At 43.3% G+C, this 143,821-nt stretch overlaps 6 protein-coding genes across 14 annotated transcripts in view; 4 read left to right on the forward strand and 2 right to left on the reverse strand.

Moving 5' to 3' along the window:
• Positions 1-15,574: 15,574 nt before the first annotated feature.
• On the reverse strand, positions 15,575-20,874 carry cd59b (CD59 molecule (CD59 blood group) b; the record flags this gene model as incomplete). Its single annotated transcript, XM_079249735.1, has 3 exons — positions 20,754-20,874; positions 16,936-17,037; positions 15,575-15,774 (listed from the first exon to the last, which is right to left on the reverse strand). Exons 1-3 carry the CDS (start codon positions 20,806-20,808, stop codon positions 15,575-15,577), a joined length of 357 nt encoding a protein of 118 aa, XP_079105861.1. The 5' UTR covers positions 20,809-20,874.
• Positions 20,875-30,632: 9,758 nt separating this feature from the next.
• On the reverse strand, positions 30,633-45,004 carry prdm11 (PR domain containing 11). 2 transcript variants are annotated; one of them, XM_079248061.1, is made up of 8 exons: positions 44,717-45,004; positions 43,758-44,186; positions 43,126-43,201; positions 41,413-41,672; positions 41,255-41,322; positions 36,242-36,429; positions 34,471-34,968; positions 30,633-33,575 (listed from the first exon to the last, which is right to left on the reverse strand). In XM_079248061.1, the coding sequence occupies exons 3-8, from the start codon at positions 43,151-43,153 to the stop codon at positions 31,423-31,425; spliced, it is 3,195 nt and encodes a 1,064-aa protein (XP_079104187.1). In that variant the 5' UTR covers positions 43,154-43,201; positions 43,758-44,186; positions 44,717-45,004; the 3' UTR covers positions 30,633-31,422. The 2 variants fall into 2 exon arrangements, with proteins under 2 accessions (XP_079104187.1, XP_079104186.1); XM_079248060.1 differs by lacking the exon at positions 43,758-44,186.
• A 6,385-nt stretch (positions 45,005-51,389) lies between these two features.
• Positions 51,390-55,878, forward strand: setd6 (SET domain containing 6, protein lysine methyltransferase). Its single transcript, XM_079255773.1, has 9 exons — positions 51,390-51,476; positions 51,851-51,925; positions 52,632-52,776; positions 52,879-53,020; positions 53,090-53,284; positions 53,376-53,520; positions 53,594-53,774; positions 55,235-55,371; positions 55,447-55,878. Exons 1-9 carry the CDS (start codon positions 51,450-51,452, stop codon positions 55,780-55,782), a joined length of 1,383 nt encoding a protein of 460 aa, XP_079111899.1. The 5' UTR covers positions 51,390-51,449; the 3' UTR covers positions 55,783-55,878.
• Positions 55,879-57,286: 1,408 nt separating this feature from the next.
• On the forward strand, positions 57,287-82,400 carry cnot1 (CCR4-NOT transcription complex, subunit 1). Of its 7 annotated transcripts, none has more exons than XM_079250171.1 (49): positions 57,287-57,410; positions 58,945-59,240; positions 61,048-61,155; positions 61,528-61,626; positions 62,192-62,260; positions 62,387-62,441; positions 63,756-63,959; positions 64,089-64,257; positions 64,499-64,625; positions 66,847-66,957; positions 67,338-67,508; positions 67,633-67,760; positions 67,846-68,086; positions 68,236-68,355; positions 68,585-68,707; positions 68,827-68,978; positions 70,983-71,133; positions 71,262-71,475; positions 71,718-71,858; positions 72,452-72,576; positions 72,656-72,942; positions 73,026-73,103; positions 73,228-73,483; positions 73,561-73,701; positions 73,773-73,952; positions 74,095-74,211; positions 74,307-74,417; positions 74,515-74,592; positions 74,786-74,963; positions 75,224-75,378; positions 75,575-75,871; positions 75,955-76,095; positions 76,303-76,407; positions 76,501-76,620; positions 76,842-77,036; positions 77,210-77,352; positions 77,489-77,597; positions 77,754-77,923; positions 78,065-78,296; positions 78,395-78,643; positions 79,009-79,172; positions 79,271-79,388; positions 79,481-79,582; positions 79,702-79,875; positions 79,958-80,107; positions 80,194-80,374; positions 81,045-81,177; positions 81,259-81,393; positions 81,473-82,400. In XM_079250171.1, exons 2-49 carry the CDS (start codon positions 59,139-59,141, stop codon positions 81,549-81,551), a joined length of 7,188 nt encoding a protein of 2,395 aa, XP_079106297.1. In that variant the 5' UTR covers positions 57,287-57,410; positions 58,945-59,138; the 3' UTR covers positions 81,552-82,400. The 7 variants fall into 7 exon arrangements, with proteins under 7 accessions (XP_079106297.1, XP_079106298.1, XP_079106303.1 ...); XM_079250172.1 differs by having other exon boundaries at positions 75,245-75,378; XM_079250177.1 differs by having other exon boundaries at positions 71,718-71,843.
• A 3,847-nt stretch (positions 82,401-86,247) lies between these two features.
• Positions 86,248-107,537, forward strand: LOC306770017 (uncharacterized protein). Of its 2 annotated transcripts, none has more exons than XM_079258785.1 (9): positions 86,248-86,397; positions 86,567-86,653; positions 88,987-89,060; positions 94,649-94,778; positions 98,710-98,909; positions 102,173-102,451; positions 102,567-102,737; positions 106,411-106,656; positions 106,744-107,537. In XM_079258785.1, the coding sequence occupies exons 1-9, from the start codon at positions 86,339-86,341 to the stop codon at positions 106,779-106,781; spliced, it is 1,284 nt and encodes a 427-aa protein (XP_079114911.1). In that variant the 5' UTR covers positions 86,248-86,338; the 3' UTR covers positions 106,782-107,537. The 2 variants fall into 2 exon arrangements, with proteins under 2 accessions (XP_079114911.1, XP_079114912.1); XM_079258786.1 differs by having other exon boundaries at positions 94,652-94,778.
• A 27,678-nt stretch (positions 107,538-135,215) lies between these two features.
• znf423 (zinc finger protein 423) overlaps positions 135,216-143,821 on the forward strand; it is a 230,523-nt gene continuing 221,917 nt past the window's right edge. The window contains exon 1 of the mRNA XM_079259040.1: positions 135,216-135,366. Coding sequence (XP_079115166.1) covers positions 135,327-135,366 — 40 coding nt within the window. The 5' untranslated portion in view covers positions 135,216-135,326. The remainder of the gene's footprint in view (positions 135,367-143,821) is intronic.

Below are 143,821 nucleotides of genomic sequence, written 5' to 3' on the forward strand. Positions count from 1 at the left end.
CAGTACTGCTGGATTGGCAGACTGGGGTGGTGGTCCCCCTTTTTAAGAAGGGGGACCGGAGGGTGTGTTCCAATTACAGGGGAATCACACTCCTCAGCCTCCCTGGTAAGGTCTATTCAGGGGTCCTGGAGAGGAGGGTCCGCCGGATAGTCGAATCCCGAATTGAGGAGGAGCAGTGTGGTTTTCGTCCTGGTCGCGGAACAGTGGACCAGCTCTATACCCTCTCTGGGGTCCTGGAGGGGGCATGGGAGTTTGCCCAACCAGTCTACATGTGCTTTGTGGACCTGGAGAAGGCATTCGACCGTGTCCCCCGGGGGCTCCTGTGGGGGGTACTCCGGGAGTATGGGGTACCGGACCCCCTTGTACGAGCTGTCCGGTCCCTGTACGACAGGTGTCAGAGCTTGGTCCGCATTGCCGGTAGTAAGTCGGATTCGTTTCCGGTGAGGGTTGGACTCCGCCAAGGCTGCCCTTTATCACCGATTCTGTTCATAACTTATATGGACAGAATTTCTAGGCGCAGCCGAGGGGTTGAGGGGATCCGACTTGGTGGCCTCAGGATTGGGTCCCTGCTTTTTGCGGATGACGTGGTCCTGTTGGCTTCATCTGGTCGTGATCTCCAGCTCTCGCTTGAGCGATTCGCGGCCGAGTGTGAAGCGGCTGGGATGGGAATCAGCACCTCAAAATCTGAGACCATGGTCCTCAGCCGGAATAGGGTGGATTGCCCTCTCCGGGTCGGGAGTCAGGTCCTGCCTCAAGTGGAGGAGTTTAAATATCTCGGGGTCTTGTTCACGAGTGAGGGAAGGATGGAGCGTGAGATCGACAGACAGATCGGTGCGGCGTCTGCAGTAATGCGGACTCTGCGCCGGTCTGTCGTGGTGAAGAAGGAGCTGAGCCAGAAGGCGAAGCTCTCGATTTACCAGTCGATCTACGTTCCTACCCTCACCTATGGTCATGAGCTGTGGGTCGTGACCGAAAGAACGAGATCTCGTATACAGGCGGCTGAAATGAGTTTCCTCCGCAGGGTGGCCGGGCTCTCCCTTAGAGATAGGGTGAGGAGCTCTGTCATCCGGGAGGGGCTCAGAGTAGAGCCGCTGCTCCTTCGCATCGAGAGGAACCAGTTGAGGTGGCTCGGGCATCTGGTCAGGATGCCTCCTGGACCTCCCTGGTGAGGTGTTCCAGGCACGTCCCTCGGGGAGGAGACCCCGGGGAAGACCCAGGACACGCTGGAGGGATTACATCTCTCGGCTGGCCTGGGAACGCCTCGGGATCCCCCCCGCAGAGTTGGCAAATGTGGCTGGGGAGAGGGAAATCTGGGCTTCCCTGCTTAGGCTGCTGCCCCCGCGACCCGACCCCGGATAAGCGGCAGAAGATGGATGGATGGATGGATGGATGGAAACAAAAGACAGCCTCTCTGGAGAAGCACTGATTGACTCTTTGGAAAGTTCAGATGGAAAATTGGTCCTAAATAAATTGTAGGGGTATTCTGTTCCAACTGTTGGGTGAACAACTTGAAAGATACACAAAAAGACTAAAAAGAGCCTGGAAATGACAGAAAACTGCGACAGAAACCACACAAACTCAAATTTAAACAAATTCTTGCCACACTGTTTATCATCCGTCTGTTGAAATTATTTTTAGAATCTTCTCTGACCAACTTATTGTCTTTAGAAAAAAAACTTGTATGAAATATAAAATTGATGACGGTGAGGGTGCCATGATTGGGTATAAAGAAACTTCTACCGAAAATGGAGTCTTTCCGAGCACAAATGAGTTGTGGCTCGCCACTTTGTGCCAAACCAGGCTGGAGAATCATCAGTGAGTTACATAAAGGATGTTCCTCAGTGCATGATTCTTAACCCTTTACAGGCCACTCAATGAAATACCTTGAAATTAGAAATTTTAAACTTAAAATTGCCCTTTTGGTATTACCAAGACCTCCATTCTGTTGTTAAATTAAGAAGAAAAATTGGTTTTACGCTGAAAATGAAAGAAAATAAAGTGATCAATAATAGTCACTTGGCTGATAAAGGGTTAAAGAGAACTTTTTCTTGGATTTAACCAAGAAAAAAACCATATATCAACTCTGTGCAAAAGCACAGCCAAATATTCTGGACAGCAGCTCATTTCAGATGGACAGAAAGACAACAGACAAACATCCTGCTGTGCTCTGAGTTTCAACACCACGTAAAGACCGCTGATTGAACACGTTGGAAGACCGAGTCTGGTTTGTTTAGATTTTTGACACACAACAAAGTTGGTCGGTGAAGATACCAGAATTAATTTCTTGGACTTCCATCAGTCAAAGGAATATTCTAACCAATTATCACATCTCAGATTCAAGTTTTTTCTTTAGTTTAGAAAAATCCTGAACCTCAGGAGAAATAAACTGCAAACAGAAAGGGAATGGAAAACTGACAAGAACAGATACAAATAAAGCACAAAGAGGCACAAAATGACCAAATATGTACAAAAACAGGCTTCGCAGAGACAAGGAAAAACCAAGAAACAACCAGTAAGACAACCATGATGAATGCATTATTCGCATTCCAACTGTTTGGGTTTTTCCTTCACTTTTTCAGTCTGAACTCACAATAATCTCAACACTGCCTTCAACCTTTGTATTTAATGTCTTTGGGACGCAATGAGTCATCCAAATACACCAGTGTTGACTAGTTCCTGGCATGTTTTTGTGGTACTTTCTACTGTATTACTGTATTTTATCTACCCTTCATACCAGTTCAGAGTGAATATAGATTATTATTCTGTAAATAATGACCACATATGGAGCAGCATTGAGGTTCCAGCACAGTTTGTAGTGCTGCTGACTCCTCTGCAAACTTCTGTACCATGACAAGATCATGTATAGCTCTCTGAAGAGTTTCAGTATTTATGATATTTAATAAAAGAATCTTTCCTGATTTGTCGTGTTATAAAAACAATATTTGTGACATCATCACAGATACATCTACACTGTTATGTTTTATGTCACAAGCTCCGAACAAAGCCAGTGTGGAGGCGGCTTACATGTCATCCCACTGACTGCCTCTGAGCTTCTGACTGGTCTGACTGGGTTTATTGGCGCTCTTCTGACTGGTCTGACTGGGTTTATTGGCGCTCTTCTGACTGGTCTGACTGGGTTTGTTGGCACTCTTCTGACTGGTCTGACTGGGTTTATTGGCGCTCTTCTGACTGGTCTGACTGGGTTTGTTGGCACTCTTCTGACTGGTCTGACTGGGTTTGTTGGCGCTCTTCTGACTGGTCTGACTGGGTTTGTTGGCGCTCTTCTGACTGGTCTGACTGGGTTTATTGGCGCTCTTCTGACTGGTCTGACTGGGTTTGTTGGCGCTCTTCTGACTGGTCTGACTGGGTTTGTTGGCGCTCTTCTGACTGGTCTGACTGGGTTTGTTGGCGCTCTTCTGACTGGTCTGACTGGGTTTGTTGGCGCTCTTCTGACTGGTCTGACTGGGTTTGTTGGCGCTCTTCTGACTGGTCTGACTGGGTTTGTTGGCGCTCTTCTGACTGGTCTGACTGGGTTTGTTGGCGCTCTTCTGACTGGTCTGACTGGGTTTGTTGGCGCTCTTCTGACTGGTCTGACTGGGTTTGTTGGCGCTCTTCTGACTGGTCTGACTGGGTTTGTTGGCGCTCTTCTGGCTGGTCTGACTGGGTTTGTTGGCGCTCTTCTGACTGGTCTGACTGGGTTTGTTGGCGCTCTTCTGACTGGTCTGACTGGGTTTGTTGGCGCTCTTCTGACTGGTCTGACTGGGTTTGTTGGCGCTCTTCTGACTGGTCTGACTGGGTTTGTTGGCGCTCTTCTGACTGGTCTGACTGGGTTTGTTGGCGCTCTTCTGACTGGTCTGACTGGGTTTGTTGGCGCTCTTCTGACTGGTCTGACTGGGTTTGTTGGCGCTCTTCTGACTGGTCTGACTGGGTTTGTTGGCGCTCTTCTGACTGGTCTGACTGGGTTTGTTGGCGCTCTTCTGACTGGTCTGACTGGGTTTGTTGGCACTCTTCTGACTGGTCTGACTGGGTTTGTTGGCGCTCTGACATTCATCATTCCCATTCCTGCAACCTTTCGTTGCTCTGCAGATTCCCGAGGCGAAACCGAGAAATCCCACCTGTTTTTTTCCACCGTGGAGCGTCACTTTATGGCACCATTTTGTTTCATGATATTGCATCACTCATCAGACAATGATAAGAGACATGACAAGAGTCAACATCAGGCAGACTTTCACTTGCTGGAGGGATATCCGAGTAGAGACAAGATACAGGATGGATGCTGAATCATTAGAGGTGCCAAAGCTAGAAAATCTGCCAAATGTTTCCAGAATTATCTTCTGATAATAGTAGAAATAAATCCTGAAAGTATATATTTCTGTCCAGGAAGACCTTCCAGTTCCACATTCGGTGATCGCTTCAGTTTCCAGTAAAACCCACAGCAGAATGTCCTGAGCCTTTCCCCAGTATTGGTGCAGAATGACAGTTTTGCCAGTAAACTAACTTAATTCCTGTGCATGTTTATCAGAACAAGGATGGTTTTCCACCTAAACCCTTCAGAAAAAATTAAAGAACTTGTTTGTTTTATTTCTAAGAAACTTGTTCATTTTTCTCTTTTCCCCCTTTTATTAAAAACATTCCTGTTTTATATTCTCAATTTTTTTTTATTGACTGAGGAAGTTTAGTTGAACATAATGACAAAATATAAAGATAAAATTTAAAAAGGAATGAAAGGATAGCCTATCTAATCCCACCCAGGTGAATTACATGATACCATCTTTTGCTGGATACCTTTTCACTTTTCACAATTATAATTCAGACATATCAGCCACTAATAAACAGTACAAATGTGCAATTTTTAAAAATGTTTTTAATAGTTGAAGGTTTTTTTTTTCTAATTTTTAAACATTTTGTTAAAATGTCAAATAAAGACTTCAGATTAAAACAAATGTTATCTTCTGCCCTTTGTATTTTGGATTGGACTTTAAAGGGTTAAATGGTCAGCTTGAGCTTTAACCATCATGTAACTTAGTGTGTAAAAACAGATAAATGATGTGGGTCAACTGAAGGACCAGAGGACGTGGCGTTTATTACCGCCACAGACTGTGGCGTAGCCATCATTTTAGAAGTGAGGGGGACAAATTGCTAAGATCTATAGAATGATTCATCAGCCTCTCGCATTCAATCAATCAATCAAAACCTTATTCGTGGAGCACTTTCACGTACCACGAGGTAACCAAAGTGCTGTACAGGTAAAATGAAATAAATCAACATTAATAGCATAAAAATAAAAACAGTTGAAAGACAATAAATTAGTTCAGATAAAAAATAATAGTTCAAGACAAACAAAGAAAAGACCTGGTGGTCCTGATCTCTGGAGTTAAAAGTAAACATAAAAAGATGAGTTTTTAAAGGCAGAGTATGTAAGATTTCAAGGCGATTCTTTCCACCACCAGGTTGTGAGCAAAACCACAAAACTGCTACCTCCACAAACGACCACAGATTGGCAATAATGAGCAAAACTCCCCCCTCACCCCTCCTCCTTGCCAGCTCCAATGAGGGCAGGAATCGCTTGTGAGCTGTAGCTGAGAGCCGCTCTGCAATAAATGGGCTTACACTCCCCCTACTGGTGGAAAAAAGTACATTTCTTTTTATTGGTCAGAAAACATTCAAGAAGGGTCTTTGTCATTATTTAAACTTGTAATTTAATAACGCATCAAATATGGACAGACTGGAACCTACATGTTTAAAAAACTATCTAATTATGATTGTTGTTATTTTTTTAGTTAATTTATTTTGAAAATATTGAAAATCTTACATACCCTACCTTTAAAAGAGACTTCAATTGCATCTATCCTTAGCGGCTACAGAACCACATGAATACAAACAGCACAGGACCCGGAAACCAACTTTAGTTCTTTAAAATGATAAACTATCAAACTCTAAAGTCAAAATCTAAAATCTAAGGCTGCTAAACTGGTTGAGTTGACAGAGAAGGACCCTGAAGCGTCTACAGGGAGAGTAGGCAGATTATTATGAGCCAAATGACGACACTGAAAACAAAAAGTTTGGTAAAACATCTTTCTTGTTTAAATATTCATTCATTCATTTTCTAAACCGCTTAATCCAATTCAGGGTTGCGGGAAGCTGGAGCCTATCCCAGCAGGCTTCGGGTGAAAGGCAGGGTACACCCTGGACAGCTCGCCAGTCCATCGCAGGGACACATTCTTTAAATATATCAGTGTAAAATTAATCACTTAAACAGAATATTATGACCAATGCCTGCTGCCTGATACAGCAGTCAAATTGTATTTGCAAATAAATGACTAATAAACAAGTATTGTCTTTGAGATGACAGTTAAACTGCATCTGTGTAAGTATTTCCTTATTGAACTAAGGGAAGCAAAGACAACAGGCTCTCCTAAATAACTATATTCCAAAATGATATCATGAGCTCTAAATTTCATTTTACACTCAAGCAGAAACAGTAATATAATCAAAATAAATAACATTTTATGTTAATGTTTGAGTGGGGGCTATCCATAAATAAATTAAAAATTAATTGTTGTAGAATTTAATCCCAAAATCTCTTTGATGCTAAAAATATGATAAATATTTCCTCTTAGTCAGTTATAACAGAGACGTTCTATGGCAGGACTTTAGTTATAATTTCTCCTGCTGTGAAGAACGTCCATGTCCATCCCTGCTGCTGGTCTCTGGACCACTGTCTCCACCATGCTGGTCTCTGGACTACTGTCTCCACCATGCTGGTCTCTGGACTACTGTCTCCACCCTGCTGGTCTCTGGACCACTGTCTCCACCATGCTGGTCTCTGGACTACTGTCTCCACCCTGCTGGTCTGTGGACTACTGTCTCCACCCTGCTGGTCTCTGGACCACTGTCTCCACCCTGCTGGTCTCTGGACCACTGTCTCCACCATGCTGGTCTCTGGACTACTGTCTCCACCCTGCTGGTCTGTGGACTACTGTCTCCACCCTGCTGGTCTGTGGACTACTGTCTCCACCCTGCTGGTCTCTGGACCACTGTCTCCACTCTGCTGGTCTCTGGACTACTGTCTCCACCCTGCTGGTCTCTGGACTACTGTCTCCACCCTGCTGGTCTGTGGACTACTGTCTCCACCCTGCTGGTCTCTGGACCACTGTCTCCACTCTGCTGGTCTCTGGACTACTGTCTCCACCCTGCTGGTCTCTGGACTACTGTCTCCACCATGCTGCTGGTCTCTGGACTACTGTCTCCACCCTGCTGGTCTCTGGACTACTGTCTCCACCCTGCTGGTCTCTGGACCACTGTCTCCACCATGCTGCTGGTCTCTGGACTACTGTCTCCACCCTGCTGGTCTCTGGACCACTGTCTCCACCCTGCTGGTCTCTGGACTACTGTCTCCACCCTGCTGGTCTGTGGACTACTGTCTCCACCCTGCTGGTCTCTGGACCACTGTCTCCACTCTGCTGGTCTCTGGACTACTGTCTCCACCCTGCTGGTCTCTGGACTACTGTCTCCACCATGCTGCTGGTCTCTGGACTACTGTCTCCACCCTGCTGGTCTCTGGACTACTGTCTCCACCCTGCTGGTCTCTGGACCACTGTCTCCACCATGCTGCTGGTCTCTGGACTACTGTCTCCACCCTGCTGGTCTCTGGACCACTGTCTCCACCATGCTGGTCTCTGGACCACTGTCACCACCCTGCTGGTCTCTGGACCACTGTCTCCACCATGCTGGTCTCTGGACCACTGTCTCCACCATGCTGGTCTCTGGACCACTGTCTCCACCCTGCTGGTCTCTGGACTACTGTCTCCACCCTGCTGGTCTCTGGACCACTGTCTCCACCCTGCTGGTCTCTGGACCACTGTCTCCACCCTGCTGGTCTCTGGACCACTGTCTCCACCATGCTGCTGGTCTCTGGACTACTGTCTCCACCCTGCTGGTCTCTGGACCACTGTCTCCACCCTGCTGGTCTCTGGACTACAGTCTCCACCCTGCTGGTCTCTGGACCACTGTCTCCACCCTGCTGGTCTCTGGACCACTGTCTCCACCCTGCTGGTCTCTGGACTACTGTCTCCACCCTGCTGGTCTCTGGACTACTGTCTCCACCCTGCTGGTCTCTGGACCACTGTCTCCACCATGCTGCTGGTCTCTGGACCACTGTCTCCACTCTGCTGGTCTCTGGACTACTGTCTCCACCATGCTGCTGGTCTCTGGACTACTGTCTCCACCATGCTGCTGGTCTCTGGACTACTGTCTCCACCATGCTGCTGGTCTCTGGACTACTGTCTCCACTCTGCTGGTCTCTGGACTACTGTCTCCACCATGCTGCTGGTCTCTGGACCACTGTCTCCACCATGCTGCTGGTCTCTGGACTACTGTCTCCACCCTGCTGGTCTCTGGACCACTGTCTCCACCATGCTGCTGGTCTCTGGACTACTGTCTCCACCCTGCTGGTCTCTGGACCACTGTCACCACCCTGCTGGTCTCTGGACCACTGTCTCCACCATGCTGGTCTCTGGACCACTGTCTCCACCCTGCTGGTCTCTGGACTACTGTCTCCACCCTGCTGGTCTCTGGACTACTGTCTCCACCATGCTGGTCTCTGGACCACTGTCTCCACCCTGCTGGTCTCTGGACCACTGTCTCCACCCTGCTGGTCTCTGGACTACTGTCTCCACCCTGCTGGTCTCTGGACCACTGTCTCCACCATGCTGCTGGTCTCTGGACCACTGTCTCCACTCTGCTGGTCTCTGGACTACTGTCTCCACCCTGCTGGTCTCTGGACTACTGTCTCCACCATGCTGCTGGTCTCTGGACCACTGTCTCCACTCTGCTGGTCTCTGGACTACTGTCTCCACCCTGCTGGTCTCTGGACCACTGTCTCCACCCTGCTGGTCTCTGGACCACTGTCTCCACCCTGCTGGTCTCTGGACTACTGTCTCCACCCTGCTGGTCTCTGGACTACTGTCTCCACCCTGCTGGTCTCTGGACTACTGTCTCCACCATGCTGCTGGTCTCTGGACTACTGTCTCCACCCTGCTGGTCTCTGGACCACTGTCTCCACCCTGCTGGTCTCTGGACTACTGTCTCCACCATGCTGCTGGTCTCTGGACTACTGTCTCCACCCTGCTGGTCTCTGGACCACTGTCTCCACCATGCTGCTGGTCTCTGGACTACTGTCTCAATCCCTGCTGGTCTCTGGACCACTGTCTCCACCCTGCTGTTCTCTGGATTACTGTCTCCACCCTGCTGGTCTCTGGACTACTGTCTCCACCCTGCTGGTCTCTGGACCACTGTCTCCACCATGCTGCTGGTCTCTGGACTACTGTCTCAATCCCTGCTGGTCTCTGGACCACTGTCTCCACCATGCTGCTGGTCTCTGGACCACTGTCTCCACCCTGCTGGTCTCTGGACTACTGTCTCCACCATGCTGCTGGTCTCTGGACTACTGTCTCCATCCTGCTGGTCTCTGGACCACTGTCTCCACCACCCTGCTGGTCTCTGGACTACTGTCTCCACCCTGCTGGTCTCTGGACCACTGTCTCCATCCTGCTGGTCTCTGGACCACTGTCTCCACCACCCTGCTGGTCTCTTGACTACTGTCTCCACCCTGCTGGTCTCTGGACCACTGTCTCCACCACCCTGCTGGTCTCTGGACTACTGTCTCCACCCTGCTGGTCTCTGGACCACTGTCTCCACCACCCTGCTGGTCTCTGGACTACTGTCTCCACCCTGCTGGTCTCTGGACCACTGTCTCCACCACCCTGCTGGTCTCTGGACTACTGTCTCCACCCTGCTGGTCTCTGGACCACTGTCTCCACCACCCTGCTGGTTTCTGGACTACTGTCTCCACCCTGCTGGTCTCTGGACTACTGTCTCCACCATGCTGGTCTCTGGACTACTGTCTCCACCCTGCTGGTCTCTGGACCACTGTCTCCACCCTGCTGGTCTCTGGACCACTGTCTCCACCACCCTGCTGGTCTCTTGACTACTGTCTCCACCCTGCTGGTCTCTGGACCACTGTCTCCACCACCCTGCTGGTCTCTGGACTACTGTCTCCACCCTGCTGGTCTCTGGACCACTGTCTCCACCACCCTGCTGGTCTCTGGACCACTGTCTCCACCCTGCTGGTCTCTGGACCACTGTCTCCACCACCCTCCTGGTCTCTGGACCACTGTCTCCACCCTGCTGGTCTCTGGACTACTGTCTCCACCCTGCTGGTCTCTGGACTACTGTCTCCACCCTGCTGGTCTCTGGACCACTGTCTCCACCCTGCTGGTCTCTGGACCACTGTCTCCACCCTGCTGGTCTCTGGACTACTGTCTCCACCCTGCTGGTCTCTGGACTACTGTCTCCACCATGCTGCTGGTCTCTGGACTACTGTCTCCACCCTGCTGGTCTCTGGACCACTGTCTCCACCATGCTGCTGGTCTCTGGACTACTGTCTCCACCCTGCTGGTCTCTGGACCACTGTCTCCACCATGCTGCTGGTCTCTGGACTACTGTCTCCACCCTGCTGGTCTCTGGACCACTGTCTCCACCCTGCTGGTCTCTGGACTACTTTCTCCACCCTGCTGGTCTCTGGACCACTGTCTCCACCATGCTGCTGGTCTCTGGATTACTGTCTCCACCCTGCTGGTCTCTGGACCACTGTCACCACCCTGCTGGTCTCTGGACCACTGTCTCCACCCTGCTGGTCTCTGGACCACTGTCTCCACCCTGCTGCTGGTCTCTGGACCACTGTCTCCACCCTGCTGGTCTCTGGACTACTGTCTCCACCCTGCTGGTCTCTGGACCACTGTCTCCACCCTGCTGGTCTCTGGACTACTTTCTCCACCCTGCTGGTCTCTGGACCACTGTCTCCACCCTGCTGGTCTCTGGACTACTGTCTCCACCCTGCTGGTCTCTGGACCACTGTCTCCACCCTGCTGGTCTCTGGACTACTTTCTCCACCCTGCTGGTCTCTGGACCACTGTCTCCACCATGCTGCTGGTCTCTGGATTACTGTCTCCACCATGCTGCTGGTCTCTGGACCACTGTCTCCACCACCCTGCTGGTCTCTGGACCACTGTCTCCACCCTGCTGGTCTCTGGACCACTGTCTCCACCCTGCTGGTCTCTGGACCACTGTCTCCACCACCCTGCTGGTCTCTGGACCACTGTCTCCACCCTGCTGGTCTCTGGACCACTGTCTCCACCCTGCTGGTCTCTGGACCACTGTCTCCACCATGCTGCTGGTCTCTGGACTACTGTCTCCACCCTGCTGGTCTCTGGACTACTGTCTCCACCATGCTGCTGGTCTCTGGACTACTGTCTCCACCCTGCTGGTCTCTGGACTACTGTCTCCACCATGCTGCTGGTCTCTGGACCACTGTCTCCACCCTGCTGGTCTCTGGACCACTGTCTCCACCACCCTGCTGGTCTCTGGACTACTGTCTCCACCATGCTGCTGGTCTCTGGACTACTGTCTCCACCCTGCTGGTCTCTGGACTACTGTCTCCACCCTGCTGGTCTCTGGACCACTGTCTCCACCCTGCTGGTCTCTGGACTACTGTCTCCACCCTGCTGGTCTCTGGACCACTGTCTCCACCCTGCTGGTCTCTGGACTACTGTCTCCACCCTGCTGGTCTCTGGACCACTGTCTCCACCCTGCTGGTCTCTGGACTACTGTCTCCACCCTGCTGGTCTCTGGACCACTGTCTCCACCCTGCTGGTCTCTGGACTACTGTCTCCACCCTGCTGGTCTCTGGACTACTGTCTCCACCCTGCTGGTCTCTGGACTACTGTCTCCACCCTGCTGGTCTCTGGACCACTGTCTCCACCCTGCTGGTCTCTGGACCACTGTCTCCACCCTGCTGGTCTCTGGACTACTGTCTCCACCACCCTGGTGGTCTCTGGACTACTGTCTCCACCCTGCTGGTCTCTGGACTACTGTCTCCACCCTGCTGGTCTCTGGACTACTGTCTCCACCCTGCTGGTCTCTGGACCACTGTCTCCACCATGCTGGTCTCTGGACTACTGTCTCCACCCTGCTGGTCTCTGGACTACTGTCTCCACCCTGCTGGTCTCTGGACTACTGTCTCCACCCTGCTGGTCTCTGGACTACTGTCTCCACCCTGCTGGTCTCTGGACCACGGTCTCCACCCTGCTGGTCTCTGGACCACTGTCTCCACCCTGCTGGTGTCTGGACTACTGTCTCCACCCTGCTGGTCTCTGGACTACTGTCTCCACCCTGCTGGTCTCTGGACCACTGTCTCCACCATGCTGCTGGTCTCTGGACTACTGTCTCCACCCTGCTGGTCTCTGGACCACTGTCTCCACCATGCTGCTGGTCTCTGGACTACTATCTCCACCATGCTGGTCTCTGGACTACTATCTCCACCATGCTGGTCTCTGGACTACTATCTCCACCATGCTGGTCTCTGGACTACTGTCTCCACCCTGCTGGTCTCTGGACTACTGTCTCCACCCTGCTGGTCTCTGGACTACTGTCTCCACCCTGCTGGTCTCTGGACTACTGTCTCCACCCTGCTGGTCTCTGGACCACTGTCTCCTTTTTTTTGTTTCACAATTTTAAAATCGATTTTTTTTTTTTTGTTACATTTTTTTGTCTTTTTTCAAATAAATAAAAATAATTATTGTTTTTATTGATCTTTTTACTTCTTCTGGGACGTTATAGCAGCAGCATGATGATCTGGCTACTGTGTTGTTTTTTTCTTATTGAAATCAAGAAATATTACGAGCAAAAAAATAAGTTTTAGACATTTATTTTGTTTTTAATCTACAAAAATCAGCAATATCAAAAAATTGTGAGAATCGCAATTTAAATCGAATCGGAATCGAATCGAATCAGGACAAAAGCATATCGTCACAGGCCTGCTAAATAGTAGCCTGACTTTACTTGAGTAATAGCAGCTTATTATTACTTTAGAATAATACTCAAGTAAAAACATTTTTCCAACAAAATAACTCCCAAGAGTACTATTTATCTAAAACGTTATTAAAGTAAATGTAGATACTACTACCTCTGCCTTAACTAGCTAGCTTAGCTAAGTTATTTGACATCTATCTGTGATCTTTAAAATCCACATCGTGACATAAACATGACAGAATGTCTCTGTTTCAGCTCAACAGCGTCTACATTCAGCAGCAGGAATCATCTGACGCGGTTTGTTTGGAAGAAACTGTCTTAGTTTTTTTTTTTTTTTGTCTCTTAGCTGGTTTGGTGAACATGTTAAGAGGACGTGAAACACACCAAAGACATACTCCTCTGTTACCACACGGTGTTTGTTGTTAGCCGCCGTAACTTTGTCTACTCGTGATGCGTTTAGTTACGGCTCGGAAAAACACGTTTCAGCATGTAAAAAAAGTAATCAAGTGGTTATAATAGCTGTAAAAAAGTGCGGGGGACAGAGGACAGAGATGTGGTAAGTGCGGGGGACATGTCCCCCGTGTACCCCGCGTCCGCTACGCCCATGTCCACAGTAAACCAAGTCACCAAGTTTTCACAGAGCAACCAGTTTCCAGTCTTTTCTGTCAAGAGATAAACTCAATGACAAGATTAGAAAATAGTCCAGATCTCAATCTTACGGTGGCCCTGAAGTGTCACAGCAAAACAAAAGCCACAACACAACACAATTAGTCACAACACAACACATTAGGCCACAACACAACACATTAAGCCACAACACATTAAACCACAACACATTAAACCACAACACATTAAACCACAACACATTAAGCCACAACACAACACATTAAGCCACAACACATTAAACCACAACACATTAAACCACAACACATTAAACCACAACACATTAAACCACAACACATTAAACCACAACACATTAAGCCACAACACAACACATTAAGCCACAACACATTAAACCACAACACATTAAGCCACAACACATTAAACCACAACACATTAAACCACAACACATTAAGCCACAACACAACACATTAGGCCACAACACACAATGTGTTGTGTTGTGGCTTAATGTGTTGTGTTGTGGCTTAATGTGTTGTGTTGTATCTAATTGTGTTGTGGCTGAATGTGTTGGGTTGTGGCTTAATGTGTTGTGTTGTGTCTAATTGTGTTGTGGCTTAATGTGTTGTGTTGTGGCTAATTGTGTTGGGTTGTGGCTTAATGTGTTGTGTTGTGGCCTAATGTGTTGTGTTGTGGCTAATTGTGTTGTGACTTAATGTGTTGTGTTGTGGCTAATTGTGTTGGGTTGTGGCTTAATGTGTTGTGTTGTGGCCTAATGTGTTGTGTTGTGGCTAATTGTGTTGTGGCTTAATGTGTTGTGTTGTGACTTAATGTGTTGTGTTGTGGCTTAATGTGTTGTGTTGTGGCTAATTGTGTTGTGGCCTAATGTGTTGTGTTGTGGCTAATTGTGTTGTGGCCTAATGTGTTGTGTTGTGGCTAATTGTGTTGTGGCTTAATGTGTTGTGTTGTGGCTAATTGTGTTGTGGCCTAATGTGTTGTGTTGTGGCTGAATGTGTTGTGTTGTGGCTAATTGTGTTGTGGCTTAATGTGTTGTGTTGTGGCTAATTGTGTTGTGGCCTAATGTGTTGTGTTGTGACTTAATGTGTTGTGTTGTGGCTTAATGTGTTGTGGTTTAATGTGTTGTGGTTTAATGTGTTGTGGTTTAATGTGTTGTGGCTTAATGTGTTGTGTTGTGGCCTAATGTGTTGTGTTGTGGCCTAATGTGTTGTGTTGTGGCTAATTGTGTTATGGCTTAATGTGTTGTGTTGTGACTTAATGTGTTGTGTTGTGGCTTAATGTGTTGTGTTGTATCTAATTGTGTTGTGGCTGAATGTGTTGTGTTGTATCTAATTGTGTTGTGGCCTAATGTGTTGTGTTGTGACTTAATGTGTTGTGTTGTGGCTTATTGTGTTGTGTTGTGGCTTAATGTGTTGTGTTGTGGCCTAATGTGTTGTGTTGTGGCCTAATGTGTTGTGTTGTGGCTGAATGTGTTGTGTTGTGTCTAATTGTGTTGTGGCTTAATGTGTTGTGTTGTGGCCTAATGTGTTGTGTTGTGGCTGAATGTGTTGTGTTGTGTCTAATTGTGTTGTGGCTGAATGTGTTGTGTTGTATCTAATTGTGTTGTGGCTGAATGTGTTGTGTTGTGGCTAATTGTGTTGTGTTCTGGCTTAATGTGTTGTGTTGTGGCTTTTGTTTTGCTTTGACACTCCAGGGCCACTGTACAATCTAGCAGAATATTTATATAGATCCTGGACAACATTTTACTCTATTTAATTTAATTTAATTTTTTTTTTTTTAAATTTAATTTCATTTTATCTTAACAGATTGTCCTCTTTACAAGAATGAAAATGACAATAATTACTTATTATTTTAACTTAATTTAACCTGGTAATATTAGGCTTGAGGTTTAACCCTTGACCTCTTAATTGACATGAAGTCAGAATAACCAGAAAAACAGCACAATTTTTTTTTCTTTCTCTTTTATTGTTAAAATTTCACAATATGGAACTACGAAATTAGTAAAGAAACTGAACAGGACACCTGAGGAGGAAAAACAATGACCCGCACATAAAATATACTATATTATTTACACCCAACACCACCAGATGCTCAGCAGGGTCCCCACCAGTGCCAGGACTGGCGTTGCCATGGTAACCGTGTCACCAGAGTTGCACAGGTTACTATTGCAGCATCGGTATGTGAAGCTGGAGATGAACGGGAACATCTGGGCGAGGCGGGAGATGTCGCAGTCTGTGTACCTTATACACTGACGAATGGTCTTCCCTCCTGAACACACACACACACACACGCACATTCAACAACACAATGTATGAATTAAAACATCTAGAGGGGAGAAAATACTACATGATGTATGATTTGTAGACATAAGAGGACATTACATGAAATAACCTACATCTCAGACTCTGCAGGCCTCAGTTAGCATGCTGTGACTTAGCATGCATGACTCAGGTTTGCAAAGCTGCATCTGAACAAACCGCAAGACTTGTGGAACAATGTCCTCTGCACAGACCAGACCACAGAGGACACTTTTCACAAGAAAACACTGATCACCATAGCAAGTGTCAGGCATGGTGGCGGAGAGATCATGATCTGGGCATCTTGAAGTCGTTGGACACGGTGGCATTGACCATGAAATCTGATTGGACCTGAGGTGACTGACAGTTCACTGAATGAGTAGGACAGCAACATGTTTCCAGACCTGCACCGGTATCACTAAACCAGTTTGAACTAATACTTTAAAGTAGGATTTTAACAAGTTATTCTTTCTAAATTTTAACATCTGGTTGCACATTTTCTAGAAAACATTTTGTCCTTGTGCAAGCACAACTGCTCTCAGAACTGTGAACCAAACTGAGCTGATATCGTTGATTGTTATGTAAGTGTGACAAAGGGGAGAAAATAAGTTTCTTTTCTTCTATCTGCTCCTTTTCAGACACCGTTTTGTCCCTTTTTTTTTGCTTTTTTATGCTTTTGTTAGGCTCTTTAGTCAGTTGTTTTAAAATGGAGTTGAAGTTGTGTGTTTTAATTTAAAATAAAGTGAAGAAAGACAGAAAAAAACAACCACTAATGTTATGTAAGGCTAATAACCTGTTAGCACGAAGACACATAGCAATGCTAATCTAGTTCTATGCTAGCGCTATTAGTTGTAAGATAATGTGGGGAAACCATGTCATATTTAGTTTTTTCTGAAAATGTTTTGGGGCTAAACATTGACTCGGTTAATCAAGATTTTCACATTGGAGCTGAAAATAAACTATAAAGATGCCAAAGTCTAGTTTAACGCCATATGATCAAGTTGGTTTTTTTTTTGTTTTTTTTTAACAGAAGGCTAGCAAAGCTGCTAGCTGATCTTAAAGTAGCTTTAACATGAAAATGTGGACAAATATATGTTTTAATCAGCCTGATTTGTGTGTTTGTCTGACTGACCTCTCTCGCTCAGAGAGATGCACGAATCTTCGTATGTGCACTCCTGTACATTCTCACAGCGTCCTGTGTAATCTGAGCACTTATAGCAGCGAAGTCCAGCTCCTGAAAGAGAAAGAGACGGTTCTTTGGTTAGAAATGGACAGTCTCAGCTGCAATCAGCTCTGACCATGAGTGTAACCTCAGACGGGTTCTCGTTGTGTATGTGAAGGATGTTTTCCTGATAATTTTTTCTTAATTCTTCAGTATTACAGTTTTTGAGATTATAAATGCATTTAACATTTATTGAAACCAAACAGTGTAAATCATGAAATATGTGAAATATCTAAGTGTTTAGGGAGAGTTACTGCTGTCCTGACCTGTCGTCTGGGTTCACTCTGTATGTTTACACATCACCTACAAGCCTTGCAGGTTATCTGGAGGCCTGTTTCCATGGTAACTTGTCAACAACACACTGCACTGATGTAACAGAGGTGAAACAGAACAGCTTTTATATGCCTGGTAAAAAGATGCATCTCAAAGTGAGGAGTTACTGATCCACCATCTGAGAAAGGTAGTTTTGTACCTTTTTTGCCAGTTCAGGGTCGTTGGGAAAAGCAGATACACCAGTTAAGATCCCCACCAAAGACAGACAGAGACAAACTGTGCACACAAAGGCCACGACTTTGATTCATACTGGGATCTTACTGGTTTTAAGGCAACAGACTTGCAAAAGAAGCTAACAATCATCCATAAATTAATCAATGTAATCAATCAATCTACCAATTAATGTAAACTACATTGATTAAAACTCGAACTAACAGAGAGCGCAGACCTCTGCATTGGATCACTCACCTGGGAAGAACCCATCAGCCAGTAACCGACTCCATGCTAACACTCTCACAAACTGTTTCCATCATCAGGATAGATGCCACATCTTATTTACAATCCTTGACCTCTAGACACCATGTTGAAGCAAATACGTGTAATATTCCTGAAGTTATTGAAGATCATTTACTCTCATAGCAGCAGTCTGGTGTAGCTGTTAGTGTGTACATCTTACATTGACAATGACGTTATTGTGGGCATTTATACGCTTATATATCTGATTTCCTGTCTAACATCCTACCCTGCCACCTGTGGCACAGGAGCTCCAGCAAGATCCCCTCCACAGAGCATCCTGTAGCAGCGACTGTGAAGGTAAACTGGCACAAAACATCTTACAGCTGAACAAAACCAAAACTTCTGAGGAAAATCCAGTATCTGAAAGATACAGAAGATCATTCCTGCCAGCAGCCTCCGGAACAAAGACCTCCTCTAGCTAATAGTTATGATCTATTACAATATTGAATTTCCCTTTGGGGATAAATAAAGTATTTTTCCTTTTATTTCATTTCAAAACTGAGGTTTTAATTATCGGTCCTGTATGTGAGAAATCTGGGTTCTGTTCTTTACGCTGAGCTGGATTTTATTCCACACGTCAGAAACGACACAAAAACAAGATTTTATCATCTAAAAACCAAAAGCTGATGCTGTTATTTATAGTGTTATAGACCACTGTGATGGGCTGCTCTTCAGTCTGCCAGAAAAGCAGAAATCCCTTCAGAACTCAGAAGTTCTGACGAGGACCAGATGAGGGCCAGAGTGGAAACACACCAGTTTCAGCCTCACTGCATTGGCTTCTGTGTGCTCAGGATGGATTGTAAGATTCTTTTCATGGTATATAAATGTCTTAATGGTCTTGGGCCTTCTTATGAATCTGACCTGCTTATGAACTATGAGCCCTCCTCTGTTACCGGCCTTTTAGGACACATTAACATCAGCTTTTTTGATTTGAATCTGAGTTCATTTTCTCGGAAAGTCAGCTCCATTTGGGGAAATGTGAATGCACCAAACAAATTCTAATTCGGACCAAAGTCTGGTGTTCATACTGCGTCCATTGTTGCAGTGTATTTCTGCAGTATACTTGCATAAGACACAATAAAAACCAAAACAGCCATAGTTTTGTCTCCAAGTTTTCTTCTTCACGCGGGTCTTGTCCTCTCTTTTGCTAAATACCAGTACAGCGCCTCCTCTGGTGGGAATGGGGATATATTATTGTAAATGTTTGGCGCGTCTGACCAAAGTGCAGTGTGAACGTGATCACGGTCTGAATGGATACAACCCCTACAACTGAGCCGAGTCCCTGACCCGACTGAGTCTAGCGTACTATCCTCATGTGAACGCACCCTCAGTCAGAACTAAAACAGGGGGCGGAGCCTCTTTCCACTGTTGTGACCGTCGTCTGTCCGTGTGTGTGCGTATGACCATCTGGGAAAGAGAAAAATAATGTGTGTTATTTTAAATGACTGTCATCTATTTTTGTATGTGAAGGCTTGGACACACGTTCCCACCAATGGGAACGTGTGTCCAAACTTTTGACTGGTAATATGCATGAATTGTTTTTATCATGCAAAGCCCTTTGTGCTACCTTTGGTGTGAAAAACGCTTTATCAACAAAGTTTGATTTGAACATATCATTTTTCTGTCCCATCATGATTTTTTTATTTCTGTTGAATCACAATTCAAAAGCAATGTCAGGATTTTTATTCATTTATTTACTTATTTTTGATAAATTTCAACTTGTTTGAGTGGCAGCTGTATTTTTTCCTTATCTACTGGGAGGATGCCAGTAAGCTGCTGCTGACTCTTACTGTATGGTACCTGTCAAGGTAGAAATAGTAAATGCAGTTCTCACATTTTATTTATCACAAATAACTCAACTTTTTCATTATAACAGTGAAAATAAATAAAACTGAGGAATAGAAACTTTTAGAGACGTTGTAGTTTAGATATTCAGAAAATGAGCAGGTTTCTTTCAGGTTTTACTTCGCTGAGCTCTCCCTGAAAACCTTGTCAACGTTTCTGTGTCATGTCAACTATTGATCGACCAAAGTTTACATTGGAAAAGGAATTTTTATGAAATACTGGGTAATTTAAACTAATTTTAATTTACTAAACTAAAAGAACAAAGATGCATGGAGTGACTAGTGTATTGTGTGTTGTCTTTAGAAGTGTGTACAGCATTGTGCAGCAGCTCCTCCTCATCCTGACCAGTTTACATTCTCATCCTCGTTTTATTCAACCTTTTCCTCTCCAAAGAAATAATACAAGATTTATGTAAGATAATTGTTCATGATGACTTGATTCTACTTGATTTATATCTTACAACCAATATTACGGGTTTGTGGCGTACAGTACCATCAAAAATTTGGACACCCTTTCCCATTGGATCTAATGGGGAAGTGTGTCCAAACTTTTGACTGGTAGTGTATAAGTCTGTATGCAATCTGAAGAGATCGTTCCCTTCTGCCTCTTCTAATGCAGTGTTTCCCGATCCTGATTCATGGACTGTTCTGGGTGTATCAGATGTTTCCCTGCATTAACACCCCTGACTCAGACTCCTGCAGAACTCAACGACAATCTGATGATCGATAGGTTTTAATCAGGTATTTTGGAGCAGAAAAGCACACAAAACAAAACTAGACATTTTTTCTGCTTCTCTTTTTGACTCTTTATCCTTTACATCAGATTATATCTTGCATTTTAATAATGGACAAATGTGCAGGTCATTATATGATGTAAATCTCTAAATAAATTCATTTTGAACAAAATATTTAACAATAAAACCTTGACTAAACAACAAAGAGATGACCGTTTTTTGGTTTTTTTGCCTTTTGATATGTCAGCTCAAGCAAGTATTAAATAATGGTTTTCGCCACCTTGGATAATCCTTCCTGTCAGATAAGAAGAGTTTAAATGAATCCAGTGTCTGGAGGTCCAGTTTGTCCTGTTCCACCCACCTGTATGGAGCATCCCAGAACAGAGCAGCAGGACCAGTCCGAGGCAGAACTTCATGTCGTCTCCCTGCAAACAAGAAGAGCAGCTGAAGTGAAGCAACCAGCAGCAGCGGCAGCACGAGTGTGTCCGGCTTGGTGTGTGTCTGCGACTCAAAGAAGACGGCTGTCCACTGACAGCAGCTCTTTGTCCAGCAGACCACAAAGACTCGCTGTTTGCTAAAGCATCCTCCCACTTCTGCTCTCCAAAAATCATTTGGCTTCACTGAGAATTTTATTATGTTGTTTATGTACAGTTTCTCATCTGTATCTGGAGCTACCCTCCATTTGTTTACCAGCAAAACAGGAAAAAAAAAGTTCAGGGATTTATTAGAATCCATGAAAACATAAATGGAAATCCAGATCTGTTTCCATTTGTTGGATAATATCTGTCTGGATGTGTCAGCTTCTCCTGAATGCTGCTTCTTTCATCAGTCTGAGTTATTTCTCACGTCTCAACTTATTGTGTTTAAATGTTTCTGAATCATTCAGACTCTCTGAAACTTCTTTCCTTTTCATTAAGCTGTAATATTGTTGGTGTTTGATGCAACTCACAGCAGGGGTGACGCTAGAGGGGGGACCAGGGTGGCCTTGACCCTTCTCTGGAAACAATCCTAGGTCACTGGACCAGTATCCCAGTTTAAAGTAAATGTGAAAATAGTATCTACTTTGTCATATTTTAAAATACTGACATGTTGCAGCACATTATTCCCTGTGCAAGTACAACTGCTGTCAGCATTGTGAGCAAAAACTGATATCATAATTGATTGTTATGTAAATACGAGGATGGAAAAGTAAGTTTCTCTACTTCTATCTGCTCCTTGTCAGACACTGTTTTGTGATTTTATCTTTAGAGACAACACATCAACTCAGTTAATCATGTGGAGGATGTGGAAATGATTAACTGAGGCTAACAGGAGGCTAACAAAGATGCAAGTTGTTCTTAAAATAGCTACAACATGTAAGGTGTGGACTAATATATCCTGTAACCAGTCTGATTTAGCAGAGGATGATATGAAAAGGAAGAAAAACAGAAGTATTTCTCACATTTCAAGAAAAAAAAAATTCTTTTTAACTCCTTTGATAAAGTCTTGCCAACCTTCTGGCTCCACCACTGACTCACAGGGATGTTATAGGATTTAAATTCTAAGCAAATACAGCAAATCTTTGCAGACATGGTGCTGATTGTATCTGATCTGTCCACTGGACAGCCTTTCAGTCTGTCTGCTCCACTGTGTAATGTGGGAGAAGCTGGCATCAGTTTGGTATGTGACGTTTTATGTCGTTGTTGTCTCAGACGTCTCAGAAGCTCCAGAGACATCGACACAAACAAAGTGATTAACCTTTAGAGTGGCTCCACAACAACACAAGCGCAACAAAAAAAGAAGGGAAAAAAAGGAAGTGAATGAGGAAATCCAAACAGGATTAAAAACATGTGGAAACACTGAAGGCATTAAGACATGCAAGAAACCATTTCCAACTGTATTTATATGTTTGCATGAATCGGTGATTTCATGGACATTTTGATCAATTTGCGTATGTTCAAATCTTTGACTGATATTTGTTGTTATACCAGCACACTGTGAAGCTTCGAGAAGAAAATGCAGATGGTGTAACTGCTGTATGAAAGCTTTTAATGCTGTATGAATTGTTTTTTAAACCTTTTGCATCACTTCCTGGTGAATATTTTTGCACTACAATAATTTGGACATACAACACAGTAATAAAGAGCATGCAACATACCAATATATAAATATATATATATACATATATACATACACTATATATTTATGGTGCTCTATGGTCCTATGCTGCTCCCATAGATTTTTCAGTGCCATGTTTTCCACCTTTCCTGCTTTGATCATGTCCAGAAACGTCTAAATATTTTAATCATGCCTTCCTTACATTGTTATGTAAAGCCTGAGCGACATCATGTCCAAAGTGATGCTTCTATTACATTATTATTATGGATAGATGGACAAAGTTTTTCTCAATTTGTCTGAAAACAAACAAACAAAATAAAACATGGTAAAGAACAAAATGTGGATTGGCTGCCAGTCTACTGAAGGGGTTGAGTTCACAAAGTGCATTACATGACACACATGCATGAGGTGATTCTTCAGTGGAGCATCTCACAGTCTTTGCAGGTCTTCTGTCAACTGCAGTTTGCAGTTTGTGCCATTAGGTGTCACTATACCCTCTAAACCGGACCCTCTGGCTGAATGTTCAGTTAAAATAAAACTCATTCGTGACTCATTTTTAATGATAAAATAATTAAACGCTGTAACTTAAATGCTGTAGTTGGTAAATTTACAAGCTGATGTTTGGTATGCTTGGTAACTTAAAAAAAAAAAAAGAACAGTTTGTTTTGATTTCAACATGTTTTGTTTTAATGCTATAAAAATACAGAAAGCTGCACATTCTTGTTGAAAAGTGTGTTAAAGCTAGCTGCATGAAACATCAGCGAACATGGATGCAAAGTCAGAACAGAACATTGTTTGTTGTTCTTCAGGAAATGTGACCAGTTTCCTTATTTTGTCCCTTTGAGAGACAGCTGGTAAAAACCTCTACTTGGAGAGCTTCAGCTGCCTGGGCGTTGGGCAACGCAGGGTTCAGGTCGGGATGGGCGTCCCAGCTCGTGACAGACGGGACTGTCGGCTGCAGCTCACAGAAGCTTGACTGTCCTGCAGGCAGCAGCTGCCTGAAGCTGCACGCACCTCTTTTGTCTAAACAGTCGCTTTTCATTGCATTACTTCAGTTTCGCTGCAGCTGACAGAGCAGATTTAATCTGATAAATACACACCACTACATTTAGGACTGATACTGACTCTATAGATTTGATTTGCTGCCCTTTAACCTAATTCTGCATCAGAAAACCTCCAGATTCACAGGATTAATTACTATACTAAATACAAAGCAAACAATTGAAGCGTTTAACATCGAAGGACCTTTTCCTCCCTCTGTTAAGGATGTTAAAATCATCTAATTTAATGTAATTATTGGTAATGTTAAAAAAAATCACAGGTTGTTTGGACTGATTTACTCTCACTTTTTTAGTTCTACTCATTCATATAATTGTTAGCTCAAATATCTAATCAGCCAATCTCATGGCAGCAACTCAAAGCATTTAGACTTGTAGACATGGTGAAGACGGCTGCTGAAGTTCAGACTGAGCATCAGAACGAGGAAGAAAGGAGATTCGTGTGATTTTTAATATGGCAAGGTTGACATTTATAACTTCATTCAGATTCCACCAGTTTAAAGGGAATAAACGAGGCTACATGGGTCACCACAGGGGGTGACAGGCGCTTGACACATAGCAGAACGTATGTGTCAAGTGAAATTAGAAAGGTCCTAACTGGAAACAACTCAAGAAGGAAAAATATCAGCTGTGGTGGGCATCCTCAAGAGGATAACGGAGAGAGAGCTTCTTCAGGAAATCCTTGTGTCTCCAGGAATATCTTTAGTTTTGCTTCCAGCAGTATTTTCTGTCATTATTTCTATAAGCTTCTGCAACGGGACGGTTTTTCTTTCCATCCAGAGTTGCAGTAAGTTTTCCCAGAGATCTTGTAGGGAGGATTGAAGAGTATGACCACCGCGCACAGCCCTCTCCAGCACATGCCCGAGACTCTCAGTGGAGTTCAGGTCTGGACTCTGGTGAGAATGGTCTCCTGTTCCCTGGACCACTCTTTCCCCGTGTGAGCCCCAAGAATCCTGACGCCGTCTAGGAATATGGCCACCAGGGAAGATGGAGTAACCTGCTCATTCAGTACGTTCAGGTAGTCAACTGATCTCACTGAACCTAGACCAGGACCTAGACCAGATCATAGACTGCCCCCACAGGCTGATACAGTAGACACCACGATGTCTGCATCACTTCATCTGCCTTGTCTTGATGCTCCCATCAATCTGGACTCATCAGACCAGACCTTCCACTGATCCAGAGTCCAGTTTTTATGCTCCCAGCAAACTGAAGCCTTTTTCTCTGGTTCTCCTCACTGATCAGTGGTTTTTCTTCTGGCTCCACGGCTGTCCGGTCCCTTCAGTTCCTTCACATTGTTCATGTGGAAATGTTCTTACTTTCACTATTAAATATAGTTCTGAGGTCTACTGCTGTTTTTCTTCCATCTGATGTCACTGTTGAAGTGATCACGACCACATTTCTTCCAGGAAGACGATGGTTCCCCACCATCCTTCCAGTTTTTATTAATGCGACTGGCAGTTCTTTGTCCAGTTTTAATCGTTTCAGCATCTTCTTAATGTTTCTCTTCTTCATGCCAATGATCTGACCCTTCTGAAACACCTTTTCCACGACCAGAGAAAGCCTCTTTCCACATGGTGGTTCAATGAGAAGCTACTAATTGCATCAGTTTGGGTTAACTAACTTGTTGCAGCTAAAAGATAATCCCTCATGCAGTAACAACCCAACAAGAGGCTCCAAACTTTAAGCTTGGTTAGAGCCAGGTGGCAACTTTATTTTTGGGCACGTTGTGTATCACACAAGTTTACTGTTTGTTGACTCAGTTTGTCGTCTTTATCAGGTCAGACAATATTCGTGTGGTTATTCTCCAAAATGACCATCAAGTCTTTGAAGGTCTGAAACTGCATAGAGTACACACCTCAATTTGATGCATGATCACAGTTAGCAAGGCTTCTTTGCATCTCGTCTCTATCTTCTGAGACCTTTCCCACTCATTTTCAAAACTTTAGGATTTCAATTCCTTTTTTGAAAGGTATTTTCAGAAATATTTGAAAAGATTGATGATTCGAGTCACTTTAAACTGATAGCATCGATCCACTGCTGAATCTCAGAAGGAGTAATCCAGACACAAGTAAGAAAGATTTAACTCTGAATACAAATCAATTGTCCTGTCAGAGAATTAGAGGAATCTGCTTGTCCGTGGTGTGGTTATGTATGGATGAATCTGCAGGTAATGTCAGCCTGCAGACTCTGTGCAGCAAATCTGCAGGCGACTAAAGACAAAGAGCCTTTAATCCAGAAAAAAAAGATGTTGCAGTTTCATCATCCCAGCATTCAGATGTCTACGGACTCTAAGATTTAGCAAGTCACTCAAAGGCTAATTTTTAACATCTTAAACTCAACCATTTTGACTTGACTTTGGCCTCCAGAACCGTTTCAGGTATGAGTAAGTCCCGACATGCCGATAGGGACTTGTCTGATCAGCTCCATCAGATCAGACTTCTCAGCTTTGACTCGATGGCCCTGACTGTTTGGATGTGACGGGTCAGATTCATCAACTCCTGCTCGATGGCCCTGACACGACCGGCTCTCAGGGTTGAAACCCCAGATTCAAAACCCTTCAGTGGATGACTAGGGTGTGATGTTTGCCATAAACAGCTCACACGTCATATTTAGGCTGAAAATCTTCTTTGATTAGACTCAAACGTGACTGCTCTGACCCAACAGTTCAGAAAAGACTGTTTGGCCTTTTCTCACATGAAAGCATTCTAAACATCCCATCTTGCCTCCTTTGTTTCTGATGGTTGACCCGCTTGCTCCAGTTCTCTCAGTTCCTTCCTCTTACACATACTGGTGTCAAAACGCCTCTGAAACTCAGCAGGAAGCTATTTGTGGTTTGAATAAATCTTTTTTCTCTCTGTTTCCTGGAAACGAAGTAATTCTTCTAATAATTCCAGTTCTGAAAGTGCGATTTGACACTTTGATGGATATATTCTTTGTCAAATGGCAGGCCAGAAACTCTGACCCAGCCAGGGCCCCTTCAACTCCTACTGGCTTCTCCAACAGACTACATGCTGAATACAGCGTACAAATGTATTGTTAAAAACAGGTTTGATTCCTAACTTTATTCATGAAAGCAAGTTTTAAAAAAATTAAAACTTCAAGTGAAACAAGTGAGCACAAGATTCTTTAATGGAACAAAATACCCCACAGTTCAGCCAAACATCACATATAAAAGACTATAAGCTAGCATTGGAGTCAGATTAAAGTCACCCATGTGACTAGAGGTTAAAGTATAAAATAAGGCAAAACAAAATGAAAAGTGTCTGTGATTCTTTGAGAGAAAAACTGATCAGGGTGACGTCACATAAAAAAGAAAAAAAAACATGCTGTAACACGCTACATGCAAACAACGCTTACATGATCAGTAGGAAAGCTAGAGTCCACAGTTCATATTAAAGCAAAATGATGTGAGAGTTAACATGTAGCTCATCCAAAGGAAAAAAACACGCACAATTATTATTTCGATAAATATAAATCATAGTTCCATGTCTGATTGGTAAAGGCGCAATGTGTAAGATGGAAAGACTTTTCCACATGCCACTGTCACACTGAAGATTGCAAACAACTGAATGACCTTCACATTGTATTAATGGATTTTCAGAGGCACCTATAAATTGGTAAAACCTAAAAGGCATGCTACAGATAGCATAGTAGGCTAAAGACCACTTGACTTTAGCATAAAGCATAGAAACAACTGGTGTCACTTGGCATTTACGCTTGAAATGGCCTCTAGGCTTGACAAAAAGAATGGAAACAGCTTTTTGAGCCTAGCATAAAGAATCAAAACAGCTAGCCCATCTTAGCATAAAGACACGAAACAGCATAGTTCAGCATAAAGACCAGAAACAGCTAGGCAAGTTTAGAATGAAGACTCAAAACGGCTAACCTAGATTAGCATAAAGGCAGGAAGCAGTTTAACTTGGCATAAAAACTGGAAACGCCTTGCCCAGTTTAGCATGAAAACCGTAAATAGTTAAACTCAGCATAAAACCTGGAATTAACAAGTTTAGCATGAACTGGAAATGGCTAGCTCAGTACATAGACTGAAAACAGAATAACGCAAAACTAGAAATGGTTAGCCTAGCTTGGCATAAAGAAAATTAATAGCTTAGTTTAGCTAAAAACAGCTCACCTAACATAGCATAAGGACTAGTTATATAAACTAGTAACGGCTAGCTTAGCTAAGCATGATGTCTGGACAAAGCGGTAAAAGCAATCTTAGCTTATCTTTAAAAGTAAAAAAAAAAAAAAAGGGAGGAGGCTATCTTTTGTTATATGGTTTGAAAATGATTAAGTTACAATGGTAAAATAATCACCTTGTTGGAGGTTGAACTGAATCTGAGGTTGAATTTATTTAATTGTTTGACCTTATAAAGACTAAAGGATTGATTGCATTAAAACCTTTTTATTTTGTTTTTTTCATGACTGCCTTGTGATGAGAGGAAGAGACAGCTAGCTTAGCTGGCACAAACATGAAACAGCCGTGAAGATTAAAACCTGCCTTTAACATATATAGTATGTCTCAAGTGTGTGAAAGTAAGCCATATTCTAAGATATCTGAAATGAACTACCACTCCACTAATGCAGGTCAGGCAGAAATATTCATCCATAATAGTCAGTGAGCAGATCAATCAGTTCAGTTTGAGCAATATGACATGTGGCTCAGTGTAATATTCAGACCAGTCAGACCACGTATGATCAACTGATCTAATTTCTCAGAAGAAATTAAATCTAATTATCTCTATTTCAGCTTGTACAGCTGTTGCGTCTCTCAGAAGACTCTACGTTCAGTGATGAAGATGCTCCTGTTCTTTATTGTGTCATCTTCATAAGGTCAAAGTCCAAAAGACAAAAAAAAAACATCTGCATTTTAAGAATGAATGCATTTCCTATTCCTTTAACTCACAGACAAAAAGAAGAAGAAATATGGATCATATTTGGTCAAAATTAAAGTGGAGGTCTGCCCATCATGAGGTCAGACTAAGCTTGCTGTATTCCCACCACTTTACATTCATTTCTGCATGAAACACCACACATAATAATCACAATAATCATAAAATTGCTGTTGAAAATGTGCTAAACTAATCATGCCGCTATCAAAACTAACTTGAAGCAGAAGTAATTCTGCCAAACATACAGATATGATTTTGATTCATCATTGAAAAAGTTCATTTTTGATGAACATCATCCACTGCTGTAAACGTTGTGGCAAAATACAACATAATTTCATAGGTAGCACCTTTTCCATTTGCTTCATGCATTCAATCGTTTTGGCACAATCATCAAATTCAAGATAAAAATATTTCCTTTAAAACAGAATCAAAAGCATTTACAGTATGTACAGTGAATCCAGAATATACAGTGTACACTGGGCAAATGCATTTGTAATAGAAATATAAAGCTTCTGTACAATCTTACAATATTTCATTTCTCTCAGGCACTGTGACTGAATCCCGATAGTAAATAAGCTAAAGCAGAGCGTGGCTCAGGAGCATAGACTTTTAGTTTCACACTAACTGATTGTTTCCAATGTGTAACTGTCTGTTATTCTGGCAACAAGTGCTTCACTATTAAATGTGACAAGTGCAGCTCAGCCTGACAATACCGGTCAGTGAACCCGAGCAGGAGGCTTCCAGCCTGATGCCCAGCTGAGCATGGAAGCAGAATGAGAGTGGAAATCTGAACCCGCACACAGAACAATGACTATGACGGCATAGACATTATGTTATGTGTGTTTCTCTTTGTAGTCATTTTAGGACATTTTCTATTTACTTGTGTTGTGTATTGTTATATCCTGTGTGTTTTCAGTCATCGTGAGATTTCTTGTCTTTTGTAAGGTTGTGTTGCATGTTTTTTATTCCAGTCTTTTGTTTGTAATCTTATTTTTCTTTGCAGCTGTGTATGTCTTAAGGTCCATTTATGCTCGATGCAGAAGACAAATACATGGACTGACAGTTTCATATGTCTCCTGCGTTGGTTATACGTGTATTTTGGTCCATTTTCAAGGGCCGTAGCTATCTGACACTTGACGCGGAAAACGGAGCCATACCACCAGAAATCACGGTGGTATTTTTGCTGACAAAACCACCAGAAAGTTGTATAGCTGACACACAACCAGAGGAAGAAACAAACCAGAGAAAAGAAGAGAAATAGGAAGAATGTGATGCAGAAACTGCAAAATAAAAAACATCTGAAGAAGATGAAGTTACAAATATTTTCCAGTTTTCTTCTTGTTGCGATGTTTTGGGGTGGTTGTAAACAACTTTATAGTGGTATTATCACTACCAACCACTGTCAAATGCAGAAGTGAACTCTGAACTCAGCATTGCCCACTACTGGATGATCTGACGTGGAAGTATGAGGACGCCAACGTATGACGTTTGTAACAGATGAAAGCATTTACACATGTAAGGGAGCAGAAATGGACCTTTAGTCCTGAGGAAAAGGAGAAACCCATCTCTGTCACAGTGAGGTCTGTTCTTTAATCCGTCCAATCGACTGAACAATGGTCTCTATTAACCCTTTCATGCATGAATTAATAGACAATGCAATATCTTTTAAGTACAGTATTTTACCTCTACAGACATATGCAATACTTCTTTACTAGTGATATTTACAGTTTATCATAATTTATAATTTATTATATAAAACATTTCTAAAATATGTAATCATAATTACTGTATATTATGTAAATCTTCTAAAAATTCAAGCTGTTTTTCCTATTTATCGCAAAGGCAAACTTGTGTAATTGCATTATGTTCAGTTATATCATATATTTATTTATTCTCCAGTGAGTCGAAACGTATTTGATGACTCACTAACATCCACCGATGTGGTTTATTTACAAAAATACCAACCTGACTCATGAATATTCAAGGAAAGCGCTTGTAAATAGGCGTCATCTATAGGGCCACTTTGCATGAAAGGGTTAAAGAAACAATTCTTTCCAATTTACGATGCTTCTGACAAACAGCTGGACTGATGGTAATTTCCACTGCAATGAACAGAAATGCACTGCACTGAGTTTCGTCTTTCTCACCTCTATATCTGTAGAGAAAGAACCCAAAAAACAAGGGATGCAACATTCTGGATTTTCACTGATGTCTGACAGGACAATGTTTTCCAACAGGTTTTACACACTCCTGAACAAAACCTTAAGACTATGGAGCAAGGAAAGAGGATTTGTAACTCCGCATTTCACACTGTAACAAGTACACGTACATATTAAAGGGTGGATTCATTCTACGAGTCAGAAAGTACAAGTCAGTACACAATGAAGTACACAACATTTTATTTTACAGTCAAAACTCAGTCAGGGTTCTGTGATTCCCAACCGATCCGATAAAATGTTTGTGCTGATATGTATTTTCAGACTTCTAAAATTCACTTGTATTTTTTATGACTGCAGCTTTCTAAATTCATTTCTATTTCCTGACTTGTAAATTTACTTGTATTTTCTGATTTGTACATTTTACTTGTTTTTTTTTTTTTCCTGACTTGTAAATTTACTTGTACTTTCAAACTTGGAATAAATGTAGCTTTTCCTTTCTGAATTGGATTTTTCTCATTTTTATTTTCAGACTTGTAAATTTACTTGTATTTTCTGATTAGTACAATTCTACCAATTTTTTTCCCTGACTTGTAATAAAAATTAATTTTATTTTCTGATATGTATTTTCAAACATTTCAATTGTATTTCACAATCTGTATTTGTGTATTTGATATGCATGTACTTGTTACCAATATATAAATATAGGTTACAAACTACTTTAGCTCTTCATATGGTTCAGAACTGTCTGTGTTTGTATGAGGATCGGACTGTGTGGGGTTGTTGAATCATTCTGGTACTACGCTACAGTTTGGGTTTGTCTGTCAGACATCGGGGTAGAACTCTGTATTGACGTCAACACTGTGCAGGACAGACTTCTGATCAGCGACCGACATCCTGTTCAACACCTCAGGTGAGAGCGAGAAGCTACTGCAGGACTTCTCCTCGAACCAGCTGTCCAGCGCTCGCTTCCCATCAAAGTTGGCGAGGGACGGGCCGTTGACGGCCACGGTGAGCAGGTCGTTCATCTGCTCCAGTGTCAGCCGGGATCGATTGTTCTTATAGATCTTTTGCAGAGACCCCCGACCTTTATCGCAGCAGGCTGTGGAGCTGGGTAGGACCCGGACAACCTGCACGATGCGGTTGAGCAGTGGAAACCGCTGCTTGCATCTGGAGATGTGACTGATGACTTCTTTAAAACTGTTCATACCGTAGTACTCCGCTCTCAGCTCCTTCCATTCCACCACCAGGCTTCTCCTCGCCTCTGAACGGGCCTCCTGACCTGCAGAAGGAATGGACTCCAGGTGGTTGAGTATGATCTGGATTTCCTCCTCCCCGTAGGTTTGCAGGTCCTCTTGGCTGTGAGGCCAGGTGGACAGGTCCAGGACCTTGCAGGCTTTTGCAAAGGAACGACTCTGCAGGTCCAGCCTCTGAGACAGGATGCCCTGGCTCCGGTTGCAGATTTTTTCTCGGATGGACTGAAACTTGGACTCTGCAACACGCAAATTCTTCAAAGAAACGCCATTGAAACTTTCTCTGAAATTTTCCTCAAACTCTTGCAGGTATTCTCCGGGGCAGTCCACCAGCTGGCCGATCTCCTGAACTGCCTCTTCTATCTTGGCTTCAACCTGAGACACCAGCAGGTACTCCCCCTGGAAGGTGAGAGCTAATCGTGACAAAACAGTTATGATGTCCAGCAAGAAGTAGATGAGTTTTACTGACTGATAGTCAGTGAGGAACTGGAGAAGAGTGAGCGCGATGGCTGCAGCGTCAGCTCTTTGTGTCTGGCTGCTGATCTCCTTCAGGTGCGCCACAACCTCCAGGTAATCCTTGATGAGAGCGTTGAGGACATTGGGTTCTCCTATGATCCATCGCACGGCTCTGATGTCTCCCAGGAACTCGGTCTCCTCTGACAGTGTTGGAGCAGTGGCTCGCAGCTCGGCCATCATGCGGGGAGAGTAGCGGTAGAAACTGAGCAGCTGCTTCAGGTTGTTTTCCAGGTCCTCTAGGCATGACAGCTCCTTCCCACTGATGGCGTCCAGCACCTCCAAATGTGGCCGATGGATCATGATAGGAAGGCAGAGGATCCAGGGAAAGGTCTTTTGGACAGCCAGATACAGATTTGCTCTCATCCCTGAAGAGATGTTGGTGCCATCCACCCCAAGACCCACCACCAGCAGGTCCTGAAACCTGAGGCCCAGGACGCTGAAGGCACGGTCCATGATCTGGAGGTATCCGTCTACACTGGACACGCTCAGTTTCTGCAAGGACAGGAACTCTGTGTAAGGACAGCCCTCATTGCTTAGGAACTGGACATAAACTGCCACCATGTCTGCGAAAAGATCATCATTTTGGGCGTCCATTATGATGCTCAAAAAGGGCGACAGGCGCATCTTCTCAGAGAGATCCTCCTTTAAAGTCCGGGCGATGTGGTGGACAAGGATCTGACAGTCACCTTCATTCATGTACTGATCCACCACTTTGAGTTCACATTTCTTCAGCAGCTTGGCCAGCGGACGGAGGTCGGAGAAGGGTCGCCCCTCCAGAGCCAAATGATACGCAGCGTTGAACAGCAGCGTCATGTTCTTGCACATCTCCTCCGTCTTCTCGGGATGCATGCGCAGCTTGTACAGCTGCAGACACTTCTTGTGGAGGTTGCTCTGACTGTGGAGCTTGATGGTGTGGATCTTGAACTGCTTGGAGCCAATGATGAAGGCTGAGGTGCGAGATGACTGGACAGTGTACTGGCGGCAGACGTGGCACCACATCTCATTCAGGGTCGGTGAGTAACGGAGGAACCAGAACTTTTTCAGCCACTCCTGCTTGAAGCGGCGGATCCGTCTGCTTCCTCCGGAATAAAGCTTTGACGAGTCCTCTGGAGATATCACAAGATCTGCTGCGATCGACTCATCGGCCGAATCCACATCCTGGTCGTCTTCATCCAGAGCCACCTGGCTGGGCGTCAAGGCCTCCATCCCTACGAAGATAAACTCTACGTGAAATTCAACAATATACCAAAAACACAAATGAGGAGCAACTTCAATCTCCGCTATTTAAAGACATTAACCAAAATAATAACTATCTGCATTTTAGAATGCAGATAGTTATGTATAGTGCATCCAGGTGTACTTTCTCCACACCTGGAGAAAGTAGTTCTCTTTTCTCTGCATTAAATGCAAATCAGACCTATCTGGCTTTGCAGAAATGCCTCGAGAAGTTGGATTCAAGTTTCTAAATTAGTCACTGAGGTTTCTGAAGTAGAGGTTAAAGAAGATTCCTGTTTTTTTTGTCTGTTGTCGTAGTTAGTAGTCAATTTAAAGCACTACAACTTCCTGCACCAAGATGCAAACTCCTTGAGAAGCTCATCTTAACTGCCTGGAAGTGCATGTTACTGAATGCTGATACACCTCCATGGCCAAGAATGTCCACAAGCAAAAACCTTTTGGATACAGGCCCTCAAGGACTGGAGTTTGTCACCCTGGACCAGAGCTTAACTGTCTCAAGCTGCCCTTCTCTTATATGGCAGCATGGTGGCGTAGTGGTTAGCACTGCAGCCTTACAGCAAAACGGTCGCGAGTTTGAGCCTCACCTGGGGGAAAGTTTGAACAGCGTTCTTTCTGTGTGGAGTTTGCATGGCTTCCTCCAATCCCCAAGACATGCATGTGAGGTTAATTGCTCACTTCGAGGGAGAAGAGTCCCTACTTCTCACATGTCAGTCGCTCTTATTCAAAGGACTTACATGTGAGAAGTCGGCAATTAAGCGTCTACCAAATGAATGTAGATATACGTGCCCCTCTCTGTGCTGTTGTGTGAAGTGGACAGTATATGTGGGAAAAGATGGAATAGGTTCGGCAACTCTTTTTAGAACCCACCTTGAAGGTCCTCGATGGGGCCTTGCTCAGGATGTGGTGGGGCCTGATCAGGTTCTGACATCAGTGGACCGACCGTGGCCGCTTGCTCTCCTCTGAGACGAGACAGCTCCTCCTCCAGCTCCAGGATCCTCCTCTTCAGTTTGACACAGTTGGGACAAAAGGAGGTGGAGGCCTCCTGGCTGCTCTGGTTCTCCTGCTCCTTCTCCTCCACCTTCAGGTCAGGAACACTGAGGCTGCTTTCAGATGACGTGAAGCCCAGCTGGAGAACTGGTCCTTTACTCTCAGCAAGGAGGTGAGGTGAATTGCTGAAGTCCTCTCGAGAAGCTTCTAGGACATCTTTGAACATAAGATTGATCTTTCTCCTCTTGGCAGGAGGTTGGCCATCCAACTCCTCGTAGGGCTCTGTACCGGGGCAGATTTTGCCCTGCAGAGCTGACTGCAGGCAGGGAGATTTAAAGTCTTTTTGCAGTTTTGGCACAACTACTGGCTTCTTAGGATCTGAAACAAAATCAGTCCGATTATTTACACCCAAACATTCAAGAAAAATCTGACTCCCAAATTTGTCTTTAAAAGCTGAGTAACATGCTAAATACAAGATAATTCAAATGGAAACAGTCTAAGATTAAAAAAGCACAAACAGATAGGTGGTTAAATAGCACCATCTGCTGGGGAAAAGAGTCCAGTACTGATAGTGGGAACCTGGAGGAAAAAGGAAAGAGGCCTGCTAGGGATATACATACAACACAAACATTTGCCTACCTAAGTGAGTTAATTCATCATTCAGTTATGTGATACACTACACTACCTTTACAGAATACATGCAGTTCCTTTTGAAACTGCACCCAAAGATAAAGACTCCACCAAGCGGCAACCTCCGGTGGTTAAACGTGAAGCCTATGCAAAACAGAGCGAATCCCCATAGACTCCCATGTTAAAAAGACCAAATGCGCAGCAGATATAAACTTGTTTACAGCCTGGTACAAGAAACATTTTAGGTTTCATAGGTCAAATTTACCTTCAGGGATTTTTTTTAACTCCTCCGTTTAGAAGTAATTTCATCTTAGAATTTGTCATATTTAGAGAAGGGTCATTATGATTGACAGGCACCCGATCTCCTGCTTCAAGAGAAAAGAATATAAAACAACCGCAGTTTTTAGCTGGTAAACAGTGTCATTTAACTTTAGCACGCTTACCTCCGTCAGCTGGTTAGCGCTTGTTAGCTCCAGGTTAGCTTGGTTAGCGCTTAGCTACAGGCAAGTCAGAGTTGTCAATCATCCACCCCCACACTCACAACCCCCCCTCTCAGATCTACTTCTTTGCCCATTTTTGTATTTTCCGGTAGAGGTGACACGCGTGACCCTGTAAAGATGGCGATGGTAGAAACTGCCAAATGAGCTTCAATTCAGCTCTTCAGAAACCTACAGGTGATGTCACGGAGGCTACGCCCATCTTTTATATACAGCCTATGGGCTCAACATCATTTCCTCTTTGGTCTCTTTGTTTTACAGAGGTAAGGGGCTCCTTTTCTTATGGTGATCAAATGTGGTTATCTAGCCGTCAAACTGGGGCTTTTGAGTTAATCTGCATGACTTAAAGACAGGAACTAAATGTCTCCAAAGCATAGGAGCAGTGTATCACTGCAGAGTAAGGCCAACAAACCAAACATCTTCCCAGATCTTCAGTTCAAAATCATCTAATGCATTTCTGACATGCTCCTCCTGATTCTCCATGTTGTAAATACCCCCTGCAGCTCTGTTGTTGTCTGACTCACCTGTGTCCAGGTTACGATCGATGCTGTCCTGAGAGACACAGTGAAGTCGCTGGATGTAGTCGTCGCTGTACCAAACCCTCAGCTTCTCTCTGGCCACCAGCTTCCTGCACACTCTGAAGTAGATCTTTTCACCATGTTGGAATGCCGTCAGGTTCCTGTCGCTTTTCTCTGAGGAGGTCCGGACAAATCTGAAGGTCAGAAACAGAGTCATCCAACGTGAGGAAAGGGAACCTGTTATTGTTGTAGAGATTGTCCCCTCTGCAAGGGATTTTAAAAAAGTGGTCTCTGCAGAACATCAGAGGCTGCCCCCTTTTTTCCATGACATCTTTCAGGGTCAGTTTAGGGGATCTAGCAGCTAAGTGATTCTGGAAAAGACATTTCTGTGTCATTTTAGCTCAACTTCTGCTGCCACCCCCTGGGGAGTACCACAGGGCTCCATTCTTGGTCCACTCCCGTTTCTTTACAATTTCAAGAAAGCATGGTGTCTCATTTAATTTTTTACACAGATGACTGCCTTCTTGACTGTCACAACAACATCAGGGGATGGATTCCACTGAATTTTCACCATTTAAATGAAAAACAAAAATCATAAATTTCAATGTGACAACAGACATAAGCCTAAAACTTGACTCACAATCCCATGCTGTGGGTCAGTCTTATTTCTTCTAAGTCATTTTACTTGGACACCACTGTTTAACACCAGACATCACAAAGAACAAAAACACATAAACATGCAATGTATGGGAGACACTTTGTCTCTATTGGGGGGTACTGTGTTTTTATCAGGGGAGGTATGATATATGAGGGAAGATGTCACAAAGTGTTCGGCCTGTTTAGTATGGGTAAAAAGCCTTTGACTGGAATGGCTCAGCGTGTAGCCTGTAGTTTGTTTATACAAAATTGATTTCTATGCACAATCAAAGAGGAGTATATGTCACTGACCTGCGACAAGAAGAAAGTGGGTGGACATTTAAACAATATAAGGAAATGCTACGGCAAATACAGGCACAGTGACCTAAACCTGAGCAAAACATAAACTTAGCTGGTAGTAAACTTAGCTTCTTCAACATATCGGATATAGAAACTTAAAACAGTATTAAGGACAGAGTAAATTAAACACTATAAGAATTAAAATGAAAAATCATATGAAGGCAGTTTAAATAAACAGGTCTTAAGCACTTAAAATTAGGCGTCTGTGAAAAACAAGTGCCTCCTCCTCCAAATGCCGCCAAGAGATAGTTTTCTATGCTTTTTTTTTTTACCTTCGCACCTGGAATATTACAGCACACTTTTTTCTAAAACTTTTTTTTTTTCTTCCTTCTCACATCATTAGCTGGCACAAAATGCTGCTGCATGATTTCCAACTGAAAGCATAAAACTCTGGCTTTAGGATCCATTCACTGGCCTCAGTGGCTCCTTCTCTTGCTGGTTTAAAAAGATTTTTGCTCCCAGACCTTTAACATAGTCCAACCTGTTGTCTGTGACTTAATTTGTACCTTTTCAATAAACACTTTTATTATAATCTTCTACTGTTCCTTTATGTCCATATATATTTTCTGTTTTTTTCCATTTTTGCATTTTACTTCCTGTTTTTCATTTGTGCGGTTTTAGGTTCAGTTTTCGCCTAATTTCCTTGTGCAGGAATTTGGCCATCCATACTGCTGTTTCTAAAAGTGCTTCAAAAGTTAAATGAAATGATTTGGTACTGTAACATGTCAAAGTTCCCCTGAATCAGGTCAATGATGCCTTTAACAAATTGTCCTCTCTATACTGCTTCAATTTGGCTTCCTCCCACTCTTACTTTTGTGGAACATTTCTTACTTTTGGAGCTTTTTCCATTTCTAAAACGAAGGCGGAGACCCCAAAAATGGCATGACCCACAGAGACACAACTGGCAGTGTTTACCAATCCCAAAACCCATAACCTTTTCCATTGAGTCCCGAGTCTGTGCCAAGGCCTTATCACAGTGGGATATTTCCAAAGCACCTCCTCTAGGACATGTCTAGAAGTAGATCTGCTCAATGAAGTCAATGCAATCACATCAAAAGCAGAGATGCAAGCAGGCCAAACTGGAAACTGGCCACCCCTTTGCTGTCCTTTGAAACTCTGTCCATAAAGGCTATAAACAGGTCTGTAACAAAGGGCAGCCCTGTCCCACACCCACTGGAAACAAGTTTGACTTACTGGCAGCGAACAAGCTCTCACTCTGATTGTACAGGAACAAATGCGGCCATTAAAAAGGACCCAATAATCGCTGGACATATGGACCATGGTCATAAGTCTTCTTCAAGTCAATGAAATACAAGAAAACATGTTGATCAAACTCCATGACATTTTCCAGCATCTTTGTGAGGTTAAAGAGCGATGACTCCAGTGTTTCACAACCAAAAGCTGTGCTCTTCCTCCTGAATCACAGCTTTATGCATAAGCTGGACTCTTCTTGCCAGAACTCTGGTTTCAGGTTTCAGGCCAACCACTGTAATCACACTTTACGATCGACAACCACATGTCTTGTACACCTGTTTGTAGAGATGAACTGATTGAGTAGTTGGATCATGTAATGTAAACTTGATGAGCTTGTGGGTTACAGCTGTGGGGTCTTTAGTCTGTTTTTAAAACTTTGCATGACTGAGACAATACCATGTTTAGAAATATACAACTTAAGCTATGAGCGAATCAATGTAAACAATATTCAGGTTGGAAATACAGTAATTCTGCCTGCGCAAGTGATAGATTAAGTGTAGAAACACATGATAAGAGGCAGACAGGTGCAGCTGGAGTCTCTTCTAGTCTGGTTACTTTTTAAATCGAGGTCAGATGATCAGAACTGTACAGCATTTATTTGTGTACATCTCAAGCTTCTCTCAGGAAAATCTGTATCACACTTAACAGTTCCCTGACCTTTGCAAAAAGGTAGTACAGAGGGATTGAAATTTAATCTAAATGCGATAGGCAGCTCAGTGCAGTGGTTCAGTCTAGTTTCTATCATCTGAGGTTTATAAGTAAAGTGAAGCTTTATCTTCCTCATGACATCCTAGAAAGGGTCGTTCACACTTTTATCTTCTATAGACAGGATTACTACAACTCACTTTTTACTGGGATTGACCAGTCTCTCAGCTTTCCGCCTGTTAACGGGGAACAGACGGTGTGAGCGCATGACCCCTGTACTGTATATTCTTGACTGGCTACTGGTCTCTTTTAGAATAGTTTTTAAAGTTTTACTTTTGGCTTTTAAATGTTTAAATGGTCTGGCACCTTTGTACCTTTCTGAGCTTCTACACCATCACCGTCCTGTTAGCCCTCTTAGATCGGAAGACCCGATGCTTCTAGTAGTCTCTAGGACTCGACTCGAGACTCATGGAGACAAAGCCTTTTCCACAGCAGCCCCCAAACTCTGGAATGGTCTCCCTCTTTCTGTGAGGTCGGCTAGGACTAAGTGGCTTTAACTACTGACGCCCGATTCATGCGCCCGATTTTTGCAAGCACTCGACAGCTGCATGAATGCATCAAAATACAGTATAACAGTTCACTGTTCGTGAACTTGCAGGGCCACATTTAGAAGACAATGATGTGTCTGAAGGGGAACTGTTTGAGCTATTCTTCAACAAAGAGATCATCGCTCTGTTTGTCCGCGAGACTAATCGGTATGTAGACCAAGTAAAAGATGCAAAGGGGTACAGAGCAGGACGATAGAGTCGTGCTGCTTTTGAAGCAGGTAGGCATGACTTTTTTCTGTTTGTGAAAAAGAATGCAGTTTTATAAGGAAAAATTTTATTTTTTATGCAGTGTGATGAAGGTTAAGTCTCTTTTAAAAACTCATGTTTTCACGTTGGCTTTTAACTCCAGAGAGAGCTGGACCACCAGGTCTTTTCTGTCTTATATGGTCTTTTTAACTGTTTTATTGTCTTTTAACTGTTTTTATTTTTTTATGCTATTAATGTTGATTCATTTTATTTTACCTGTACAGCACTCTGGTTACCTTGTTGTATGTGAAAGTGCTCTATAAATAAAGTCTTGATTGATTTTGGAATATGTGCATCACAATGGATGGAAACGACCACATACGTTCTCTCTCCAAGAAGGGAAGTGTCACATTTCAAGAAGCCTTTTTCCACCAAAGGTCAGGGCAGGGACGCATTTTTTTGTGTTAACAAGTGAAATTTTGTCAGGAACTAGAATATCCAACCCAGCCTACTTCTTTGGGACCCTTCTGTCGGGGTATCAATCTAACTGATCCAACTCAAGAGGGTGGAGTTTGACTCTGCAATCCTTTGATTGGTACTCCCCATCCGTCCGGACATGAAAACGAAGCAGGAATGACTCTTTGTTTAGAGCAACAAATTTTTATTTTTGTTGATTAAATCTCAGTCTAAAATGACATTATGAAACACTGTTCCGAGGACGTCTGAGGAGGTCCAAACTCTCCCTAGGATCAGTGGGGATGAAAAGATCCAGAGAAAACTTGACTAAGCAAGGCGTCGCACTGCGATGGTGTCATGCTAACATGTAGCGATCTGATCCAGCTGATACGTTGTCTCTCAGGTATGGCTACGGTTGGCTGTAGGAACGCAACATTACAATTAACTGTCCCGTCCCGACCCATATCCGTTATGGAAACAAGGCTTCAGTTTATTGACTGAATCCAGTCCTCGAGATCTATCCTGTCATTTTTAGATGCATCCCTTCTCCGACATGACTGAACTGAATGAACGGCTCGTGACCAGGCCTCCGCAGAGATGAATTATGTGTACATGAAGGAACTCAGCCATTTGATCCAAGAATGTTGGAGAAGGGTTGCATCTACAATTTGCAGCATAGCAGATCTTGAGGATTGGACTTGGGCACCCCGGACTGAGGAAATGGAACACTTTTATGGAATGGAACAGGGTTCCCCTGGATGAATAGGGATTGGGATGAGGCCATGAAAGCAACTAGCAAATCACAACAGTTCTAATCAATAAATGTGACATGAGCTTCTTAATTATACCACTACGTAGAAAGTGTAAGCATTACCTCATCCAGTTGGCTTTGGTCTCATCGCTTCCATCAACAGACTGATATGTGTTGCTCAAACCAACAATCTGAAACATTGAAGGAGGATTTGCTGAAAATCTGACAGAGAACTGGTTTCAAACCAGCATCAAACTTCCCATCAGACTGGCTGAACTTACAATCCAGGAGAAGAAGCCAGATGACTCGTCCTTGGTCACCAGTTGTCCCTCATACGGACCGAACACCGCCCCCTTAGGGAAGATTGCCTCCACGCAGCGAACATCCACCTCGTCTCCTTCCGTGAAGACCTCTAGGCCCGATGGGACTGTAAGCGCTGCCCTGTTAGATGTTCCCAGGGCTACGGGTGTATCGGGAACAAACAGCGGAGGCCCGTGGGATGGACAGTCCTTCTGGAAATAGTCCTGACACTCCTCACAGACTGAAGGAGAAACCCACATCAACATAAAACAAAGATCAAATATGTTTTTATTCATATTTAGGGAAACATCATAAATGAGAATTAAGAAAAAATACATACATTTAGAAATCAATCAGATATTCTGGCCTAAAACTATCACACAGCATCCCCACTCCAGAACCAATCAGATTTCTCTAAACACTAACCAATCACAGGGAGAGAAGGGTATATATTCTGTGTCCACAAACTTTCTCTGTGCAGAAAACAACTCCTACAACCACCTGACAAAGCCAGAATGACCATCACAGCCAACCGAAGGCCCGTTTATCCTCCCTATACGTACCTAAACAGATGTCCACAACATCAGTGTCCTCCTAATCTCGTACCTCACCTTTATGTTAGCATGGCTGTTATGCGATGCATCCACCAGAGGGCAGAATGGAGTTCACCTCTGAGTTACGGCATACATTTCAGACCGCAAACATGGAGACGCTGCTTTTGCGTCTCAGAAAGATACATAAAAATAAGCAGCGCAGAGGTCTGTGTGGCCAGTGAATACGTCACGGCATCTTTTCTTTGCTCCTTTCACAGGTCAGCTATCCTGCTAAACACTCTCCGTAGGGGTTACTGGTGGTACTGCTCTATTTAACATCAGGCGATGCATTCGTAAGCTCCCTGAAAACTAAACAAATTCTGGAAAGGACACAAAACTCTCAGTATCCTTTCTCACCTTATAAGGGTGGGAAAATCTAATTAAAAAATCAGGTATCGGGATTTTTTGCTCTACAATTTCAAAATCTTTTTTTGTTTAAAAAAAAGTTGTTTTTTTCAAATAAATAAAAATAATCCATTATCCATTTTTATTGCTTTTATTGATCTTTTTACTTGTCTTCTTGAGCATTACAGCAGCAGAATAATGGTCTGGCTACTGTGTTGTTTTTTCCTGATTGAAATTAAGATAAAATGACGAAATGGCAAAAAATGTTTTCTACATTTTTTTTTGTTTTTAATCTACAAAAATCAGCATATCGAATAATTGTGAGAATCGCAATTTAAATCGAAATGGCACCCAGCAAATCTGAAGCGAGCATATCGTCACAGCTTAGCATATAAGTGGGCTGTTAAGGTTACTGTGTTCATGGATACTTAAATGTTTCTTTCTGGAGATGTAAAAAAAAAAAAAAAAAATCAGCTTATTAATGATTTCCTACATGTTTTATTTATCCATAAAACAACACAGAGCCTAATCTTAATCATCCAATGAAAACACTGAGATCTTGCATACTCTGCAGCACCATGACGTACTTGAAAGTGTCATTCACTGATGTGAACACAAACAGAAACCCATGAAAATGAAGGTAGACAGTGGTAGAATGGGATCAAATCATTCTCTAAACAGAGACAAACGGCTTTATTTGTGTACATAACATGTGATCTGCTCTGACACAGTGGAAGAGATCAAGCTGAGACTCACACCAGAGGTCCAACAAGTGCTTGCTCATGGTGGAACCATGTTGGCCGAACCAGCTGGCCGTCTTCTTCACAACACTCTGTGGAGCAAAACAAAATCAGTCATTTTGGATTTTACCATCCCACACAGGTGAACTAATGTTAGCAGGCATTAGCTTCGCTACCAGAACTTTACTGAGGTGTAGGTACACCTCTCAAGTCGCTTAACAACATATCTAATCAGCCAATCGTGTGGCAGCATTTGGTCATGAAGACATGGTGAAGACGACTTGCTGAAGTTCAAACTGAGCATCAGAACACAGAACATGGCATGTTGTTGGTCTGAGTATTTACTGGGATTTTCACACACAACCATATCTACTGTTTAAAGAGTAGGGCCTGAAGACAAAAAAATATCCAGCGAGCAGCAGGTGTCTGGACCCAAGAAGGGTCAGAGGAGAATGGACAGACTGGTTGGAGATGACAGAAAGCCAACAGGACTCAGCACTGGTTCCAACCGAGACCTGCAGAACATCATGTCTGAAGACACAACCCGTCCAGCCTGGAAGCAGATGGTCTCCAGCAGCAGAAGACCACAGCGGGTTCCCTCCTGTCAGTAAGAACAGGAAACTGAGGCTACAATTCACACAGACTCACCAGAACTGGACAATAGAAGATGGAGAAACGTTGCTGGTCTGATGAGTCTCCAGTTCAGCTCCACATTCACATGGTAGGATCAGAATCTGCTGGTTTTGGTGACACTTTGGTCGCTCAGTACCACCATGACCTGGTTTAACCTCCACAGCCTGCCTGAGTCCTGCTGCTGACCATGTCCATCCCTTTCTGAGCACAGTGTAGCATCTTCTGATGGAAACTTCCAGCAGGATGATGCATCACGTCACAAAGCTGCCTCCGATTAAGCAGTCAAGTTACAGAAAAGCTCCTGCAGAGACGTTCAGTTGCTTAAAGCTCAATGATGACATGGTCAGAAGGTTGCTGGAGATGTTCAGTAGAAATCAGTGACTGCAGACGTCAGAACGGCTTTTAGAAATGTGATGTTTGCCTCCTCTGTGTCTGAGGAAATCACTAAATAAAAACAAATTCACAAATACATAATGTATGCTTCAGCTGTGGATAAACACCTGCCTCTTTATGATAGATAGATAGATAGATAGATAGATAGATAGATAGATAGATAGATAGATAGATAGATAGATAGATAGATAGATAGATAGATAGATAGATAGATTATACCTCCTTCAATTAACTTCACACTTTTTAAGGCGTATAAGATGTAAAATTAAAGCAGTTCTTTGGACCTGGACGTGATCCGAGTCCTGCATGCTTCTGGACCAGAACCATGATCTGCAGGAGCTGCTGTCATCACAACCAGAAGAAACCACAAAACACTCACAAACTAAAAGTTGCCTTCAACTTTGTGCGTCATTACTCATGTGTCCGCGTCTGAAATGAGCGGATAGTTGGAGAGTTTGCGGCTGCACCAGATCTGCGCCACGCTTTCTCCGCTCTGCCTTCATCTGCAGGCTGCTGGCAATCTGCCTGCTGCTTTCGGAAGCCATTTTCAGTGGCCATAGTGGCCACCGACACGAACCCACCTTGTGCGGAGACGCAGCAAGGACACGGCACGTCTCTCCCGGTTCCAGCTAGCTCTCCTCCGCCCTCCCACCGGCCGCAGAGCGCCGACGTCCCAGTCGCTGGTTCCGCGGCTGCTCGCGATGCAAAGTTTGGTGTGATTGTTTCTTTTTGTTTTTTTTATTTTTTTGCACCGACTCAGTTGCCTCCTCGAGCTGTGACCACCATTTTTTATCACAGGAAATGACATGGAAAAACGGAAGAAAGCAACTGCGCAAAAATTAAATTTAACCGAGTGAAATATGAGGCAGAGTGCGGTCCGCTGCGGCCGCCTTACAGTCCACCTCCAGCCGCTTCACGGTCCACCTCCAGCCGCTTCACGGTCCACCTCCAGCCGCTTCACGGTCCACCTCCAGCCGCCTCACGGTCCACCACCAGCCGCCTTACAGTCCACCTCCAGCCGCTTCACGGTCCACCTCCAGCCGCCTTACAGTCCACCTCCAGCCGCTTCACGGTCCACCTCCAGCCGCCTTACAGTCCACCTCCAGCCGCTTCACGGTCCACCTCCAGCCGCCTTACAGTCCACCTCCAGCCGCTTCACGGTCCACCTCCAGCCGCCTCACGGTCCACCACCAGCCGCCTTACAGTCCACCTCCAGCCGCTTCACGGTCCACCTCCAGCCGCCTCACGGTCCACCACCAGCCGCCTTACAGCCCACCACCAGCCGCCTTACAGCCCACCTCCAGCCGCTTCACGGTCCACCACCAGCCGCCTTACAGTCCACCACCAGCCGCCTTACAGCCCACCTCCAGCCGCTTCACGGTCCACCACCAGCCGCCTTACAGTCCACCACCAGCCGCCTCACGGTCCACCTCCAGCCGCTTCACGGTCCACCTCCAGCCGCCTCACGGTCCACCACCAGCCGCCTTACGGCCCACCTCCAGCCGCTTCACGGTCCACCTCCAGCCGCTTCATGGTCCACCACCAGCCGCCTTACAGCCCACCTCCAGCCGCTTCACGGTCCACCTCCAGCCGCCTCACGGTCCACCTCCAGCCGCCTTACAGCCCACCTCCAGCCGCTTCACGGTCCACCTCCAGCCGCCTCACGGTCCACCTCCAGCCGCCTTACAGCCCACCTCCAGCCGCTTCACGGTCCACCTCCAGCCGCCTCACGGTCCACCTCCAGCCGCCTTACAGCCCACCTCCAGCCGCTTCACGGTCCACCACCAGCCGCCTTACAGCCCACCTCCAGCCGCTTCACGGTCCACCTCCAGCCGCCTCACGGTCCACCTCCAGCCGCTTCACGGTCCACCTCCAGCCGCCTCACGGTCCACCTCCAGCCGCTTCACGGTCCACCTCCAGCCGCTTCACGGTCCACCTCCAGCCGCTTCACGGTCCACCTCCAGCCGCCTTACGGCCCACCTCCAGCCGCCTTATAGTCCACCACCAGCCGCCTTACAGCCCACCTCCAGCCGCCTTACGGCCCACCTCCAGCTGCCTTATAGTCCACCACCAGCCGCCTTACAGCCCACCTCCAGCCGCCTCAGCGGCCGTGACGGAGCCGGTGGCCGACCGGAGATGCAGCTTCACATCGTTACACAACTAAGGAAAAGTTCAGTATGATACAGTTTTAGAGAAGAAAAGGCAGGATTTTAGAGGTTTGAAGGTGGTCGTGTTTTTAATAAAAGGATACAACATTAATACATGTTTGATTATCCACCTTGTTGGTTTGTTTTTTCCTGTCAGAGTGAGAAGCCACAAAGAACTGCAGTAACCATCAATATATTACACAAGTCCTATTGGGTGGGATTATATGTCCTATTACAAGTCCTATGTTTTATTGAAATATATTTACAATACAATACAACAGATATACAGGATAATTTTATAATTTCAGGCTCAGGGGCAGCATCATAGATCATTCTGGTTTTCACAGCTTTTGAATTTGTGCAAAATTTCAATGACTTCATGTACATTTGGACATAACGTAGGACAACTGACATATTTGGTTTTTGGTATTTTTCTGTTAGTTTTGTGAAAAATGTCATATTCATATGTTTTGTTTAAAAAGTTTAGATGCTGTGTAGAATGTAAATAAAAACAGGAAAACCCAGTCCGTATTTTATTCCCAGGAACACGGACAGCATGTTGAAACCAAGACATTTTATCACTGAATGAAACATACGAGCTGATTGTAAATCTGATTTAAAAAAATAAACCCTGACAAAAAAAAAAAAAAAAAAAAAGCAGCATGCGACATCTAATGAGGTAAAATAGCAACAGGGCAGCAGGGCTATAATCAATCAATAAATCTTAATTTATACTTTAATTTATAAAGCAGTTTTCATACTTTAAAATGCAACTTTACGTTTTTGACATTGACAACACATTTACCCATGATTCCCCCAAATCATAAACCCCCCCAGACACAAACACAAGATGTGCATGAAAGTGAATTAACATATGTAAATATAAATGTGGAACAGTCTCAGAAAAATGAGAGCTTGAGGTTGGAAACAGCTGAGCTACACAAAAAGATTCACAGAATTGGGAGGAGTCTCTGTGTGTTGGAAAATGTCACAGAATAAGCTCTCTGTACCATGATATATAAAACATTTACATGTCACATTTCTTAAATTTTAATTCTAATTTTCTAGTAAAATCAGTGAAATATGGTGCAGCTAAACAACTCCATTCATAATTATAACCTAAAGAATTTTTTTGTGTTTTTCTGAGGAGAAAACAGAGTATTTACTCTTTCTTTTTAACAGTTTGTAACACTTTTTAGTTTTTTTTTAAATTAACTTTAGACAAAAAAGGTTAATGGCTCTATATAGAAAAAAGTTTGATCATTATTGTGAAGTTTATCATTTTTATGATTATTTGGATTTTTTAAGTTCACATTGCTGTTTGTATAGTTAAACTTTAAGGTATTTGAACTTCATGCAAATATTTAACATAAGGAGTTCATGACATCAGTGTCTTTCTGTACCAGATCTTTAACCTCAGAGTATGTAGCATGTTGCTGAGACTTTTTATGACATGTTCTTTCAACTTTGTGTTCTATAGATAATTTTGAATGATAATTTCTTCCAATGGGATGAATAAAGAATCTCTCACTGAAAAAAAGGCTGGGCTCGTCCGGGATTTGAACCCGGGACCTCTCGCACCCTAAGCGAGAATCATACCCCTAGACCAACGAGCCGATGCCCGACTCCTCACATCTGGAAGAATCTTCCCAAAACTCCAGCAGCTGGAAGAAGTTTTTCCTGATGATGTGGCATGGAAAGCCAAACCACTGTGTTTTACTCTACACCACCCTCTGGTGGTGAACACTGGTATTTTCACATAGCTGTGCATTAAATGTTGCACTGGACCTGAGGCATGCCCCTACATGACAAGAAAATATATTTGGATGGACATTGAACCTTTGCAAGCACAGACTTTCTGAACACATCATGAACCAGGAAGTCCCACATTATATTCAGTTTGCTGTCTTTGAAAGTTTCCCTGTAACAAAGCGGGAACATTTCCCTTTTAAAAAGAAAAATTAGGAAATTCAGTTTGATCCTCGGTTGGGGCGAGGTTTGGACAGTGGCCTGTCCAGCGTGTACCCTGCCTTTCGCCCAAAGACTGCTGGGATATGATAGGCTTAGGATAATGAATGAATGAATGAATGTATGTCATGAGTCATTGGCTTACTTGCATAAGAAGCTGAACACACCTTTTTATTTATTTTTAGTTCCATATGTGGTCGCACGGAATGTCTTTTAAAATGTGTGTTCTTCTGAACTGTTTTGTCACGGAAGTCTATAAAAAAAATATACTAGCAATTCACTTTCTAAAAGCAAAATAAGCTGGGCTCGTCCGGGATTTGAACCCGGGACCTCTCGCACCCAAAGCGAGAATCATACCCCTAGACCAACGAGCCACCTGCCTACATACGAAAGCAGTTTCGTTTTTAAATTTTAATAGAAGTGATGATGCATTCCTTACGCTTTTATGTATTATTATCTACTTCACTTAAGGCGATGGTCAAGTCTCCGAATGCGTCTGTCTGTTTGCCCATTTGTTTTTTTTTTTTTTTTTTTGTTTTTTTTTTTGTTTTTGTTTGTTTGAAGAAATCTTAGGAATGAAATGAAGCACAATTTATATTTTGAGGGCGATCCGGTGTTATGTTGGTTTCCGAATATTGGAATATTTTCTGAATATTGGATTAGAAATTAGGAGGAGGTGGAACCACTGCCTCCCCTCTCTCCGACCACATCTGCAGCGCTGCAACCCAGCTGGGACACACAGGAACACCAGTATGTTCCCAGTAAATAAACTGGAATCAGAGACGTCTCATTTATGTCCGTTCATTTAATATGAAACATATAATCTGAAACCAAGGAATGAAGCACTTCCAGCATCATCTGGAGCATTTTGTTCCAGCGTATCTCTGGACTCCTTCATTTTCCCGCCAGCTTCTAATCTGTGGGAGTGTGCCACAGATTAGAAGTGGCAGATTATTGTCTGACCACTTTATTTGTCCTTTCTGGAAAAGTCCGGTGGTCTGATGAGACGCTGACAGCATCTGTCCCCTGCTGACCTCCTCTGTCTTTCTGGTGGTGCTGATGTCCATCCCGTCTCCACCAAATAAAATATTTTTTACATTTTACAACATTATCTATTAGAATTTCTTCCTCATTTTCCAAAAATTCCTCTTTTTGGCTTTTTTCCTGCGGAACCGTCATGGAAATGAGATGGATTAATATTAATCAGGGGTGTTCACCTGACCTCTTATGGCCAACACGTGGGCGTGACAAGATGTTCCCTCACGTGCGCAACATTTAGTGTTGATCCTGATTTATGAAGGAAGCAGGGTGGGACGTGCTGCTTTGTAAATCGAGAAGTTTTTTTGCGCCACATTTCCTGTTTTCCGTACGTACGCCGCCTGTAGTCAGCGTTGCTACACTCTCAAAAATAGAGGTACAAGAGAAGGACATTTCTGTACCTATAGGTACATTTTAAAGAAATGTTCTCTCAAAAGTACAATACTGGTCTTTAAGAGACCAGAAGCACCTTCAGAGTACGAAAAAGGGTACAAAGTGACATAAAGTACAAATTTGTACAATTTCGACCATAAGGGAACCTACAGCATTGAAAAATGTAATGTTAATGGCTGTAATGTTACAAACTAGAGCAGAGTTGAGTGATGACAGTAGTACTACTTAACAGTTATTTACTACACCAGACAGTGAAGGTCAGATGCTGCAAACTACGTGTATGTCTGGTCAGTATTTTGAGTTTTTGAAGATTATTTCTAGATTAAAGATAAGATAATATTGCTAAGTGGCATGGACCAGGCCTAATGCTGTGAAAACATAAAAAACATAACTTGATAAGGTGAGGTTGAACTTGATAAGGTACAAAAATAGACCAGAACTGAAGGGTACAGAAATGTCTCTCAAAAGAGTACACCCCCAGCGACAAGCATTTGTACCTTTTTAGGTACAAGCTGGTACCTCTATTTTTGAGTGTGTACGCACAGTTTGATAAATGAGGCCCCTGATCACCACCTGGATCATGGACTAAAAGATCTGGATCCAGGATCTTTAAAAAAAAAAATAAAAAAAAAGAAGAAGGATTTTTTCTGTAGGTGGTGCTTCTTACCTGCCGCAAAATATATGATAAATACATTTTTGTCAGATTGTCAGTACGGATTAAGAAATAACAGATCAACATCTCTAGCGATAATGCATTTATCAGAGGAAGTTTCTAACTGAATAGATCAGAAACTATTTGCAGCAGGAGTATTTATTAATCTCAAAAAAGCTTTTCACACCATTGATCATGATATTTTGCTGAATAAATTGGAGAGGTATGGGATAAGCGAGGTTGTGCTAAAATGGATACAGAGCTATTTAACAAACATTCAACAGTATGTGATGATTGGTTAACACAAGTCACAAGGAAAAATAACATAGGAAATTAAGAAAGTAAAAAGGTGGTTTGATTTAAATAAATTATCAATAAATTTAAATAAAACAGAAGTTATGTTAATTGAAAACTGTACTACAAATGCTGGGTTACAATTAAAAATAGATGTAATGTAACTAAAGGGTGATAAAAATATATGTGCATTTGCAGGTATGTAAGAGAATATAGACATATACAGTGGATAGGTGTATGACTAACTATAGCGGTATAAATGTAATTATTTTGTCTCTGGGAGTGTATGTGGGTGTGCATATGTATGTATATATCTGTGCACATAAATATGTGTACCTGAGTATGTTTGTGTACACATATATATTAATTTATCATTTTTTTTATTTAGTTGTTTTTTGTTTTGTTTTTTTAAAAAAGACAGAAAACTGGCAATTATGGGATTAATTTAACAACTGCAAGGAAGAAAAGAACATTATTGTAAAGGGGGACGGGAATAAATAAGCATTGGTTCATCCTGCTCCTTTTCGGACTGTAGAAAAACTGTTACTTTTGTTTAACCTGTTGATTAAGTTGTTGGGATTTTTTGGGGTTTTTTTTTTTTTTTTTTTTTGTTCCTGTTGAGGTCTCTGCTAAACTAATTTTACACATCCATTGATCCATTCTTTGTTCCTTCGTGGTGAACTTCAGTTTGCAGGATGCGGCGAATGAGGAGATTTTTGACCCGCTGTGCTTCCCGTAACCTTTTAATCCCACGTGTTAGCCACAGCAGCTAGTTGAGTAGCATTAACTTCTCTCTTCTCTGAAGATCCACGCTGGGAAAAGATGGCAACAGAAGCAAAACGACAGAAGGTAGGAGTTTTATTTTGATTGTTTAAACGCTCATATATCTGAAAGGGTTTGTTGGAAAAACATCGTAAATTGTGGAGATTTAACTCTCAATTTTAAATCGAGGTTAAAAACATGTCTTTCCTCATGTATGACATCTGCACTGCAACGTTTATTTCATTTAGCTTTTAATTATTTTAACATAATTGATTATTTTATTGTGATCTTGGTATTTGTGTTGTTTGTTTAGACCATCTGTAAAGCTTTTAATGTGTCATGTAAAACACTTTGGATTGTCTTGCTCATGAAAGGTGCTGTACAAATAAACTTGTCTAAATTGTACCTGCAACTTGTCACATCTTTAATAGTTTCCTTTGATTTGACTCTGCTGCTGGCAGATGGCTGATGGTTCAGAAGCTCTGCAGGACTTTCTCCAGTGGTGCCACAGGGTGGGTCTGGTTCTCAGTAAAAAGGTATGACTGTAGGTCTCCACACATTTCTCTGCTGGTAGATCTGTTTAAGAAATCAGGCTGGAAGTGAAAACTGAGAAGCATTTTGTGGAAAACTGCATAAAAGTTGCATTGATGATGTTTTCAGTTGCATGTGATCGTGGAGAAGTTTTGCTTCGGTTTGCAGCTTTCTGCAGGTCCCACCACAGCATCTCTGCCGATCCACTGCTGTGTTTGGGATCATCGCCCTGCTGAAGCGGTTTCAGGCTAACTCTAGCTGGCAGACAGACAGATGGACCCACATCTGAACCTGGAATACTGGGGTTTGCAGAGGAGTTCATGGTCTACTAAATGACTGCAGAACAAGCCCATATTATCATTCCTCCACCTCCATACTTGACAGTTGTATGCAGTGTATGTGTGTGTGTTGTCAGAACAGCTCCACTTCGGCCTGTTTGTCTAAAGCACATTGTTGCAGAAGTTTTGTTCAGGTTTTGCAAACCCAAACCATGCTTCTGTTTTGTTTTTGTCTCCTGCAGACTGCTCCAGTCTTTTTCTAGCTGAACTGTAACAAACGTTGCCGTTTTAACCTGCTAACTGAGGCCTGGAGAGTCTGACATGTAGCCTTTTTCAGTCTTTCTAAGCAGCGTTCAGGGGAAAAGCCACTAAAGCTGAATCACAATACCAGTTAATATATTTTCTGTGTGTTCTCTGATACTTCTGTGTGCAGGTGCATGTGAGTAAAGAGGGAACGGTGGCAGATTATGGGATGCTTGCGAAGGAAACTATAGAGGAAGGCGAGGTTTTATTCACCATCCCCAGGTCGGCTCTTCTCCACCAGGCGACCACTAAAGTATCTGCCTTGTTGGAAAAAGGTGGCTGTTACAGAGAAGCTGTCAGAATATTGAAGATGTCTGACACGATCTTCATCGTCCTGTTTGCAACATGATCATCGTCATCATCATGTTCTTCCACAGAGAAGTCGTCTCTGCAGAGCTCCTCCGGCTGGGTTCCCCTGCTGCTGGCTCTGCTGTACGAGTACACGTCCTCACAGTCCCGCTGGAAACCTTACCTCTCTCTGTGGTCTGACTTCAGGGCCCTGGATCATCCCATGTTCTGGTTGGTTTTATTTCCCGTCCAGGAACTGTGACTTCCTCTTGTCTTCATCGTCTGATTTTCTTCCATCAGGTCTAAAGAGGAGCGAGACAGTCTGCTCCGCGGGACTGGCGTCCCAGAAGCGGTGGACACAGACTTATGCAACATCCAGCGGGAATACGACGAGGTGGTTCTGCCTTTCATGAGAAGACATCCTGATGTGTGGAACCCAAACACACACACTCTGGAGCTTTACACCCAGCTGGTGGCGTTTGTCATGGCGTACAGGTTAGCACGCACAAGCTGAAGATGTTTCTGCATCTTTTCACCCTCTAAAAGTCACCCCTCATCCTTTTCAGCTCACGCTGTTGCTCCTTAGCTTTCAGGAGCCGCAGGAGGAGCAGGATGAGGAAAATGATGAAGAGGATGAAGAGGAGGAGCTTCCCAGCCCTCCAATGATGGTTCCCATGGCAGACATGCTGAACCATGTGTCCAATCACAATGTGAATCTGGAGTTTACAGCGGTGAGGACACGCCTCCGCTTTCTGTTCTCATCTTCCGTACGGACAGTTTGACGTGACACGATCTCTGTTTTAGGAAAGTCTGAAGATGGTCTGCATCCGCCGCGTTCACCAAGGCCAGGAGGTGTTTAACACCTACGGCCAGATGGCCAACTGGCAGCTTCTGCACATGTACGGCTTCGCTGAGCCGTATCCTAGCAACAGCAACGACACAGCTGACATCCCTGTCGTCAACCTCTACCAAGCCGCTGTGCAAGGTAATGCACACGTAGCAGGACACGCTGAAACCTGAACAGAGGTTCAGAAAAGACACGAGATGGCTGGATGCACCAGCAGAAAAACAAACGCACCCCAGTTCTCCCGGCGCCACCCCCAGCGCCGCCCGCGGTGCCTTGCTTTTATACCATTAATATTTGCTTTTGATGATTACTCAGAGACGTTCGCTGTTATTTAAATGGTCATGAACCAGAATGAGGTTTAGGAACTTGTTTCTTTATTTGAAGCAAAATGTTGAGTGGAAAATTTCCGCTGCAGACATACGTTTCATCTTTTTCATGTTAATTAGCTACTTGGATTTTGTTTGCAGTTTCTCTTTGAGACATTATTTACCGCGTTTATGGCGGCACTAACAGTCATAAAAGGCTAAATACGCTGCGGCTTCTCTTTTTAGTACTTTGGTCAACCGGAGTTAATATTTCTACCTGCAGTGCTTCTTCAGGACAGCCCAGGGGCGCCGCCAGGACATTTTGGGTCCTATGTAAGAGAACGCCATAGATCCCACCTCTTGATCGCAAATTTTATAGTTTTGTTTTTGCTTCAAGCTGATTTAAAAAAAAAAAAAAAAAAAAAAAAAAAAGCTTTTCGTGGGAATAATAAAGATCTAGGGCTGTGTTTAACCCTTTATTGGGCAAGTGACTATCATCACTTTGTTTCCTTTCATTTTCAGCATGAAACTTCGTGTAACAACAGAATGAAGGTCTTGGTTCAAACCAGAAGGACAATTTTAGGTTAAAATTTCTAATTTGAAGGTATTTTATTAAGGGTTAAATCCCAGTGCAGACATCTAACTAGGTTATTGTTATATAAATGGTTTATCAGTTTATATTACTGCTATATGTTATGACAACCTTTGAAAAAAGTCTTTATTTTAAATGAAGGTTTAATGATTTTCTCGTATAGTTTGTAAATCTTTTTGGGCCCCTATCAAGTCGTTGGCCCTTAGACTCTTCCTAACTCCCTCCCCCCATGTGGCGCTTCTGGGACAGCGTCCTGGTGCAGCACAGGGTGGCTTGATGGAGGCGGCTCTCAGGTGATTTATCAGCCAGTATTTTCTCAGTCTGATGCTTCCCAGTAACATGCCGTCACTTCAAGTGGAATTTCTGCATTTTTTAGACAAACTTGTTTCTTTTCCACGGCTGAACTGCTGGAGACACACGTCAGACTTAATTGGTGCAGAGCTACTGTGCTACTTAGCCATTGATTTGAGGCAGGTGTGTTGCAGCAGGGAAACCTCCAATCAGAGGAGGAGACCCACTTTTCCTCTGGCGTTATGATGTCATCGTTCCTGAGCTCGGATAAGGAGGCAGCGAACACAACGTGCTGACTGACATTGTGGGAGATAAAAGTCTGACACCCAGACCTGAGAGGTGTCCCGTGCACCGGCGGCAGGTTGTGTATTCATGCCAGACATGTGCGCGTGCTCCTCTCTTCTTCCCAGGTGTTGAGTCGGATTCGGACCGCCAGCTGATGGAGGAGCGGTGGGAGGTGCTTTGCCAGGTGATGCAAGAGAAAGGAGCCTTTGTCTTCGGTAAACAAGGCTGCCTTACAGACTCAGACCTGCACACGGCACTTAAGGTGACAAAACACACACACACACACACATAGTGAGTAAACGGCATCATTTTAAAAGATCTTTCTGTGTGTTTTCAGATTCTGTGCATGACAAAAGAAGGGCTCTCAGAGTTCAAAGACAACGAGGGATGGGAGGAAGATGAGGATGATGAGAAGATTTCCCAGGCTTTGTCCAATGAGGGTTTTCCTGAGTTAAATGCTCGGTGGAAACAGCTGCTTCACGAAGCCGCTCGGCTGACTCTGAGGTCCTACAGCGGCGGGGAGGTGGAGGCGAACGATGTGGACGGCGACCAGGCGCTGAGGGAGGACAAAGCGGCGTTTACAGGACTGAGTTCCCGGCAGCAGAGGGCTCTGCACGTCCGCTTCGGACAGAAGAGCATCTTGAACCGACTGATGGAGCTTACAAAGTCATGACAGGGACCCGGCTGGACGTTTTCTTTTTATCTGCCTTTTCTGAAGATGTTGTTTCCACTGCTGAAAGTAATAAACACAGTGACAAGTGTTGACATTTAACATGCTTTTTATATTAGTAAAACATTTAAAATAATGTAAGTTTATGTATTTAAATGTAAAACACGAAGTTTTACAAGGTAAGTCAGCAAGAACTTCACGGATTTACCTGGAGACACAAACATGTCTCTACTTGGAGTTCATTCTGCTAAGTGGTTTTAATTGTTTCTATCTGGAAACTGACTTGTGTTTGGGCAGCTATGGTGGAGCTGGATTTAGTCATTCATTACTGACTGGAGAAAATTTACTAAAAACTAGTCCAAATTTTCATTTATGTATTTGAATTATTCAGAATATTTTGGTTTTAATAAGGAAATGTTAGAGTAAGACCTCTGTCTCTCTCGCTTTATATTTCTCTCTCTTTTACTTATAACAGTACTTAGTCTTCTTGCTGGTATTGTTGTCAGAATCTTTTGGCCTGAGTTCAGTAAAGATATCGGTTTGTATGAGGCTACTTGTTTGGGTCTTTACCGTTTTTGGGAAGTACTGTATTGCTTCAATTAATGTAGGTGGTAAAGTCTCATCTTCATACGCCTTATACATTTTAAATAAGTATGGAATCAATTTAGCTTTTAAACAATTGTAAAACTCCATACTCAGCCTGTCTGGACCTGGACTTTTACCTTTTTTTTTTTTTTTTTTTTTTTTAACAAACTAATGGCTCCGTTTATTTCTTCGCAACTTATATTACCATTAAGGAATTTATGGTCCTCCTGATTCAGCACTGGAACATCGCATCTAACAGATGATGCATTTAGTCAGGTCTTGTAGTCGTATGGGACGTAGAAAGTGATTCATAAAAAATGTTTAAAGCTATTATTTATATCTTCATGAGAAATAAGAATTGCCCCCTCCCCAGATTTAATTTTATGAATTGTTCTGTCACTTTCCAATTGCTTTAGCTGTCTTGCGAAAAGCTTTTGTGGTTTGTCTCCAAACTCAAAGTATTTTTGTTTCATGCAAGTGAAAGCTCTACTAATGTTGCATGATAAAATTAAAAAAGGGAGTTTTTTCCTTCCCACTGTCGCCAGTGTGCTTGCTCAGGATGGGAGATTGAGTTGAGTTGGTTTCCTTATATAGGCTATTATGAATTGGCTTTCATTATATTCTTTTTTCCTGTCTTTAAAGCGTCTTGAGATGGTATTGCTGTGATTTGACGCTATATAAATAAAGTTGAATCGAATTGTAAACCACAACTTTCTCGTTTCCACTTTCTGAAAAACTTATAACAGGATTAAAAACCATCAAATGAAAGAATTACATTGAGGATATGATGATGAAATCATGAAAATTGTTATTTTTGGTAGTGTTAGTGAGAAAATGTTATGACCACTTCAGGGTTCCGTTGTCTGCCGCGCGACGCGATAAGCTCGGCGGGCACGCGCGTCCGGCAGCGTGAGCGCGCCGCGGCGGTGTCAGTCGCCATTTTTCCAAAATCTAACTGAACAGGAGCATTGCAACCCTTCATTTCGTTAAGTTTGTTGTGGGAAACCAGAAGGGATGAGGATCTGAATTACTTCACTGGGAGCACGGTAAGACTTTGCTATGTATAACGTACAACATAAAACATTCTCAGCTGTTTTCATTGGCACCATTGCCGTTGGCCAGAAGCGCAGGCGCCGTCTATTTGCTGAGAAGCTACTGTCACAGCCTTAGGAAGAAATAAATAGTCATTTGATCCGACAAAAGTTTTTCATGCAGTGCAGCTTGTTTTCCATAACTGTTTCAATCACGTGGCTGTTGAAGACGACGCTGACATTGGCGTGAGGGTTGTGTATAACCTAAATACAACCAACAGTTGTAAGAAAACGATTCCAGAGATTAACCGTAACCCACGGAAACAAGCTAACGCGAACAAGGTTAATGCTACCGTTGGTTAGCTTGATCACAGAAAAACTCATTTTTTATTACTTAATACGCAAAAAAAAATATCCCCGAAAGTGACTTTCCAGATCTCAGTAATTGATAATGTGGCCAAATAAAATTAATTAAATTTAAAAGATTAAATGAAAATTAGGCTTTCGGTCTCGTCTCGCTTGCTCGACTCGGGCTCATGTTGCTAACTTTAGCTTGTCGCATGTTGCTGTTGTATTAGCATTAGCACTTAGCCCGCATAGAGTTTACCTGTTGTATTAGCATTAGCACTTAGCATTAGCACTTAGTCCGCGGAGAGTTTACCGTATTACATATCTGTTGGTGTTGAATGTGAAACACAGCCGGTTGATGCAGGTGAAGTAAGATATGAAAATGATGTCGATATAAACAAGATGGCTTGGTAAAGGATGGTGTGTCTGTGTGGGATCAGTGTTGGCGCTAGTTGGGGAAATAAAATCGGAATATGTTGGCTAACACTAACTTAGCCGTGTTTATCAGCGTCATGGTGGTGTTAGCTACATTTACACAGAGAGGTCCATCCGTGTACTACAAGAATATGGTATCTGGAGGACGGAATCTTTTACGAATATTAATTCGTGTAGTTTTAGTCGCTTTTGATTAAGAGTAAAGTTTATTAAAACGAGTCGAGTCTGATACGAGTTTGCAGCTGCTAACGTTTGCTAACTTGCGTTAGCTTGTTCTTTGTTTCTGTGTTATTGCTTTTTTTTCTTTTCTTTTTTCAATATTTTATTGAGCATTTTAAATTCATTTTAAAATATTGCAAATTCAGTCTGTGCTTCAGTGTTTTGGATCAGAGACCAAACACGGTTTGACTCGGGGTATCCGGTGTGAGGATATTGTTGAGGCCTAGTCATGTCCACTGGCATTAAGGTTTATGTGACTTAAAACATCTTTTAGATGTGCCAGCCAGCATCGCTGCAATTTGCATTGTTTATAGCAAATACATTTACATCCATGTCAGTAACAGGTTTATTTTTATGCAAATATTTTGATGCACTTTGGCGTCTGTCGTACAAACAGGCCTCAAATCCTCTGTTATTTTACCAGAGAATAATGAATATTGTATCACAACAAAGTTGCATTGCCAGACTTAAAGCTCCACAAATTTCTTCTCAGTTGACTTCTGTGTCTGAAATAATTTCTATGTTTTCTTTCTCGCTCTTTTTACAGATGCTGATCTTGATTTTAATTTGAAGGACTTTACTTATCACCGGGAGCCACTGATAGGAGCACGCATTTGGAAGCCAACACTTGTCACACCTTTTGGGGGGGGGGAGCAGAAGTAACCTATCACTGAAGTGACTAAAGGGGAATAATGGTGATTTTGCGCCGTGCTCGGCCGCCTGCTTCCGCCCCAACCAGCAATGAATCTTGACTCGCTCTCGCTGGCTTTGTCTCAAATCAGCTATCTGGTGGACAATTTAACAAAGAAAAACTACCGAGCCAGCCAGCAAGAAATACAGCATGTAAGTAGCAACATCTGATAACGTTTTATTTTTTAAACCTCTTTGCTCAAAAACACAGCAGACAACAGACTGTTCAGGTACAAGCCTCACCTGTGTCCATAACACAGCACCTGCTACATCAGTGCAGTCCTGCTAGCACTGACGTGTTTCCATGCTCTGCAAGGAAGAAGTCACCTGGAAGTCTGTGCTTTTGTTTTAGCAAATATTTTGCCATGTGTTGCCCAGTAATATTACACAAACATGACACGGATATGTACTTTCTTAGCATATCCATGTGAATAAGTCAGAGGTTTCATATTTAATGGTTACAGGTTGGAGGTAAGCTCAGATAAAGCCTTTAACCATTATAACATTGGAGAACAGAACAGAACTTAAAAACTTGAATACTTTTTTGTAAAGTAGCATAAGTTGTATAGTAATAAGTGGTCAGTACTAAGCTTTGTATACTGAAGACTAATCCAGTGACATAGCTGGGATGTAGCCTTATCTTTAATGATTCCTCTTTAATTCTGAATAAAAGGTAATTCTGCTTTAAACTGCCAAAAAAGGACTATGCAAACACCTCATTAAGGACACAAAAGTCTGAATTAAACTTAATTGCGACATAAGTGACTGGTTTATTCGCATTTTAATTCCGAACTATTTAGTTCCTCTGTTGTATAAACCTTCATTCAACTCTAATTCCAGTCGTTACCTGTGCTCACCTGCACTCACTACCTTGTCCCGTCCAAATGACTCGCATATTCCGCGTGTTGTTTTGCCTCCCGTCTTTGGTAGTGTATCTTCCTTCTCCTTCTCAGTTGCTGAAAAAAGTAATATGTTCATATCTAGTTGGTATTTCAAAATTATTATAAAAATAGTAGCGAAACTGGTACTTATTATGTAGTTTTTCCAAGTTACGACCGAAAAGACAAAAAGCACGGAGAAAACTTTATTTCTAGTAGATGTCAAGACGTCACGTCCACCCTCTGTCCAGTCAGTACCCTTCCCAACCCGCCATGTATGCTCGTAGGAGAATCCTGTTAATACAGAGTTATTTAACTCAGAATAATTCATTCCAAATTAAAAAGCATCATGTAACCGTCCCCATTGTTGTCCTGTGGTTTAAGGGACTGGTATGCAGAAGCACATTATAAACTATAAACTTTAAAAACCACTTAACACAAAGCAAAGTTTGCTGTCTGTCATGATGATCACATCATTTTGCTGATATGTGGTGTTGGTGGCTGCAAGTAGGGAAGAGTCAATGGTAGAAATGGGTTCAGTCGTGTCGTATAATAAATAAAACATCGACAGACTGTGTTTAAGTCACTGTTTCCAACTTGTCAAAAACAGAATAACATGTAAATATTTGCCGTACACTTGAATAAAATCCGTTATGTGGGAATATACAGAACTAAAACAAATGGGAAAAATAAGTGCTTTAAGAAATGGTTGTGATCACTTGTAGAAAATGCCCACCAATTATTTGTGTGCATGAAAAAAATGCCAAGAAGGCCTTTCTGGTCCATGTTACACCATGCTATGTCTGCTATAGAGACGTCTTGTAAATGTCTGACTATAAAGATATGATATGGCCAGCTGGGCTCATCCAGCTCATGCACATTTTTCTCTCTTTCTTCAGACTTCTAGTTGGATGAGTCATATTTTCTTTATGCGGATTGTTTGAAAGGCTGCTTTTAACCAGTTTTTATAGTTTCTTTGTGTTTTTTTTATATTCAGTTTCAGCGCCTTGGTGGTTTTTAAGCGTGTTTTGTTCAGAAAAAAGTTGGTATGGTCTGAAATGTCTGATTTTGTCTTGTTGCAGATTGTAAATCGTCACGGTCCTGAGGCAGACAGACATCTACTTCGCTGTCTCTTCTCCCATGTGGATTTCAGTGGCGATGGTAAAAGCAGTGGCAAGGACTTTCACCAGGTAATCATCGCTCAGAATTCATTAGTTTCAGTTTCTCTCTCTACTTTCTGTCAGTTTTGTAGAGCCAGCCTGACTTTGTCCAGCCTACGTTGTTGTACACCCTTCTGGCTTAGAGACTTAATTGTTCTGTTCCTAGAGACTCTGTTTGAAACATTTGAAGCAAGTTCTACCTGAGATAATTTAGATCTGATATGAAGCAGTCAGGAGGTGCTTCAGGCTTTCGCTAAACACACAGCGGTTGCCTGCTCTTCAGGATTGAATCGTCAGCTATTGTTTTGGATTGATTTTTGTCTTATCTTGTGCTTCACCTGCTTCTCCTCTCTGTACTTTATTCCTCTTCTCTGTATCCCTTTTCTTTTCAACTTGCCCAAGACACAGTTTCTGATCCAAGAGTGTGTGTCGCTGATATCAAAGCCAAACTTTATCTCTACTCTGTGTTACGCCATTGACAATCCCCTGCACTACCAGAAGGTAAGAAGCAGACGCTAAACTATCAGTCACAGTCATGGAGAAGCTCAGATGTTAACTCATACAGTGTACAGTCCAACAAATCAGTGTGTTCTTCCTAGTTTGACAGTTCTGGCTTGGTAGACCAAAGCTTCGCAGCCTTGTGTGCTTATTGCTGCTGCCAGATTCAGCTCTGTTGGCCTCATCCTGTTGTGTGGATTCTGTGTCGATCCATCTTTTTCTTTTAGATATTAACAGATTTTGGGATGTTTTTATTGTGCTTTGAGAACCTGAACCTGTTGACAACTTGTTAAACACTGCAGCAGAGCAGAAGCACGGAGACTTAACTGTATTATGTCAAAAATTATGTTAAAAAAAAATAAAAACACTCACTTTGGAAAAGGATTGTAGAAAATATTTACCATGTGAGCACGGTGTTGTGACATTTAGTCTAGTTCTAGTTTGAATAGCAGCCAACTAGACATGGATAATTAGTGAAGAAACAGTCTATTTGTGTGTTTAAACAGGGAAAAAAAGGGTTTGAAATCCTCATGTATACTAAGATATTTGATTAACTTTTGTCTTTCAGAGTTTAAAGCCATCAGCTCATCTGTTTACTCAGCTGAGTAAAGTCCTTAAGCTCAGCAAAGTCCAGGAGGTAACTTGTTTCTGAGCAAAGTCCCAAACATGAAATAGTCACATAGTTTGATGACCATTCAGAAATATTAACTGAGCACAGATTGTTTGTTTGATCTATATTTTATTTTATTGATTTATTTTTCAGGTGATATTTGGCCTTGCTTTGCTGAACTCCAGCAACACAGACCTCCGGGGGTTTGGTAAGTGTCCTACTAGAGCATGTACTTAAACCTGCTACCATTTGGTTCATTTCAGCTCCATTTGTGCTGCGCTGCTTCACAACAGGGCACTTTACACACACATCAGTTCAGACTGATTTATAAGAAATAGCCTAGTGAAGGAGAGCCAATAGATTGCTTAGAATCTTGACTCCGACCCAGTCGCCCATCCTGACTGCACGAGGCAACAAACATGACGGGAAATCCTGAGTTTATAGTCTGTAACAGTTGCTGCTAATCTGACGTGCTTCCTGATTAAGTGCCACAGAAATGTGTTCAACATAGTCTTTTTTTTTTTTTTTTTTTTTTTTTTTTGTTATGTGTTAATTTATTTCATGTTTCACCAAAAAACTTACTGGACTGATAAACTCGCTGTCTGCTTGTCATTGTCTATGTAAGAATATGACTTTATTTTCTGATCTCATGGTGAGGTGGTGTGGGGAGGACAGTGGAGTGTGGACATGGAATCAACAAATGAAACATTTTTTACTCATGACCCCAAGGAAGAATAAACTGTTCCTTATGACTTGTCTTGTTCTTAGTGTCTTTAGAAAGTATTGTTTTACAGTAGTACACGGTGAAATGCTTCTTATCAGGCCCTGGTCAGGATGGTAATCAGCGATGGCTCGGTTATAGATTTTCTGGTTGTAATTATCGTCAATGAAATAATCAAGATTTTCCTATTTATCGCGATTATTCTAAGTGAATTAACTACAAAAGTCAGTAAGATATATAAGCTACATACAGTAAACTCTTGAATTTTCAGTTCCTGTTCTGTATTCAGACTTTAAACAAGGCAACAAGAGATATGCCACCAGTAATGACATCACCCTGTTTCACCCCCAGACTAAGCATCAATAAAGGACTGGTTATTTTCTTGGGCTGTTACAATCTGCTTTCATCCCGATTTCAATTACGATATTTTGGTGCCAGTTCGACTTTAAATTTCAATTCTTATAATTCTTCAATATTACTGATTTTTTTTTGTAGACTTAAAAACAAACATAAAAAACCCTTTTTTTGCTCATCATTTTTCTAACCCTAATTGGAAAAACAAGCCAGTAGCCAGACCATCATTGTGCTGCTTAAATGCCCAAAAAGAGAAAAAGATCAATAAAAATGGCAAACATTTTGTAATGGATTATTTTTATTTATTTGAAAAAGATTTTTTTTTAAAAAGAAGTCTTTTAAAAAATCCTGATTTTTCAATGTTTTTCGATTTTGATTTTCCATGTTCTCACTCATGTATGTCACATTTTTCATAAGCGTGTCTGTGCTTCTTTTTGCCTGTTTCAGCTGCACAGTTCATCAAGCAGAAGCTTCCAGATCTCTTGCGGTCGTACGTTGACGCAGATCTCGGAGGAAACCAAGAAGGTGGCTTCCAGGACATTGCTATAGAGGTGTTGCACCTGCTGCTCTCCCATCTACTGTTTGGCCAGAAAGGAGCCAGTGGGGTAGGGCAGGAGCAGATTGACGCCTTCCTCAAGACACTTTGCCGAGGTATAAACAATTAAAAACTAATCTTCTGATGAATAATAAATAAATCATTGTTCTCCTGCATGGCTTAATAAGAAAATCTCGCTCTGTGTGGTTAAATGCACTGTTGCACATTTGTGTGCTTGGTTTCAGATTTCCCCCAGGAGCGCTGCCCTGTGGTGCTCGCACCACTGCTGTACCCTGAAAAACGGGACATTCTCATGGACAGGATCCTTCCAGACTCGGGGGAATTAGCTAAGACCATTATGGAGAGTTCTCTCGCAGACTTTATTCAAGAAGTTGGCTATGGCTTCTGTGCTAGGTGAATATTTTGACCCTGTACTTACAGCAGGGAGATTTCCACTGATAGTTTCACCCATCTGCAGTGATTCCAGGTTGCTGAATTAAAACCATTAGTTTTACAGGTGCCGCATGTTTCAGACAAGCTGTGAAACTATGAAAATGAAATGACTGCATATAAATCTCTTTAAAATGTGAATTCACTGCTTTTCTGTCCTGATGGAAGTGTTGATTGTCTCTTTTAACCTGTTGTTTCTGTGCAGTCTGGATGAGTGCAGAAACATAATTGTCCAGTATGGGGTGAGGGAGGTCACAGCCAGCCAGGTAGCCAGAGTCCTGGGAATGATGGCTCGAACCCACTCTGGTCTGACTGACGGCATCCAACTTCAGGTAAAACATTTGTTGCTGAGATACCCCAAGTCCGATGGTTGAAAGTTTTAGTCCATCCACACAGCTTTACCACAAATCCAGGGATGAAAACTGTTAGCCTGGAGTGCTCTGTGTGTGCAGTACGGAGCCACTTGGTGTGGAGTCCTTCCCCTTCACGGGGAGTCGCATCGGTCTGAAACAAACCGGCCACTCTGATTGGTTGATCTGAAGAGACTCTTGTCACCACGTATTCTTCAAAACATTCAAGATGGCAAACAGACGCAGCGGGAGTTTTTCTTTTTGTCGTAGTTTCTGACTTACGATCAGGTTCAAAAAGCAACAGCGAGTTGCCAACAACAGCGTGTAGCCTCAGGTTCTCACAGCAGAAACGACTCAGGTCATTTATGTCTTCTGTTCTGCATGCCATGTTGATTTTCTTATGTTGCGTTCGCTCTACTGAACACTTCAGACATTGTAGGCTGCCCCTTTACTGACGCCACATCCGCTATTTGTCTGATTGGTTTACTCTGCCCTTGTTTGTCCCGCCGCAGAAATCCGTTGATGCCCCCAGACAGCGAGAGTCTGGCTTGCCAGGCTAGAAAACTATCACACTAGCTGACTTATTTTTAGATGTTTAAAAAGCACAATGGGTCAGTGAAAACCAACTTCATGTTAGGACTCAGATATTGTGCTTTAATGTAGTTCTGCAGCACGGTGTAGGACAGGTAGGAGGCTACAGGTTGATCGTGGCTTAAGGATAAAATGATTTTAAATTGAAATCACAAGTTAAATTGTTGCAGTTAGTAAATCACAAGAAGAGAGGAATTTTTCTGTTACATGGTGCCGGATCCAGGTTTCTAACCCGCAGCGTCCGCAGGTTTTACTGATCCACCTGCTTCAGTCACAGTTCCTAACGTCTCTACGGTCATTTAAACATCCTGCGTCGCTGCATTCAGCTGCGAAGTTGCAACACATTTTCAGACCTCATCACGCCTTATTTTGCCTCGGACAGAAACTAGTCCGCTTTCTGAATTGTGAATAAAGATGGTTTTACTTGGAGTTGCTCTGAAGACCCATTTATTCTGGATGCTGAATACGGACAGTCACGTCCGGTTCCTGCGCCGGTTAGGCTCGTAGTTTGGCCCGTTCTCAAGGACTTTAGTGACTGAGACTTGATGCAGAAAACCACCGTAAATCATGCGGGCAGTGTTGAGGTGTGCAGCTGAGACACAACTAATGAAAGGAACAAGTGTAGGAACAAGAAGACCACAGTGCAGAAACGGCCTGAATAAGATCCTCCGAAGTAGTGAAGAACAGAAAAAAACAGTTTTTATTAGGAGTGGGACTTGATTATAAAATAATGGATTAATTACAGGCTTTGTTATTGAGATTAATCACATTTTAATCACACGACAATGTTTGCCCTTTAATTTAAATGGATTTTAGTGGATGACTGAATATCAAAGACACAGAAATTAATATAGGAAACTCAGACTCCATTAATGTCTGGAAAAAATCTATTCAGAACAGTAGAAAAAACTAGAAAATATTCCAGGCCCAAACCGAAGAGATGTAAAATAAAAATGTTTAGGTTATTTAAATGCTATCTTCAGTCTCCAACATGTTTCGGTGCTTTTAGCTTTGTCAACCAGACGGCTGAGGCTTCATAGCAGAGGTGATCACGTCCTGCTCTGACTGCAGCCGGAAGCTGCAGGAGGACCAGGCTTCTAGTGTTTTCTTCTGGAGGGGGAAGGGCCTACACAGCAGAGAAGAGACACAACAACTGCTTTTACATTACTCACCAAAAAGTCTTCAAAAACACCTGCAAACTTGTTGAGTCGCCTTTTCTTTAGAGTTGCTGGAGACATCAGAAAGATCCATACCCATAACGCCAAAGTGAAAAGTTTAGTGTGTGCCATTGACATCGATGTTCTAGGACAAACGTTTTGTGATTTTAAATGTGTGAATTGTTTTAACATGTACATTTTTCTGTAATTATTCATAGTAATTAATGCCTTAGAGTCTCCCCCTCACTTTTATTCTTCTACTTCTGGTGTTTTTGGAGGATTATAAACAACTTTATGGTGTTGCATTACCGCCAACAACCAGTGTTAAAATGTGGACGGGAATTTTTGCTGATAATGTTTCAATGATTTCATTACCTGAAATATGTGTGTTGGTTTGGTCACACTGCTTCATGGATTCTTCACATCGAAGCTTAAGCTTTGTGTTTTCCCCACAGTCCATCACGGCTCCAGGCAGTGGGATCTGGAGCGACGGGAAGGACAAGAACGATGGTTCGCAGGCACATACGTGGAATGTTGAAGTTCTCATTGACATCGTCAAAGAGGTGGTAAGTGAACTCAGTTGGCTGAAAATAGTCATGTTTTCGCATCAGAACCCAGATTAATCCCTGCTTCCAACGCCATTAAAATATGTAGTAAGGCCAAACTTTATTTAAAAGGTGAAAACTGTGCTTGGATGCACTTTTGGACTCCATTTTACCTGAACTCTGAGATGTAATCAATCCCCCTCTTTTAGTCTGGAGAGCATGACAGAATGTGTTTTAAACCATCAGCAATTTTTTTTTCGAGTTATAAATTTCTTTGTGATCTTTCAGTGTCTCTGATTTTATCTGGCTTTTATCAGGCTTGTAATGTTACCGCACAATGAGAGGATGCAGCTTCCATGAGATCCTGATATTTTACGTTTTTTGTGTGTGTGGACATCCAGAATCCCAACCTGAACTTCAAAGAAGTGACTTATGAACTGGACCACCCGGGATTTCTCATCCGGGACAGTAAAGGCCTGCATATCGTGGTGTATGGTATCCAGAGAGGGCTGGGCATGGAGGTGTTCCCCGTTGATCTCATTTATCGACCATGGAAACATGCCGAGGGACAGGTAAAGACCACCCAACTGTCACATTTGATGGCGGCTACGAAACTGAGTGAAATTTCTGAGTTGTGTAGACGTGGTGCAACACGAGCACGGAGCTCAATATTTCCCTGACTTTTTATCTTTTCAGTTGTCTTTCATTCAGCACTCCCTGGTGAACCCAGAAGTCTTCTGCTTTGCAGACTACCCTTGTCACACGGTAGCTATTGACATCCTGAAGGCCCCACCAGAGGATGACAACAGGGAGATAGCCACATGGTATGAAGGCTGCAGCTCCTTTGTGCCCTCCAGCATCACATGAAAGGAAACCTTGTTCATCATTTTACTTCTGAACTCTTTCCAGGAAAAGTCTGGACTTGGTGGAGAGTCTTCTGAGGCTTTCTGAGGTTGGCCAGTACGAACAGGTGAAGCAGCTCTTCAGCTTCCCCATCAAGCATTGTCCAGACATGCTAGTGTTGGCACTGCTGCAGATCTCCACCTCCTGGCACACACTGCGCCATGAGCTGATCTCTACCCTGATGCCCATCTTTCTGGGCAACCACCCCAACTCTGCCATTATTCTGCACTATGCCTGGCATGGACAGGTTGGTGGACTTTTTTTTCATTTCAGCTCAAAAAGGTCACATTTGTCCTCTTATGGGATGTTGTTTGTTTTGTTTTTCAACTTTTTTTTTCAACGATTTTAACTCTTAATTACATATTCAGCTGTCCTGTTATCTCTCCATCCCTACAGGGACAGTCTCCCTCCATCCGCCAGCTCATTATGCATTCGATGGCAGAGTGGTACATGAGAGGGGAGCAGTACGACCAGGCTAAGCTGTCTCGCATCTTGGATGTGGCCCAGGACTTGAAGGTTTGTTGGAATTCTACAAATACTGGCTTCATTTCACAACTTTGATTTGCTGTGGTGGTTGAAATGAACCTTTTAAAAAAGCCACAGTAATTTCGTCTTAACACATAGTAGCAGCCATGTAATTAAATGAGTATTGGCAAATGACAAAACGATTCAAATCAACTTACTCAGTCTGTTAAGTCTTAATTTTTATGATAGATCAGTGATATTTGTTTCTCCCTTACCCCAGTCTCTATCAATGCTGCTGAATGGTACTCCATTTGCCTTTGTTATTGACCTTGCTGCACTTGCCTCTCGCCGTGAATACCTCAAACTTGATAAATGGCTGACTGACAAAATCAGAGAGCATGGGGTAAGTGTGTAGATTAAACTTAGATTAGATATCATAGACTTTTATGCCTTTTTTTTTTTTTTTTACTGACATCACTTTTCTCTGAGAAAATAGTAAAAATTTCTCTGTGTCATCGTTAGGAGCCTTTCATACAGGCATGCGTGACATTCCTCAAGAGGCGCTGCCCGTCTATTATGGGGGGTCTGGCCCCTGATAAGGACCAGCCCAAAAGTGCCCAACTTCCTCCAGAGACTTTAGCCACCATGCTCGGCTGTTTGCAGTCCTGCGCTGGGTAAGACGCTGAATAACCTGGACTCCAGTATGGCTGGCTGATGCAGCCAAAACTAATCATTTATATGAACTGTGCAAAAATGTTCAGCTTTAAAGCTGGGGTAGGTGATGTTGCTCAGAGACAAGTGGTTCCTCGTCCTGATAGTAGTCTATACATTCTGTAATCATGAACAATAATAATTATAGTTAGACCCCTCAGTTTACTGTAAATCTGTAAAAACTCTGACCAATCCAAACGTTCCGACCCAACTGGAGTTGTTCATTTCTTATATTTCGTAGCTTCTTCTCCCGGCTCCCCTCCTCCCCCTCCAGCAGTGCATACCTGATAGCCACACCCTGCATATAAACAGCGTGTTAGGATGAAAATACAAAGTAGTGAAGAAGAAACTCGGAAGGCAAACATGGCTGAGAAAATGCAGGAAGGATTTCCCGACCCGGCTCGGTTTATTTGTCTCCTCCTGCTAAACATCCGAGAAAGAGAAAATCGTTGGTGGAAAAAGCTGCGAATAAAAAAAGCCTCGGATCACGCAAGGAGCAGAACCAGAGGGGGAGGAGCCAAGACAGGAGGAGGTGCCAAGGTAGGGGGAGGAGCCAAGACACAGCGCCGCTTTCACATCCTGCTGGCTCCCCAACATTACCCACCCCAGCTTTAAGCCAGTATCGCACACATGACATGAAAAGCACTTTGAATTTTATTATGTAAATATTGTAATCAAATTTTAAAGGAGCCAGAAAAAAGTTCAACTTTATTTAGACATGAGGAGGGAACGTGATCTCATGCTAATCATGCTGATGATGGTACACAACTCACAAAACTTCAGGGATATTCATCTGTGTTCATGATGACAGTACCTTAAATACACTAAAGGCTTTTTGGCTTTTCTAAACTTCTGAATGTTCAACTTTTCAGGGTTTAGATGTTTATCACACAACATGCTGTTCTCCAACAAGATAATTAACCCCCAAAAATAGCCAAAAGCAGAGTGAGAAACAGGAATCAACCACTAAAAGTTTTGCTTTCAGGGCAACTTGTACCTTCACAGCCTCTTCATCATTCTTTTGTTTTATTAGTCAGCAGAAACAGAACTTCACAGCAGGAACACATGATATCACTGTTCCACATAGAAGAGCACTTGGTGTAATTAACAATGTTACACTGGTGACAGTACGACAGCCAGACCTGGACAGGATGGTTCAAAACAACCGCACAAACAAAAATGCCTAAATATTCTTCCACCAGTTATGTGTCATCATGTGTGGAGGCCCGGCGGGTCTGATCAGACTGCTGCTGGACTGTACTGTGTTGCATCAGGCTGGAGACATCTGCATGTTTCCTTTACTGTATGGGACACTTTCCAAACACGCTGCTGACAGGGAAATGTCTTTTCACTCCCTCCTCATCGTACTCTGGTCCAGATCCGGTCCTCAAGAGCTGTTTCCCTGCTGCAACGCACCTGACACACATCAGATGCGATTAGCTGACTTGTGCAGAACTTGACATCAAACGCTGCACAAGTCGGCTCGAGCTCGCTGTGTGTGTGTGTGTGTGTGTGTGTGTGTGTGTGTGTGTGTGTGTGTGTGTGTGTGTGTGTGTGTGTGTGTGTGTGTGTGTGTGTGTGTGTGTGTGTGTGTGTGTGTGTGTGTGTGTGTGTGTGTGTGTGTGTGTGTGTGTGTGTGTGTGTGTGTGTGTGTGTGTGTGTGTGTGTGTGTGTGTGGATGGTTGCTCCTTTGTAAAACAAACTTGGAGTTGGCAACAATAAGATGTTTGTTAGCAGCTGGAACAATAACAGCAAGGCTTGCCACACACACAGGAGACGGCGAGGTTTAGTCCTACCTCCATGCTGTGGAGGGAAATGAGCTGCTCTCCGAGCAGAAAATAATGTTTCAGACCAGATCCCAACAGCTGCTCTAGTTGTTTTAATCAGGAAGTTTTCTCACTTGAAGCTTCAGTACAAAATTATTCAGGTCCACATACATCATTCCTCCTCCTCCTCTTCCTCCTCAGGAATGTATCCCAGGAGTTGTCGGAGACGATCCTTACCATGGTTGCCAACTGCAGCAATGTAATGAATAAAGCTCGGCAGCCGCCGCCAGGAGTCCTGCCGAAGGGACGTGCTCCGAGCACGAGCAGCCTGGATGCCATCTCACCTGTACAGGTACACACGAGGCGTCGCCACGCAGGCTCTGAAAGTTTGGCTTTTACTGGTTTTATGTCAACATAAATTCATGGATCCAGGTTATCCTGGAGGTTGTAGTTAAATGACTTCCTCCTGCTTTTCTCCAGATGGACCCTCTGACTGGCATAGGCTCCTTGAACCTGGGGGGTACCGCCACCTCCCACACTCAGAGCATGCAGGGCTTCCCCACCTCACTGAGTTCCGCTTTCAGTAATCCCCAGTCCCCAGCCAAGGCCTTCCCTCCACTCTCCAACCCTAACCCTAGCACACCATTTGGGGGTATTGGCAGTCTGGCCTCGCAGCTTCCTGGTATGGACTCTGGTACTATGCTCTTTCATTTTTTACTTTTTTTTTTTTTTATCACAAACATGTTCGCAGTCAGACAGGGAGACCTTGGAGTGTCCGTATCACATGTTGTCAGTGGGAAGGTAAGGTAAAGGGGTTAGTTAGTTGCATTAAGTAAGAAGTGATCAGGTAAAGATATTTTCAGCAAAGTATCGACAAACATAGTAAAATAAGAAATTTAAGCTGAAATAACGGGAATTTTTTTTTTCTTTTTTCAGGTCCTTTGGGCTCAGGTATTGGTTCTGGCCTTGGTTCCAGTCTGGGGATGCCCTCTGTGAGCACGGATCCTTTTGGCACCAGGAAGATGAGCACGCCAGGCTTGAACCCACCGACCTTTCAGCAGAGTAAGATGAAGGCCTGTAAGTGGTGGTGGTAGTGGTGCGACTGAGAGCCCCGCCCTGCGCCGCTCTGCACTGGATTTCCTCTGCAGCCATGATGATCACTGCTGTGACTTCAATGTTTAGTTCTAATCCACTCCATTGTGCTGCTTCACGCCACTTTCAATTCATCGATTAATAAGATTTAAATTTGGATCTTGTCACAGTGTGAACTTTGTCTTCTCCAGTCAGAGGAAATGCAGATCAGTCTTCCATTGCTTGTCTGCTTATGCTGACAGCCCCACTTCTATATGATTTGATTTTTACTTCCAGGTATCACAAAGGGGTCTGATCCAGTTAGTTTCCTTGTGAATTCTGTCCACATAACGGCAACCACGTAGTTTATCCTCCCCAGTAGCCTCTGTAAACACAGAAGCTCAGCAGAAATCTGCTTTATATCTGCTAACATGGGGATTTGGGTGCCGTGAGACAAACTAAAGTTCAGAGAAAAAGAACTTTTTGATGCCTGATGTTTTACTTGATGGATCTTGCTTTTTGTTGGAATTAATTTAATCACGCTTCGCCAGCATTGAGCTAAAACGTCGGCACATAAATGATTCTTCGACTTCTCCCAGCTGATCTTTCTCAGGTGTGGCCTGAGGCAAACCAGCACTTTAGTAAAGAGATAGACGATGAAGCCAACAGTTACTTCCAGCGTATCTACAACCACCCACCTCACCCCACTATGTCTGTGGATGAAGTAAGCACGGTCTGACTCTTGTTTATTATTAACTCGTGTTTAGTTGGACTGGGTTTACAACATCATTGCCTCCTTCCAGGTGTTGGAGATGCTTCAGAGGTTCAAGGACTCCACCATCAAGCGGGAACGCGAGGTGTTCAACTGCATGCTTCGGAACCTGTTTGAGGAATACCGATTCTTCCCCCAGTACCCAGACAAGGAGCTGCACATCACTGCCTGCCTCTTTGGTGGCATCATTGAGAAGGGGCTGGTAACCTACATGGCGCTGGGCCTGGCCCTCCGCTATGTCCTTGAAGCCTTACGGAAGCCATATGGATCCAAAATGTATTACTTTGGAATTGCTGCCCTAGATAGGTTCAAAAACAGGTATTTTCTTTTACGTTTGATGGAAAAGAAAAGTGTAAATATGAAGGAAATGTTGTTAAGCTTATATAACTTTGTATTTCTAGACTTAAGGACTATCCACAATATTGCCAACATCTGGCCTCAATTGCTCATTTCTTGCAATTTCCCCACCATTTACAAGAGGTAATCAGGTTTCCTTAATTCATCTTTGTTTTAATGTTTGTCCCATCTGCATCTCTGACCACAGAGAGAGCACCTCCCCATTCAGATAGAGTAAATCTCCTGCTCTGCCTCTTGAAATATCCTGTGTGTGCAGTATATCGAGTATGGCCAACAGTCACGGGACCCTCCGGTGAAGATGCAGGGATCCATCACCACACCTGGCAGCCTGGCGCTCGCACAAGTTCAAGCCCAGGCCCAGACGCAGCAGACTGCTGGCCTCAAAGCCCCCCAGCCGGGCCAGCCCAGCACCCTGGTCACCACCACCACGACCACAACCACAGCAGCCAAGACCACCACCATCACAAGACCAACACCCAGCAGCTTTAAGAAAGATATGCCTGTAGGTTGGACATGATGACTGCAGCTCATGTTTCTGCTTAATACCAACCGTATGATGACACCTGTCCCTGTTGGCAGCCTTCTATAAACACCACCAACATCGACACGCTGCTGGTGGCAACGGACCAAACGGAAAGGATCGTAGAGCCTCCAGAGAATGTCCAGGAGAAGATTGCCTTCATCTTCAACAACCTGTCTCAGTCCAACATGACCCAGAAGGTAACGAGGAAACCCTAAATGAGCTTTTATCCCGTTCAGAAATCCCTGTTTTAATCCGTGGCGTTTCCCAGGTTGAGGAGCTGAAGGAGACGGTGAAAGAAGAGTTCATGCCGTGGGTGTCTCAGTACCTGGTGATGAAGCGTGTCAGCATCGAGCCCAACTTCCACAGTCTCTATTCCAACTTTCTGGACACTCTCAAAAACCCGGATTTTGTCAAAATGGTTCTCAATGAAACCTACAGGAACATCAAGGTACGGCGTTGGTGGTGTGTGTTTCCTCATCCCCTCAACACACACACACACACAAGTCATCCAGCAGCTTTTAGTCTCTGAACATGTCTACGCGTCCTCAGATGTCCCAGGTCTTCTGATGAACTCTGTCCTTCTCTTTCAGGTGCTTCTGACGTCAGACAAGGCAGCTGCTAATTTCTCTGATCGCTCCCTGCTGAAGAACCTGGGCCACTGGTTGGGCATGATTACACTGGCCAAAAACAAGCCCATTCTCTACACAGTAAGAGTTTACCTCCACATTGGTCATTCTCAGATAAAACAATGCTTTGGTCTTTGTGCTTTAGGGCCTTTAAGCGCATCGTCTCCTTTTCACAGGATCTGGAACTCAAATCTCTCTTACTGGAAGCCTACGTGAAAGGCCAGCAGGAGCTCCTCTATGTTGTTCCCTTTGTGGCTAAGGTTCTGGAGTCCAGTCTACGGAGCACGGTGAGGGACACGGCCGCAGATTTCAGGGATGTCGATGTGAAACTTGCAATGCCATGGAGGAAAAACTGAAAGTATTCACGTTTGTTTGCTGCTGCAGGTTTTCAGACCTCAAAATCCGTGGACCATGGCCATCATGAATGTTCTGGCTGAGTTGCATCAAGAACATGACCTCAAGGTAATAGATTACTCTTTCCCACTGCTACTTTGAAGATGCGGTTTCATGACATTTTATGCTGATATTTAATGGGTCATGTTCTGATTTTATTTCTTTCTTCAGTGACTTTTAAATCCTATGTTTGTTCTCCAAACAAGATGTTTGTATCAACAGACTCGTGAAATAATTTGTCGCTTTGGTCTTGTTCCCACAGTTGAACTTGAAGTTTGAGATCGAAGTTCTGTGTAAGAACTTGTCTCTGGACATCAATGAGCTGAAGCCAGGAAACTTACTGAAGGACAAGGAGAAGCTGAAGAACCTGGAGGAGCAGCTGTCTGCACCAAAGAAGGAGACGAAGCCTCCAGAGGAGATGCTCCCCGTTTCTACCACAGGTTGTTACTTTGCTTTTCATGCTCTAGAAGACAGAACGAAGCAGCGTTACTCGGCTACAGCTAAAGATAGAGGAATGTTTACTGCATCCTTGTTCTGAACGTTGGCTCTGATCAGAACTTTCTGTTCCATCACGTCAGAATGGATTTTTGTTTGTTTGCATTTATGAGAGTAAAAAGCTTTTGATTTGTTTGCTTTATTTTCTGTATCAAATGTATTTTTCCTGTGATTTTAATCAAACTAGGATTTTTGTGACCAACAGGAGACTTTGTTCCATTTGCAGCTCCTCCGTCCACCCCAGCTGCTACCACCACCACCTGCACAACAACCGGGCCCCCCACCCCACAGTTCAGCTACCACGACATCAATGTGTACGCCCTGGCTGGCCTGGCTCCACACATCAACATCAACGTCAACGTAAGTGTTTGTGGAAAACCTTTCCTGATGGACAGACACAAATACACGACTATAGTAAATGCAGGCTGCTCGTGTTTTATTCAGTTTCCAGGAAACCCTCGTCCCTTTTTTACACACAAACATTAATTCATGGAAATTGAGTCAAGTTTTCACCCAACACACGAGATCTGCTTCACACTTCTCTCCGTCTGCTTAGATCCCGCTGCTGCAGGCTCACCCTCAGCTCAAACAGTGTGTGCGGCAGTCGGTTGAGCGGGCGGTCCAGGAGCTCGTGCACCCGGTAGTTGATCGCTCGATCAAAATCGCCATGACAACTTGTGAGCAGATCATCAAGAAGGACTTCGCCTTGGATTCGGAGGAGTCCCGCATGCGTGTGGCAGCCCACCACATGATGAGGAACCTGACTGCTGGCATGGCGATGATCACCTGCCGGGAGCCTCTGCTGATGAGCATCGCCACCAACCTGAAGAACAGCTTCACCGCTGCTCTGAGGGTAAACCTAAACCCCACGTCACACCTCAGTTCTCCCCACACACACCTTTCCTGTCCAGCTTACTTCTCTCTGACTTCTCTCAGGCACCGACCCCCCAACAAAGGGAACTGATGGAAGAGGCCGCAGCCAGAATTGCTCAAGATAACTGTGAATTAGCCTGCTGCTTCATCCAGAAAACTGCTGTGGAGAAGGCTGGCCCTGAAATGGATAAGAGACTGGCAACGGTGAGGTTTTTAAGCACGTCACATCATACCAGTGACTCACATGAACTCCTGCGTGTTTGGGATGAGTAAAATCTATAAGAAGTCATTTTAATTCTCTTTAGTGGGGACTGCAACGGGGAATAAAGGCACTCTTTCACCGTGGTCCATAGGTTATATGGCTATAAGTGGAGTTCACTGATGAATCTCTTCCTCTGGTCTTTGTTCCAGGAGTTTGAGCTACGCAAGCATGCACGTCAAGAGGGACGTCGATACTGTGATCCTGTTGTCCTGACGTACCAGGCTGAACGCATGCCAGAACAGATCAGGCTCAAGGTGAGGTCACAGCAGCATGCAGCTCTGCAGATGCAAGTAAAAGAACCATTTCTGGCTCTTCTCAGTAGCAACATGTCTGTCTTTCTGTTGCAGGTGGGAGGGGTGGACCCCAAGCAGCTGGCTGTTTATGAGGAGTTTGCAAGGAACATCCCAGGTTTCTTACCGAGCAATGACCTCTCCCAGCCCACCGGCTTCTTGGCTCAGCCCATGAAGGTGAGTTTACCCCCCAAAACTAAACCTGATTGCAGGAAAGATTTAGGAAACTGGAGGTTTGAACTCATCGTTTTAATAGAATAGTTTGTTCTCTGAACTGTGTGACTGGACCACAACCTGTGATTACTGGTCTTTATATCCACAAACAAAGCTTTCTGAGTTAAAGCCATGAAACTGTGGCCGCTCTAACCTCAGACTCTGATTCCATTTCTGAACCTCAGCAACAGGCATGGGCCACTGATGACGTGGCTCAGATCTATGATAAGTGCATAGCAGACTTGGAGCAGCATCTTCACGCCATCCCTCCAGCCCTCGCCATGAACCCCCTGACCCAGGCCCTGCGCAGCTTGCTGGAGGCTGTGGCTTTGGCAAGGAACTCCAGGGATGGGATTGCTGCACTCGGCCTCCTGCAGAAGGTACAGCATTGCTACTTCTCCAGTAAATCCCATGTTGGCACATCCTGAAAGGCGCTGTGGTCCCCTGATTGGCTCAGATGTAAACTGTACAGAAGCAGGTGTAGTGTGGACCTCCGTCTTTAGGCTGACATCGACACATTAAAGTGTTACTGAGCGACTTTCTGTTGTTGCAGGCTGTGGAAGGTCTTTTGGATGCGACCAGTGGGGCTGATGCAGACCTGCTGCTTCGCTACAGGGAGTGCCACCTGCTGGTGCTGAAAGCCCTGCAGGACGGGCGTGCCTACGGACCACAGTGGTGCAATAAGCAGATTACCAGGTGAGAAAAGGCACGAGACGTGCGTTATTTACCAGGATATCCTGCACTGTTGCAACGTTGTAATGTCACCTACTGGCAGTACGTTGTGGAACGTTCTGCTGCTGTTTGGATAAAATGTGTGTAACTTTGCTTGTAGGTGTCTGATTGAATGCCGTGACGAATACAAATACAACGTAGAGGCAGTGGAGCTTCTGATAAGGAACCATCTAGTGAACATGCAGCAGTATGACCTGCACCTGGCGCAGGTAACCTTTTACTTCATTTTGATAGCTGATTTAGCATTTATTTTTCCTGTTCAGATCATTGAGAATATAAGTAGTGCACAGGTTCAGATTATCCTGCTTGTAACCGTACGAGTCCGGTGCAGTAAAATCATTTCTTCATGAATTTTTTTCTTCCAGTCAATGGAGAATGGTTTGCACTACATGGCAGTGGCGTTTGCCATGCAGCTGGTGAAGCTGCTGCTGGTGGATGAACGCAGCGTGAGCCACGTCACTGAAGCCGACCTCTTCCACACAATCGAGACTTTAATGAGAACGTGCGCACACTCTAGAGCCAACGCACCAGAGGGGTAAAAACCACACACACATACATGCACACACACATTAGAGCAAAACATGAAACATCAGCGTTAAAACCTGCCGTTTCTTTGTTTGTCTGAGTTAGTGATAAAGTTCTTGTGAGCCAACTCTCCTTGCTTCGTCATCCCCAGACTTCCACAGCTCATGGACGTTGTCCGCTCCAACTACGAAGCCATGATTGACCGGGCCCACGGTGGACCTAACTTCATGATGCACTCTGGGATTTCACAAGCATCAGAGTACGACGACCCTCCGGGCCTGAGGGAGAAGGCGGAGTACCTCCTGAGGGAATGGGTCAACCTGTACCACTCAGCTGCTGCTGGGAGGGACAGCACCAAAGCTTTCTCTGCCTTCGTTGGCCAGGTGAGCGCTCATCGTGGAGTCGTGTGCTAACGAACCGCAGTCATAAATACTCCTGTTCCTCACCGTTTCCCCTCTCTCTCTGTCTATTCCCCCTGCAGATGCACCAGCAGGGTATCCTGAAGACAGACGACCTGATCACACGCTTCTTCCGGCTCTGCACAGAGATGTGTGTGGAGATCAGCTACCGTGCTCAGACTGAGCAACAGCACAACCCAGCAGCCAGTGCAGCCATCATCAGAGCCAAGTGTTACCACAACCTCGACGCCTTCGTGAGGCTCATAGCGCTGCTGGTGAAGCACTCTGGCGAGGCCACCAACACGGTGACCAAAATCAACCTCCTCAACAAGGTACGGCAACGCTCAACCCATATGGCGCCACAACGTGCATGCAGGATGGAAACTTCCACCTTAACAACTCAGCAGCTGCACGTTTGGATGGTTTTATGAACCGTTAATTCAGTTTATTCAGTTTTATTTGCATAGCACCACTTCACAACCATGTTGTCCCAGTACACTTTACATACACATCAAGCCCATTCAGACATATCCTATAATAGAAACCAACTGATTGCATCGAGTCATGACTTGGATCCAATCCCCCATCCTGAGCTGCACGCGGCGACAGTGGGAAGGAAAAAACTCCCCTTTAACAAGAAGAAAACCTCCAGCAGAACCTCGTTGTCTTTATTTCTGATCACGTCTTGCTCTTCCAGGTGCTGGGAATCGTTGTCGGAGTTCTGATCCAGGACCATGATGTTCGTCAGACAGAGTTCCAGCAGCTGCCGTACCACCGCATCTTCATCATGCTGCTGTTGGAGCTCAATGCCCCCGAACACGTCCTGGAGACCATTAACTTCCAGACGCTCACTGCCTTCTGGTAGGAAGCAGCTTGGTGTCCCGCAGCCAGCGAGCTGCCATCACTTCTTCGAGACAACTTCCGTCAGAATCACTTTAACTTTGTACTTTGATCTGCAGCAACACATTTCACATTCTCCGACCCACCAAAGCACCCGGCTTCGTTTACGCCTGGCTGGAGCTCATCTCCCATCGCATCTTTATCGCCAGGATGCTGGCGCACACGCCACAGCAGAAGGTAGGAAGGAGCTGAGAGGCCTGAACCGTAACTCCTCCCTCTGAACTGCTGCGTTTATTATTTCATGCTGAATGTGGTCTGATGTCTTCCAGGGTTGGCCCATGTACGCACAGTTGCTCATCGACCTCTTCAAGTATCTGGCCCCCTTCCTGAGGAATGTAGAGCTCAACAAACCTATGCAAATCCTCTACAAGGTGTGTGTTAACATGAAGCGTGCTTCTGCTCACACTCGCTGCATCATCGCTGCCGATGGGTTTGTAGACGTGTAAATTTGAACTGATTGTCGCCTCAAACGTTTGTTTGCGTTGTTTAGGGCACACTGCGGGTGCTCCTGGTCCTGCTCCACGACTTCCCAGAGTTCCTGTGTGATTACCATTATGGTTTCTGTGATGTCATCCCACCCAACTGCATCCAACTGCGCAACCTCATCCTCAGTGCCTTTCCACGCAACATGAGGCTTCCTGACCCCTTCACACCCAACCTGAAGGTAAACACGACACCGAGTGGCTGCAGCTTCAGGGGAACCCGTGGCGTCTGGCAGAAAGTGCAGTAACCGTGTCCTCCTGCAGGTGGACATGCTGAGTGAGATCAACATCGCTCCTCGCATCCTCACCAACTTCACCGGTGTAATGCCGACCCAGTTCAAGAAGGATCTGGACTCGTATCTGAAGACGCGTTCACCAGTTACTTTCCTGTCGGAGCTGCGTAGCAACCTGCAGGTACACCCGGCTTCCATCTGCTGCAACGACCTTCCTGCTGCTAAAACAAAAACAAACGCTCATTTTCTGCTTGTTTTTCCCCTCAGGTGTCAAATGAACCTGGAAACCGCTACAACATCCAGCTGATCAACGCGCTGGTGCTGTACGTAGGCACACAGGCCATCGCTCACATTCACAACAAGGGCAGCACCCCCTCCATGAGCACCATCACCCACTCGGCTCACATGGACATCTTCCAGAACCTGGCTGTGGACCTGGACACTGAAGGTAGGGAAGCAGGCAAAGGCCTCGAACAGAGGTGGGAAAATCGAATCGGAAAATCAGGATTTTCTTTTACTTCACAATTTTTAAATTGATTTTTTGTTTAAAATCTTTTTTGAAACAAATATAAATAATCCATTATGAAACTTTTAGTCATTTTTATTGTTTTTATTGGTCTTTTACGTGTCTTCTTGTGCATTACAGCAGCAGAATGATGGTCTGGATGCGTTTTTTCCTCATTTAAATCAAGAACAATGACAAGCAAAAAAAAAAAAAAAAAAGTTTTATACGTTTATTTTGTTTTTAATCTACAAAAATCAGCATTATTGAAGAATTGTGATTTAAATCAAATCGGCACCAAAAAATCTGAATGGAATCGGGACACAAGTGTATTTTTACAGCCCTAACATCTAATGCAACGAGCAACTAGATCTGTCCGATTACGAGCCAACGCACGGCTACTCACTTCCGTCCTGCAGGTTTTCACTGTGTTCCTGCTCCAACAAACCTGACTAAACCTGCAGAGCTGCAGGACTGGATTGAGTAGCCCAGATCTGGAACGGCTAGTCTGGTTTTTGTCCAGCTTCAGATCCGGCTCAGTCCCACGTGATGAGTCAGAAACCAGATTTCAGATGGTCAGCGCTCTGATGCGGTTTCTCCCTTCATGCCTCTCCAGGGCGTTATTTGTTCCTGAATGCCATCGCCAACCAGCTGCGCTATCCCAACAGCCACACCCATTACTTCAGCTGCACCATGCTCTACCTGTTTGCCGAGGCCAACACTGAGGCCATCCAGGAGCAGATCACCAGGTCAGTGGGGCCGATCTGAGCGCTGGTTGTCCTCCTTTAAGGTGAAGTTCTGTCCCTTCTAAGCCTTTCCTCATCCTCCAGGGTTCTGCTGGAGAGGCTGATCGTGAACAGGCCTCATCCGTGGGGTCTCCTCATCACCTTCATCGAGCTCATCAAGAATCCTGCCTTCAAGTTCTGGAGTCACGACTTTGTGCACTGTGCCCCTGAGATTGAGAAGTAAGTTTCAGACGTGCCGTGGTTTCGCCTTGACGTTGTGAGCTTCTGTTGACGTCTTGGCCTTCTGCTCTGTCCGCAGACTGTTCCAGTCTGTAGCCCAGTGCTGCATGGGGCAGAAGCAGGCCCAGCAGGTGATGGAGGGCACCGGTGCCAGCTAGCCTGCTGTGCAACCAGCCAGCTTGTAGCTGTTGGGAGAGATGCCGTGGCCTTTACCCACCACACACACACACATATGCACGCCATCCACGTTACCCCTGGCACTGGATAAACTGGTCACCGCAGGCGTTTCAACGTGGCTGGAAGGACTCCTGCTCATGGATTTAAAGAGTTACATTTGTTTTTTTTCCCTGTTGAGATGGAGAATGGATTGGTAATTGATGTTTGATATACTTATTTTGATCCTTTTGATGTAAATATTAGAGAAAAAAGGAGGAGGAGCAGGGAAGTAGACAAAAGGATTGCAATGCACACGTGGAATGAAACGTATCCTGACATGTAAAAACACCCAGACGTATTTTCACTCACTACCAAAGTCCTCGGTTGCTTTGCTCCCACACAGATCCTGTTTTCTGTCTTGGTTTCGTTTCAGCGGCTGAATGGTAGATGATTTGAAGAAGAGAGAAACTGCCTGCTGTTTTGATTTTTTTTTTTTTTTTTTTTTTTTTCTTCCCCCCCTGAGTTGGACTGAAAGTTAGTCTCCCAGGTGTGGTGGGGGTCTGCTGCTGGTGTGTCAGTGCAGGTTTGTCCATATGAAACTGGCTCTGGGGGTCTCTCCCTGGCACTTGTAAAATTGTGCAGTGATGGTAACATCGTAACTTGACAATTTGTATAAAGATCCAAATTGAAGAACAATAGAAGGACCAATACAGCCCATTTTGTAACATTTTGAATGTTTTGTAAATGTATTGGTCCGTGTGTTGTATTTTGTAGCCCTTTCTAGTTTGCCTTTAGTTCTTGCTACTTTACAGCAGTATGCATACATACAAGAAATAAAGCATTCAAACTGCTGTTGTGTGATGATTCTTTACAAGTACAAGATGGTTCAGGTGCTTTACGACTAACGTCCTCCTCGTCAGCTCCACCCTGCCAGTACTGCCTCGCACCGTGTTTTCCACCGCCTTCATCCTTGTCGGATTCAGAGTGAATTCAGTTCTGCAGCTAAATCACACAAACTGGTCACAAAGATGGTGGCGGGTGTTTGGTCTGACCTCCTTCAGCTTTACTCCCAACGGCGTTCTCTGTGTTGTTCTACCTACAAGCTTCTGCAGCGTCACAGGATTGATTTCCTTCCACAGTGGCAGTAGTTCTTGTCCCATCTTGTAGGGATGATGGGAAAGTCAAACCTCCAGCACATCCTCAAGACTCTCAGTGGAGTTCAGGTCTGGACTCTGGTGAAAATGGTCTCCTGTTCCCTGGACCACTCTCACCGTGAGCGCCAGGAATCCCAACGCCGTCTTGGAATATGGCCACCAGGGAAGATGGAGCTCATTCTGAACATTCAGGTCGTCAGCTGAGCTCACTGGACACATAATGTGGCTGAACCTAGACCTGGACCAGATCATAGACTGCCCCCATAGGACGTCTGCATCACTTCATCTGCCTCGTTTTGATGCTCCCATCAATCTGGACTCATCAGACCAGACCTTCCACTGATCCAGAGTCTTTATGCTCCCAGCAAACTGAAGCCTTTTTCTCTGGTTCTCCTCACTGATCAGTGGTTTTTCTTCTGGCTCCACGGCTGTCCGGTCCCTTCAGTTCCTTCACATTGTTCATGAGGAAAGGTTCTTACTTTCACTATTCAACAGTTCTGAGGTCTACTACTGTTTTTCTTCCATCTGATTTCATCGTTGATGTGATCACCGACCATATTTCTTCCTCGAATACGATGGTTCCCCACCATCCCTCCAGTTTTTACTAATGCAACTCGCTGTTCTTAGTCCAGTTTTAGTCGTTTCATCATCTTGTTTCTCTGATACCAATGACACGATCCTTCATAAACAGACGTTCATCTTTCTCATAACCAGGGCTGGATTAAAAGTGCAGAGGCCCCTGGGCCCAGAGTGTCCCAGGGGCCCCCGTTTCCCACCGCAACATGGTGAAAATTGTGAATGATACTCTGTGAATTGACATTTTGAACATCTCTCAGCCAATGGTACCAGTAGCAACACACTGTGATGTAACTATCTGGCTTTATGTACATTTTGTTTCATGTCCAAACTGCTGGTGTATGGCCTACGTGGGGCCCTGGGCCTGTGCCCATAATTCCCATTGGATAATCTGACCTTGCCTACGACCTCCGGATATGTTTTTCCACGTGTTAAAGAAAAGAAAAGCTACTCAGTGCAACAGCTGTGGTAAAATAACCTGACTCTCACCTATTGGTTCAGGTGGATACTTTATTTTGAGCCAAACATGTGCATTTACAGTAAGATAAGTAGTTAAAAAGTAATGATGTATGGCATATTGGCACGATCACTCTTCTCTGAACACGTTCCACTCTGTATGTTCTGCATGTGACACAGTCACTGAGTCGTCTGCAGGTTTATCCACTAACAGCAGCTAGTTTGTCTCTTATTTACATTTAACCTGATAGTTTTTGGAGCTCCTGACACTTGATAGTCTAGTCCTCCGCAGGGGGAATAGGAATCTAAGATTGGCCTGTTTGTCTATATGTGTGTGAATGTGTACGTACATGTGTTTGTATAGGTGAATGTGTATGGGTGTATGTGCATATGGTTGTTTTTTCTTTATTTCTCTATCTCTCTTCTCTCTCTGAGGTGTTCTCTTTCTCTCTCCCTTTGTCTTTCTGTCGATCTTCTCCGGTTTGGTCAAGCAGTAGAAACTTACAATTATACAAAATAAAGAAAATAAGAATCCAGAAAATCAAGGGGATTATCATACTGTAATGCTCCTCATGTTACTGTAATGCTCTCCTTGGCAAAGTAAATTTGCTCAGCAGAACAGCATCCAGATCATCATTCTGCTGCTTAAATGCTGAACAAGACACGGGGGGGGGGGAGTAACGATGTAAGCGATATAAAAGAAATTTCCTTTTGTCATCAAATTAAATGAAATATAGGGGGGACTGTGATTTCTGAGGGATATGCTAGCAGTCACTGTTAAATAGTCTAAAAGGACACGTCCTGCAGCCTTTTACTGAAGCTGCCCTACCCAGCACTGAACTGGCTTTTTAAAAACCAGTTTACCAGACCCCTGCAGTCTTTGTAGAACTCCCCCAGCAGACAACAGCGTAGAGAGCACACTTGTAGTGACACTGTGGTAAAATAACGAGACATTTATGGACCTTGAGCAGCCTGGACCCGGGTTTTTGGTCCAGAACCACCCCCAGTAGGACTGTGCATCTCATTAATGTAGACTGGTTGGCTTGGTGTTGAAGATCTCCTGAAATCCAGCAGCTCCAGTTGTACCTGAAGCAAGGCTGGATTATCCAATCGGCATTATGGGCACAGGCCCAGGGGTCCACGTCCACTTGGGGCCCATGTAGGGCATATAGCAGCAGTTTGGACATGAAACAAAATGTACATAAAAGCCAGATAGTTACACCACAGTGTCCAGTGTGTTGCAATTAGCTGAGAGATGTTAGATACGCCGTTTCACAGTGTATCATTCACAATTTTTACAATGTTGGGGTGGGGAAAGGGGCCCCTTGAATACTCTGGGCCCAGGGGCCTGTGTACTTTTAATCCGGCCCTGACCTGAAGTCTAATATTTATTAGACTTATTTATTTATTGATTTATTTTCCAATATTAGGTCAAGGTCAGCTTTATTGTAAAAGCACATTTCCAAACAGTAACACTGCTCTCAAAGTGCTGAACAATGTAAAAGAACACACACAGAAAATAGTACAGTAATACACTATTGCAACCACGGATTTAAAAATCAGTGAACAATTCGGTCTTAAGTTAATAAAGAGTCTGTTAGCCTGAGTTGAACGCTTGTGGAAAGAAATATGTTTTAAGCAAAGACTTAAAACTGTCAACAAAAGTCGCAGCTCGTATGTGCAAAGGGAGATTGTTCCAAAGTTTTGGGCCTCCCACAGAAGACTTATTTTATTTATTTATTTATTAGAGAATAGAATAAACTTTGTCATTGCAACAAATACAATAAAATTTAGTGTGCCGTTTCAGTTGATGCCTCATTCATTAAATAAAACATCATATAAACAGATAATAAATAAAATACACAAAAAACGCAACGGTGTACCGTCTGCTGCCCCAGCTCAATCATCTATGATTGGCCGTATTTTAAATATGACTGCCGTTGGGTAAAAACTGTTTTTCAACCTTTTTTGAGACAAGGTACACTTTTTCCCACTGGAAAAATCTCAAGCCACACCACAAATAGTTTTCTAAATCCTATAGTATTAATATAAAGTCCGTCTTGTCAAAATGTCTTGATAAGAAATCAAATAAACACAAGAAAAAGGAATTTTATGATCTTTCACCTGGGCCGAGGCCTGTTAAATGAACACAGAGCTGCTTTTCAGACTAATTAGGTGAAACTGGATCATTTCTCATGGCACAACTGATGATCTCCCACGACACACTAGTGTGCCACGGCACAGTGGTTGAAAAACACTGTCTTAAATGATCTATACCTTCTACCTGAAGGTAATTAATTAATTATTATTCATTTACAACTGTGAAGCACCAATTTCCTGGAGACACGTCCCCACCCTGACGTGAGGCCAGTATCAGCAGTTTGACTGGGAAACGCGTTGTCGCCTTGTCGCCAGCAGGGGGCGACGAAGCGCCGTGAGCAGCCTCCTCCGAGCGGCGACCGCTAGAAGAAGAGCTCCTCACTCCTCGCCTAATTACAAGCAGAAACGCGGCTGGAGGACTATTTGGAGATCATTCTTCCTTCTTTTCGTTGGAAGAAGTTGCTTTGCAGTGGTGGTAAAATAAAAGTAGGGAAATTAAAGACATGTCCTGGGCGAAGTCAGCAGCAGGGGGACGGCGGTCGTCGGGAAACCCGAACGGAAGGTGAGTCTGATCGTGTCCCGTTGGAAAGGTTAGCATTAGCAGCTAACGTGCTAGGAACCGCTACGCTACCAAACGGAGCTAAAAAACAACAACAAAAAAAAACTCTTCTGTTCTGCAAGCTGCTTTTTACTAAACATGCGATATACATGTAATACTGCTCTCTAAACAGTGCCCAAAAACTCCGTCTGTTCCGGAGATCTGGTCCGTACACCATCAGAGAGGAGCGGAGCGAGGAGCTAAAGGATGCTTTGGACAGGTACCGGCTAACCTTCCACGACTCTGATGAATTAATGTCTAAATAATGTTTAAATAATGTCTAATTAATGCATTTTACTTTCCACAACTCTGATGATTGGGGTTAATGTCTAATTAATGCATTTACTTCACATGTTGGGACACATGGGGGAGTAAAATGTGGGATGCAAACAATAAAAAAGACAAATACACACTTAGTTCCGTATAACAAAATTCTTTTTTAGAAAAACACACATGGGTGGTGGTTACCAATGTGTCACGTGTGTGTGTTTGTTTGTGCGTGTGTGTGTTTATGTATGTGTGTCTGGATGTTTTCCGCGGGATTGTTGAGAACGTGCACATTTTCAGGTGTAACTGGTGTTACTTCCCTCCTAACTTCTTGTAGCAGAAGAATTTGCTGCATGCAGGGTTACAGAGAAATGTTTATAGCTACAATATCAGTCACCTTCTGCATCAGACATTAAATGCATTTTACTTCTCCTCTGATTCTGTATGTGTGTGTGTGTGTGTGTGTGTATGTGTATATATATATATATATATATATATATATATATATATATATATATATATATAATATATATAATATAATATAAAGTTGTGCTCACATATATTCATCCCCTTACATTAAAGAAAAGGCTGAATTTACAACAGTCACTCAAATAACTAGAGACTCAAAAAAGGAACAATTACTAAAAATTTGCAAAAATATAATTTAGTAATATAAGACACTGTTTTTCTTTCATTGAATTGAGTTGAAGAAAAACAAACAAATGTGTCCTGGAAAAATTAGAGCACTTTTCTGTTGAACAGTGGGACAAAATACCTGTCAACAGGTGCAGAAGTCTGACTGAGAGGAAACATGAAAGGATTGTTCAACTAAATATTAGTTTGACTGATGTAATATGTAATAATTTATCTTATTTTTTTTGCTTTTTTAAAAAAATATTCTATTGAACCAGAATTAGAAAATTATGATTTTCATAAAATTTTTATTTATTATTACTTTAGTCAATTTCAGCTTATTTTACAGGCAGCTGTTTCTTTCCTTCTTTAATGAAATGGTATGAATAAATATGAACACAACTGTATGTACCTGAACATTCACATATATACAAACGAAAATAAATACATACACATGTAAATATAAACCTACATGCAAAAGCAAATAATAAACAAAAGTAAACACAATTAAAAAAAAAAAAAATCCACAAAATAATGTCAATGTTTACACATACATATATCAGAAATTTAAGTAATTTCTAGTTTGTTTTTGTTTTTTTTACCATAAATTTCCTACAGTACAGGTGACCATATTTCTTGAAATGTCTTAATTTTAAATTGTATCAACTAAAATAGGATAATTATTCAAAATCTTATTACAGTAGCAAAAAAGGTCATAAGAAGCTCCTGGCTAAAAGCACAACCTCCTAGCAAAGACATCTGGTGGGAAAGGGTAAAAGACGTGATGGAAATGGAAAAGGTAAAATTAAGAATAGCTCATTTCAACAGTGATGCATTTGTGTTTGACTGGCTCCTTGTTGCATAAACCTCCTTGTTTTAAAAGGTTCTGGATCAAATTAAAGTGCAATCAAGTCAAAATTGTTGCGTTTCGTCAAAATTAGCACAAATGTTGAATAATAAACAAAAAAGTTCCCGAGTGTGTTTAAATGTTTTGGTGCCCAGTCTCTAAATATTTATTTCATGTTACATCAGGAGAAGAAGTAGATCTAACAGGAAACAAAACTGCCATTTTGATTCCTCTTTCATGTAAACGTTAACTCTTCGTTGTGTCCGATGCTCTTATCTCCCTTCACATCCTCAGCTGATGGAAACAGTGAAGCAGTGTTCTCAGCTGGGACTTGAATTAAAATCAAAACCAAAGCAGAAAGTCTTGTTATCTGATTTTCCATGTTGTAGCTGAAAGGAAAGGAAGAAGTAAGTTGAGTTTGTTTATTTCTGATTAATGTAAGCATGTCGTGCCCGCCCCCTGTCCAATCAGACCCCTTCCCCGGTCCAAAGCAGAGTTAAGTAAAGGTGAATAAATGTGTTTTCCATGTGAACCTGAGTTCAGATTTACTATTTACATGTAAAATCAAAATATAATACTTCCGAATTATTTCATTTGGAATAATTATTTCAGAATTAAAAACACGTCACCTTTTCCATTGTGATGCGATTTACTCCTGTTAGCAATGCCGTATAACGAAGATCTGACTCATAATAGATGATAGATACTGTTCAGATGTGTACAACATAAATTTTATCCATCATCAGGACTCGGAGAACATGCTGGATAGAAAGGCTTCGCTCATGTTTTTATTGCTTTTCTTTCAGTTATGAAGAACTGGAGCAGATTCAGAACTTCAACAGTGCTGTGAAGTACGAAGGATACAAGCATCAGCCAGCCGGTGAGACTTTCTGCAGTCAGTGTGCATATTTCATTCTTCTTAAGGCTTATTTATGCTCCCTGCTGGCATGCTTATGTTAGCATCCATGAGAGAGACGTTCAGAGTTCATCAGGAGTTCTGAGTTTCAGCCGCGTAAACATGGTGACGATTTGTATTTTCTTAAAGCTTTATTTATTTATTTCTCTCTTGGCTAAAGCAACATAAAACGAGACAAAACGAATCAAAAGCACGTCTTCATGCACAACCAAGCATTAAAATGAGCAGGAAGAAGAAATAACTGCACCTAGATGGTCTGTAAGTTACTGAACAACACCTAAAAAAAGACGCGTTAATGATTCGGACTGTGACGATTTGCTTTTGTGCCGATTCGATTTAAATTGATAATCAATATTGCTGATTTTTATAGCCTAAAAACAAATAAAAAATGTACGAAATCTTTTTTGCTCGACATTTTTCTTCCTTTCAAGAAGAAAAAAAAAAGATTTTTTTAAATTGTAAAACAAAAAAATCCTGAAATTTGATTTTTTTTTTTTTTTTTTTTTTTTTTTTTTTTTTTAAATTATTTACCGGTATTTTTTCTCTCTCGATTCGATTCCCATTTCTGTTCATGACGGTAGTTTATCGGCGTCTTGTCCAGAGAAGCATCATTCAGAGCTTTAACCCTAAAGTGTCCGTTTCTGATTCACACTTTCAGCATCAGTTGCTGGAACTTTGCAGACCTGCATGGTTTAATCATGCATTTAAAAAGTTAACATTGTTAAAAGGAATTTGTCATTCACGCTTTAACACACACACACACACACACACACACACACACAGCTGGTCGTCAGTTTACAAACATGTTCCGTGGGCGTGACCCGAAATTCCGCATAGGTCGGATTCTTACCCTGAAATGGCCCCTTAAATCACTAATGAACTGCTGGCGGTAAATTCCTCCTTCCTCATCCTCGCCTTTCTGGTGTTTGTGTCTGAAAAATGTGCCGTGCCTCTTCCAGAATGGAGAGCAGGCCGCTGGGAAGCCTACGCTAATTCTGATCCTCAATCAGATCATAAGCAGCTTCTCCATCTTTATAATTTACAAACATATACAACATTTAATGAGCATCATAAAGTCTATAAACCGCTTGTATATGTAATTAATCTTCTATTGCATTTATCTAAATGTATTTGAGCAGCTAAATTAAATAATGGGCATTAATATTGTAACTTCAGGCTCTAATGTCTGGAAAAAATACATTTAATTTCATAACGGTAGAAAAGAAAATATCCCTGAATTCAACAGACCTAAAGTTAATTTCATTTTAAGTAGTTTTTACTAACACAAGGTCACAAAGTGCTTCACAACAATAAAACATAAAAAACCTGCAACGTGGGGGGAAGGAAGGTGGTATCAGTCAGTGTTCCTGCAGCAGAAAGGACGACGGTCTGCTCTGACTGCAGCTTGGAGCCGCAGGGATCGAACCTCTGGCGTGTCCGTCTGAAAAGTGTGTGTGTGTGTGTGTGTGTGTGTGTGTGTGTGTGTGTGTGTGTGTGTGTGTGTGTGTGTGTGTGTGTGTGTGTGTGTGTGTGTGTGTGTGTGTGTGTGTGTGTGTGTGTGAGAGAGAGACACAGATGCAAAGATGGACAAAATGATCAATTTCCATCTATAGCCTAGAACAGGGCTACTCTATTAGATATTCATGTGGGCCAGATTTTCATGATAAAAAAATGATCGGAGCCAATAAAACAAGTAATGGAAAATAAATCGGTAAAAATAGAATGATTAAAAAAAAAAAAACACATTTACATTTTGGAAAAATAAGAAGTTAATTTTTCTATTTTAACTTCAGTCGCACATGACAGGAACGAATGCACAAAATATAATGAAAATTCCTGTCAGAGCTGATTTTTCTCTTTTTTTCAGCTTATTTTTTATTGAATTTTGCAATGCTCAAGAAATACAAATATGCAACATCCACATGTCTGCAGTTAAACATTTGCGAAGTGAGGCAGACTTGAAAAATAAAATACAAATAGGGGGGGGGGGGTACAACAGGGCTTTTGCAGGACCCCACCTTTTTAATGAACAACTCCCTTTGTATTCTTAGTGAAAAGGTAATGCCTTCCATCACATATATTTCTCTGACTTTCTCAATCCACATGGAATAAGTGGGTGGCTCCAGTTTCAACCACTTGATGGTTATACATTTGAGTGCAGCAGTCAACAATATACTCAAAAGGTATTTTTTGACCTTTCCGTTGAAGCCATCGGGGATTAGGCCCAAGATTGCCAAGCGGGGTTCCTTGTCCAAAGATTGTTTGAAGACCATGTTGACGGCTGTAAAAATATCATCCCAAAACAGCTCGATATTGGGACATGACCAAAATATATGGGTATGTGTACCGATATCCGTGCCACAGTTTCGCCAACAGGTGTCAAGGTTCCCAGTCCCGTATTTTGAAGTAATTTTTGGAGTTCTGAAAAATTCACAAATAATTTTCCATTTATATTCTCTCCAAATACTGGAACTGGTCACCAAATGTATCTCAGAGCATTACCCCCCCCCCCCCCCCCCCCCCCCCCATCGTCATCTGACTTATGGGGGTTGGTTTCACTCTCCCATCTTCTCTTTATATGAATTGTATTACTTGTGTTAGTCAGACAATAAATTGTAGAAATGGCTAATAACTTTAGGGAAATGATTCCCCTGTTGTATTTTAATCATTTTCTCCTCAAATAGTGAAGACTTATGAACTTTATCCCATTCTTTGTGCTTAAGTAGAAAGCTCCTTGACTGGAAATATCTGAGAAACTCATAGGAGGGAAGGTGAAACTCTCTACCAAGTTGTTCAAAGGATATCCAGCTGGGATAGGCTCCAGCTTCCCCGCAACCCTGAACTGGATAAAGCAGTTCAGAAAACGAATGAATGAATGGAAAAGGCAAATCATGAACAGACATCTTGCATGAATTTCATATATAGTTAACACATTCCTTTTTCCCCTTTTTTCCCCCTTTCCTTCTTCCCCCTTCTCCTTAACCCCCAAATGTGAAAAAGGAAAAAAAAAGATAAGTTTTCCCTCCTTCTTCCTTCCCATAATTATTTTATTAATTTAAGGAGCAGATACAAAAAGGAAAAAAAAAGGGGAAATAGGCAGGGTCCAATACAAAATTCAAAGTACTCTACTAAGGACAAAAACCCCAAAGAAGAAGGGGGAGAGAGAAGAAGCAAAGAAAAAAAAAAAAAAAAAAAAAAAAAAAAAGGAAACGAACACACACGAGAAAACAAAACAAACAAACAAAAAAACCCCCCAGTGCCCTCCACACCACCCTCCAATCTCCATTCTCCTAGCCAATCCAACCCCAAACACTTACACTACTCACAAAAAGTTAGGGATATTTGGCTTTCAGGTGAAATTTATGGAAAATGCAATATGTTCATGCTACAGTGATATAATATCATAAAAGTAAGACATTTAAGTAGAAGGACGCACTACTGATTTCCTCATCTCAAAAAATTCATTCAACACAAAAGGTAACAACAATGGTAGTTACACCACAACAAAAAATCTGAACGTCTCAATATCTTGTCATGTGCCCTTGAGCATCAATTACAGCTTGACAACGACGTCTCATGCTGTTCACAAGGCAACTTATTGCCTGCTGAGGCATGGCATCCCACTCTTCTTGAAGGGCAGCCCTCAGGTCATTGAGGTTCTGGGGTGCAGGGTTTCGAGCCTCTACACGACGGCTCAGCTGATCCCACAGGTTTTCAATGGGATTCAGGTCTGGAGAGAGTGCAGGCCGTTCCATTTGAGGTCCACCAGTCTCCAACAGCCGTTCCCTGATGATGCGGCCTCGATGAGCAGGAGCATTGTCGTCCATGAAGATGAAATTAGGCCTGTGCTGTTCATGTAGGGGCACAATCACTGGATTAATGATGTTATTCAGGTAGTATGGGCTTGTCACTGTACCATTCACAAAGTGTAGGGCAGTTCTGTACCAAGTGGACACCCCTGCCCACACTGTAACACCGCCACCACCAAAAGCTGGCCTGGTGACAACAGTGACTGATGCATAGTGCTCTCCCTGACGTCTCCAACATCGTTGCCGGCCATCATTTCTGCTCAGTGTGAATCGACTTTCATCAGAGAACAGCACTGAGGCCCACTGGTTCCTCGTCCAGCGTAAATGCTCCCTGGCCCATGCAAGACGATGATGCCTGTGCCTGGTGGTGTGGTCAGGTACCCGTGCAGGTCGTCTAGCACGCAGACCACGCTGATGGAAACGGTTTGGAATGGTCTGACGTGACACTTGGGTGCCTCTCACCTCTCTTAAACGTGCCTGGAGTTGAGTGGCATTCATCATCCGGTTTCTCAGGGCAGTGTTCACAATGTAGCGGTCATCAGCACGGGATGTGGCCAAAGGACGTCCACTTCTAGGCCTTTCTGTGACTCTTCCAGTCTCTCCATATCTCTGTTGCAACCTGCTGATGACACTCTGTGACACTCCAAGCTCAGTGGCCACTTCTGTCTGAGAACGTCCTGTTTGAAGCATCGCAATGGCAAGGGACTGTTGTTCCATTGTTAGGTGTCGTCTTGGTCTCATGATGTCAAAATGTGAACAGCATGATGAGGACAACTGTTTAAACACCAGCTCTAATTGAACCAGGACATTTATTGGTCAATTCAAGGATCACACACCTGCCGTGATTTTTGCCGTTAAGCTCCTTGTTAGAGAACAGCAACTTGTGCAAAATTTATTGAAACATTTAACAGTTGGACATGTGCATTTAAAAGCTTAGAGAAGATCACATTAAGTTCACCTGTACAGGTTTGAATGCATTTTAGGCTTGTTGTGAAATTTCACCCAAAAGCTGAATATCCCTAACTTTTTGTGAATAGTGTAGATTAAGAGGGTCAGGGGTCCGTTCCCTTTCCAGGAAGGAGAGTAGAGGTCGCCAAATCTTTTCAAATTGTTCTATTCTATCCTATAGAATAGCCTCCTCACATTATAATCTTTACACACCGCCACACACTCATTGCATATCAAACACATTGGTTTGGTGCTCGAATGTGACGGCAAAATAAACAAATATCAGTCCAGACGGGGTTAAATCTGTGGTCTTCGTTGTCAATTTTGCATTTTGGGATGGAGAGCGACATGCTTGCTAGCACTACTCATACAAAACAACACGGGCTGGGGTTGATGTTGCTAGGCAACCAAGTGTTGCATTCATGGTCTGCACGACTGTAGGATTGTAGGCTACTTAATCAGGGTAGGAATGACTGAAGGTTCTTGATTGATATCTTTATTCTTTTACATGAGCTGGGCCACAAAGAAGTTGGTTCTGGGCCGCATGTGGTCCGTGGGCCGCTGTTTGAACAGGCCTGGTCTAGAGCATATATTATATTACTAAATTATATTTTTGCAATTTTTTAGTTATTGTTCCTCTAAGTGGCCAGTTATTTGAGTGACTGTTGTAAATTCAGCCTTTTGTTTAATGAAAGGGGATGAATACATATGAGCACAGCTGTAAATGGGTGTTTAACATCTGAAACGTGCAGAAATATTGTCTGAAAAGCTTCCTGTCTGCTAACCTCCTCTCAGCAGCGGCCAAGCCGGATGTCTGCACGCCAGCAGACCGGCGTAAAGCTCTGTATCAGAAGTTCTACCGGCAGGTGCAGGAGGAGAAGAAGCCGGCCGACTGCGTGGTCCTCTCCGTTACCAACGCATGCCTGTGAGTACTTCTGTTCTCTACATGCAGCGAGCAACCCTGTAGATCAGGACTTTTGTTTTTTGAATAATCATTTAATGATTTTTAAGAAGCTTTTAGAAGATCTGGGTGTTTGATAGTTTCCGTCCTGTTAAGTTCTGCTGCAGAGGACAGATAACCTCAACAAGACCAGCTACTAACCCAGCTGCGTCTGTAATCCTCTATTATTGTCATGATGTGAAGAAACAAAGTGGTTGGTTGAGTTTCTGTTGAGATGATCACCGATGTGACGTAGATTAATCAACTTAAACGGTTTGTCCGTCGGGGTGGCGGGAAGCTGGCACCGATCCCAGCAGGTTGACCAGGTTGACCCTGGACAGGTCACCAGTCCAACGCAGGGAAACAGTTTGTTTCCTTTTTTTTTTTTTTTTTTTTTTTTTTTTAAAACATAAAGTATAGTTCCAAGCAAATCTCTTCTACTGTGTGTAGAATAAACACATCCTACATATTAACTCTAGTTATGAAATAAAATCACACAAGAACAATTTAATGTCTTTTTGGAGGGGAGAGCTCCTGTTATAGTGTCGCGTCACCAATAAGTTTCAATCTTGTTCCGTCACTCTGGTAAAATACTAAAGGGTGATACGAGTAGCACTGATCTGCTGTTTGTTATGCAACGTGACTATTATGGGGGAACTTTACGATTAGAGCTGCGGTAGGTAATGTTGCTCAGAGACATGTTCCTCTGGGTGAAGTGGTTCCTCGTCCTGATAGTAGTCTATACATTCTGTCATCATGAACAATGAGAAATATCGTTAGACCCCTCAGTTTACTGTAAATCTGTAAAAACTCTGACCAATCCAAACGTTTCGACCCAAATGGAGTTAAATTCTGTAAGCTTCTTTTCCCGGCTCCCCTCCTCCCCCTCCAGCAGAACATACCTGCTAGCCACACCCTGCATATAAATAGCGTGTTAGGATGAAAATACAAAGTAGTGAAGAAAAAGCTGCAAATAAAAAAGCCTTGGATCACGCAAGGAGCAGAACAGGAGGGAGAGGAGTCAACACAAGGGGAGGGGCCAATGCAAGGGGAGGAGCCAACACAGGGTGCCACTTTAACATCCTGCTAGCTCCCCAACATCACCTACCCCAGCTTTAATCCATCACAACATTTTATTCTACTATTAATTGTGTAAATAAGTAATCAAGACAACTCGACTCTACAAATCTGTACTCACAGCTAAATCTGAACTTAATTATTTAAAATCAAACATCCAGGCAAAGGCAGAATCAGGAATCGTCCCATGTTAATTCTGTCATTTCTGCGTTGTTTTTGTTTTTTTAAATTATTATTATTTTTATCATTATTTACCCAGATTTTCTCCAACTGTCATCGCAGTTGAGTGTTTTCTACTTTATTTCACACAAATTAGTTTAAGAAGTTGCAGTAAAGTTTAACAGTTTCTGATGAGGCACTTTGAGACGATGCACAACAGGACATTTTCTCTTCTGCTCCATGCAGCTGATGCAAATAAAGCATTTCACTGGTCTTTGCACAGATGCCTGCAGCTGGTGGCGTTTTGTCGGCACGCGAGAAAGGAAAACTCCAGGGTCAAGAAAACAGAGCTGAAAAAAATTTAATTTAAAAATCACTTACAGGCTTATTTTGCCTCATTTTCTGACACATTAAGTTGATTTTTATATTTAGTTTTATAATCTTTTCATCCTTATAAACCAAACAGCTTTTAGACATGGAGGTGTGTCTTTCCCACGCAGCACATCCTGCTGAGCATCAACACGTCCAACTCACTGATCTTTCAGGAGGAAAAATCACCATAAAACCTTCCACTTATCCTCTGGTATAATCTAAAACAACACACAGTTAACGTGTTTGAAAAGGAAAAATATGTAAAATATGCAGTTTTCCTTTTTGTTTCTCTCCGTCTTGTGGATTCAGGTCTAATTTATCATCTGAGGTTTTCCACAAATTCTAAAACATCTGGTACTAAAGTCCACATTTTACTCATCAGACACAATTTTACCTCATTGTTTCCAAACATTTTTACTATTCATAGTGATACAAGTGGCATCCTGCAGACGTGAAATTCCACGGAAATCTAATGACAGAAGCACATTAACCGTTTTCTACACATTGCACCTGCAAAAAAATCCATGTACCACAAAATTCAAAACAAAGTATGTTTACATTGTATTGCACAATAATAACAATTAAACCAATCGATTATTTGTAGTGCCATATTAGAGGTTTTTTAACAGGATCCTCTTCAGTGTTTCACACACAATCACTCAATTATTTCCTTTTAAACCAATCAAACATGTAATTTATCAATGCATCATAACAATGCAGCAGATGTTAAAGCATTAGTCATTGTCTCCAGTGTTTATTTCCAGCCTGATTGCCATGAAAAGCTAACAATGCGTTAATCACACTGCACCATTCAAGTTTTTGTTTCCTTGTTTCAGAAAATTACATTTATTCAACCATTTCAGATCTTTGTGCCTCGTCTACACACACCTTGTAACACTGAAGTCAGCAGGATCCGGTGGAAATACATGTTCAGCCCTTTTCAGATATGAACTCCTTTTCATTCATATGTCAGCACCTGACCATGTTGGTCACATGCAACATTAATGAAAGTAAAATTGGGATCTGGTTTGGTTTGTGGCCATTTCTGCCAGACTGGTCCCATTATGACAACCTGGAATGAACAGGTGGAGACCCACGCCCTTCATCGGCATGGCTACGTGGCCGGCTTGCAAGGAAACGGCGACGACACCACCTTTCTAAAAGAACTTGTTTTGTTTGGCTCTCGGACAGGCTACACAAAGGAAGGTGTGTTCTTGTGGCCGGACAGCACTGTTTACAGGCTTTTGTTCTGAGACAGCCATGACAAAAGGAAAATGCGCCATTTGTCTCTAGTTGACAGCTATGTTTGTTTCAGTAAGGGCAATTAAAGCACCTTTCGTTAGAAACCAATAGGAACTCTTTATGACACAACCTCGTCAACAGCTTGGACATGAAATGGAAACCTGATTTGCAGGCAAGTTGGGAATTTATAAAAAAGAAAAAAAAACTATTGAGAAAGTTTAAACGTTTATTAAAGCACCACTAAACTTTGGCAGATTCTCATGATGGTGTCCCCAAATGATGGCTAATCATCCTGTCTTTAGGTGTTTTTTGTTTTTTTTTTAAAATTTTGTTTTGTTTATTACCAACAAACCACAGCTGGCTGTTTCCTCTCACTGCCTGCATTATTTCTGGGAGTTAATTTGATGCTTTCTTCATCAAGATTGCCAGGACATGCTGGTTAATGAAGCAAACCTAAACCTAATGACCCTGATCGCTCACTTTGTGCCAAACACCACAACCGGTCCTTGTTTGGCAAGACTAGACCTTTACATGAGGCTCATTTTTATAACCAGTCTTGACACCCTCACCTGTTGGATTAATTTGCTGATTGGAGAATAATCCAGAACATGATTTTTGTTGACACTGAATACATTTTCTAACTTTTCTTTTGTATTTTTTCTTTAAACTTTGAGAAATTTTCTGACTTTTCTGTAATCTGTTTTGTTTCGCTGCCCATAACTACGGACCATTTTAAGCATTTTAGAGGGAAATGTATTTGAGAGGTCAGATATACTGGTAAATATCACGGATTAGCAGACCTATCGCAGCGCTCCATCCCTGCCTGATTAAAGCTGTTTGAGACCCATTAAATGTCGCTGTTAACTGGATTCTAACAACATCTACATATCCCATGTCTGAAATGGGCTATCCAAAACTCACCACATAATGATTCTCAGTGGTTTTGTTGGTCAAGCACATTTTCAGTTTAGACGACACCCTCTGCTTCACTCAGATGCAACTGAAGGTTCCTCTTATTTTAACATAGAAATGTCAATTTAACAAAGTGTTTCTCTTCCTCTCAAAGGGATTACCCCAAATCGCTAAGCCAGTCCTTGCAGGAGCGTGGCCTCTCAGTGGAAATGCTCTACCTTCAAGAGGAATCGGGCCTGACCCGGGCCCTGCAGGATGTCCGAGCAGGTGGCTCCCCGTTATGTATACTGGTGGAGCAGAAAAACATAGCTCTGTCCTCCTGCACTATTATCATATTCTCAGAATCCCTCAAAAGTAAGTCTGTACCCCTCGTCCTGCCCAACTACCTGAATGACCCTCCATCCCTTTCTGTCCAATTCATGTTTTATGCCACATGCAACCTGACATGGACTCCGTCCAAACAAAAACAAAAAATCCCATTTAAGTTTCAACACAGTTACATAAAGCAGGAATAGAAAAGCTGACATAGTTTAGCCTAAAATATTCATATAAACTATGAAAAATATCATCCAAAAACCATCCGATATGCGGTTTTATTCAGTGTGTACATTATTTCCATCATCTGACATTAACTTATGCACTTTTTACACATTAGCTGAAGCCACGCATATTTGAATCTAAGAAAAATATGATATATGGCTAGAATAAAGTATTTATAACAACTTGTGAGGTAAGTTTGTGTATTCTGGGTCATCTGTTCCGTTAGAAAAGTTTTTTTTCCAGCCCATGGTCTGTCTTGACTCAACAGGATTTCTCTGTTCGGACTGATAAGAGACCATGTGACACAAGATTTTCTCCTGCAACCTTCAAAAAGCTGCCTCTTACATCTCCTGTTTCAAGCCTGATTTTAGGTTTAGGACTGGATATTTGTTAGGTTTAGGCCGATGTGCGGCATAGAGCCCGTTTACATGCACACCAGAACCTGAATCGTGGAGTAATCAGATAATTCAAGTGGATCCTTTTTCAAACGTATCCTTTTTCAGGTAATGGTAGTTTTGATAAACTTGACGTTAATCCAATACTCCAATACATATCTGATTCATTCAGTGTATTTACAGCCAGCTTGTGCACAGAAACTGTGTTGCGTCTTGTGACGCCGCCACATGAACAAATGAGCACGCAGTGGCGTGCAGGAAGATGGTCACATAAACGGACTCATTGTCACGGCTTGTCTGGAATCACAGCTGAAGGAAAAGCACCTAATAGTGTACCTGTACTTCTCACAGCATGCAGAGTTGGCTTGCATAAAATGGAGAAGCTTGATATGGAAATGATAAATTAATCTGGAGTTGGATTAAAACTGGGGATGGATATTTTAAGGTTTTTTTTTTTTGTTTTTTGTTTTTTTTAAGGCAGACCAGTCAGGCCCTTTTACACTAATTGTGACGTCTTCAGTCGTGAAATGAAAACGGCTTTATCGCTACGGGGGAATTGTAAAGTGAGTGTGACATTTGGGTTGGATAGTGTGTGTTATTTTTGTGATTTTACTGGTGGCTCTAGTGTCTGTTGTGCAGTAAATGGAAAAAGAAACGGGTTAAGGAGAAACCCAGATTCAAACTGCCGGCTGCTCTGAAGGAAACGCCGCGTTTACTGAACACATCCAGTTTTTCAGGTCTTTCCGTCCGTTCCTTTTGCTCCTGAAGCAACGTTTCTGTGAGGTTTAGTAACTGTGGTCTGTTGGCTCCACTGTGAAAACAGCTGTTAAACAGCTGCTTCCTCCTCCAAACCGAGACCAGGATGTGGAGGCGGGGGATCGCTCCTTAGCAGTTAGCTTCAGGGTTAGCTTCTCTTTACCCAGCAGTGGTGAAGCAGACATGGAATTAAGAGCTTAATGCAGAAGCTTGTAGCAAAAACTGTGATCGGACCCCCCCGTGACTCAGATAACATGGCTGCATCTCTCCCCCGGTAGCTCACCCTTAGGGCTGGGACATAGCTTGCTGTACGCGAGGCTAATGTTCCTCATGTTCTTGTGGAAAGGAGGCTGTGAAGTGACGTGTCGCGTGTATGACGTGCAGTATTGACTTGAACATGAGATTGAAGGTAAATATGATGGTGGATAGTTTTGAAGATCAACATTATGGTTTTTCCTTAACAGTTGGCAGCAGCTTGGTAAACGACAGAAATATAACCAGAGATTTGCCTTTTCACTATTTCATAAGTCTGTGTACTGCCTCCAGTGGTGACCTTCAGTACTCAGCATCTTGCCTGCAGCATGCTTCCATTGTTTGCAACTAAATAGACTGGCGTAGCGGAACGTTTCTATGTTCTGTTGCGTACACAGCGAGTATATCTTAGCCTTTGCAGGGACCACATATAATGGACATTTAGCCATAAACAGTGAATCCAGGTTCTGCTGCGTCGCTTGGCTAAGCGTAGCCTGTGGTGGAAAAATAAAACTTTTTCATACAGCAGAGGAGGCGCTGAGCAATCAAACCATCATTTCAAATCATAAATATTTAACTTGGAAACAGTGAAAAATGTTTCCACCACTGTAGAAGCAGTGGAAATTTCCACCACCTGGTTGAATTCATAGGCTAACCCTGCATTTTAGCTTGATTGTCGTTGCTTACTGTAACATTCACGTAAAACTTTTTATCTCTTAGATTTCTTAAAGCCTTCACCTAGAAAAGACAAGTCTTTAAGTACTGCTGATGACCTGATTCATCTTGGCTTTTTTGACACAGCTATGTTGGTCACAGCTTCTTGGTTTTATTGGAGGTTTGTGGTAAAGGAAGGGATTACATTGGAGTTCATGGTGATTTCAGACTTAATGTTCCTGTTGGAAGAGGTCTGGAGCAGGTTTAGCCAACGGAACAGATGATCCAGGTTACAGTAGATAAAGAAAATTCTAGTTTCAACTAGAAACACATTCAGAGAGTGCAGACATTCACCACGTCAATGTTTTATACATTTCCTGAAAATGTCATCAAGATGTAGCCAAAACTTTTGAGTCATTTTGCTACGAGACAGAGACAACATCTCTGAATACAGAGAAAAAGTAGTTTATTTCCCCTAACTGCTTTATTTACACATTCCCACTTTAACTAGCACACAATGTACAAACAAGTCAACAATCCACAAATAATAAACCTTTTATTTTAACCAGCTGTTTCCATGGTGATGCCGCTGTTTAGCACATAACAAAACCAAAATGCAAATAATTTAAATAATCATATCCCCTTGAAAGCATTGAATTGCTTTTTATTGCTCCTAAAATGCACAAATCACTTATAAATTGACTCATTTTTCCTGGTAACTCGATCAAACCCACAATATAATGCAAGGTAGCAGTCCCTGCATGCGCAGGAACGTGCACAATGCTACATTAAACCATCATATTCAGTCAAACTCTGTTCCACTTCTTCACTACTGCCCCTCCAAAGTGTTACCTGACGAGAGAATAAAACAAAAGATTAATTATGTGACGTAAAAACAAAGTGCATATCGGTGTGATCTGATCTGAGAGAAGTTAGAGCTCCAGATTTCCCTCCTTTCTGTAGATCATCTTTACTTCCGTGTCCTGGTACTCCCCCTCTAACTCCCCTTCCCTCCCTCAGTCCATCGCAACATGCCCAAAGACCAGGCCATGGACTTTGTGCAAGCCGAGTACAACCGCGGGCTTTCCAAAGAGCGCCCTCCTAAGGACCCTGCAGATATTGCAGCGCAGGCGTCGCAGCTGCTGGATGACTTCCTGGACCGAGAAAAAATCGCTCGGCACGCCGTTCCCTCTGAAACCCGCCAGCTCCTCGTGCTGTTAGCGGAGGGGGTGCATCTGTACCCCGAGGAGCTGGAAACCGTCTCGGAGTACGTCAGCTCCCGGCTGGAACACGTGGAAGGTGAACTTCTGCAGCCGATTGGTGGTTCCTAACTTCTCTGATTGGTCGATGCCTTTTTTTTTACTCTTTTTTTTCTTTTTTTTTTTTTTTTCTTCTTTTTTTTTTAATGTTCTAGCTTCAAACCCTGAAGGTGACAGAGGGAACATGTTGCCCCCAGGCTTGGGGAAGCCCCCCCCTCTGCTTCCTACCCCTCCAGGACCCCCACAGCCTCAATCTGGATCTCTGGCAGGGGGGTCTATTGATGACCTTTCCCCACCTACACCTGTCCCGCTGCTTCCTTCACCAGGTTAGAGCTGATGTTAATAAATTATTATTATTTTAGCTCTTAGCTTGCAGACATTCTGGTGACATTAAGACGTCGGGTTGGACGATAAGGGCGAAAAAAGTCAGTAAAAATTGAGTTAAAATTTGATTTTGATATTAAAACATTGAAAGAGATATATTTTTAGTGCTCCCCCGGAGATTTACTGCTGTTGGATTATAAGTACATCTCAAAGGTGGAGTATGTAAGATTTTCAATATTTTCAAAATAAATTAACTAATAAAACAACTACAATCATAATTTGACAAATGACAAAAAGCAGTTTTTTTTTTAACTCATAGGCAAACATTTAAGAAAGGTATTTGTCATTAATTAAGCTTGAAATTTAATAAAACATCAAATATGGACAGACTGGAACCTACGTGTTTTTAAAAAAAAAACCCCCAAAACTGATTATGATTGTAGTTATGTTTTAGTTAATTTATTTTTAAATATTGAAAATCTTACATACTCCACCTTTAACTGGTGTCACAGTTAGACTCCGATTATCTTCAGTTTGATTTAGCGTTGCATCGCTGTATGTTGCATCCTCAGTTTTTGTCACTGCATATTGCTGCTTGCTTCAGCAACAAGTACAAGTTATTTATCATTATAATTAATTCTGATTATATCATAAATCTCTTTTTGTCCTGATATTAAAAAAAAAAATCACCACTTCATGATGTAACTTTACTGTCCCACTGCAGAGAGAAACCGCCTTGGAGTGGTGAGATTTCTAGCGGTGAAGAAATGTTTTGTCTGTTCAGACTTTCCGTAGTCAGTCTAGTCAGAATAATTTTATCTTTTTATGGCCAGAAAAAATTTTGATTTAAGTGTTCTGGTTCATTTTATTTAAAGACAGATAGTATTTTGGAGGTAAACATTTGTTGATAAACAAAGGGGTTTTAGTCCCTTTAGTTTGTTCACACATGCTAACTGCTAGCCTAACAATGGTATTTTTCATTGACATTAGCCTTAAGCTAACACAGAGCTTTATATACACTTGGATGTGCAGCGTTGTGGGATTTTACTGGGACAATGAATGTATTTCCAGTAAGATATTGGTGTGTGTTATGTATGTACATCTGTTTAGTTTTACATTGTTACTAATTAAAGTATTAAAACGGTTTCAGGAATTGGAGTTTGCTCGGGAAACTAGTTTATCTGGCGAGCTGTTGCAGCACGCCCGATCACGCCACACAAACCCAAACTGACAGAATACAACTGATTTGTTGCTTTATCAATGCAGAATCATTCTTGGTTAAACCCGACCCCCGACTCTTCTGATTGGTTGGGAAGAAGTCATGACTGTAGTATTAGGCTACATGATGGGCTATAATGAAAAAAGAAGGGAAACTGTTTTGTTGAATTTTTTTTATCAAACCCCCCCCCCCCCCCCCCCCCCCCCCCCCATCACACCAAATGATCTATAGATCAATAAATACTGTTAGCAGATTATCTCAAGCTGAGTCCTGACGAAGTTCTGATGAAACAAACTAACCGTAACACGAGGACATGTCGGATGTTGCTCCACTTTAACATGTAAAGATGGAAGTTTGATGGACAGACCAAGTCTGAACCTTTTTTCTGTAAGTCGTCTTCAGAAACGGTTCTCCAGAATCCCTGAAGATCCTTCTAAAAGTCTCTCTAAAACACCTCCATCAGACCTGCTGAGGTCCTGGTTCTGGGCAGGGTCGGTCCCTCCATCAGACCTGCTGAGGTCCTGGTTCTGGGCAGGGTCCGTCCCTCCATCAGACCTGCTGAGCTCCTGGTTCTGGGCAGGGTCCGTCCCTCCATCAGACCTGCTGAGGTCCTGGTTCTGGGCAGGGTCCGTCCCTCCATCAGACCTGCTGAGGTCCTGGTTCTGGGCAGGGTCGGTCCCTCCATCAGACCTGCTGAGGTCCTGGTTCTGGGCAGGGTCCGTCCCTCCATCAGACCTGCTGAGGTCCTGGTTCTGGGCAGGGTCGGTCCCTCCATCAGACCTGCTGAGGTCCTGGTTCTGGGCAGGGTCCGTCCCTCCATCAGACCTGCTGAGGTCCTGGTTCTGGGCAGGGTCCGTCCCTCCATCAGACCTGCTGAGGTCCTGGTTCTGGGCAGGGTCGGTCCCTCCATCAGACCTGCTGAGGTCCTGGTTCTGGGCAGGGTCCGTCCCTCCATCAGACCTGCTGAGGTCCTGGTTCTGGGCAGGGTCGGTCCCTCCATCAGACCTGCTGAGGTCCTGGTTCTGGAGAGGGTCCGTCCCTCCATCAGACCTGCTGAGGTCCTGGTTCTGGGCAGGGTCGGTCCCTCCATCAGACCTGCTGAGGTCCTGGTTCTGGGCAGGGTCGGTCCCTCCATCAGACCTGCTGAGGTCCTGGTTCTGGGCAGGGTCGGTCCCTCCATCAGACCTGCTGAGGTCCTGGTTCTGGGCAGGGTCCGTCCCTCCATCAGACCTGCTGAGGTCCTGGTTCTGGGCAGGGTCCGTCCCTCCATCAGACCTGCTGAGGTCCTGGTTCTGGGCAGGATCGGTCCCTCCATCAGACCTGCTGAGGTCCTGGTTCTGGGCAGGGTCGGTCCCTCCATCAGACCTGCTGAGGTCCTGGTTCTGGAGAGGATCCGTCCCTCCATCAGACCTGCTGAGGTCCTGGTTCTGGGCAGGGTCCGTCCCTCCATCAGACCTGCTGAGGTCCTGGTTCTGGGCAGGGTCGGTCCCTCCATCAGACCTGCTGAGGTCCTGGTTCTGGGCAGGGTCGGTCCCTCCATCAGACCTGCTGAGGTCCTGGTTCTGGGCAGGGTCGGTCCCTCCATCAGACCTGCTGAGGTCCTGGTTCTGGGCAGGGTCGGTCCCTCCATCAGACCTGCTGAGGTCCTGGTTCTGGGCAGGGTCGGTCCCTCCATCAGACCTGCTGAGGTCCTGGTTCTGGGCAGGGTCGGTCCCTCCATCAGACCTGCTGAGGTCCTGGTTCTGGGCAGGGTCCGTCCCTCCATCAGACCTGCTGAGGTCCTGGTTCTGGGCAGGGTCCGTCCCTCCATCAGACCTGCTGAGGTCCTGGTTCTGGGCAGGGTCGGTCCCTCCATCAGACCTGCTGAGGTCCTGGTTCTGGGCAGGGTCGGTCCCTCCATCAGACCTGCTGAGGTCCTGGTTCTGGGCAGGGTCGGTCCCTCCATCAGACCTGCTGAGGTCCTGGTTCTGGGCAGGGTCGGTCCCTCCATCAGACCTGCTGAGGTCCTGGTTCTGGGCAGGGTCGGTCCCTCCATCAGACCTGCTGAGGTCCTGGTTCTGGAGAGGATCCGTCCCTCCTTTAGACCTGTTCAGGTCCTGGTTCTGTGGAGGAAGTGGTGGACCGGGTCTGGATCAGTGTTTCATGTTTTAATGGGATTTTTCTTTAATGGGCTGAAAATCTTTGTTTCTTCTTCTTCTGGTGGATTTCTGCAGAATCTGCCGTCCCAGTTTTCTGTTTAGACTCCTGGTTGAAATGCAGAACTGTGTGAACTCTGTGTTTAACTTTCCAACCTGTTTCCTGACAAACTGCCGTGTTTTAATCTTTATAAAAACAAACTGCGGCTTGTCAGCTGATTTGTCGACGAAGCAGAAGAACTGTCCACCAGGACCGCCTCCAGACCTCCTCATCAGGAAAGAAGCTGCATGTTTGATGTTCTGGAATATCTTCCTCTGCAGGTTCTTTTTCCAAAACCAAGCCGCCTCCTCTGCTCTCCTTGCACCGGCTTCCCGTCCCGTCCCTGGGCGGCTCCTTGTATCGAGGGCCTCTGTCATCACATAACCTCTATGGTGCTTCCGGTGGGCTTCGGGGGCCTCTGCTGCACCACGACCCTCTGTTCCACCCAGGCTCCAGGGGCCCACATGGCTCTAGACTGACCCCTCCCTCTCTGAAGACCTCTCGCCCTCCTCTTCTCGCCTCTCCAGGTGAGTTGCTGCAGTTTAGGATTAAAGAAAACGTAGAAGAAACAAGAATGTTAATTTCTGTGTGTGCGTGCGTGCGTGTGTTCTCAGGTCCACCTCTGTCCCGACTGGGGGGGCCGCGACACTGAAGCCAACATCTGCACACCAAGTCGTTTGGAGCATTTCAGCGTGGACGGCGGGACCCCCGCTGCTCCGCCACATTCCCCTCTCGTCGTCAAACGTTAACCCCGCCGGCCGAGCGGCGGAGGAAACCGGTTTCCATGGAGTTGTCCCCGAGCTGAAGCAGGACTGGAGGCAACTCCGGATCTACGTTTCTTTTTCCAGATCTCTCAGGCGTCTTTTGGTTTCATATTTCAGCATCTGGTTTCTATGATGTAATGAGACGTGTACCTTTTTGGATGTCAGGAATTTTTTTTATGTTTCAGATCAAGTATGAGTTTGTCAGGACAACAGGCCCGGTGTGGAGGGAATTTTCCATGCAGATGTCACTGAATTGGTCTTAAAATGACTGGAAAATCGTTGTATAAATGTTAGAAATCCAGCTGAGAAGGAAGTCTGTAAGTCCAGCTGTGAAACAGGATTTTTCCAGCTTTCCTGTAACTTCTACAGTTTGGGAAGCTTTGAGCATCCTGTCGGAAGTATTCTACGTCACCCCATAGAGAAAATGTTTCCTTTCAGCTGTTTTTTTTTTCTCTCCAGTTTTGTAGCTTTTGTTTAGATGCCATCCTCACTTTTTAAAATGTAAATATTAGTCTGATGTAAAGCTTGTCAAAGCGCAGCTCACCCTGTAGGAAGAACAAATCTGCAGAAGTTTGTTTAAAACGTTTCAATTTTGTTCTTGCTTTAATAATTGTTTTCTTTTCTCTTAAAGATAATTAAAGCCTAACATTATTAAACGCCTCCTGGATGAAGCTTTTCTGCAGCGTAGAATCGTTTACTTGGAGATTTGAAGCTCAAACCGAACATCTGGAGTTGTTGTTGAATCCAGATGATGTAAACTTTAAACTTTCCTCTAAAGCAACCGTTGATTTTCCCAGTTTAAGCAACCTGTTGGATGGTAATAAGTGAATACTGCAGGAGTGTGTGAATAAATCCTAAAAATCACTGATTTTATCCTTCAAGGTATCATTTGCTAAGTTTACATGGAAGTTTTAATTCCTGTTTAATTTCGAATTAAAGTTAATTCCACTTTAAACTGATGAAAAACGACCATGTAAACACTTAATTCCTGATGCTAATTTCTATTCAGAATTAAACTTAACTCCGATGTAAGCGGCTGGTTTATTCGCATTTTAATTCCGAACTATTTAATTCCTCTGTCATGTAAACCTTCATTCCGCTCTGAGTTAACTCCAGTCGTTCTGAGCATGCTCGTTACCTTGTCCTGTCCCGATGACGCGCGTAGTTTTACCTCCCGTGTTCGGTGCTCTATCTTTCTTCTCCTTCTCAGTTGCTGCAGAAAGTGAAGTAGTATGCTGGTGTTGAGCTGCTACTTCACATTTATAATAAAACTAGCGGTGAAACTGGAACTTATGTAGTTTTTATAAGTTATGGCTGAAAAGACGAGAAGCAGGGAGCCAACTTTGTTTATTTCCGGTTTACGTCATACGTATCAGAACCCTTCCCAACACGGCGCTCTAAAGAGGAATTATTTAAGGACATGTTTCGTGTAAATATGTAAACATAATTATTTTCATGTAAACTCGTAGGAGAATACGTTAATTCTGAATTATTCCGAATTATTTTCCCGAATTAAAAAACACATGTAACCGTGGCCATTGAAATGCTGCAGAAACTGGCTCGTTTCTGCTTACAGATGCGTTTCTCCATCTCTCCCATAAACTTGCTTCAGTGGTTTTCTTTTTCCTCTAGTTCTCCAGTAATATTCCACCTTTTCCGCTTCTCTAAACCGGGTCTGTCGGAGGATACTCAGAGGACTCGGGTGGTTTTCTACAGCTATGCAGTGGTGTTGTACGCGCAGGTTATTAAATTGTTATTACCAGCAGAGTAGGAGGTCTGGCTAAAACCTTTCCAGCTGTCCAGACCCCCACCCCTCCCTCTTCAGTCCCCACCCCCACAAGCCACGCCCCCAAAACACAAACACGTGGTGCATGTCTGCAGGTTTAGGGGGGCGGGACACATTCAGCTGAGTTTGATCACACATCTTTTAAATCAGTCATTTAGAACGACTGGATGGTGTTTTTTCACTCCTGCAGACTAAATGTTTTCATTTTTGTGTTTGAGTTTTCATCAATTGGCTGCAATCGGGGTGTGGAGGAGATATAAAGCGATACAGTAACGCTGGAAAACATCAGGAAAACAGTCTGCCATTGTAAAAATGTCAGTTTTACTTTGAAGGTGTTGCTTCAGTAACGTTCCCGTTTTGTCAGGATCACGAGGCGTGTGTGTGTGTCTGCAGGCGCCACGTTTCCCTGCTTTTTATCATTTAAAGAACAGGGAATCAGTTCAGTGTCTACTGAATCATTTAGCTGGGAAACAATCAGACAACATTGTAAATAAACTGGTTGCACAGGCGTGCACACCCTTAAAATGTTTGAAACACCTTTTGATTTGATCGCAGCATGTTTTCACACACACCTTCCATCAGTTAGAAATATCTGGGGTGGGCTGCAGATGGAGGCGTTACTGACTGCAGTGACAACAGAACCCGTAACGCATCAAAAGTCACGATTACATCACGTAAACACACAACTGAATGGGTCCATTTCCACAGCTGGAGTCGGATCAGGATTCACTGCCATGCAGCCAAGGATCCCAAACATCTGTGATGGGACAGATTTTATACAAGTTGATCAGAAATGTGTGACTTTATACTAAATAACCTCAGAAACAAGGACCTAGACGTTATGGTGAGTGGATCAATACTCCGTATCTGTAAGACAAAGCATCAGAATACAGAAATACAACTTTTCTAATACAAAACATCACATTTGTTTTCATTTCTGAGCATTTTAGCCAATAAAACTCAGAAGTTGTTTTCCTGTTGTGTCACGTGATCATGGCAGCCAATCAGGTGCCACGATGATGCTGCTCCTGTTAGTGATGTTTTATTTCACACGTCATTATCTTTCATATTTATCATATATTTTAGTTATTTAAATGTTATTGATCAAATATTTCTCTAATTTGATTATTTTATCATTCTAAAAGATTAATCTTGTTTTTGTTTAATTTACTCATCTCTATAATTTGTTAGTTATAAAAGTCTTGATGTTTGAGTTTTAATTCCATTCCATATTGATCTTGCAATAAAGATATTAATGCAAATTTTCCTGTAAAGGGACATTTTGTAAGAATTACTTCCATCTAACGCAGTTTTTCTCAAATCCAGTCAACATGCCCCTCCCTGCATGTTTTATAGGCAGCCCTACCTTAACACACCTGAATGAAATAAAGGTTCGTTAACAGGCTGCAGAGAACTTGATGAGGAAGTTCAATAATCTGATTCAGGTGCTGTGGAGCAGGATCATGTCTAAAACATGCAAGGCAGGGGGGGCTGAGGACTGGAATAGAGAAACACTGATCTAATGCAGAAATTGTATCACATTTAAACCAGAGAGGCCTTTTCGCACCGGCCTCACCTGTTCCTTCACCTGTTGCAACAACGGTAGCCACGGTGGACCAAAAAGCCTCAACAACACCGCGTCATCATCTACATCCTGAGCAGTTTAGTGACTCAGCACAACAAATTCCTGACATGGAGATGACCTGTAGAAAACAGCCTCCGCTGTCCGTTCCCATAAAACAAGACAGACAGAGAAATCTGGTGAAACTGGATGTTTTCATGGTTTCAGCAGCTTTCAGAGTCACGGTGAAGCCGGACTAAACGGCGGCGGAAAGGCTTTAAAAGCTGTGGGATGTTACAAAAACAGTTAACTTCAGGTTAATTCAGGCAGAACTGCTGACTGTGGAGGAGAAAGCTTTTAAAATCTTCTTCCAAGAGCTCCTTACACCTGGAGAAAGCTAGGAGGGGTGGAAAATTGAATCGGAAAATCGAAAATCTGGATTTTTTTTGCTTCACAATTTTAAAAACGATTTTATTTTAAAAAAAAATCAATTTATTTTTCATATAAATATAAATAATCCACAATGAAATTGTAGTCATTTTTATTGTTTGTATTGATCTTTTAACTTGTCTTTTTGGGCATTATAGCAGCAGAATGATGGTCTGGCTGCTGGGTTGATTTTTTCCAAATTGAACTCAAGAAAAATGAAAACGTTTTATACAGTTTTTTTGTTTTTATATCACAAAAATCAGCAAAATCGAAGAATTGTGAGAATCGCAATTTAAATCGAACCAGCACCCAAAAAATCTGAATTGAATCGGGACACAAGCGTAAAGTCCAGCTCCATGCTGCATTCACGCTGCTTCTTCAGCTTCTTTTTCTCTGCCTTGGCATTGGTGAAAATGGATCCTACATCTTTGTAAATTACAGTTTTGTTTTGTTTTTTTCTACTAATTGATTAAAACCAAAAAAAGTAAATGACAGCTGAACAGACTTTCCAGCTAGATTGCCTCTCACCGATCTTCTGGCTCGCAGCAAAACGCTTTTTATTCCACATTGGTGCTTTTTGTCCCTTAACAGCAGCTGTAGATGGCAGACTGTCATGGCTCTTCCCTACCAGCTGACCCATCATAAAGTAGAAGCAAACAGAAAATTCGTCGTCCAGGAGGATGTGTCAGTTTATTAGCCGGGGTCATAAAACACCAATGAGAACATGTAAACATGCAGACGTCCATTTTTTTTTTCCAAAACAGCAGAAAATGTTACGTATTGGACCTTTAAAGACTAAAAGTATTGATACTCTGGTTTGTGTTTAATCTCTGGATGATTGATGAGTCTCAATCTCTCAACCAATGGCTGCTGTCGTTGATACACATCATCCCTTTGGAGACCCGCTTGGCCTTAAGCAGTGAAGCTTTCGCAAACCGTCAAGGCCGGATTATCCGATGGGCATTATGACCACAGGCCCAGGGGCCCACGCCCACTGGGGCCCACACCAGGGAAAACACCAGCAGTTTGGACAAAATGTATATAAAAGCCAGATAGTTACACCACAGTGTCTAGTTTGTTGCTTTTTTTTTTTACCACTGGCTGAGAGATGTTAGAAATGTCGTTTTACAGTTTTATTCACAATTTTCACAATGTTGCGGTGGGGAATGGGACCCCGGGAACACTCTGGACCCAGGGCCCTGTGCTGTTTTAATCCGGCCCTGCATGCCGTCACACCTGAATTCTGTTTTCTGCATGTCTGCATCGCAAACAGTTTAATCTGGACTTATTCAGTTCAGCTTTATGTGCACAACACTTCCCAACAAGCAGACACATCAGATCCATCCTGTTCGCAGTAAACAGCCGTTAAGGAAAGCCAACAGAGCTGGATGTGGATCCAGTCCTCCATCCTGAGCTGCACGAGGCGACAGAGGAAAGGAGAACCCTCTGGCAGAACCCGGCTCAGGGAGGACTCCCTGTCTGGACCGGTTGGGTTTATCAGCCTTGTTTGCAGGAATGATCAGCCGCTGTGGTTCGGTTTGATACCAGGATTTCCAGATGCTGCCAGTTCGTTGGCTTTCACAAACTGTGTTTTTACTTCCGTGTTATTTTTCTGTTTGTTTTTCACTGCTCTGCTAAACAGTTAAAAACTAAACAAATACATAAAACATAAATAAATGAAAATAAAAAAGCAGATTTGTGAAAGTTGCCAAGTCAAGCAGTTCCACGCTGACAGACTGGGATTAAATCAAGCTGTGCAGCAGTTAGCAGGGGTGTGTAAGCTTCACATCCACCAGCTTCACATGCTTCCATCCGTTTGTGTTTTCCTTCATCGTTTACTGTCACTCTGCTGAAAGACAACAATGTCTGCAGGGTGGAGACGCAGCGGTGACGTCACCGTGTGAATTACAAACCTGTCACTCAGGCTTACCTGTTCAGGAAAACTGCTGCTTTCAGAGGAATGATTGTAGATGGGTGGAGCAGCACAGGATGAGACGAGACGAGACGTCATCATCGACACAAATATGATGTTTATTGTTCTGCAGACAGGGAAGTCAGGAAAACAACAAACAAGCTGACACAGGTGGAAGAGGACGGCTTGCTTTCAGGTTTAAACATGTTTGTCCAGCTTTGTCAAGCATGAAAAAATTCCTTTATATCAAAGCTGAGACCTGATATATAACAAATGATATATATTTCACCCACCGTGGGAATGATATGAGGAGATAATAATAAAGGATGTTAAAGTGTTGAGTAATAGACAGATAAACTGTAGATGTGTCTGCTGTAAACACAGCATGCTGTGTTTGTCTCCTAGCAACAGCTGCAGTGATGACTCAGGTAACTCAGGTGACCTGTGGTGCGTAGATCATGTCCCGAGTGACGTTTCCACGATCACATCATCTGTTTATAAAACTCCTGCAGAGTGTGGGGGTCAGGTGGAGTCTGGAACATGTGACACCAGACCGCATTCCTGACATTCCCACAATGTTTTTGTTGGTGACGTTACCTACCAGTAAGCTCACATTTCCAATTACTTCCTCCTGCTCTGTTTACATTTTTCTAATCTTCTTCCTGCCAGTTTCATCAGCTGCTCCAACTTTTCAGCAACTTTCACGTTGCCACGGTAACACGTTTAATAAATAATATTTTATTTATAGAGCACTTTTCGGGACACTCGCAGACGCTTTACAGCTGGAAAATGAGAATAAAATGGCAATAAAAACGTGAAAAATTCTCATTTCATTGCACTCATTCTCACATCAGATCATTTTATATCACTAAAATCATGAAAGGCAGCTGTGAAAATCTGTATTTTGGTGACTTTTACTGCAATGTCAGATCAGAGCGATCATGGATGTCTTTGGGGAGTTCCAGACAGCAGTTGTAAACCATAAAAGTCTGTTTTTAGTCCATTTTTCCATTAGTTTGAATCCTGGTTTAAAGATATGGACTAGATATTTGTGCCAGTTTGTAACTATAAATCTGTACGTGGAGTTCCTCAAGGCTCCATGTTGGGCCCCCTCTTGTTCTGCATCTACATAATCCCACTTGCTCGGATCATGGGAACAAAGCAGAGATATGATGAAACCCAGCTCCACATTGCTGTCTCATCCCACCAGAACTGTTTTCTGCTAAATATAAATACAAATATCGATAAACAATGTTAAAACCAACCGATCAGTCCAGAAATCTTGGCGTTATCTGTGAGCTAAATTTTAACGATATGAAAGCAGGAAACAAATCAGCCTTTGACCACCTGATTACATGTAGAACCATGTTTTTCTGCCTTGACAGATCATCAGGTGTGCGATAGGAAATGATCCAACATCACCGAAGCGATTCATCCAAACAGACCCAGGTTTTAACACTGACTGAGGAGAAATATGAACATATCTATCAGAAAAAGCCTTTTTCATTGTTTCATTCTTATTTTAGATATTTGGAAAAGAACAACTGCATATTGTTGTTGTTTTCTTCTACACAGTTTCATTTTTCAACATTTCTGGTTAGAGGTGTGAGATCTGAGATCTTTCCAATGAAAACCATGTTGGTTCAGAACAGATAGACAGACACTGATCTAGAACACCTAGAAAAGCTGCTGGCTTAGCAGGACTTTTTCAGTCATCTTGACTGCTTTAATGGAGATTTTACAGAAATCACAGAGACACCTGGAACTAATCCAGACGCTGCTGCTCGAGTCACAAAAAGACTAAACAAAACAATGAAACCACCGAGGCTCTGAATGGTTCTGGTCCAAAACACACTTCTGATCCTCTGACTCTGTGTGGGACTCCTACCTGGGTCCAGTTTGCCTTTATCTTTACATAATGGTTGATTTAATCCTCACATTTAGCAGAGAGCAGCTTTCTGCCAGGAGCCGCTGTGCATGGAAGGTCCTGGAGGTCCTGGTCCTGGACTAAATGAAATGAAATCATCCAAAATCATGAACAAATATAAAAAGACATTCGGTAGATGTGGTATCCTGAACAGATGCAGGAAGGAAACATTTCTGCAGCTGTGTTGTTGTTTACTAAACATGAATGTTTTACCTGCTTGTTATGGATGCTGGTATTTTTTATTTAGCGTCATATTTACATAATATTGTGCAAAACACTGATTATTCAGATAAAAGTACATTATTTCAATAAAGACACTGGAGCAACAGAATGAAAGTGTCTAAATATTGTAAATATGAGTTTTCATTTTGTGTTCAGTTTGTAAAGTTTGAACTTTAATTTGATGTTTTCCCTTTTGTTATCGCTTGACTTTGTTCTCTCTTAATATATTATAAATAACTTAATAAAACAAACAATTTAAAAAAGAGAACATCTCAGGATGATGCAAAGAAAGAGACAATCTAACCAGATTTTAATCTTTCAGTCGTGTAAAAACTTCATGATAAAAAAGATTTATGGACTGATCATCATAATTAATAAGTTATTGAATTAATGAATCAATAAGTCCAATTAAATATCTAGTTAGTAAAGAAATTCAAACAAATACAAAAGTAGTTAAGTTAGTAAATGAGTAAAATATATAAAATGAATAAAGTTGAAAAAAAATGAATAAGCTGATTGATTAAATATTTTTCATTTTTATTGATGACGTCTCTATGCAGTTATACATGATAACCTCTAGATGGCGACACACACCAGCTGATGGAAACCATTCATCTGCTTTACCTGGACACAGGTTCAGGTTTAATTACAGATTTCTCATCCCATTTAATCCAAAGATACAAATACTTTACTTGTCTCTGTCTACGCCGACACATTCCAGGAACACTCCAGATTTTAGACTTTTAAATAGTTTTCTGTAAATAACATTTTATATTCTCTGCCTTTAAAGTTGCTACGAGCCACATCATTATTATTATTACCATCATTACTGGTATAAGTTAAAGTGGGAGTCAGAGATGCTCTCACACAAACATAAAGCAACAGAATAAGCCTGAATGTGTGCGGCGACCTCCTCCTCCTCTCCTCCAGCTGTGGGAGCGCCGCTGTGAGGAGCCCATCAGCTCAGGAAGTAATGGACAATCCAGTCTTCACCTCATTACACCAGCCTACACACACACTCCGATTGGCCTGGCTGTGTGTAGAACGCAGCACACTGTTGGCGTTGTAACTTCATAATTCAAGTGTCTTGCTGAGTTATTTTTCTTGCTTTTGTAGAGACGTCTGCAAGTGGTGACTGGGTGTTAGTTAGTCCAGCGCTGGTCTGGCCAGATAGGCTGAAATGGGGGGGGGGGGGGGGGATTTCCAGTATCCAGCCGGAACAGCTTCAAGAGAATTATTCAAACTAAACCTAATGCAGCTGCCAAGCTGTGCAACTCAGGGGGGTTAAGGACCTTGTTCAGGGACCAGAGTTGTACATCCCTACTGGCATGCCGGGTCCTCCAGACCCAAACCCGCCTCTACAACTACAGGACTACCACTCCCCAAAATCCAGTATGACTTTCTCCACATCATACACTGTTCCAGCTTAATCTGCAGGTAGGAGTTCAGTCCACTTTAAACATCTATCTTTTATGTTTCCATTGTTTGATTGAGCTCATCTGGCTTGTGTCGTTTCTCCAGGCTGTTAGGTAACTGGTATTAGTCAGAAACTACACTGGAGGTTCTTCCACGTGTTCAAGCAAGTCCCACTATTCCCAGTTTCCATGTCGTCTGCAAAAAAGGACTGTCTGAGGGAAACCGGTCATTGAAAGCGTTGGACATTTTATTGGTTTTCCAGGGGTTCAGTAGAGGTGTTGACGGGGAAATATGTCAGGAAGCCATGATGATGATGATGATGATGATGATGACAATGGTGATGATGATGATGATGATGGACACCTGTATTAGTATTCATAGTCAGGAGAATCCAGGGATAGACCCCAGATTCACCTCAAAAACATCATGAGGGTCCAGAAAGAGGTGAAGACCAACATAGAGAATGCTTCACTATGAAACCCCCTTCATCCCCATGGAAACCAGCAGGACCTTCATCCCCATGGAAACCAGCATGATCTTCATCTCCATGGAAACCAGCAGGACCTTCACCTCCACGGAAACCAGCAGGACCTTCATATCCCTTTCCAACAAACACAGAATCATATATCGGTTCATCATGGGCAGAGTTTTTAGAGCTGGAATGAAACTTTTCACCAGAAACCAGCTTCAGTAAGACGTGATGAATGTTTCAGGTTGACAGAGTTTCTGTCCCACGGAGAAGAGACAGACGTCTTCCAGAGTTTCTGTCCCACGGAGAAGAGACAGACGTCTCTGTGAGCAGCAGAGTCTCTGCTTTCATTTGACGTCTTGTTTGTGTGGAGACATGATGAGAAGCTGTAAAGTGGACACTGATGTTCTCATGTTTGTTGTTTGAACTGTGTTTGGTTTGGATGCTGATGCTGGTGACGTCTTTCAGCTGACTTTCTCCCATCATGTTGCTATGCTACATGCTAGCATCGCTGCTATGCTACATGCTAGCATCGCTGCTTCCTAGCCTGTAAAGGGTTAAAGAGGCTAAAGTCTTTTCAAGTGAAATAAACAAGATACTAAACAAGATTGTTTTCATCATGTCACATCTTCTTTTTTACCCCCACATCCATTATCACTTTCTTCTTGTTTTCCCACCCCTTCCTCTAGTTCTCCACCTCCACCTTCCATCTCTAAAGTCATTTATGTACAAACTTGCAAAAAACAAAAAAAAGGTAAGAACACACAATGAAAATAATTGTCTCCTCGTCTCCTTCTTCCTCTCTCACTTGCTCCGATGTCCAACCAAGACTTTCTCCTTCCATCTTAAATTCCCTTTATTACCACCCCCCCCTTTACCCTTCTCTTCCCCTTCTTTTCCTTCTCCCCACTGGATATCAATCAGAATCTATCACTGCACCTCTTCCTGCTGCCTTTGTGTCAGAATTCACAGGAACTTCATCAAATGGGAAACTGTTTCATTGTTACAGCGAACTCTCGCTGTGTGAGTGTGTGGAGCCTCCATAGCAGAATTAATGGAATGCACACACACACCTCTTCACCACAAGAAGGCTTATACACACACACACACACACACACACATACCCACAACAACCCCTTCCCTCATGTATACACAATCATACACGCATGCACACATTAGGGTGTTAATTGTTGTGATAACACCTTCCAATAACAAGGCTCTAATTATCAACATGTTTGGCTGTCGGAGTGTGTATCTGGCGCTCGTGTGTGGATCATGGGGTGAGCGTTTCTGTGTGTGCGCCAGTGTGAGGTGTGGCATCGAGGGAGGAAGGTTTGATGATTTTGGAATATGCTGCTGTGTGTGTGTCTGTGTGTGGAGTGTGTGCTCTCATGATGTCTCAGTCTCTGTCCACATTTGCATATGACAAGAGGTCTTTTGTTGTTTGCTTAATTACAAATGTTGTGTTTGGGACATGACACTACTGAGCAACACACACACACACACACACACACAGAAACTAGCAGGTCGTGGTCATGTGTTGAGGAGGTCATACTTCTGTCCTCTGAGCTTCTGAACGGTCTTGGATTGTGGGATGAAGAGATGTGTGTCTGCATGAACGCTGCAGAATTAAAGGAAAAATAGTTTAAATTCAGTCATGTGACCTTTATAGATTCATCCACCCATCCTTCCAGCCATCATCCATCCATCCACCGTCCCTTTCTTTCCATGATTCATTTATTTATTCATGCATCCTCTTTACTCCGTCATCCATCTTTCCATCATCCTCTTCCTCTCATATCTCAATTTTTTTCATTCATTCATTCATTTCTATTTTCTATACCACTTATTCCAATTAAGGGCTGTGGGAAAGCTGGAGTTTAACCAAGCAATCTTTTTTTCTTTTATCTTTATTTATTTTATTTGTTGATTATTCCTTTTCCAGGTATCATCTGAGGTCCTAAGTTGACTCAGATCATCCGGAGAGAGAAACATCCTAAAGCATCAAACCCAGGTTTCTACACCAACACACCATGGTGTAGCGCATTGTGATTTAACATATTGCATCACATCCAACTGTATCTCCATACATGCTACTGTGCAGTAACCTGCTCCACAACCCAAAGGCAATACTATATTATGTACAATACAAAATTCATTCATTCATTTCCTGAACCGCTTAATCCAATTCAGGAGCTGGCTTTGGGCGACAGGCAGGGTACACCCTGGACAGCTCGCCAGTCCATCGCAGGGCCACACAGAGAGACGAACAACCACTCACGCTCACACTCACTCCTAGGGGCAATTTAGAGTAACCAATTAACCTAACATGCATGTCTTTGGATGGTGGGAGGAAGCCAGAGTACCCGGAGAGAACCCACGCATACACGGGGAGAACATGCAAACTCCACACAGAAAGGCCACTGACCAAACCCCTCCCCAGCCAAGGATCGAACCAGTGACCTTCTTGCTGTGAATATGAGATATTTAAAGCAATTTTACAACCAATGAAATACTCCACTTAGATAATATTTAATCCTACCCACATTGTTTATCCTCATTTGTTTTATCATATTGTTTACTTGTATGTTTTGTATTTTTGCGAATACTTTTTCATCCATGTACTATCATTGCATGCTAATAGTACTTGTTATTTTAGCGAGCCAAATGATTTTTCTCATCCTAAACAATTTATTGTTGATCTCCGGTTGAACCTACATGTGACAAATAAACAATCTTGGAATCTTAAAGCATATAACATGCTAACCAATCGTGTCACATCCTCGTCTGTCGTATCACATGCTAACATATTGCATCACATGCTAACATATCGCATCACATACTAACCGACCGTCTCAAATCCTATAGTATTGCATCTCATGCTAACCGACCGTATCACATGCTATTCTATTGCATCTCATGCTAACCTACCGTATCACATCCTGCTCCATCTCATCACATGCTAACCCACCATATAACATGCTACTCTATTGCATCACATGCTACTCTATCACATCACATGCTTACCGACCGTATCATATCCTGCTCTATCGCATCACATGCTAACCCACCGTATAACATGCTAACATATTGCATCACATGCTAACTGACCTTATCACATGCTAACATATTGCATCACATGCTAACTGACCGGATCACATCCTACTCTATCATATCACATGCTAACTGACCGGATCACATGCTAACATATTGCATCACATGCTAACCGACCGGATCACATGCTAACATATTGCATCACATGCTAACTGACCTTATCACATGCTAACATATTACATCACATGCTAACTGACCGTATCACATGCTAACACATTCCATCACATGCTAACCTACCGTATCACATCCTGCTCCATCTCATCACATGCTAACCCACCATATAACATGCTACTCTATTGCATCACATGCTAACCTACCATATCACATGCTACTCTATTGCATCTCATGCTAACTGACCGTATCACATGCTACTCTATCACATCACATGCTTACCGACCGTATCATATCCTGCTCTATCGCATCACATGCTAACCCACCGTATAACATGCTAACATATTGCATCACATGCTAACTGACCTTATCACATGCTAACATATTGCATCACATGCTAACTGACCGGATCACATCCTACTCTATCATATCACATGCTAACTGACCGGATCACATGCTAACATATTGCATCACATGCTAACCGACCGGATCACATGCTAACATATTGCATCACATGCTAACTGACCTTATCACATGCTAACATATTACATCACATGCTAACTGACCGTATCACATGCTAACACATTCCATCACATGCTAACCAACCGTATCACATCCTACTTTATTGCAACACATGCTAACATTTTGCATCACATGCTAACATTTAGCATCACATGCTAACCGATTGCATCACATGCTAACCGATTGCATCGCATGCTAACATTTTGCATCACAGTTGTCTAAATTCAGCAGGAAAATGACCTGAAGTGTAAATGATGGATGTAGTCCTAACTCTTCACTGTTCCTGCATCCTTCCAGTAAAAGCAGGACAGAGAGATGTTGGCTGACTGATACTGACTACGTGTCACACAGGCAGGCTGGTTTCATGGCTGCTTAGCTGTTCGACCACCTGGTTATTAGGTGTATTGAGCAGGCAGCTGGTAGGCCTCCTGACTGAGTGGGCGTCTGGATTCCTGCCTTCGTAGTTGGTTGTCTGGCTGGCTGGCGGCACGCCTGGTTGGCAAGCTGGCAGCCTCAGCCATGTCCCAAGCCAAGCCCCTACGCCCCACCAGATCTTAATTGGGTTAAGTTTGTCCGCCACAGATAACACTTCCTCTTTCTTCTGAGAGTATGGAAACAAAAAAATGGCCTGGCACTAATGACGCTCTTTAACGGGGCTCTGTTCTCTTTAGGTGGAGGAAAATTAGGAAGAAGGGGGTGGGTTCCCTGCAGAGGGAGACTGCTGGGGGAACAGTGGCATTGTTAAGAGCTAAGCACTCCATGAGAACAGAGAGTCAGAAGAAAGAAAGTGGATTTGGTTTTCTCTCAGTAACGCTGTCACATTGCCAGTGTTTCTTTTTAACAACCCCTCATGACTGAAGCAGGCTCAACCCAGAGAGATGGAGACACACTCAGGAACACAAACGTGTCATTGTATGATTGCATGTGAGTTTTACACACACCAAGTCCCCTTTTCTGTTCAAAACTAACACAAAGAAATGTTATTTTTTCTCCTTCCAACCGATTCAGGAGACATTAATAACTGCTTTCACAGTTGTTTTAAATTAAGCAAATGTACGTGTGTGGTAATGACGGAAGATGCGGGTTCACACTGAGGTTTGTTATTGTTCAGGAATTTTAAGATATTGTTTTAGTTTTAGGAAAAAATAAGTACATACACTCACCGAACACTATCAGGTCCACCATGACTGGGTTGGACCCTGTTTTTCCTCCAGAACAGATTTAAGGCCCATTTATGTACGGAAATGGGGACGCCCATTTTGCAGTCATACGTTCACGTCCTCATCCTTCCACACGTCTGTTGGATTGTCATCGCCGACATGTCAGATCATCCACTAGCAGGCAGTCAGAAAACACCATAAGTAGACAAATAAAACCAGTTTTTTTTCAGTCTTCCTCTGCATCTTCTTCTTCTTTCTGCCTCATTTTCCTCCTTTGTTCCTTTTCTTCTTTTGCTTTGTGTGACCCAAATAAGAAATTAGTTTTATGTAGAATAAATAATTCACTTAAAGCGGCTCTATGACGCTATTTTTAGTTTTCTGAGCTTTCTACAGTGTTATAGTGTTGAGTACTCATCAGACATATGAGTGGCTCCGTCTTTTATCACCTAAACGCATGTTGGAGTTTTTCCGCACTCTTCACATTCGGTTTCCATGGCGACGGAAACGATTGGTTTTAGAGAGTTTTTTTCTACTTTGAAATTTTAGTAACGTCCCAGTGGAGGGACTCATGGATTGGTCATCTTCTCTAGGTTGTGCATGTTCACAAGAAGAAAGCCACGCCCACCTTCACTGCTCAGTATAACTACGCCTAGCAATTGACCAATCAGATGCAGCCTGCAGGCAGGAGGCAGAGCTTTCTCTGTTGGGGATCAGTTCAACATGAATGAAGGGGTTTGTGAAAAATGCTTGATTATTTCTTGTTTTTCCGGACTTGTATATTAAAATAAATTAGACTGAAATGTGCATCATAGAGACACTTTAAATATGGAAGATGCATCAAGGGAATAAGTTCATTTTATTGTAAATACACTGAAAAAAGATGAAATTCGCAGTGTCAGGCAAGTAGTTCTTCTGCCCATCTTTTTCCTCTTCCTGTTCACCTGGGTGAGAGAGAGATGCTCTTGCCAGATTTTTCAGCTGCGTATGAGACATCGTCACGTGGCAACAATATTGGAAATGAAAGTTATTAAAGTTTTTGTCAGATGGAAAAAAAACACCCAGAACTTTCTGCTCAAATGCGTTGAGCCAATTATCATACAACTGGTTTGTGTTGTGCTAATAATTAGTTGATTTTCTTCGACTCACTGAGTCACAACTTTCACTTCATTATTCAGACTTTGTTAGAGAAATACATGGTGGAATCATCAGTGTACATCATAATTTAGACCTTTTCCATGCCAGAAGTAGATCATTTGTAAAAAGACTAAACAATAATGGACCCAAATAGCTTCCCTGGGGCACTCCACATATCACACCCCTGACGTTGGAAAAGCATTCATTGAATAAACAGTTTGTGAGGTGACTGACAGATAACTTTTAAACCAAGATAAAGGCTGATTTAAGAACATTAAGAACTTCAAAACAGCCATGACACATAAAGAAACACACTAATACCTCTGCAAAAGGCCTTGTGGTCGGCAAATGAGGCTCAGCAGAGAGTAACAAGCATAAAAATAAATATCAAGTCAAATGTTGATCTTTTTCTGTGTTTTTACACTGAATATTTATTAATAACTGACTGCAGGCTAAATATTCTCCCTCGTTTTCACCTTTGGATCAGATAATAAATGCAGCTTATACAAACAGAAACACCACAGGCTTCTTCTCCCAGTGAGCACAAAAAAACACTTTTTTTCATATTCTTCTGTGAACCATCGGCATTCACACCAGAATTAAATTGGAATTAACGGAAGTTTGGAGGACTGCAGGAGACGTTATTACACACATGCTGAAAGCTTTTGCAGCAGCTGAAGAAAAAGCAGAGCGGCTTTGTGTCAGTATTTAAATCAGTTACATATCTGCTTAGAAACAGAGAATGTGAGGGGCCAAAGTAACGAGAAGGAAGGACTGGGAGACCTGGTGGAGCTGGCAAGAGTTCAACATAGCAGAGCGAGAAGAGGGGAGGCAGAGAGGGAGGTGAGGATGCTTTAGGCCACATACATATAAAATGAACGTATCCACCAGCGGCAGGAGAGAAAACAGCACAGTGGACCCATGTTCAGCAACACTTCGCTCCTGCACCACCTCCTCACCTCAGGAATATCAGGCTTACCTGGGAGATGGAGAGACTATTGCAGAGACAGCCAGCTCTCAACAGCGTCTGACCCTGACCATGCACTCCCAGCTCCTCAATCTTATTTCTGCAGCTGAGGATGCTCACACCCTGCAGAATGTTGTCACCAGAGACACTTTACAGTCTAGTCCTGGGATGGGCTGCAGTCCTGCGGGTTATGGACTTCTCCTGCTGCAGCACCAGAATCACATTCATGGGCTACATGCTGGGGAATAACTTGTCAACAAGCTGTTGAGGAGAGACATTTAATATGAAGCACGTGTGTTGGAGCAGGAAGGGGTCGGTTGTGAATGGAATAAAAATGACTAGAAGTTGTCATTATTCATACAATCAAAAAATTCTTTTGTGTTTTTTACTAAATGTTTTTTTTCTTTGATACTGAACCAGCATCAAGTTGTTCATCCATCCACTGACTGGTAACAAGAGATAAATAAAGAGATAAATAAAAAAAACAAAACGATCTTAATATGTGTACATTTATTTCTAACTGAAAAAACAGGTTTTGTCTCGATTAATTTTAAGAAAATTGAAAAGGAATGAAGATTTTAACTTTTTAAACTTCAGCATATTTTTTTTTCAAATTTTTGTTCTTCCTGATTTTTCTTTCGTTTTTAGATCTAAGAATAGAAAAAGAAGCCGAACTCTTCCTCCCAGTCAGCCTGTAGACATGATGTTTCCAAGCAGACATGATGTTTCCATGCAGACATGATGTTTCCATGTAGACATGATGTTTCCATGCAGACATGATGTTTCCATGCAGACATGATGTTTCCATGTAGACGTGATGTTTCCAAGCAGACATGATGTTTCCATGCAGACATGATGTTTCCATGTAGACATGATGTTTCCATGCAGACATGATGTTTCCATGCAGACATGATGTTTCCATGCAGACGTGATGTTTCCATGCAGACATGATGTTTCCAAGCAGACATGATGTTTCCATGCAGACATGATGTTTCCATGCAGACATGATGTTTCCAAGCAGACATGATGTTTCCATGTAGACATGATGTTTCCATGCAGACGTGATGTTTCCATGCAGACATGATGTTTCCAAGCAGACATGATGTTTCCATGCAGACATGATGTTTCCATGCAGATATGATGTTTCCATGCAGACATGATGTTTCCATGCAGACACGATGTTTCCATGTAGACATGATGTTTCCATGCAGACGTGATGTTTCCATTTAGACATGATGGTTCCATGCAGACACGATGTTTCCATGTAGACACGATGTTTCCATGCAGACACGATGTTTCCATGTAGACACGATGTTTCCATGCAGACGTGATGTTTCCATGCAGACATGATGTTTCCAAGCAGACATGATGTTTCCATGTAGACATGATGTTTCCATTTAGACATGATGGTTCCATGCAGACACGATGTTTCCATGTAGACACGATGTTTCCAAGCAGACACGATGTTTCCAGCCTTCAGATTCTGAGGCTAAAATGATGTAAAATGAATGTATGAACAGATAAAGCAGCATAAAGAGCAACCAGAAGTCTGTAGAAATAACACACAGATCAGCAGTGACCAAGCCTTTTCTCATCTGCACATCATTCTCTCACGTCTGAACGAAACACACAACACACACTGTTTCCATGTTTCCACACGTCTTCCTGCTACTATCTACCTGCTATCCTCACTAAAGCACCTCCACTTCAGCTGCATCACAAACATCTTCTTGGCTTTATTCCAGCCATAGAGGATCATTATTTTCCTGCTTTTCTCATCACTTGTTGATCTTTGGCTGCTCGTGATTGGACGTTACCGTCAGTTTAAGCTCTCTGATTGGTGGAAAGTCTGACAGGAAGTGTCTTTATAATAATTTATAGGTCAAAATAGCGGTTTCTTAGCAACATAGTCCTGATAATGATCTTTTTTTGTTCTGAAACATGATAATAAGTATGTTATCATGGGTCAGTCATTGTGGATTTATGATATAGAGAATAGGTGTTGAACTGTGGTTCTAGGGGAGTGCTATCCTGCAGGAATTTGTTGTCTCCCTGCTCCAAGAAACCTGTGACAGTGAGTAAGAGAAGAGGGTGGGAGGGTGGAAAGACAGAACTGGGTGTCATCTGCATAGCGGAGAAAATAATTATTATAATTCAGTAAGGTATTATCTTGGAACAGAGGCAGAGCCCCAGAACAGATCCCTGGGGCACACCAGTGGTAATGTGGGAAGGATGAGGGGTGAAAGTTGGTTTAAACAGAGATTTAAACCAGTCTAAAGGAGTGTGAGTTAACCTAATGGAGATAAATCTACTGATGATTTTGCTCCAATGTTTCCATTCCTTTCTTTGGGCATTGCACTGTATCACACCTCTCACTTGCAGAGAGAATACCTAATTGTGTGGATCAGGTGTTTTTTTTGTTTTGTTTTTTTTTGTTTACATAGACTGTAACCACAGCAACATCTACACAATGTTTTTATAAAAACACACTTCTGGCTCCTTGTTTTCTGTCTTTCACATTCCACCTCACTGTAAAACCCACCGCTGTTAAGGTATGAAATCTTTAAGCCAAATCCCCGTTTTGGAGCCGTGATGCTACATCTGCCCCTGGTTTATTCCATTGATGTCCTGTCTGTAGCAATTCCCACTGCATGTCTGTTGGCGGACTTATTCAGTGGCTGCTACTTGATGTTCTCTTGTTGTGTGTATAAAAAAGCCAAATCCGTGTGGAGATGACAGAGGGTGTAATCGCTAGCTATGTGATTCAACAATAAGGCTCTTAGAAGCTATTCAGAGTGGGGCCTGTCCTTGACCCTTAAGGAGCTTGTAATGTGGAGCTTTTTTTCCCACTCTTTGTGTTTACCGGCAGAAACGAGGAGGGGCGACGGGGTTGGAGGGAGGACCAACCACTGAGTCAGGGCTTTTGCCCCTCCATGCCAGCGGCAACATACTGGGGGAGCTTTGCATCTGCACACACACACACACTGAAGTGCACACACTGGTCTCCTGGCGTGCACTCATTTCATTTGGAGGGAAGGGTGAAGGTTGGAGGGTGAGGCAGAGGGAGATAAGGGAGGGGACGTAGAGTGTAGAGAAAAGAACCCCCCCACCTTCCCGAACCCCAGCGGGGGGTCCATCTTAAAGGCTGCTCTGTTTCTCTGTGGGAGTACGGGATGGGGCGAAGGTGGGGGAAGGCTCAATCTGCGGTCCTGCTGGTCAGCACAGGGAGCTCCACGTTGCCCAGCTATCCATGACAACCAGAGCGAGAGACAGGAGAGGGAAAGTCAGGCGGAGGGAGAGAACATGGAAAAGCTCAGCTGCGGTCAGAGAGCGCTCGGCTGGAGCAGAGAGACGAGAACAAAGCACCCAGTGATTTTCATTTTTCCCTCTTTGTTTGCTCTATATTGTCCACAGACGTGTCCCTCTTTTCTTCACTGGGAATAAAGGAGCTTCACAGAAGACACGGGTACACACAAGCATGTAGACATAAATGCACACACATGTGTGGCTAATTGAATTATGTGTATACAGTGAGTCAGATGGTTTATTTTCACTCTGCTGTCGCAGCTCTCTGAAGGGGCACAGCACTTCCAAAGCACCAGAGCAAAGGCCAGTGGATGACACAGAGGCAGTTTTAAGGAAATGTCTCAGCAGACTTCAAACCTTTGATGTTACGTCACTGCTGCACAAAGGTTCGTGCTGCTCCATGCTCATGACAGGAGAGCAGTTTAATGTGGTCTCAATCTAAAGTGCGGAAAATGAACATTATGCATGGATAGGTTCTGCTTAGTCGGAATGAATAGGCTTAGAGCAATCCTGTCACAAACTGCCCTGAAGACATTAATCCAACATGTTTAAGTAAAATGTTAAACCCTCATAAAAAATGTCGGCATTTGGCAGTTAAGATGGAATTTTACGCAGGGAAAGAACTATTAATTACAGAAGTAATCCATGAATAATTTCTGTAATGATTAGGCCAGTTTGAATAGGAAAGTCAAGGTCTTGTCCTTTATGAACACTCACTTGGTCTCATAGATTCAGCAAAGTGTTGAAAACATTCCTCTGAACTTCCACCTCATCATGATGAGAATCTCCCGTTCCACCTCATCATGATGAGAATCTCCCGTTCCACCTCATCACCATGAGAATCTCCCGTTCCACCTCATCACCATGAGAATCTCCCGTTCCACCTCATCACCATGAGAATCTCCCGTTCCACCTCATCACCATGAGAATCTCCCGTTCCACCTCATCACCATGAGAACCTCCCGTTCCACCTCATCACCATGAGAACCTCCCGTTCCACCTCATCATGATGAGAATCTCCCGTTCCACCTCATCACCATGAGAATCTCCCGTTCCACCTCATCACCATGAGAATCTCCCGTTCCACCACATCACCATGAGAATCTCCCGTTCCACCTCATGAAGAGAATCTCCCGTTCCACCTCATCATGAAGAGAATCTCCCGTTCCACCTCATCCTGATGAGAATCTCCCGTTCCACCTCATCACCATGAGAATCTCCCGTTCCACCTCATGAAGAGAATCTCCCGTTCCACCTCATCATGAAGAGAATCTCCCGTTCCACCTCATCCTGATGAGAATCTCCCGTTCCACCTCATCATGATGAGAATCTCCCGTTCCACCTCATCATGATGAGAATCTCCCGTTCCACCTCATCACCATGAGAATCTCCCGTTCCACCTCATCACCATGAGAATCTCCCGTTCCACCTCATCACCATGAGAATCTCCCGTTCCACCTCATCACCATGAGAATCTCCCGTTCCACCTCATCACCATGAGAATCTCCCGTTCCACCTCATCACCATGAGAATCTCCCGTTCCACCTCATCACCATGAGAATCTCCCGTTCCACCTCATCACCATGAGAATCTCCCGTTCCACCTCATCATGATGAGAATCTCCCGTTCCACCTCATCACCATGAGAATCTCCCGTTCCACCACATCATGATGAGAATCTCCCGTTCCACCTCATCACCATGAGAATCTCCCGTTCCACCTCATCACCATGAGAATCTCCCGTTCCACCTCATCACCATGAGAATCTCCCGTTCCACCACATCATGATGAGAATCTCCCGTTCCACCTCATCATGATGAGAATCTCCCGTTCCACCTCATCACCATGAGAATCTCCCGTTCCACCACATCATGATGAGAATCTCCCGTTCCACCTCATCACCATGAGAATCTCCCGTTCCACCTCATCACCATGAGAATCTCCCGTTCCACCTCATCACCATGAGAATCTCCCGTTCCACCTCATCACCATGAGAATCTCCCGTTCCACCTCATCATGATGAGAATCTCCCGTTCCACCTCATCACCATGAGAATCTCCCGTTCCACCTCATCACCATGAGAATCTCCCGTTCCACCTCATCACCATGAGAATCTCCCGTTCCACCTCATCATGATGAGAATCTCCCGTTCCACCTCATCACCATGAGAGTCTCCCGTTCCACCTCATCACCATGAGAATCTCCCGTTCCACCTCATCACCATGAGAATCTCCCGTTCCACCTCATCACCATGAGAATCTCCCGTTCCACCTCATCACCATGAGAATCTCCCGTTCCACCTCATCACCATGAGAATCTCCCGTTCCACCTCATCACCATGAGAATCTCCCGTTCCACCTCATCACCATGAGAATCTCCCGTTCCACCTCATCACCATGAGAATCTCCCGTTCCACCACATCATGATGAGAATCTCCCGTTCCACCACATCATGATGAGAATCTCCCGTTCCACCTCATCACCATGAGAATCTCCCGTTCCACCTCATCACCATGAGAATCTCCCGTTCCACCTCATCATGATGAGAATCTCCCGTTCCACCTCATCATGATGAGAATCTCCCGTTCCACCAAATCATGAGTCTGGACCTCTGAGTCAGTTGTTTGAACCAAACAACTGCTGCTGACTGGAGATTTCTCTTCTTCAGACCATTCTCTGTAAACCCTAGAGATGGTTTTGTGAAAATCCCAGTAGATCAGTAGTTTCTGAATCACTTTGTCTGCGACTAGAAAGTAAAATGTTGCTCTGTAAGGTCAAAACCTGAAGTTGAGCCAAACATGTGGCGCTCTGGAGTCACTGCGTAGCTCATGCTGATCTGTCTCTGTATATTCTGATCTGGAGTTTGTAAGTCCTTCTGGATGAAAAATGGTGGCAGGACGTCGAACACAAGATTCCTCTACCAGACGACGGTCACCAGACAAGTCTGCTGCGTCTAGAAATGTGGCCAGCGAGGCATGTTGTGTTCTCACCAGCATTTGACCAGATTCTGCCCTGTTCCCTGAACAGACCATCGTTTCTTCACTATCTCACTTCATTATTTTCTACTTCCATGTTTCCCTGTCATTTTCCTGACTCCATTTTTATTGGCCGAAGCTCCTCACTCACAAACTCTTATAATCCAACAAGCTCGATATCTGACACTGGGATAAGCGCTTTCTTTTTCAAGTTTGAGTTTCCATTGCTGTTTCGGATTGACATTTAGTAAACAAAAAGCCTGCTCTGTGGGCCTCTGGGTGGATGGCAAGTATTGCAGGGTTTTGAAAAAGAAGATGGCAGGTGCACTGCAGGTATCCCTCAAACCACTGGTACTCATGGAAGGGTTTGCATAGGCATGGAGAAAGGACTGAATCCAAAAAATGGAGAAAATGCCTCGACCTGGATTTTCCCCATGTTTTGGATTCAGTTCTTTCTCCATATTTCAGGGTTTTGCTGTCCGGACTTAAAGCTTTCTTGTTTCTGTGTATTAGAAAATTTGAAATTCAACAAAACTAGATTTTGTTTGTTAAAAATTTAGAAAGCGCAAGTTAATTAAAATGTTTTACTGAGCAAAAACCACATCTTCCCCGTTTTCCTCCTACCCTTAAGATCACCTGCAGAGACACCTAAACCGATGTGACACACCCAGCTCGGTTCTCGCTCTTGATTGATCTAAATGAATAAACCACAAAGAGGTGAACCTCCTCCAGTGGTGGGAAACAGCAGTCCTCGAAGGCCACTTTCCTTCCAGTGTTGGGAGTTTCCCTGCTACAACACACCTGACACACATCATACTTCATTAGCAAACTGGTGCAGAGCTTGAGATCAAACTCTGCAGCAGTCTGCTCATTAACCATTGATTTGAGTCAGGTGTGTTGCAGCAGGGAAACTCTCAACACTTGGAGGAAAGTGGCCCTTAAAGACCAGAGTTGCCACTCTTGACCTACCCAGCTAGCATACCCATGTGGGGCCCAGAAGGGTTAAATTTGGGCTGCACATAAGGGTCCCATGTGGGTTTGTCGGCAGTTTCCACTGTGGCCTCTCCTGTGTTTACCTATGGGGGTTTCAAGTTGGTTTGACTGGGTTTCACCTGGGGCCCAACTTGGGGCCCATTTAAACAGCGCACATGAGCTCTCCATGCCCACTGAGCCCGCCTGCATCCATGATGGGGCTCTAACAGCCCACATGGGCTCTACAAATGGGGCCCATGTAAGTGAAACCACATGGGACCTTCAGTATTTGTGCAGTTCAAGCCCATGTCCACTTAGTACCCACGGAGCCCAAAGTCGACCCATGTGCGGCCCATATGGACATGCCGGCTGGGTATGTGGCTCCAGCAAAATATACAATACAACAGGGTGAACGGAAATGGTAAATCCTAAAAAATAAGACAAATTTGCTTAGTGATGTACAGTTTTACCTGGATACATCCAAATATTGACTGTACTGAGACATTTGTCTGGACCCGAGTCCACTGGTGGGGTAGTGTCATAGAGCTGAGTGTCCTCAACATCATTACGAGCAGATATTTAGTTTGTTTCCATGATCTGAGATAGTGGGAGCATGCAGATAATGAACAACTGGGGGCCCAACATGGAGCTTTGAGGAACTCTTTCATCTGTAGGTCTGAAGTTTCCAACTGAAAGTAGTTCCCATCTTTCAAGTAGGACTGAAACAAAAGTAGAGGACCTGATGATAAATTATATCAGCTGTGCTGCTTAAAATTACTGGGAACCAAATCTGAATATCTGTCACTATGTTTATGTGGATGCTCGCTCAAAGAGATTTTTTATTGTTTGCACATGACAGTGAATGGAAACAACTGTGTTAAACCCAAAAATAGCATCTTTAAACTGGTCTTAAAACCTAATTTTTATTCTTTGGCTTTCAGTTTCTGTGATATTTTTTTATTTGATTTTGTTTGTTTTAATTGATATCACTGTGTTGGATTTAAATTGTTTTTATGTTATTAGCATACATATGTCTGATGGTTTTATTACCTCCACCAATGAGGTTATGTTTTTACTGCCGTTTGTTTGTTTGTGTTTAAGATCACTAAAAGGTTATGAACGGAGTTGTTAGAAATGTGAAAAGGAAGAAGTGATTAAATTTTGTTGGTGATCCAGATCACTGTGTGGATCCAGGAATGTTTGAAAGGATTTGTTAACATTGTGCTTGGTGGAGGTTTGCACCCTCTGAGTGCTTTTCTAGTCTGTTTTATATTTTTTCTTTTAGGTTTTAGTGTTCAGTTATGTCCTTTTTTTATGTAAATAAAGCTGGTATGGTATGGTATTTACAGTCTGATCCAGGAAACAAATAGTCTCATTACAGACCAGTGACCGCCCAGATATGCTATATTTCCAAGTTAATATTGAAAAATTGCTGTTTTTGTTTTCCTTTTGTTGATGTCCACCACAGTTGTTTTTTCCTCCTCGCAGTTAGTTTCATGTTAGATCTACTTCTTCTCCTGATGTAACATGAAATGAATATTTAGAGACTGGGCACAAAAACATTTAAACACACTCGGGAACATTTTTTAAATTTTTTAAAATTTATTCAGCATTTGTGCTAATTTTGACCAAACGCAACAATTTTGACTTGATTGCACTTTAATTTGATCCAAAACCTTTTAAAACAATGAGGTTTATTCAACAAGGAGTCAGTCAAACACATGTTTTGGACAAAGAAAGATGCATCACTGTTGAAATGAGCTACTCTTATTTTACCTTTTCCATTTTCATCACATTTTTCACCCTTTCCCACCAGATGTCTTTGCTAGGAGGTTGTGGTTTTAGCCAGGAACTTCTTATGACCTTTTTTGCTACTGTAATAAGAATTTGTCTAATTATCCTATTCTTAGGTGATACAATTTAAAATTAAGGAATTTTAAGAAATATGGTCACTTGTACTGTAGGAAATAATAATAATAATAACAACAACAATAATAATAATAACAACAACAATAATATTATTATTATTAATAATATTAATAATAATAATAATAATAATAATATAATATTAATAATAATAATAATAATAATAATAATAATAATAATAATAATAATAATAAAAAACCCTATAAATTACATAAAATTTCTGATATATGTATGTGTAAACATTGGTATTATTTCAGTTATATTTTGTTTTAAAAAATTGTGTTTACTTTTATTCATTTTTTTGTTTATTATTATTTTCTTTTTATGTAAGTTTATATGTACATGTGTATGTATTTATTTTTGTATGTATATATGTGAATATTCGGGTACATACAGTTGTGCTTCTATTTATTCATACCGTTTCATTAAAGAAGGAAAAACAGCTGCCTGTAAAATAAGCTGAAATTGACTAAAGTAATAATAAATGAAAACTTTATGAAAATCATTACATTATTTTCTAATTCTGGTTCACTGGAATTAAAAAAAAAAAAATCAAACAAATGAGATAATTTATTACATATTCCATCAGTCATAAACTAATATTTAGTTGAACAATCCTTTAATGTTTCTGCTCCAGTCAGGTGTTTTCTGTTCCTCTCAGTCAGACTTCTGCACCTGTTGACAGGTATTTTGTCCCACTGTTCAACAGAAAAGTCTCTAATTTGTCCAGGACACATTTGTTTTGTTTTTTTCTTTCTTCAACTCAATTAAATACAAAAAAAAGTGTCTTATATTACTGAATTATATTTTTTGCAAATTTTTAGTAATTAGTCCTTTTTTAAGTCTCCAGTTATTTGAGTGACTGTTGTAAATTCAGGCTTTTTCTTTAATGAAAGGAGATGAATACATATGAGAACAACTGTATATATATATATATATATATATATATATATATATATATATATATATATATATATATATATATATATATATATATGTATGTATATATATATATCTGCAAAGAAATGTTATCCTTGTGCTGATAAAAAAGAAACAAGGATTGAGAAATGAGGTGTTCTTTGACAATGCCTGTTTAGAATTAAATGGCTGAGTTGTCATCCACAGATCACACACCAGAAGCTGGTTCTGACTAACAACTCTTTTTATTTGTCAGTGAAGTAAACGACAGAACCTCCTCCAGATCTTCCCTCCTCCTCCTCCTCCGCCTCCTCTCTGCTGCAGTTGCGCCGCTTGGCCACAGCTGGGGGCTGTTGCCTCGCTCAGCCCCTTCCATCCCTCTCTCTCCCCCCCTCTCTCTCGCTTTCTCTCCGCCTGCCCTGCCTGCCTCTCTCCTGCCTCTCTGCCTCAGCCAACCCGGGCTGTGCCGAGCTGCTCCCTGCGGGATCAGAGCGCTCCCCCGCCGGGACCCTTCTCTCACATCCCCCTGCTGGGACGCGGCTACATTTCCAGCCAAGCACTGCCTGCCTTGGCTTTATTATGTGTGTCTGCGCCGCAGCCCCGCCAGCAGAGGCAGGCAGAGGAGGAGGAGGGAGACTGGTAGCCAGAGTCAGGACAAAGAAAAAGCAGGGAGACAGAGGCTAGCGGAGGGTTAGGCTGCGGAGGTTATCACGCATCTATCACACCGCCACTGAGGACATATTAAGCAGAAAGAAAGCGTGGGTTGTAAAAGCAGCATTCCCCTCGTGGGTGGAGATGCAGGCGGAGCGCGCAGTGTCCACGCCACCAGACCACCACCGCCACAGCTTAGAGTAAAATAACGGGACGGAACCGGGAGGCTGGTCGGGTTGGGTTCGGCTCCTGACGGGGAAAAACTACACAAAAACCAAAAACAGACTGAAACAGTTTCACTAAAACTAAAGAAGCTCTGACGGAGAGACGAGAGGAGCGCGCGGGGGGTAAAGAAGCGGTTTCTCATCAGCCGGACCGTCACGCGCGTCTTCCGTGGTATCGTGACGCACTCGCCCGGACGGTGCCACTGTCACTTTTCCTTCTTATTCTCTCCCCCCTCCTTCAAACAGCCGCGGGACCTTGTTCAGGTGTTCTTGACACGCGCGTGGGCGCGAGCGCTTGGAGAGAGGCGAAAACCGCGTGAAGAAATCAAGCAAAAATATCAGGATTGTCTGCGTCGCCGTAACCGGGGAAGTTGTTTCACCCCCTCCTTCATTCAATTCTACAGGTTGCGTGAGCAACCCTTACCGCGCGCGAGAGAAGCGGAGGAGCGGCGCGGCAGAGCGGAGCGGTGCGGCGCGGCAGAGCGGCGCGGCGCGGAGCGGTGGCTTTTTGCCGGACGCGCGACCGCCGTTTAACTCACTCAGAGGCTGAAGCTGCCGCATTGCAACAGGCGAAGAAGCAGCAGCGAAGTGGTGGTGGAGGAAGAAGAGGAGGAAGAGGAGGAGGACGCATATCCCGGCCGCGTCCGCCTGCATGGTCAGCTGAAAACACGGAGCGGAGCGAAAAGTGTTGAAAAAGGAAGAAAAGACCAAGAAGAGCGGCTCGACGGCGGAGATGTCCAGACGCAAACAGGCCAAACCGCGCTCCGTCAAAGGTAAGAAAGGAAGCGGCTGCTTTCTTCACGGACACTTTTCTCAGCGTCAAACACAGAGCTGGCTTTTCCACTGCCAACTCTTCTGCCTCCTGTTTGCTCATTTCATTTTATCCCCCCCAAAGGGCTGAAGGCAGCCAGTAGTTTAACGACGGAGGTAAATTCAGCCTCGTACCTGGACCAGCAGCTGCAGCCTTACTGGGGCTGAACTGGTTGGTAACTGGGAAGGATTGAAGGAAATTCAGCTTCAGCTCAGCCTTACTGGGGCTGAACTGGTTGGTAACTGGGAAGGATTGAAGGAAATTCAGCTTCAGCTGCTTTTTCTGGCTTATGGAGAATGGGTTTGAATTGTGGCCCAACTTGTTGGGATTTCCTGAACGAGCTCCTGTTTTCTGAATGATGTGGTCCTTCTCCCCCCCAATGGAAGCTCCTGCTTGATCTGAACCACATTTGGCTCTTTATGTTAAATAACCACAGAGCCAAACGTCATTTCATGCCGTCTTCTTAAGGGAAACATATTGGTTGTGTGTGTTTGGTCTAATATTTATAGACATTTTCCCTTTTCTTAGAAAACACAGGTGGGTAATTAACAGTAATTTAAAGCAAAGCTTTGCATTAATCTATATTTTATGGGATGTTTAGGAATAAATAAGGAGCAGGCCTCAGTTCGTGCCGTCAGCATAAAGTGGTATTCATGGCAGTGCATGGTTGAGTGGGCATCAGGGGGTGCATGTGGTGTCCTTGGCCTCTGCATTTCCTTTATGGGACCCAGATGGGCAACGGGACTTGGCTGACCATGTGGTCACCACTCCCCCCACCCCATCATTTCCTCAACCATGAAAGCGTCCCTGTTTTTGGGCTTCCCAGACTGGATCAGCGGCAGCATCCCAGCAGATGATGTTCCGTCTGATTCCGGGTTTCTTGTCCCAGTCGTTGGGAAAGCTTCAGGAAGTACCGACAGAATGTGTTGTTACGTCCCTCGGGGGTATGTTTGTGGTTGTAATTGTACTGCAGCGTGCAAGAAAACAGTTTGAAAGAGTTGTTTTTTCTTCGTCGCAGGCGTGCGGGGGGGTTGTTGCAGGATGTGATTGGCAGTGACAGCCTACAGATTCCTCAGCCTCCTCAGGAATCTACTGTAAAAGTTGCTTTCAGTTTTCGCCCATCGTGGAAAAGAGATGCTGCTTGTAACGTGTGAAGTGGGAGTTTTATGGACCCCAAACACGAGGGTCTGAAATAAAAACAGGGTTTGGGATGAATTCTGGACGAAGATGTGGGAACGTCCAGCTTTACAGCCAGAATTCCCATTTTCTGTAACCCGTAGTTCAAAGTGAAAAGACCTTTAGTGGGTGTAAGCCGTGTATTTTTCCACGGTTGGTATGTTTTTTTTGTACACTTTGGACTTTAACTTGAGTTTTTTTTTTTTGGTTCTTCTTCAGATGTTTATTTAAATTCCAGTGAATATCAGGTGGATGTGTGTGTGATCGGTGTGTGAATGAGCGGTGAAGATGGCTGTTTCTGCCTCCTGCTGCAGCGTCGTTGAGCGTCGGTGGACCGTCTGTCTGCCGTGGCTGTGCGAGTGTGTGTTTCTGCTTGCGAGGTGAAGCCTTGTGTGTCTGCGTGTGTGTCGAAGAGGCCGTCAGGTCTCAGCAGCCTTGGATAACCAGAGCTTAGCTTTAGTCAGGCAGCCAAGCGAAGCGGAGCAAAGCCGAGGCAGACGACCACCACTCTGTTCGTGCTGCAGAAGCAACGCGACCTTGGTTGTCCAGCTTGCATAAACACCGTGTGTGTGTGTTTATTTTTGTGTGTGTGTGTGCTCCTCTGTGTGTGCACATGCATGTGCTATCTCTTGTCCACACCTTGTCCCCTCTGTCAGCTTGGCAACACCAGGCTTTGGAGGAAGATGGAGGAGAAATCATGGAGGTGAAGGGGGGAAAGGTGGGGAGGGGAGGTGTTTGGGGGCAGTGCAGCAGGTGAGGGGCAGGAGGGATGGAGGGAGGGCAGGCTGAGGTGAGCATCGCCAGGGGATTATCTGTGTTTTCATGTTCTCCTGTCTTTCACCTGCTCACCCAACTCTGACTGGCGGGCTTACTGTCCAGCCAGGCATACCAAAACAATAACAAAGACCCCCCCCGCCCCCATCTTTCCTGCCAGAGATGTGCATGGACTCACGGCGGTCCAGCTGACGGTCGACACACCAGCCTGGCACTGACGTAAAGACGTTGATGTTCAGTGTTTGCTGGAGACAATGCAGCGCTTTGTAAAGGCAGTGATGACGGACTCGGGCTTCGTCTCGCTGAGACAAACCGACTCAAAGTTATTACAGCTCAGAGTTTTATCAAGCAGGTTGGCTTTTAATGTCATTCTAAGTGGATCATTTTAAAGCAACATGGCTGAACTCCAGCAGGTTTTTGCACTTCGGCGCCCAGAATGGCAGCTAACCCAGCATCCTGTCTCGTATCTGAGACCTCTCCGGCCAGTAAAAGTCAGCCAGATGTTGTCAGATCTCGTGGCATGTCGCTTTCCCTGGTTCAGAATGGCCATGAAGCAAAATGCAGTTGTTATGTTACGTTCCAGGCTGGAAAAGGAAGCTGGGAAGTGTGTTTTTCCTCCTCCAGATGCTGCAGAGCTTCCAGGAGTGGACATAATTAATGTCAGTGTGGCTTTAAAACGAGTCGGAAGCTCAGAGTTTGAAGGTTTACAGCGGTCTGCAACGACTTCTCTCAGCCAGCAAACAGCCTTTAACGGGAGATTTGACATCTGTGAGAATCTGACGCTTCAGCTCCTTTTAGGCTCATAGATCTTTGAGTTTAGGTTAAAGGCCACACACACTTTGGATATTTGGTGTCATTATTCTGTTTAATGTTTGATTAAATCCCCTCCTCATTTGATCCTTTCCTAACTTTCTGCAGCACAAACCTAACAAACCCAAAACGTTGAGATATTTATCTGCAAACCGCCAGAAAAAGCAGGAAGGTTTGTGGAAAAGGTCACATTTGCAGGTGTGTGTGCAGACTAAAGCAGGTCAGAGCTCCAGAGTCCTGATCAAGTCTTCCTCTCAAGCGACGAGCCGCAGTTCTCCACTAACGGCTTCTGATGCGTCGTTATCGGGTTTCGCTACATCAATCCTACTAAAAGAAAAAGATCTATCATGTCAAGCAGGTGCCTGAGTTCAGCATGGAGGACTCGGTAACCACAGGAAGCTCCACTCGATGCACAGGCGTCAGATAAACCGTCACCGCCGGGATGTGTTGACCAGTCGAGCCTCGGCTGTGGTTCGGCCTCGTTAGCACGGAGCGGACGGCGCTAATTTACAGCCTGTTAATTGAACGTGGACTAATGATGCGATGATGGGCCATGAAACTGGCTGGTGGGTTGAGAGGGAAAGAAATGGAGGGTGGGGGGGCATGAGGAGGAAATGAAAGAGCCCTGCTTCGCGCTTATCAAAATATTATTTCAGTGGATTAATCCGTTTTTAATGTGTGTCTTTAGCGAGGCGAGGAAGAGAAAAAGCTCGTTCTGCGTCTGCTCCTCGCTGTCCTATCTCTCTCCCTCTCAGCTCTCAGCCCCTTGAGTCTCTCATGCATTATGTAGTGATGATTATTACTTAATTACACATTAATAAATCCGCTTCATTTGCAGGACATTAAACGGGAGTTGGGTGCATGTGACGGGGAGATGGAGGAGAGCGGGAAGATGGGAGAGGAAAGCAGCACTTTGGGCTTTATTTGGTTTGTGTTGTTTGTGGCGTTGGCTTTAGACAAGTGGAGGCTGGCTTTGCTGCTGGTGTGTGTCGAGCTGATGAAATCAGTCTCACGCCATCTTTCTTCCTCCGTGCGATCAGCTGGCTTAATGCAGGCAAAAAGTACTTTTTTAATTCCTCTGATGGTTTTGGAGAAACACACAAAGTCGAGGGAGGTGGATGAACCCGGGGGGATGTGGAGAGCGAAGTTTCCGCACACAGTTAAGTCTAGTTAGAGCTCAGTTTGCTCTGCTGAACCCCCGTCTCACCATGAATCCGTTCTGCAGAGACTCTGGTTTAAACGCAGCCCAACATCGCTATGACAACACGTAAAACATCCGAGTCCCAGACGGTGACGTATGAATATAAACATACCTTTCTACAGGACTTTACAGCTGATTTAAGGTTGCAACAGAAGTTGCTTTTTAATATGATTTATTTATTTATTTATTTATTTAGCAGATATTATACACACACACACACATAAATAACGGTAGTTTGTCGTCCACCGCAAACAAAAGGTTATTTTCATGCAGACAGCTTCATGCACGGCCGTCGGAGGTGATTTTAGACTGCAGATGCCACACAGTCCACCATCAGGAAGCGGATGTTCTGGAGCGCGCGGAGGAGTTCTGAGATTAGTCAAAGTTACATTTAAGTTCCGGTGATTTGGGCCGAATCGCAACGACCTGCAGAATTCACCAGGAATCGCTGAAGGGCTGTGACGATATGCTTTTGTCCCCATTCCATTGTGATTTTTTGGGTGCCGATTCGATTTAAATTGTGATTCTCACAATTCTTTGATATTGCTAATATCTGTAGATTAAAACAAAAATAAAGGATAAAACTTTTTTTCTGCTCGTCATTTTTCTTGATTTCAATGAAGAAAAAAACAACACAATAAACCAGATCATCATTCTGCTGCTATAATGCCCAAGAAGACAAGTAAAAACATCAATAAAAACAATAAAAAATGACAATTTTATAATGGATTATTTTTATTTATTTGAAAAAATATAGATTTTTTTGACAAAAAAATTTATTTTAAAATTGTAAAGCAAAAGATCCAGATTTTTATATTTTCCCACCCCTACTGATCACAATGTAAACACTCACAAGTCAGTTATGTAACGTGGAAACGATCAGAAAAGCGGGATGTGTGGGATCACATGCTGCTGGTCTCAGCTGGGGGCTGCATGCCACGTCTGCACCTGTGCATGCTGCTTAGATAGAAAACCTCATATTGGAATGCAGCCGTCATGCATACAGCTGCCAAACTCTTTCCAGTATTATGATTGTCTGATATTTATACTGAGGTGACGGTACATTTTCAACACGCTGTGCTGCTTCGTATCTGCCTTCGTAAATTCTAACCCAGTCATGTGTTAGTAAAGCCGAGGAGAGCAGCAGGAAAAGGGACGTACAGCTGTAAAAATGGGCCCAACAGGTTTGGAACCAGAGATCTCTTGGAGGTAAATCCACAGATCCTCAGAACTGCTGCTTCCCCCGTCTCCTCTCCAAGGCTTGTGGTCAGCTAGGAAGCTGGACATCATCAGGTTAACAACAAGGATGCTGATGAGCCCAAACGTGGAGGAAACGGACTGGAAATGCTGCTCCGACCAGCACACACAGTTCATCTTCTGTTGCTGCAGAAGTTGTGGAAATCACGTCTGCAGCGTGGACGCTCTTATCCCCTCTGCCTCCTTCTTCCCACCTGGCTTCGCCATCTTTTGGATGTCACCCTTTAGCAGAGCGCAGACTTGCATAGGTCGACTGGCTGGCGTAAAACCAGACCTTCCACACGTGGATTACATGAAGACAATGATGTCATTTCACAGGTAGAACTGAGCGTAATGCACAGCCGGAGCTTTTATCCATCTGGAAAAGTCTGGTCATGTTTGTGGAGCCATAGATTGTGTCAACAATACTGCATTCAGTGCACGTACAGGCACGGCGAGTCCTGCAGAAAGGCGCGTTGTGGTTTGGTATTAAGGCTTGCTGAACCATTAAATGACTCTGAAAGCTTTGTTAAAAATTCCATCGACTCCTCAGCAGGGGGTGGATTTGAGTTTTGGGTACTTGTTTTCTAATGGGACGAAACAAGCTCATGTAATTGGTGATTGGTGGAGCCCAGCGGTACCGTGCGCTGAATGTAATGGACTCATGTAGATCTGCACTCTGTACCGTCCTCTGGGACGGAAAACAAGGTGCAGGTGGAAATAAAAGTATTGCAAGAAAATACACCAATAATCTCAGACAACGATCAGAGTCGTTGTTTGATAGAAGAAGACAATCACACCGGTTTTGTCTCATCACGGTGTGACCACATCTCTTCACTGGCTGCCTGTCTCATTTAGAATAGTTTTTAAAGTTTTACTTTTGGTTTTTAAATGTTTAAATGGTCTGGCACCTCCGTACCTCTCTGAGCTTCTGCAGCATCATTGTCCTGGTAGAGCTCTTAGATCAGAATACCAGATGCTTCTCGTCGTCCCGAGGACTCGACTCGTGGAGACGGATCCTTTTCTGCAGGAGCCCTTAAACTCTGGAACAGTCTCCGTCTTTCGAGGTCTGCTGGGACTTTAAGTGGTTTTAAATCTCTTTTGAAAACTCTTCTTTTTATGTTGCTTTTAACTCCTGAGAGCAGGAGCACTCGGTCTTTTCTGTCTTATTTTGTCTTTTAACTATTATGTTGTCTTTATTTTAGTGCTGTTAATGTTGATTTATTTTATTTTACCTGTACAGCACTTTGGTTACTTTCAGGTTTGTGGAAGTGCTCTACAAATAAAGTTTGACTGATTGATTGACATCAGCTGATTTTCTGAGCCGTTTCGTAGAGATTTCTGGTGCCGTCTTCTTTCTCACTTTAGACATCAGGTTCTTTATAATTAATTATTTTATCTGTAAAACTTTTGGGCATCATTTAAATATAATAAGAAATAGTAAGAGTTCATACATTTACTTTGATTTCATGACACACAGTGTGAAACCAGGATTTTTGCAACTATGTCCAAATATCTACCAGCCAACAACGCTGCATGGTTGTTGGTCTGGATTTTCACACACAACCATCTCCAGGGCTTTCAGATCATCTCCACCATGACGATGAGCTCACTGTCCTCCAACGGCCTCCACAGCGAAACTCAGAACATATAAACTCAAAAAAACATCATCAGTGAGTTTGTTGTTAATATGATGAGCAGCATCAGGATCGATTATATGACATCATGGAGGTTTGATTCAGTCATTTTATTGTGTGTGCATGTTTAGAAAGGCTGGAGCCTTTAGCAAGAGGTGTGTGTGTGTGTGTGCCTGCCAGCGACAGCTCCTTATCAGCAGCCGGCCGGGTGTGGTTGTGCATGCCCATGTGTGTGTGTGTGGAAGTGTGGGAGAAGCATCATGGGCCTGGACTGTGCCATTGTAGCGGCTTAGCTAGCCTCGTTTATCAGCTGCAAACTCGCTGGACCTTAACGCACACCCACTCCCCCCAGAGACCCCCCCCCCCACACACACACACACACACACACACACACACATATATACGTGCAGTGTAGCTGTGCATGCCCATGTTCTCAGCTTTTAAGAAGAGAAAGATGATGCTGGTGTAAGTACACTTGTGCACACAAGCGCACGCCCACTCTGTCAGTGCAGACCCTGCCTGCCAAGTCTGAATCCCCCCACCACTCCGTGCTCTCAGAGGACATGGGCCCTTCTAAGTTTCCAACATTTCTTTATGTGTGTGTGTGTGTGTTAGAGAATATCTAACAGCCTCCAAATAAAAGATGGCTTCTTTGTTCAGTGCTGACTTTTTGCCTGCAGCACATTTGTGCTGTTTCATTCGTCTTTTGTCACAGCTGAACCTTTAAAAGGCAAAAAATAGCTCTGTTAGTTTTTTAAACACGGACTTAACCTTTTGTGTAAATTATGAGAATGCACTGAAATGCATTTATTTCTGCGCCCTGCAGCCCACCTGCTTTCAAGCTTTTAAAGTTTCTCCAGCTTTCTGGAGGTTTTTTTTTCAGAGGTTTTGCTTGGATATTTTCTAGTCCACTCCTTGTACCTTCCTGCTTCCAGAAAACCGTTTGTTCTCTCCGAAGCCACCAAACTCTGAGCTATGAATTATTAAAGGATTAAAAGGCTCCTTGAGATTAATTTCTGCTTCCTTACGCACGTAAACGAGGACCTATGAGGTCACGTCGCCATCCTCGTACGTCCATGCGTCTTTGTGGCAGAGCTGAGTTCATAATTTACATCTACGTTTTGACTCTGGTCGGTAATGATGATGCACCGCTTTAAAGCTCTTTACAACTGTCAAAAGAAAGAAAAAAATAGTTTTTTTTTTATTTTGCTCAACTTTGTTGTCTTCTTGTTCCTCTTCTTCTCTGGTTTGCTCCTTTAGCTGGTTGTGTGTCAGCTCTACAACTCACCACAACGCCGCCATTTCTGGTGTTATTCCTCTTTTTTCTTTTTCATGTGATGGACAGCTAACTCTCTTGAAAACAGACCAAACTATGTGGTGTTAGCTGTTAGCTGGTAGTTGTTTGCTGCTAGCTGTTTGATGGTCGTTGTTTGCTGTTAGCTGGTAGTTGTTTGCTCTTGTTGTTTGCTGTTAGCTGTTAGCTGGTAGTTGTTTGCTGTTAGCTGTTCGATGGTAGTTGTTTGCTGTTAGCTGGTAGTTGTTTGCTGTTAGCTGGTAGTTGTTTGCTGCTAGCTGGTAGTTGT

This window comes from Telmatherina bonti (genome assembly GCF_933228915.1).
Source record: "Telmatherina bonti genome assembly, chromosome: 2".
In the NCBI taxonomy this organism is placed as follows: domain Eukaryota; kingdom Metazoa; phylum Chordata; class Actinopteri; order Atheriniformes; family Telmatherinidae; genus Telmatherina; species Telmatherina bonti.

Bases quoted from the DNA above. Each gene is read 5' to 3' on its own strand.
- prdm11 (XM_079248060.1), bottom strand. From the start codon at position 43,153: ATGAGCAAGCACTTGTTGGACCTCTGGT. The intron at 36,430-41,254 runs GTAATGCTTACA...TCTGACCTTCAG, and splicing joins ACCAAAGCCAACTGGATGAG to ATTTGTCCGGACCTCCTCAG. The intron at 33,576-34,470 runs GTGGGTTCTAAA...TTATCTTCGTAG, and splicing joins CCCCATCGAGGACCTTCAAG to GGATGGAGGCCTTGACGCCC.
- setd6 (XM_079255773.1), top strand. From the start codon at position 51,450: ATGGCAACAGAAGCAAAACGACAGAAG. The intron at 52,777-52,878 runs GTGGCTGTTACA...GTTCTTCCACAG, and splicing joins ATCTGCCTTGTTGGAAAAAG to AGAAGTCGTCTCTGCAGAGC. The intron at 53,775-55,234 runs GTAATGCACACG...TCTTCTTCCCAG, and splicing joins CTACCAAGCCGCTGTGCAAG to GTGTTGAGTCGGATTCGGAC.
- cnot1 (XM_079250171.1), top strand. From the start codon at position 59,139: ATGAATCTTGACTCGCTCTCGCTGGCTTTGTCTCAAATCAGCTATCTG. The intron at 77,924-78,064 runs GTAAAAACCACA...CGTCATCCCCAG, and splicing joins AGAGCCAACGCACCAGAGGG to ACTTCCACAGCTCATGGACG. The intron at 78,644-79,008 runs GTACGGCAACGC...TTGCTCTTCCAG, and splicing joins AAATCAACCTCCTCAACAAG to GTGCTGGGAATCGTTGTCGG.
- LOC306770017 (XM_079258785.1), top strand. From the start codon at position 86,339: ATGTCCTGGGCGAAGTCAGCAGCAGGGGGACGGCGGTCGTCGGGAAAC. The intron at 89,061-94,648 runs GTGAGACTTTCT...ACCTCCTCTCAG, and splicing joins ATACAAGCATCAGCCAGCCG to CAGCGGCCAAGCCGGATGTC. The intron at 106,657-106,743 runs GTGAGTTGCTGC...GTGTGTTCTCAG, and splicing joins TCCTCTTCTCGCCTCTCCAG to GTCCACCTCTGTCCCGACTG.